This window comes from Tachyglossus aculeatus, chromosome 21, assembly GCF_015852505.1.
Source record: "Tachyglossus aculeatus isolate mTacAcu1 chromosome 21, mTacAcu1.pri, whole genome shotgun sequence".
NCBI classification, from domain to species: domain Eukaryota; kingdom Metazoa; phylum Chordata; class Mammalia; order Monotremata; family Tachyglossidae; genus Tachyglossus; species Tachyglossus aculeatus.
The window spans coordinates 14,160,790-14,300,525 of NC_052086.1; the positions used below are offsets into that span (position 1 = coordinate 14,160,790).

Sequence of the window (139,736 nt, forward strand, 5' to 3'; positions counted from 1 at the left end):
ACCGAGCGCCCGTTATGATGATAATAATAATGACGATGATGGCATTCAGTAAGCGCTTACTAGGTGCCAAGCGCTGTTCGAATGGGATGGCACTTAGTAAGCGCTTACTAGGTGCTGAGCGCTGTTATGGTAATGATAGTAATAATGATGATGATGGCACTCAGTAAGTGCTTACTACGTGCCGAGCGCTGTTAGAATGGGATGGCACTTAGTAAGCGCTTACTAGGTGCCGAGCGCTGTTATGGTAATGATAGTAATAATGATGATGATGGCACTCAGTAAGCGCTTACTAGATGCTGAGCGCTGTTAGAATGGGATGGCACTTAGTAAGCGCTTACTAGGTGCCGAGCGCTGTTAGAATGGGATGGCTCTAAGTAAGCGCTTACTAGGTACCTAGCGCTGCACACAGTAAGCGCTCAATAAATAAATACAATTGATGATGTTACGGTAATGATAATAATAATGATGATGGCACTCAGTAAGCGCTTACTAGGTGCCGAGCGCTGTTAGAATGGGATGGCATTTAGTAAGCGCTTACTAGGTGCCGAGTGCTTTTATGGTAATGATAGTAATAATGATGATGATGGCACTCAGTAAGCGCTTACTACGTGCTGAACGCTGTTAGAATGGGATGGCACTTAGTAAGCGCTTACTAGGTGCCGAGCGCTGTTAGAATGGGATGGCTCTTAGTAAGCGCTTACTAGGTACCAAGCGCTGTTACAGTAACGATAATAATAATAATGATGATGGCACTCAGTAAGCGCTTACTAGATGCTGAGTGCTGTTAGATTGGGATGGCACTTAGTAAGCGCTTACTAGATGCCAAGCGCTGTTAGAATGGAATGGCACTCAGTAAGTGCTTACTAGGTGCCGAGCGCTGTTATGGTAATGATAATAATAATGATGATCATGGTACTCAGTAAGTGCTTACTAGGTGCCGAGCGCTGTTAGAATGGGAGGGCACTTAGTAAGCGCTTACCAGGTGCCGAGTGCTGTTATAATAGTAATAATGATGATGATGATGGCATTTAGTAAGTGCTTACTAGGTGCCGAGCGCTGTTATGGTAATGATAATAATAATGATGATCATGGTACTCAGTAAGTGCTTACTAGGTGCCGAGCGCTGTTAGAATGGGATGGCACTTAGTAAGCGCTTACTGAGTACCAAGCGCTGTTATAATAATAATAATTATGATGATGATGGCATTTAGTAAGCGCTTACTAGGTGCCGAGCGCTGTTACGGTAATGGTAATGATAGTGATGATTATGGCCCTCAGAAAGCGCTTACTAGGTGCAGAGCGCTGTTAGAATGGGATGGCACTCAGTAAGTGCTTACTAGGTGCCGAGCGCTGTTATGGTAATGATAATAATAATGATGATCATGGTACTCAGTAAGTGCTTACTAGGTGCCGAGCGCTGTTAGAATGGGATGGCACTTAGTAAGCGCTTACTGAGTACCAAGCGCTGTTATAATAATAATAATTATGATGATGATGGCATTTAGTAAGCGCTTACTAGGTGCCGAGCGCTGTCACTTAATAAGCGCTTACTAGGTGCCGAGCGCCCTTATGATGATGGAACTTAGTAAGCGCTTAATAGGTGCCGAGCGCTGTTATAATAATGATGATGATGATGATGGCATTTAGTAAGCGCTTACTAGGTGCCGAGCGCCCTTATGATGATGGCACTTAGTAAGCGCTTACTAGGTGCCGAGCGCCCTTATGATGATGGCACTGAGTAAGCGCTTACTAGGTGCCAAGCGCCCTTATGATGATGGCATTTAGTAAGCGCTTACTAGGTGATGAGCGCTGTTACGATGATGATAATAATGATGATGATGATGGCATTCAGTAAGCATTTACTAGGTGCCGAGCACTGTTACGATCATAATAATAATAATGATGATGATGACATTTTAATAAGCGCTTACTAGGTGCTGAGCGTTGTTATGATAATAATAATTATGATAATGATGGCATTTAGTAAGCGCTTACTAGGTGCCGAGCGCTGTTATGATGATGGCACTTAGTAAGTACTTACTAGGTGCTGAGTGCTGCTATGGTGATGGCACTTAGTGAAGCGCTTACTAGGTGCCCAGCGCCGTTATGATGATGGCACTTTGTAAGCGCTTACTAGGTGCTGAGCGCTGGTATAATGTGATGGCACCTAGTAAAGGCTTACTAGGTGCCGAGCGCCACTATGATGATGGCGTTTTGTAAGCGCTTACTAGGTGCCGAGCACTGTTAGAATGGGATGGCACTTAGTAAGCGCTTACTAGGTGCCGAGCGCTGTTATGATGATAATGATGATGATGATGGCATTCAGTAAGCGCTTACTAGCTGCCGAACGCTGTTATGATGATAAGAATGATGATGTTGGCATTCAGTAAGCGCTTACTAGGTGCCGAGCTCTGTTACAATGTGATGGCACTTAGTAAGCGCTTACTAGGTGCCAAGGGCTGTTATGGTGACGATAATAATGATGATGATGGCATTCAGTAAGCGCCTACTAGGTGCCGAGCGCTGTTACGATAATAGTAATAATAATAATAATAATGATGATGATGATGATGATGGCACTTAGTAAGCGCTTACCAGGTGCCAAGCGCTGTTATGATGATGGCACTTAGTAAGCGTTTACTAGGTGCCGAGCGATGTTATGATAATAATAATGATGATAATGGCATTCAGTAAGCACTTACTAGGTGCCGAGCACTGTTACGATGATGATAATAATAGTGATGATGATGATGATGCATTTAGTAAGTGCTTACTAGGTGCCGAGCGCTGTTACGATAATAATAATAATAATAATGGTGGTGGTGGCATTTAGTAAGCGCTTACTAGGTGCCGAGCGCCGTTATGATGATGGCACTTGGTAAAGGGCTGTTATAATGATGGCACTTAGGAAGCGCTTAGTAGGTGCCGAGCACTGTTATGATGATGGCACTTAGTAAGCACTTACTAGGTGCCGAGAGCTGTTATGATGATGATGATAATAATAATAATAATAATAATGGCATTTATTAAGCACTTACTCTGTGCTAAGCACTGTTCTAAGCACTGGGGAGGTTACAAGGTGATCAGGTTGTCCCACGGGGGGCTCACAGTCTCCATCCCCATATCCCCATTTTACAGATGAGGGAACCGAGGCCCAGAAAAGTGAAGCGACTTGCCCAAAGTCACACAGCTGACAATTGGCAGAGCCGGGATTTGAACCCGTGACCTCTGACTCCAAAGCCCGGGCTCTTTCCACTGAGCCACGCTGCTTCTCTAAGTGCCGAGCGCTAGGTGCCGAGCGCTGTTATGATGATGGCACTTAGTAAAGCGCTTACAAGGTGCCGAGCGCTGCTGTGATGATGGTACTTAGTAAGCGCTTCCTAGGTGCCAAGCACTGTTATGACAATGGCACTTAGTAAGCGCTTACTAGGTGCTGAGTGCTGTAATGATGATGATAATAATAATGATGGCATTTATTGAGCGCTTACTCTGTGCAAAGCACTGTTCTAAGCACTGGGGAGGTTACAAGGTGATCACGCAGGCCCACGGGGGGGCTCACAATCTTAATCCCCATTTTACAGATGAGGGAACCGAGGCCCTGAGAAGTGACTTGCCCAAAGTCACATAGTTGACAAGTGGCGGAACTGGGATTCGAACCCGTGACCTCTGACTCCAAAACCCCGGCTCTTTCCACTGAGCCACGCTGCTTCTCCAAGTGCCAAGCACTAGGAGCCGAGCACCGTTATGATGATGGCACTTAGTGAGCGCTTACTAGGTGCCGAGCGCCGTTACGATGATGGCACTTAGTGAGCGCTTACTAGGTGCCGAGCGCCGTTATGATGATGGCACTTAGTGAGCGCTTACTAGGTGCCGAGCGCAGTTACAATAATGATAATAAAGATAATGGCATATAGTAAGTGCTTACTAGATGCCAAGCGCTGTTATAATGATGATGGCATTTAGGAAGCGCTTTTTCAAGTGCCAAGCACTGTTATAATCATGGCATTTAGGAAGCGCTTACTACGTGTTAAGGGCTGTTATAATAACGATGGCATTTAGTAAGTACCTACTGTGTGCCAAGTGCTGCTCTAGTAATAATAGTGATGGCATTTATTGGGGTGGTGGATAATAATAATAATTATTATGATGATGATGGCATTTACTGGGGTGGTGGTATTCATTCAGTCGTATTTATTGAGCGCTTACTGTGTGCAGAGCACTGTACTAAGCGCTTGGGAAGTACAAGTTGGCAAAATATAGAGACGGTCCCTACCCGACAGTGGGCTCACAGTCTAGAAGGGGGAGACAGAGAACAAAACAAAGCGTATTAACAAAATAAGTAGAATAATTATGTACAAGTAAAAATAAATAATAATAATAATGACAGCATTTAGTAAGAGCTTACTATGTGCAAAGCACTGTTATAATGAGGCATTTTGTAAGCACTTATTATGTGTAAACTGTTATAATAATGACGGCATTTATTAAGCCCTTACTATGTGCAAAGCGCTGTTATAATGATGTCATTTAGTAAGCGCTTACTATGTGCCAAGCGCTTTTATAATAATAATAATATGATGATGATGGCATTTAGTAAGGGCTTATTATGTGCCAATCACTGTTCTAAGCACTGGGCTGGATACAGGATAATCAGGTGGTCCCACGCGTAGCTCACAGTCTTCATCCCCATTTTCCAGATGAGGGAACTGAGAGACACAGAGAAGCTAAGTGACTTCCCCAAGGTCACCCAGCTGACAGTTGGCGGAGCCGGGATTTGAACCCGTGATCTCTGACTCCAAATAATAATGTTGGTGTTTTTTAAGTGTTTACTACGTGCATAGCACTGCTTTTAAGCACTGGGGTAGATACAAGGTAATCAGATTGTCCCATGCCGGGTGCACAGTCTTCATCCTCATTTTACAGATGAGGAAACTGAGGCCCAGGAGAGTTAAGTGACTTGCTTAAAGCCCGGGCTCTTTCCACTGAGCCACACTGCTTCTCAGCAACGGGGAGGTTACAAGATGATGAAGAAGCAGCAGTAGTGTAGCCCGGCGGAAAGAGCCCAGGCTTTGGAGTCAGAGGCCGTCGGAACTAATCCCGGCTCCGCCGACTGTCGTCTGGGTGACTTTGGGCAAGTCGCTGCTCTGGGCCTCAGTTCCCTCATCCGGAAAATGGGGGTGAAGACTGTGAGCCCCCCGTGGGACCACCTGATCGCCTTGTAATCTCCCCAGTGCTTAGAACTGGGCTTTGCACATAGCGCTGAAGAAATTCTGCTGTTATTTACAAAGTGATCAGGTGGTCCCACGGGCGGCTCACAGTCTTCATCCCCATTTTCCAGATGAGGGAACTGAGGCCCAGAGAAGTGAAGTGACTTGCCCAGAGTCACCCAGCTGACAAATGGCGGAGCGGGGATTTGAACCCGTGACCTCTCACGCCAAAGCCTGGGCTCTTTCCGCTGAGCCACGCCGGGGCACGGGGGGCAGCGGTGGAAGGGGGAATGGGGACTGTACTTCCCAAGCGCTCGGTCCAGGGCTCTGCACACAGTAAGCGCTCGATGAAGACGATCGAATGAGGATTGGGAAGGACCCGGAGGCTGTGGGAGGGCGGAGTTGGGGATGCCGGTGGAAAAACCGGCCCCCGAAACCTGAGCAACCGGCTCCAACGCCCAGGCCCCCCACCCCCGGCCGGGCCCTGTCCTGCCCTCCCCAGAGGGCGGGAGGAGGGACAGCCAACGTGCCAGGCCGGGCACCGCATCCCTGGACCGCCCGAGGCCCGGAGCCCAGCCTGAGCCGACGGGGGCCTCGCCGAATACACCCCCCCGGCTGGGGTTCGGGAGTGGGGAGGTGCAGACGGTGGGGGGGGGCCCGGCTGGGGAGCCCCCCCCCAGCCATCGTCGCCCGGGCCGGCGATGGGTTCCTCAGGACCCCCTTGTCTCTCCGCAGAAGGACGCGTCCCTGCAGCCCCCGGAGCGCCTGGAACATCGGCTGAAGCACTCGGGGAAGCGGAAGCGGGGGGGGTGCCGGGGGGCCCCGGGGGGAGCAGGGAGACAGCTCGGACCGGGACCCCGGACGGCCCCCCCGGGGAGGATCGGGCCCGCAAGCGGCCCGGTAAGCGGAGGAGGAAAGAGGTGAGACGTGGCGGTGACCGTTTCCCATCCCGTCATCTCCCCGTCCCGTCTCTCCCCTCGCTTTCCCACTCCTCTCCCTGGCGATTCTTGACAGAGTGGGGGGGGGCCCGTCCCCACCTGGATTCCCCCTCACCCCGGAGTCGTTCAGCTGTCCCCGGCGGAGGGTCCCGGGGGGCTAGGGAGGAACCGAACGGAGCTGGGGTTTCCCCGTGCCAACCTCAGGAGGGGAGGTCCGGGACCAGCCCTACACTAGACTGAGCACGACCCGCACCCCCAGCTTCAGATGGGAAGGGTCGAAAAACGGCTGCTAGTCCCTCAGACGCCCTCTCCTTGCCGGTCGGGGTCATCCTGGGTCGCTTACCTCTCTGCCCTCCTTTCCCACAGGCTTCCTCGCGCCACTCCCTGGAAGCCGGATACATAGTAAGTGGTCCCTCTTGGTCCCCTGTCTCCCCCCCGGGATGGCGCACTGGCCCCGTTCCTCATTCATTCATTCATTCATTCATTCAGTCGTATTTATTGAGCACTTACTGTGTGCAGAGCACTGGGCTAAGCGCTTGGGTAGTCCAAGTTGGCAACAGATAGAGACGGTCCTTACCCGACAGCGGGCTCACAGTCTAGAAAGGGGAGACAGAACAAAACGAAACATATTAACAAAATAAAATAAATAGAATAAATATGTCCAAATAAAATAGAGTAATAAACATGTGCAAACATATATACATATATAAAGGTGGTGTGGGGAGGGGAAGGAGGTAAGGCGGTGGGGATGGGGAGGGGGCTCAGTCTGGGAAGGCCTTCTGGAGGAGGTGAGCTCTCAGAAGGGAGGAAGAGAGCTAGCTTGGCGGATGTGTGGAGGGAGGGTATTCCGGGCCAGGGGGAGGACGTGGGCCGGGGGACGACGGCGGGATGGGCGAGAATGAGGCCCGGTGAGGAGGTGAGCGGCGGCAGAGGAGTGGATGGTGCGGGCTGGGCTGGAGAAGGACAGAAGGGAGGTGAGGGAGGAGGGGGCCAGGGGATGGATGGACAGCCTTGAAGCCGAGGTTGAGGAGTTTTTGCCTGATGCGTAGGTTGACTGGTAGCCACTGGAGATTTTTGAGGAGGGGAGTGACATGCCCAGTTCCTCACTCATGACCCCCCTCTATGTGCTTTTCCCCAGTGCGACGCAGAAAGCGATCTGGATGAGAGGGTGAGTAGCATGGGAGGAGGAGGAGGAGGGAAACGCGGGGAGCCCGGACCTCCTCCGAGGGCCCGAGGGACTTGACCGCCCCGACCCTCCCGTCCCAGGTCTCCGACGACGACCTCGACCCGTCATTTACTGTCTCAACCAGCAAAGGTGAGCGCCCCGCCCCTGGGGTCGGGTGGGGAGGGACGGGGAACCAACGCGGGCGCCCCGCCGCCGCTCGTCGTCCTGACCGGGCAGGGGGAGGTTGGCGAGGACGTCTGCCCCCCGCCGCCGCCACCGCACCGGGGGCTGACTCGTCTCCTCTCTCTGTCTCTCTCTCTCCCGCCCTCCCACCCGCCACCTCCCTTCCAGCCTCGGGCCCCCACGGTGCACTCAATGGGAACTGTGAAGCTAAACTTTCTGTGATCCCCAAAGTGTCGGGGCTGGAGCGGAGCCAGGAGCAGCCCCCGGGGCCCGATCTGCTGCTAGTGCCTTTCCCCGCCAAGGAGCCGCCGCCCCCGCCCGCCCCCCGGCCCCTGGCCTCTCCCCAGCCCCCGTCGTCGGCCCCCCCCCAGCCTGCCGCCCCCGCCGCCGCCGCAGCTGCAGCTCCGGGTCTCCCCCTTCGGCCTCCGCTCGTCGCCCTACGGCAGCGGACTGGACCTCAGCGCCGCCGCTGGGTGAGGGGCTCCGGGACGGACGGCCGCGCTGACGGCGGTGGGGACTTCGGGGGTGGGGCCCGCTCGGGGCGGGGGAGGACCGCGTCTCCATGCCTGGCCGGGAGCGTCCCTCCAAAGTTGAGTCTGGCAGATTTCCCGAGAGGGAGAAATGTCGTGGGGGCGGGCGGCGGAGGGGCCCGGGGGATCCCGTCCCGGGTCGCTCTCTTCCGTTCTCCGAGGGGCGGACGGCTCTCTGCTCCCCTTGGGCTTCCCCGGGGGGTCCGAGAGGGAGGGAAGGAGTCGGGACGGGGGGACTCCAGGGCAATCACCCGTTTCTCTACTCCTCTCCTGTCCCCAGCTCTTCTCGGCCACCCCCCAAGGCCCCGGCCCCACCCGTGGCTCCGGCCGCTCCCTCCTCCGCCTCGTCAGCCTCCTCCTCCTCCTCCTCTTCCTCCTCCTCCTCCGCCCAGCTTTCCCACCGCCCCCCGACCCCTTCCCTGCCCCTGTCCCTGGCCGGCCACGGCTTTCCCCCGGCTGGGCTGCGGGCCCCCCCGCCGCCCCCTCCGCACCCCGCCCTCTTTTCCCCCGGCCCCACCTTGCCCCCGCCCCCACCCCTGCTGCAGGTGGCAGGACATCCGGGAGCCGCCGCTGCCGCCGCCGCCGCCGCCGCTGCCGCAGCCCTCTCTGGTAAGCCGCGACGAAGGGGGCGGTGGTATCGATTTGGCGCCGGCCGTGCCTCAGTTGCACCGGTCGAAGCGCCGGGGTGGAGACGAGCCACCCGGTCCCTGGCCCGGACGGAGCTCCCAGTCCCGATCCCCCATTTTACAGACGAGGGAACTGCGGCCCGGGGAGGTTAGGTGACTTGCCCGAGATCGCTCGGCGGGCGAGGGGCGGGGCCCGGGATTAGAACCCAGGTCCCGGTGGCGCCCGGGCCCGTGCTCTCATCCACTAGGCCGGGCCGCTTCTCGGGCGCCACGAGTGCGTGCGTACGTACGGATACGTAGCGGGGCTGCCGACGGGTTTGAAGGAAGGCAGTCCCCTCTCGCTGCCCCGTGGCCGGGAAGGTGTCCGACGCGTCTGGCCGGGGCTCGGAAGAGAGCTCCCGTTTCTACCTCTCCCTACTGCCCCGATGGGCGGCACGCCGACGTCCGGTGTCGGCAGACCTTCCTCCCCCGCCCCACATCTTAGGGATGGCCCTAGCTTCCCCCATCCCCAGGCAAAATGGACTAGAGATGCCACCGGGCCGCAGGTTCACTCTGTCGCTCGCGCCGGAAACCGGGACGTTTAACGGCCCCGGGGAATAACGCAGGGTTTCCAGAGCGGCCGCCTCCGAAAGGAGAGCAGTCGGGGCCGAAAGTGGGACAGGGGGCGGGCGGGGAGAGGGGAAGTCGACGCAGGCTCGGGGGACGGTTTGGGGGAAGGAGAGCCGGACGCGGGGAGAATCGGTGGCCCTGGAGGTGGGCCGGCCGGTTCCGGGTGAGGCGTGGTGGCGGGCCCGGCGGGCGCGGAGGCGAGGGTTAATCCCGTCCCTGCCTTCTGTAGAACAGGAGCTGATTCGCCAGGACTTGAGCTCTCGGTTCCTGAGTGCCCAGAGTGCCCCCGAGGTGGGAGGGGCGGGGGGCTCCGCCCGCCCTCTGGCCTTCCAGTTCCACCAGCACAACCACCAGCACACCCACCAACACACCCACCAGCACTTCACCCCCTATCCTCCTGGTCTGCTGCCCCACCACGGCCCCCACATGGTGAGACCACCCCCCCCCCCGCCCCCATCCTTGACCGGGCGCGGGCGGCGGCGGGGACCCCCTGCCTCGACCTGCCCTGACGACGGTCGCCGCGGCTCTCTCCCCCTCAGTTCGAAAAATATCCAGGAAAAATCGAAGGCCTTTTCCGGCATAACGTGAGTCCCTCGTGGGAGGGGTGGGGGGCAGACTTAGTCGAGCATGGGAGAAGCCGCCGGCGGGACCGAGAGCTCTTGCCCCGCTCCCCTGTCCCCTGCCAGCCTGATGGATTTTGTTTTTTTCTCTTTCTCTCAACAGCTGTACGCGGCGGCCTTTCCTCCCGCTGTCCCAGGCCTGCCCCCGGGCCTGCCATCTGCTGTCTCCTTTGGCTCCCTTCAAGGGGCATTCCAGCCCAAGGTGAGACTCCGGAATCCCCAGCTCCAAGTCTCCCGTCCCCGATCGCGAGGATCCAAGTCCCACTTCCCAGAATTACCACCCCGACACCCCAGCCCTCCTGGTTCCCTGGTACCCTCCACCCCAAACCCCGCTTCCCTGGGAGACAGGATAACTTCCAGCTGTCCCCGGGCCCCCGGTTTCTAGTCTTCCTGAAGCCCCCCCATCTCTGTGCAGGGCACAAACCCCGAGATGCCCCCCCGCCTGGGGCCGGTGCCGAGCGGGCTGCCCCAGAAGGGATCCCAGGTGAGCTTGGAGGGGGAGGTTTGGGGAAAAGAAGGGGCACGGACGGGTGATAGGGAGCAGAATCGGGCCTTCTTTTTCATTCATTCAATCGTATTTATTGAGCGCCTACTGTGTGCAGAGCACTGTACTGAGCGCTTGGGAAGTACAAGTCGGCAACATATAGAGACGGTCCCTACCCAACAGCCTTTTAATTTGCCCAGAGCACTTCCCCATCAGTTATCTCGCTGTACCCTCACAGCAGCATACTGCCAAGTAGGGAGGGGAGGGAGAAGCAGCGTGGCTCAGTGGAAAGAGCCTGGGCTTTGGAGTCAGAGGTCAGGGGTACAAATCCCGGCTCCGCCGGCCGTCAGCTCTGTGACTTTGGGCAAGTCACTTCACTTCTCTGGGCCTCAGTGACTTCATCTGGAAAATGGGGGTGAAGACTGGGAGCCCCCCGTGAGACAACCTGATCACCTTGTAACCTCCCCGGCGCTTAGAACAGGGCTTTGCACATAGTAAGCACTTAACATGCCATCCCTAGTGAGCACTTACTAGGTGCCGAGTGCCATTACAATAATAATAATGAAGATGATGGCATATAGTAAGTGCTTACTAGATGCCGAGCACTGTTATAATGATGATGGCATTTAGGAAGCTCTTTTCTGCACACAGTAAGCGCTCAATAAATATGATTGATGATGATCATCATCATTATTATAATTGTGCCCGTCTTACAGATGAGGGAGCCAAGGTCCCAAGGGGACTTTGCCGAGGAGGCTAGTGACAGAGCAGGAACTAGAACCCAGGTCCCCGGACTGCCAGCCCCGTGCTCTTTCCGCCAGCCCACCTCAGCTAGCCGCGGGGCCCGGGTTTCGGCCAGGTGGACGGCCGGGCTCCGCCGAAGGGCTGGGGGCAGGGTTTCCGAAGGGGTGGGATGGAGGAGAGCCGCCGGGGAGGAGTCCGAGAGGGATGAGGAATTGGGGGGTGGGTAGGGGAGTTGAAGAGAAGGTGGTTCGAGGGGGAGCGGGAGGAATCAATTGTGGGGGTGCACACCTCTTCCCCCCCCACCCCATTCTCGCTTCGTCTCCGTTACCTAGATTCCCGACCACTTCCGACCCCCTATGAGGGTGAGTACTGGGAGACGGGGGCCGGGGGGCGGGTGGGAAGCCGCCGCCGCTCCGCACGTGACGAATTTCGAGAGAAATCGCTAGGTTGCGGGAGGGGAGAGCGGGCCGGGGACCGATGGCGGGGGCGAGGGGGAATCCGGGCCGGCTGACCCCTCCGACCCCCGGCGGGGGCTTTGCAGAAACCGGGGAAGTGGTGCGCCATGCACGTTCGCGTGGCCTACATGATCCTAAGACACCAGGAGAAGATGAAGGTACAACTCTAACGCGTTCTCCCAACCGCTTAGAACGGTGCTCTGCACACAGTAAGCGTGCCAGAGAGACCGCTCGCCGACTGAGGGGCCGGGGACGGCCCGGGATCCATCAGCTGTTTCGTGTCGGGGAGAACCGGGGGTTGGGCGCCGGGGCTCGGGGGGTGCCTGGGGGCCGCGGAGGACGGACCCCAGCTTCCCTAACCCCCCCCCCCCCCGGTCTTTTCTCCAGCTGATGCAGGGTGACCCCCACAAGCTGGATTTCCGGAATGATCTTCTCCCCTGCCTCCCGGGGGCCTACGGGGGCCTCCCCCCGGGGCAAGACCTCTCCCACCCGGCCTCCCTCTTCACTGCCACAGGTGAGTTTCCCCCTGCTTCTGTCCCCAGCCCGTTCTCCGCGCGTTAAAGACCCGCCCTGCCCTCCTCCCTCCCTCTTTCCTTCAGGTGCGGCCCACGCGGCCACCAGCCCCTTCGCAGCGGCCCCCGGGCCCCACGGATCCTTCCTCGGCCCCGGGACCCCCTTCGGTAAGAGCCGCCCGTCCGCCCCGCGCCCGCCCGCCCGGCCCGCGGTGGGGCGGAGCCCGCGCCTGACGGCCGGTTTTCCCCTCCCGCCCCGTTTTTCTTTCTCCTGCAGATCCCTTTGTGCGCCCGACCAGCTTTGCCCCACTGGCAGCACTTTCCAACGGGGCCTTTGGGGGGTTGGGCAGCCCCACGTTCAGTGAGTGCCGACCCCCGGGGTCGGGGGAAAGGGAGCCGGGGGGCGCGGGGCGGCAGAAGGAAGGCCCGCGCCCCGTTTGGGACCGGAGGAGCGGGGCGAGCCGGCGGGGGCCCGGGTTTCCGAGGGCGTCCCGTCGGTGATCCGGCCTGCCTCTCCTTCCCCCTCCCAGATTCGGGGGCCGTGTTTGCCCAGAAGGAAAGCCCCGGAGCTCCTGCGGCATTCGCCTCCACCCCCGACCCCTGGGCCCGGCTCCACCGGGGCCCGCCCGCCTTTCCCAGCTGGGCCCGGCCCCCCGAGGCGGCCCGGACCCCCGGCTCCGACAAGGAACGGCCGGTGGAGCGGAGGGAGCTCCCCGTGCCCAAGGAGGAGAAAGACCGGTAAGTTCTCTCCCCCACGCCAACCCCGGGGCCCAGTCATTCATTCATTCAGTCGCATTTATTGAGCGCTCACCGTGTGCAGAGCACCGGACTAAGCGCCTGGGAAGTCCAAGTTGGCAACATCTAGAGACGGTCCCTACCCAACAGCGGGCTCACAGTCTACAAGGGGGGAGACAGACGACAAAACAAAACAGCCCCTTCCCCCTCCTTCCCCGCTTCCCCTTCAGCTTGGCTCAGTGGAAAGAGCCCGGGCTTGGGTTCTAATCCCGGCTCCGCCGCTCGTCAGCTGGGTGACTCGGGGCAAGTCACTTCTCTGGGCCTCAGTTCCCTCATCTGTAAAACGGGGATGAAGACGGTGAGCCCCACGTGGGACCTGATCACCTTGTAACCCCCCTCCCCAGCGCTTAGAACAGTGCTGACAAATGCCATCGTTATTATTATCGTCCCCGTTCCCGCCGCCGGCACGGTTCTTCCCTCCCTGCGTCCGTCCCCCCCCCCCGCTGACGCGCCTCGCTCTCTTCCTCCAGGGACCTCTCGTTTTCTCGACAGCAGCTGCGGGTCTCCCCGGCCGCCCCCAAACTGCGGGGCGGGGAGGAGGGCGCGCGGCCCCCCAAGGAGCCGGTGAGGGTGAAGGAGGAGCGGAAGGAGGAGGTCCCCGGGGCCCCCAGCCTGCACCTGCTGTTCGACCGGCCCCGGCCTCCCCCGTTCCTGGGCCCGGCCCCCTCGGAGCGCTGCGCCCCGTTCCTGGAGCCCTGGCTGGCGGCGCCCCCGCGCCTGGCCCGGCCCCCCCCGGTTCTACGAAGCCGGGGAGGAGCTGGGAGGCGCGGGGGCCGTGGCCACGGCCCGGCTCTACGGCCTGGAACCGGCCCACCCCCTGCTCTACGGCCGCCTGGCGCCGCCCCCGCCGCCGGCGCCCCCCGGACCCCCCCAGCTGCTCAGCAAGACCCCCCCCCGGGGCCCTGCTGGGGGCCCCGCCCCCCTTGGTGCCCGCCCCCCCGCCCTGGATCCCCACCCCGGCCCCCCGGGCCTTCCCGGGCTGACAGGTGAGGGGAGCCGGGGGGGCGGGGGGGAGATGGCGGAGCTCGGGGCGGAGCTCCTTTGGGTTTGCTTTGGTTTTTGGGTTTCTTCTCTTCTCCTCCCACCCCCCCTCCGCCCCCTCCCTCACTCTGCGGTGGGGTAGAGGCTGTGACCCTGAGCTAGAGGGCAGGGGTCACAACCCTTTGGAGGTCGCGGGAGGGACCCAGGGGGTCGTCCGGACCCCCGAGCCACGGGCCCGCCCTCGCGGCGGAGGCTCTGAACCCCGCCGGCTCCGGCGCCTTTCCCTTCCGAAGGGCGGTGGGGGCCGGCCGGAGGGAGGTCGGGGGTCACGGCCTCTGACCGGGGGTCCTTCCCCCACCTGCCGAGAGACTGGGTTGGCCCGGAGGCAGAGCTTGTGCCTCTCTAGGGTGGCAAGGGGGCCCTCCCTCCCTCCCTTCGCCCTCCCCAAGGGGTTAGCGAGTCGGAGGTACAGGTTATGATCCCAGGCCTTTGGCCCTCCCCCCGCTCTCCTGGGGGCCGTCAGGGCATTTTAAGTCACGTCCCCCGACCTTCCTCGGGGTGGGGGCGGGTTTGGGGGGGGGGTTCGGGGAAGTCCAGGGGGATTCCCTGTATATATTTATCTCTTCTCCCTTACGCCCCCCCCCCCCACCCCCCCAAGTGTTTTGTACATTTTTACAGGGGCATCCTCCGCCTGTCCCTTATGATGCCCTATCTTGATTAATTAAATCCTCAGACTGGTGCTCTGTTCCCCGCCTCTCACTTCTCCGTGTGCAGCGTTGGGAGCCAGGGACCGGGAGGGAGAGAAGGGTGAAGGGTGGGTGGGCGCCAGAGAAGGGCCGTTGACATCCGCCGGCGGCGGGGTGGTGGCACGGGGCGAAGGAGAGACGGTGGCAGGGATGAGTCGTAACTGGGCGCGAACGCCAGTCGTCTCTGCCTTCAGAACCAGAAATCCGGGCCCCCCAGTTTGGCAGGTGTCGGGGGGAAGCCAGGATGATCATCCCGGCCTACGGGCCCCAGCGTTCCCCCTCGTAGAAACCAGCTCCAAAATTATCCAGCTCACCTTCGGGAGGCAACTGCGTTCTGCTCCGGGGCCCGGGCGTCCAACCGAGCCCCAGAGCCCGGCCCGGGGTCTCGGAGACCCTCTCCCGAAGGGCGGGCGAGCGGAGGGAGGACACCGCGACGAGGCAGGATGGAGGACGAGTTCCACCGTGCCGGAGAAGAAGCCGGGGAGAGGGATGGCGGACGGTGGGATCGGGGGCGAGGAGAGGAAGCCGACGGCTCCCGCGAGGCAGGGGCGACGACCGGCCGGCCCAAAGCCACGGGCCGACTCGAACCCGAATCCAGACCTAATCCTGACGCTCCAGTTTGGGCCCCGATGGTGAATTCTTCGGTGGCGCGTTCGTGGAAACGTTAGCGCTGATTTCCCTTCCCGGGATCCCGAAAGGGTTGCGTTGGTGGGTGCCGGTCGGGAATGAAGCAGGGCGGCCTAGTGGGGAGAGCGCGAGCCTGGGTTCTAGTTCGGGCTCTGCCACGTGTCTGCTGTGTTCCCTTGGGCAGGGTCGCTTCGCTTATCTGGGCCTCGGTTACCTTATCTGTAAAATGGGGGTTAAGACTGCGGGGCCTAGGTGGGACAGGAACTGCGCCCAACCTAATTAACTTATATGTATCCCAGTACGTAGTACAGCGCCTGGTGCGTTGTAAATACATAACGAATACGATTTAAAGACAAAAAAATAGTCAAGGCTATGGCAGATTATTTTAACGAATGCAATTTAAATTAAAAAAATAGGCAAGGCTATGGCAGATTATTTTATTCGCCTTCACTGAGAGTATGCTGGAGTTGAAGGGGGATGCTCTACGGAGCGATGAGTATTTGGGTATACCATTAGCTCCTTTCAGGACTGACATCTCAGATTCGAGTAGTAATAATAATTGCATTTGTTAATGATAATTTTGGTATTTAAGCGCTTACTATCTGCAAAGCACTGTTTTAAACGCTGGGGAGGGTACAAGGTGATCAGGTTGTCCCATGTGGGGCTCACAATCTTAATCCCCATTGTACAGATGAGGTAACTGAGGCCCAGAGAAGTTAAGTGACTTGCCCAAAGTCACACGGCTGACAGTTGGCGAAGCCGGGATTTGAACCCATGACCTCTGACTCCCAAGCCCGGGCTCTTCCCACTGTGAGCCCGCTGTTGGGTAGGGACCGTCTCTATATGTTCATTCATTCAATCGTATTTATTGAGTGCTTACTGTGTGCAGAGCACTGGACTAAGCGCTTGGGAAGTACAAGTTGGCAACATATAGAGACATGGATAAGTGCAGTGACTTGCCCAAGGTCACACGACAGACAAATGGTGGAGCCAGGATTAATAATAATAATAATAATAATAATGGCATTTAAGTGCGTACTATGTGCCAAGCACTGTTCTAAGCGCTGGGGGGATACAGGGTGATCAGGTTGTCCCACCCGGGGCTCATTCATTCATTCATTCATTCAATCGTATTTATTGAGCACTTACTGTGTGCAGGGCACTGTACTAAGCGCTTGGGAAGTCCAAGTTGGCAACACATAGAGACGGTCCCTACCCAACAGTGGGCTCACAGTCTTGCCGACTTGTACTTCCCAAGCGCTCAGTCCAGTGCTCCGCACACAGTAAGCGCTCAATAAATACGATTAAATGAATGAATGAGCCACGCTGCTTTTCTAAGCAGCTCATGTGTCAAAGACTGGACTAAGCGCCAGATCATCGGGTCCTACATGGAGCTCACAGGCCGAAGTAGGGAGAACGGGTATTAAATCCCCATTTTGCAGATGAGGGAACTGAGGCCGAGAGAAGCGACTTGCCCAGTGTCACCCAGCAGTCAAGGGGTGGAGCTGGGATTAGAACCCAGGTCCTTTTATTCTCTAATGAGGGCATTTGTTAGGCGCTTACCATTCCCAGGCCCGTGCTCTTTCTACTGGACCACGCGGCTACTCAGGCTGCTAGATTTCATTTTTCCCTCCTATTCTCAAGGTTTCCTTAATTCCGCCTGAACCCAGGAGGTGAATTCCTAGATTGCTTTGCACAAAGTAAGCGCTTAATAAATGCCATTATTATTATTATTATTATGATTATTATTATTATTATTATTGCCAGCGGCCTGGGGGCCCCTTCCCGGGGCAAGCTTTAGTCCCGAGCTGTTCCTCATCCCTCATCTCTGGAAAAATGCCACCGGGCCCCCTTAGGTGGTTCTAATCCCCGCTCTGCCACTTGTCTCCTGGATTCATTCATTCATTCATTCATACAATCGTATTTATTGAGCGCTTACTGTTCATTCATTCATTCAATCGTATTTATTGAGCGCTTACTGTGTGCAGAGCACTGTACCAAGCGCTTGGGAAGTACAAGTTGGCAACATATAGAGACGGTCCCTACCTAACAGTGGGTATTAAGCGCTTGGGAAGTCCAAGTTGGCAATCAATCAATCAATCAAGCAATCGTATTTATTGAGCGCTTACTGTGTGCAGAGCACTGGACTAAGCGCTTGGGAAGTCCAAGTTGGCAACATATAGTGACGATCCCTACCCAACAGTGGGCTCACAGTCTAGAAGGGGGAGACAGGCAACAAAACAAAACATGTGGTCACATCAGTTACCTCATCTGTAAAATGGGGATAGAGACCGTGAGCCCTGTGAGGGTCAGGGGCGGCGTCCGACCCAATTAGCTCGTATCCACCCCAGCGCTTAGTACAGTGCCCGGCACGCAGTATGGGCTCAACAAATACGCCGTCGCTCAGTGGAAAGAACCCGGGCTTGGGAATCAGAGATGGTGGGTTCTGATCCCGGCTCCGCCACTTGTCAGCTGTGTGACTTTGGGCAAGTCACGTCACTTCTCTGGGCCTCAGTTACCTCGTCTGGAAAATGGGGATTAAGACTGTGAGCCCCCCGTGGGACAACCTGATCACCTTGTAACCTCCCCAGCGCTTAGAACAGTGCTTTGCACATAGTAAGCGCTTAATAAATGCTATCATTACTATTATTATGATGATTATTATTATAACTATTATTGTCACGTCACTTCTCTGGGCCTCAGTGGCCTCATCTGTCAAATGGGGATGAAGACCGTGAGCCCCACGTGGGACAACCTAATCACCTTGTATCCCCCCAGCGCTTGGCACATAAGTGCTTAGCAAATACCATCGTTATTATCAATCAATCCATCGTATTTATTGAGTGCTTACTGTGTGCAGAGCACTGTACAAAGTACTTGGGAAGTACAAGTTGGTAACATATAGAGACAGTCCCTACCCGAGTGGGCTCACAGTCTAGAAGTTAAGTGACTTGCCCAAAGTGATACGGCTGACAGTTGGCAGAGCCAACCAACAACAACCAAACATATTAACAAAATAAAATAGAATAGATATGTACAAGTAAAATAGAGTAATAAATATGTACAAACATATACGTATATACAGGAAAGTACAGTACCTGCACATAAGTACAGGTAAGTACCATAATTATGATTTTACCACCCCAGCAAACAATTTCAGCCCCTCAGAGCATCCCAAGCCTTCCAATCAAGCAGTGGTATTTACTGAGCGCTTACTGTCCGCAGAGCACTGTACCGAGAGCTCGGGAGAGTACAGGGAGGTAACCAAGTTGGTAGACGCAGTCCCAGCCTCCAACTTCCCTACTACTCAATCAATCAATCAATCAATCAAGCGTATTTATTGAGTGCTTACTGTGTGCAGAGCACTGTACTAAGCACTTGGGAAGTACAAGTTGGCAACATCTAGAGACAGTCCCTACCCAACAGTGGGCTCACAGTCTAAAAGGGGGAGACGGAGAACAAAACCAAACATATTAACAAAATAAAATAAATAGAATAGATATGTACAAGTAAAATCGAGTAATAAATATGTACAAACATATATACATGTATACAGGTAAGTACAGTACCTGTTAAATATGTACAAACATATATACAGGTAAGTATTAACATATTAGCAAAACAGGTTAGTATTAACATATTAACAAAATAGAATAGATATGTACAAGTAAAATAAATAGAGTAAAAATATGTGCAAACATGCATATATACAGGTAAGTACAGGTATATATACATATATATACAGGTATATATACAGGTAAGTACAGGTAAGTACAGTACCTGTACATAAGTACAGGTAAGTACCATAATTATGATTTTACCACCCCAGCAGACAATTTCAGCCCCTCAGAGCAACAGTGGGCTCACAGTCTAAAAGGGGGAGACAGAGAACAAAACCAAACATATTAACAAAATAAAATAGAATAGATATGTACAAGTAAAATAGAGTAATAAATATGTACAAACATATATACATATATACAGGTAAGTACCATAATTATGATTTTACCACCCCAGCAGACAATTTCAGCCCCTCAGAGCATCCCAAGCCTTCCAATCAGGCAGTGGTATTTACTGAGCGCTTACTGTCCGCAGAGCACTGTACCGAGAGCTCGGGAGAGTACAGGGGGGTAACCGAGTTGGTAGACACAGTCCCAGCCTCCAACTTCCCTACTATTCCATTTCTAATAATAATAATAATAATAATAATAATGGTATTTGTTAAGCGCTTACTATGTGCAAAGCACTGGGGGGGGGTTACAAGGTGATGAGGTTGTCCCATGTGGGGCTCACAGTCATAATCCCCATTTTACAGATGAGGTAACTGAGGCTCAGAGAAGTGAAGTGACTGGCCCAAGGTCACACAGCAGACATGTGGCGGAGTGGGATTCGAACCCACGACCTCTGACTCCAAAGCCCGTGCTCTTTCCACTGAGCCACGCTGCTTCCCTAATCTGAACCGCCTCCTCAATTCAGGCAGTCAGTGATATTTATCGAGCACTTAATTGTGCACGAAGCATTGGAAGACACGTTGGGCCACTGGGAATGGAAAGAGCCCAGGAGTCGGAGATTGCGGGTTCTAATCCCCGCTCCGCCCCTTGTCTGCTGCGGGACCTTGGGCGATTCACTGTGCCTGTTACCTCGTCTGTAAAACGGGGATCAATCAATCAATCAATTGTATTTATTGAGCGCTTACTGTGTGCAGAGCACTGTACTAAGCGCTTGGGAAGTCCAAGTTGGCACCATCTAGAGACGGTCCCAACCCAACAGGGGGCTCACAGTCTAGAGGGGGGAGACAGACAACAATCAATCAATCAATCGTATTTATTGAGCGCTTACTGTGTGCAGAGCACTGGACTAAGCGCTTGGGAAGTACAAGTTGGCAACATATAGAGACGGTCCCTACCCACCAGTGGGCTCACAGTCTAAAAGGGGGAGACAGAGAACAAAACTATACTAACAAAATAAAATAAATTGAATAGATATGCACAAGTAAAATAAATAAATAAATAAATAGAGTAATAAATATGTACAAACATATATACATAGAGATGGTCCCTATCAATCGTATTTATTGAGTGCTTACCGTGTGCAGAGCACTGGACTAAGCGCTTGGGAAGGCCAAGTTGGCAACATATGGAGACAGTCCCTACCCACCAGTGGGCTCACAGTCTAAAAGGGGGAGACAGAGAACGAAACTATACTAACGAAATAAAATAAATAGAATAGATATGTACAAGTAAAATAAATAAATAAATAGAGTAATAAATATGTACAAACATATACATAGAGATGGTCCCTATCAATCGTATTTATTGAGCGCTTACCGTGTGCAGAGCACTGGACTAAGCGCTTGGGAAGTACAAGTCGGCAACGTATAGAGACGGTCCCTACCCAACAACGGGCTCAAGGTCTAGTAAGCGTGTAAATCCCATTAAAAGAAGGAATATCTAGTGTTTGTCCCCGGCTAAGACCGCAATAAAATGAGTTGTGGGTTCCCTGAAGCCTTTTTATTTTTCTGGTGGGACTTTTTTGTGTGTTTGTCTTCTCCCCAGTGTGCTTTTTCACACGAGCAAAAAAGTTGGGAATCCGATAAGCTGGTGCTGATTGGTTATATTGCCAATTTGTACTTCCCAAGCGCTTAGTCCAGTGCTCTGCACACAGTAGGCGCTCCATAAATACGATTGATTGATTGATTGCCAACTTGTACTTCCCAAGCGCTTAGTCCAGTGCTCTGCACACAGTAAGCGCTCAATAAATACGATCGATTGATTGCCAACTTGTACTTCCCAAGCGCTTAGTCCAGTGCTCTGCACACAGTAAGCGCTCAATAAATACGATTGATTGATTGCCAACTTGTACTTCCCAAGCGCTTAGTCCAGTGCTCTGCACACAGTAAGCGCTCCATAAATACGATTGATTGATTGATTGCCAACTTGTACTTCCCAAGCGCTTAGTCCAGTGCTCTGCACACAGTAAGCGCTCCATAAATACGATCGATTGATTGATTGCCAACTTGTACTTCCCAAGCGCTTAGTCCAGTGCTCTGCACACAGTAAGCGCTCAATAAATACGATCGATTGATTGATTGCCAACTTGTACTTCCCAAGCGCTTAGTCCAGTGCTCTGCACACAGTAAGCGCTCAATAAATGCAATCGATTGATTGATTGATTGCCAACTTGTACTTCCCAAGCGCTTAGTCCAGTGCTCTGCACACAGTAAGCGCTCCATAAATACGATTGATTGATTGATTGCCAACTTGTACTTCCCAAGCGCTTAGTCCAGTGCTCTGCACACAGTAAGCGCTCCATAAATACGATTGATTGATTGATTGCCAACTTGTACTTCCCAAGCGCTTTGTCCAGTGCTCTGCACACAGTGAGCGCTCAATAAATACGATCGATTGATTGATTGCCAACTTGTACTTCCCAAGCGCTTAGCCCAGTGCTCTGCACACAGTAAGCGCTCAATAAATACAATTGATTAATTGATTGCCAACTTGTACTTCCCAAGTGCTTAGTCCAGTGCTCTGCACACAGTAAGCGCTCAATAAATATGATTGATTGATTGATTGATTGCCAACTTGTACTTCCCAAGCGCTTAGTCCAGTGCTCTGCACACAGTAAGCGCTCGATAAATACGATCGATTGATTGATTGCCAACTTGTACTTCCCAAGCACTTAGTCCAGTGCTCTGCACACAGTAAGCGCTCAATAAATACGATTGATTGATTGATTGCCAACTTGTACTTCCCAAGCGCTTAGTCCAGTGCTGTGCACACAGTAAGCGCTCAATAAATATGATTGATTGATTGCCAACTTGTACTTCCCAAGCGCTTAGTCCAGTGCTGTGCACACAGTAAGCGCTCAATAAATACGATCGATTGATTGATTGCCAACTTGTACTTCCCAAGCGCTTAGTCCAGTGCTCTGCACACAGTAAGCGCTCAATAAATATGATTGATTGCCAACTTGTACTTCCCAAGCGCTTAGTCCAGTGCTGTGCACACAGTAAGCGCTCAATAAATACGATCGATTGATTGCCAACTTGTACTTCCCAAGCGCTTAGTCCAGTGCTCTGCACACAGTAAGCGCTCAATAAATACGATCGATTGATTGATTGCCAACTTGTACTTCCCAAGCTCTTAGTCCAGTGCTCTGCACACAGTAAGCGCTCAATAAATACGATTGATTGATTGATTGATTGATTCTCGCCCTCTAGACGGTAAGCCCGCCGGGGGCAGGGAGCACGTCGACTAACTCTGCTTTAGTAATAATAATAATTGTGGTATTTGTAAAGCGCTCACTATGTGCCAGGCTGGGGTGGGTACAAGCCCGGCGCGTTGGACACAGTCCCTGTCCCACCAAGGGCTCACGGTCTCAATCCCCCATTTTCCCGTCGAGGGAACTGAGGCCCAGAGAAGTGAAGCCACTTGCCCAAAGTCACACAGCGGACAGACGGCAGGGCCAGGGTTAGAACCCGCGACCGCCCGTGCTCTAGCCACTGCATCGAAGGAAAGAGCCCGGGCTTTGGAGTCAGAGGTCATGGGTTCAAATCCCGGCCCCGCCACTTGTCAGCTGGGGGACTTTGGGCAAGTCACTTCACTCCTCCGGGCCTCAGTTCCCTCATCTGTCAAATGGGGATGAAGCCTGTGAGCCCCCCCCGTGGGACAACCTGATTACCTTGTCAGTCAGTCAGTCAATCGTATTTATTGAGCGCTTACTGTGTGCAGAGCACTGTACTAAGCGCTTGGGAAGTACAAGTTGGCAACATATAGAGAGGGTCTCTACCCAACAGGGGGCTCACAGTCTAGAAGGGGGAGACAGACAACAATTAATCAATCAATCGTATTTATTGAGCACTTACTGTGTGCAGAGCACTGTACTAAGCACTTGGGAAGTCCAAGTTGGCAACATCTAGAGACGGTCCCTACCCAACAGTGGGCTCACCGTCTAAAAGGGGGAGACGGAGAATAAAAACCAAACATACTAACAAAATAAAATAAATAGGATAGATATGTACAAGTAAAATAAATAGAGTAATAAATATGTACAAACATATATACAGGTATATATATATAATATATATACCAGGAAAAGGAGTAATAAATATGTACAAACATATATACAGGTATATATGTTTTTATATATATATATATATATATATATATGTATATACAGGTGTATACAGGTGTATATATATATCCCAGGAAAAGGAGTAATAAATATGTACAAACATATATACAGGTACATATATATATATACCAGGAAAAGGAGGTCTGAGCATTGCCTAATGGTTAGAGCCCGGGCCTTGAAGTCCTGGGTTCTAATTCCGGCTCTGCCACTTGTCCGCTGTGCGTCCTTGGGCAAGTCGCTTAACTTCTCTGTGCCTCAGTTACCTTCTCTGTAAAATGGGGTTTAAGACGGTGAGCCCCAGGTGGGACGGACACCGTGTCCAACCTGGTTAGCCTGTAACCACCCCGGCGCCTAGTTCGGCGCCTGGCACGTAGTAAGCGCTTAACAAATGCCATTAAATAAAAACAAACCTTCCCCAGCCCCTGTCCTTTCCTCTCGCCTCCCGTGGCTTAGGGGCAGAAGAGAGGGAAGGAGGGAGAGAGAAACCAGAAACAGGTTTCTGGTTCTAGGGGGAGAGAGACTGTGTATTCCCCCAGCGCTTAGAACAGTGCTTTGCACATAGTAAGTGCTTAATAAATGCCATTATTTATTGAGCAGGAGGCCTTCCCAGACCTGCCCTCCTTCCTCTTCCTCTCCCCATCCACCCCACCCTACCTCCTTCCCCTCCCCACAGCATTCATTCAATCGTATTTATTGAGCGCTTACTGTGTGCAGAGCACTGGACTAAGCGCTTGAACACAGGAGCTGAGCACCTGTATATATGTTTCTACAGATTTATTACTCTATTTATTTTACTTGGACATATTTACTATTCTTATTTTATTCTGTTAATATGTTTTGCTTTGTTGTCTGTCTCCCCCTTCTAGACTGTGAGGCCGCTGTTGGGTAGGGACTGTCTCTAGATGTTGCCAACTTGGACTTCCCAAGAGCTTAGTCCAGTGCTCTGCACACAGTAAGCGCTCAATAAATACGATTGAATGAATGAATGCTTCTCCAAGTTGTACTCTCCCGAGTGCTTAGTACAGTGCTCTGCACACAGTAAGCCCTCAGTAAATACAATTGAATGAATGAATGAATGCTTCTCCAAGTCGTACTCTCCCGACTGCTTAGTACAGTGCTCTGCACACAGTAAGCGCTCAATAAATACGATTGAATGAATGAATGAATGCGTCTCCAAGTCATACTCTCCCGAGTGCTTAGTACAGTGCTCTGCACACAGTAAGCGCTCAATAAATACGATTGAGTGAATGAATGAATGCTTCTCCAAGTCATACTCTCCCGAGTGCTTAGTACAGTGCTCTGCACATACTTGTCAGCTGTGTGACCTTGGGCAAGTCACTTAACTTCTCTGTGGAGAAGCTTGTGCTTCCCAAGCGCTTAGTACAGTGCTCTGCACCCAGTAAGCGCTCAATAAATATGACTGAATTAATGAATCTGTGCCTTAATTCCCTATCTGGAAAATGGGGTTTAAGATTGTGAGCCCCCCGTGGGACAACCTGATCACTTTGTAACCTCCCCAGCACTTAGAACAGTGCTTTGCACATAGTAAGCACTTAATAAATGTCATTATTACTATTATAGTAAGCGCTCAATAAACACCGTGGGCTCAGGGCTCAACTGCGACTCTCTCACTTCCATAATCCCATCTCTAGCATAATCCCACCCACCATAAACTATAATCTCTCTAACCCTAGCCATAAAATTTCAATCCCTGAATTTATCTCGGTTATACTTGCCCTCCCCCCGTTCCATTTCTTCTATTTATTTATTTTTTTTTGGTTTATATGTTTTGTTTTGTCGTCTCTCTCCCCCTTCTATACTGCGAGCCCGCTGTTGGGCCGGGACCATCTCTACATGTTGCCAACTTGTCCTTCCCAAGCGCTTAGTCCAGTGCTCTGCACACAGCGCTCAATAAATATGATTGAATGAATGAATGAGGTACAAGTTGGTGTCTAATCGAGTACTCTGCGTGCAGTAACCGCTTAATAAATACGAGTGACTAACTCGGACTTGACACCCTGCAGATTCCTGCAGGGTTTGAGGGCCTAAAAGAGTCTACCCAGCCAACTTGTCCTTCCCAAGCGCTTAGTCCAGTGCTCTGCACACAGTAAGCGCTCAATAAATACGATTGATTGATTGAGAGCTCACCTCCTCCAGGAGGCCTTCCCACACTGACCCCCTTCCTTCCTCTCCCCCCCATCCCCCTCTCCATCCCCCCATCTTACCTCCTTCCCTTCCCCACAGCACCTGTATATATGTATAGATATTTGTACATATTTATTACTCTTCTTATTTATTTATCTTACCTGTACATATCTATTCTATTTATTTTATTTTGTTAGTATGTTTGGTTCTGTTGTCTGTCTCCCCCTTCTAGACTGTGAGCCCGCTGTTGGGTAGGGACTGTCTCTGTATGTTGCCATCTTGTACTTCCCAAGCGCTTAGTCCAGTGCTCTGCACACAGTAAGCGCTCAATAAATACGATTGATTGATTGATTGATATTTAGGCAGTAGAGTGTTTAACTTTTCATTCAGTCGATGGTATTTCTTGAGCGCTTACTGTGTGCAGAGCACTGTGCTAAGCACTCGGAAGGGACGTGATACCTGCCCGCAAGGATCTTCGCCTGCCCTGTAATTATTTTCCACCACAGGAGCCTAGCAGGGTGTGGACTGTAATCTTGTCACGGGCCGGGAACGTGTCTGCCAACTCTGTCGTATTGTACTCTCCCAGGCGCTTAGTACAGTGCGCTGCACACGGTAAGCGCTCAATAAATACCACTGGTTGATTTGCTGATCTTAAAAAAAAAAGTGATCATGTTCATCTTTGAGACTAATAATTATGGTATTTATTAAACGCTTACTATGTGCAAGGCACTGTTCTAAGCGCTGGGGAGGATACAAGGTGATGGGGTTGTCCCACCGGGGGCTCAGTCTTCATCCCCATTTGACAGATGAGGGAACTGAGGCCCAGAGAAGTGAAGTGACTTGCCCAAAGTCACACAGCTGACGAGGGGCAGAGAAGCAACGCGGACTAGCGTGGCTCAGTGGAAAGAGCACGGCTTTGGAGTCGGAGGTCAACATCATCATCATCAATCGTATTTATTGAGCACTTACAATGTGCAGAGCACTGTACTAAGCGCTTGGGAAGTACAACTTGGCAACATAGAGACAGTCCCTACCCAACAGTGGGCTCACAGTCTAAAAGGGGGAGACAGAGAACAAAACCAAACATACTAACAAAATAAAATAAATAGAATAGATATGTACAAGTAAAATAAATAAATAACTAAATAGAGTAATAAATATGTACAAACATATATACATATATACAGGTGCTGTGAGGAAGGGAAGGAGGTAAGATGGGGGGGATGGAGAGGGGGACGAGGGACGAGGTCATGGGTTCACATCCTGACTTATATGTATATATGTTTGTACATATTTATTACTCTATTTATTTTACTTGTACCTATCTATTCTATTTATTTTATTTTGTTAGTATGTTTGGTTTTGTTCTCTGTCTCCCCCTTCTAGACTGTGAGCCCACTGTTGGGTAGGGACCGTCTCTAGATGTTGCCAGCTTGTACTTCCCAAGTGCTTAGTACAGTGCTCTGCACACAGTAAGTGCTCAATAAATACGATTGATTGATTGATTGATTGGGCAAGTCACTTCTCTGGGCCTCATTTCCCTCATCTGGAAAATGGGGATGAAGACTGTGAGCCCCCCGTGGGACAACCTGATCACCTCGTAACCTCCCCAGCGCTTAGAACAGTGCTTGGCACATAGTAAGTGCTTAATAAATGCCATCATTATGATTATTATCAGCGGGCCTGGAAACCAGAGGTGGTGGGTTCTAATCCCCACTAATCTAATCCCCACTAGAGAAGCAGCATGGCTCAGTGGAAAGAGCCCGGGCTTTGGAGTCAGAGGTCATGGGTTCGAATCCTGGCTCTGCCAATTGTCAGCTGTGTGACTTTGGGCAAGTCACTTCACTTCTCTGGGCCTCAGTTACCTCATCTGGAAAATGGGGATTAAGACTGTGAGCCCCCCGTGGGACAACCTGATCACCTTGTAACCTCCCCAGCGCTTAGAACAGTGCTTTGCACATAGTAAGCACATAATAAATGCCATTATTAATCCCGGCTCCGCCACTTGTCTGCTGAGTGACTTTGGACGAGTCGCTTCGCTTCTCTGGGCCTCAGTTACCTCATCTGTAAAATGGAGATTAAGACTGTAAGACCCTCGAGGACTGTGAACTATGTCCAATCTGATTAGCTTGTATCTAATGGAAACAGCCTGGCGGGCCTGGGAGTCAAAAGGTCATTCGTTCATTCAGTCAATCGTATTTATTGAGCGCTTACTGTGTGCAGAGCACTGTACTAAGCGCTTGGGAAGTACAAGTTGGCAACATAGAGAGACGGTCCCTACCCAACAACGGGCTCACAGTCTAGAAGTCTTGGTCATGGGTTCTAATCCCGGCTCCGCCGCTTGTCTGCTGTGTGACCTTGGGCAAGTCCCTTCACTCCTCCATTCCTCAGTTCCCTCACCTGAAAAATGGGGATTAATAATAATAATAATAATGGCATTTATTAAGCGCTTACTATGTGCAGAACACTGTTCTAAGCACTGGTGAGGTTACAAGGCAATCAGGTTGTCCCACGGGGGGCTCACAGTCTTCATCCCCATTTTACAGATGAGGTCACTGAGGCCCAGAGAAGTGAAGTGACTTGCCCAAAGTCACACAGCTGACAATTGGCAGAGCTGGGATTTGAACCCATGACCCCTGACTCCAAAGCCTGGGTTCTTTCCACTGAGCCACGCTGCTTCTCTGTATATATGTATATATGTTTGTACATATTTATTACTCTATTTATTTTACTTGTACCTATCTATTCTATTTATTTTATTTTGTTAGGATGTTTGGTTTTGTTCTCTGTCTCCCCCTTTTAGACTGTGAGCCCACTGTTGGGTAGGGACTGTCTGTAGATGTTGCCAACTTGTACTTCCCAAGCGCTTAGTACAGTGCTCTGCACAAAGTAAGCGCTCAATAAATACGATTGATTGATTGATTGATTGATTCTCTGGGGCTCACAGATTAAGACTGTGAGCCCCACGTGGAATGGGGACTGCGTCCAATCATCATCATCATCATCTTCAATCGTATTTATTGAGCTCTTACTATGTGCAGAGCACTGTACTAAGCGCTTGGGAAGTACAAATTGGCAACATATAGAGACGGTCCCTACCCAACAGTGGGCTCCCAGTCTAATCCAGTTTGCTCGTATCCACCCCAGCGCTCAGTACAGTGCCTGGCACATAGTAAGCGCTTAACAAATACCACTATTATTATTATTATCTACCCCCAGTGCCGAGTACGGTACTTGGCACGTAGTAAGCACTTAACAGAGCCGTAAAAACAAACAAAAAAAGAGGATTTGGGGAGTTGAGGGTGGCAGCCAAGAAGTCTGAGGGCAGGTGCTTTCCTAAGCTTGTGGGCACTTCCTCCCCATAAGTACGGTATTTCCTCTCCTTTGGACGACTTTGGACCTTTTCATTCAGTCGATGGTATTTTTTGAGCGCTTACTATGTGCAGAGCACTGTGCTAGGCGCTTGGAAGGGACGTGATACCTGCCCGCAAGGATCTTCGCCGGCACCGTAATTATTTTCCACCACAGCAGCCTAGGAGGGTGTGGACTGTAATCTTGTTACAGGCAGAGATGTCTGTACTAAGCGCTGAATAAATACAAATGAATGAATGAATTTCTTCTCCCATCATCATCATCATCAATCGTATTTATTGAGCGCTTACTGTGTGCAGAGCACTGTACTAAGCGCTTGGGAAGTCCAATTTGGCAACATAGAGAGACAGTCCCTACCCAACAGTGGGCTCACAGTCTAAAAGGGGGAGACAGAGAACAAAACCAAACATACTGACAAAATAAAATAAATAGAATAGATATGTACAAGTGAAATAAATAAATAAATAGAGTAACAAATATGTACAAACATAAATACATATATACATATATATGTATATATATATACATATATATATATATATACATATATACAGACTTTAGAACAGTGCTTGGCACATAGTAAGCGCTTAACAAATACTATTATATATATTATATATTAAAGTCTCTCCTGTCGAGTGAGCCTGTGAGGATTGTGAGGGAGCGAGGTGGGGGTTTCGGCCTTGACCGGTTTATTCCAGATCGGGTACCTTTTGACTCCCTTATTCATTCATTCATTCAATCATATTTATTGAGCGCTTACTGTGTGCAGAGCACTGTACTAAGCGCTTGGGAAGTACAAGTTGGCAACATATAATAATAATAATGGCATTTGTTAAGCGCTTACTATGTGCAAAGCACTGTTCTAAGCGCTGAGGGGATGCAAGGTGATCAGGTTGTCCCACATGGGGCTCACAGTCATCATCCCCATTTTACAGATGAGGTAACTGAGGCTCCAAGAATGATGATGATGATGATGGTATTTGTTAAGCGCTTACTATGTGCCAAGCACTGTTCTAAGCACTGGGGAGGATACAAGGTGATCAGGTTGTCCCACATGGGGCTCACAGTCATCATCCCCATTTTACAAATGAGGTAACTGAGGCTGCGAGAATGATGATGATGATGATGATGATGATGGTATTTGTTAAGCGCTTACTATGTGCCAAGCACTGTTCTAAGCACTGGGGAGGATACAAGGTGATCAGGTTGTCCCACATGGGGCTCACAGTCATCATCCCCATTTTACAGATGAGGTAACTGAGGCTCCGAGAATGATGATGATGATGATGATGATGGTACTTGTTAAGCGCTTACTATGTGCCAAGCACTGTTCTAAGCGCTGGGGAGGATAGAAGGTGATCAATTTGTCCCATGTGGGGCTCACAAATCAATCCCCATTTTACAGATGAGGGAACTGAGGCCCGGAGAAGTGAAGTGACTTGCGCAAGGTCACACAGCAGACATGCGGCGGAGCCGGGATTCGAACCCACGACCTCTGACTCCAAAGCCCGGGCTCTTTCCACTGAGCCACGCTGCTTCTCTGTTAACATATGGCTTCGCCCTCCCCTTCCTCCCTCCCTGCCACCCGAAACACAGTGCTCGGGACAATTTCTTTGGTCCTCCGTCCCCTCGGAGCAGCTCCGGATGCAAAAAGTAGCGCCGCCGCTGTGATAGTTGCCTGGCGGTTTGAAAAACAACTCGAAAATGAAGTTTGGTTTTATTTTTGTTTTTTTTTAACGGCATTTATTAAGCGCTTACTATGTGCAAAGCACTGTTCTAAGCACTGGGAAGTTACAAGGTGATCAGGTTGTCCCACATGGGGCTCACAGTCTTAATCCCCATTTTACAGATGAGGTAACTGAGGCACAGAGAAGTTAAGTGACTTGCCCAAAGTCACACAGCTGACAATTGGCGAAGCGGGGATTTGAACCCATGACCTCTGACTCCAAAGCCCGGGCTCTTTTCACTGAGCCACGGGACCTGCCTGCTGCTTAATGGGGACAAAAGCAATGAGCCATACTTGCAATTGAATAAAAATAGTGGGGAAATTGGTATTTTTGTTGACGTTGTTGCAATTCAAAATGAGAAGCAGCGTGGCTCAGTGGAAAGAGCCCGGGCTTTGGAGTCAGAGGTCATGGGTTCGAATCCTGGCTCCGCCACGTGTCTGCTGGGTGGCATTGGGCGAGTCACTTAACTTCTCTGAGCCTTAGTTACCTCATCTGTAAAATGGGGATTAAGATTGTGAGCACATAGTAAGCGCTTAATAAATGCCATTATTTTATCATTATTATTATTAATTCAGCCTGAAACATAAGTTTGGCTCAAAGATAGGCCGATTGGCTGTGGAATGGCTTCCGTCGTAGGAGTCTTCGGATTGGATCGCCAAAGCGCTTGATTGACGGTTGGTGCCTGACACCTCGTAGGCCTCAGTCTACCTCTCCTTCGCACGACACGCGTGCACCCGCCTTCCTGTGCCTCCGTTTCCCCGAGTAGCCTCAGGAAGCCACATGGCCTAGTGGATTAGAGCCCGGGCTTTGGAGTCAGAGGTCAGAGTCCCGGCTCCGCCAGTTGTCAGCTGTGTGACTTTGGGCAAGTCACCTCACCTCTCTGGGCCTCAGTTACCTCATCTGGAGAAGGGGGATTGAGACTTTGAGCCCCACATGGGACAGGGACCGTGTCCAACCCGATTCGCTTGTATCCCACCCCAGCGCTCAGTACAGCGCCTGGCCCGTAGTTAAGCACTTAACAAATACCGTTATTATTATTACTGTTATTAATCGGCAGTCGGGTGAGAAGAGGAAATATCCTGGATGAAATGCTATTGTCTGCTCACTGGGACGGCCCACCGCCAACCTTTCTGGAGGAGACTGAGGCAGGATGGCACGCCTGCCATCCCTCTGGTCAGTCGGTCTTGGGGGATCAGATGTTGCCAACCTAGGTTGGCGTCGTAGAGTCGGGGCCGGATAACTTTCTGCCGCAAAAGCGTCCCCCAAAACGAGCTGTCCTCAAGTAGACACGTCTGGTGGAAATGTTAGATTAGACCACAGTCACAGATAATTTCTAAGAGACCCTCTCTCTGCTAGCCCCAACACACTGCCTCAACTTTCTCATACCCCAAACCTCATAATAATAATAATAATAATAATAATAATGGTATTTGTTAAGCGCTTACTATGGACAAAGCAATGAAGACCATGCAGCCAGCACACGGCTCTTGGGCCACCGAACCAACTTAATTCAACTCTCCCTTCCCCAAGGCGATTGGGAGTCCGAAGGACCCGGGTTCTAATTCCGACCCCGCCGCTTATCTTCTGTGTGACCTTGGGCAACTCATTGCACTTCTCCCTTCCTCACTTGTCAAATGGGGATTAAGACTGTGAGCCCCGTGGGGGACAGGGACTGTGTCCAACCCGGTTAGCTTGTATCCGCCCCAGTGCTTAGTACAGTGTCTGGCATATAGGAGCATGGAGGAGCAGCCGGGCTCAGTGGAAAGAGCCCGGGCTTTGGAGTCAGACGTCATGGGTTCAAATCCCGGCTCCGCCAATTGTCAGCTGTGTGACTTCGGGCAAGTCACATCACTTCTCTGTGCTTCAGGTCCCTCATCTGGAAAATGGGGGTGAAGACTGCGAGCCCCACGTGGGACAAACTGATCACCTTGTATCCCCCCAGCGCTTAGAACAGTGCTTTGCACATAGTAAGCGCTTAACAAATACCATCATTATTAGGTAGGAAGCGCTTAACAAATACCCCAGTTATCGGCCAAGGTGCCTATTCAAGTGTGCACTGATCACGGGCAACCTGGGGCTAATTTCCCGCTCTGTTTGCCAATCTCTCCCAGCATATGTAAGCCCTATGACCAGTATCACATTTTATCTTGGCAGCATCTTTTCTTCCCTTCTTCTTCCCCCCATAAACTTGCCTTCCCTCACCCTGTTACTCCCTTTTCTCTCTCTTTTCTCCCCCCCTTGCTCAAACCTTATCTATTTTTTAAAATAATAATAGTTAGCATTTTTGAAGCGTGTATTATGTGCCAAGCACTCTTCTAAGCACTGGGGTAGATACAAGGTAATCAGGCTGTCCCACGGGGGGCTCACAGTCTTCATCCCCATTTTACAGATGAGGGAACTGAGGCACAGAGAAGTTAAGTGACTTGCCCAAGGTCACACAGCTGATGAGCGGGGGAGGCGGGATTAGAACCCATGACCTCTGCCTCCCAAGTCCGTGCTCTTCCCACTGAGCCACGCTGCTTCTCTAACTAACCCCAGTTAGTGTTTAAATATCTATTCTATTTATTTTATTTTGTTAGTATGTTTGGTTTTGTTCTCTGTCTCCCCCTTTTAGACTGTGAGCCCACTGTTGGGTAGGGACTGTCTCTAGATGTTGCCAATTTGTACTTCCCAAGCGCTTAGTACAGTGCTCTGCACATAGTAAGCGCTCAATAAATACGATTGATTGATTGATTTAAACTAACCCTAGTGATCCTGGGAGCTGCTGAAACAGCATGGTTTAATGAAAAGAGCACGGGCCGCCTGAGAGTCAGAAGGTCATGGGCTCTAATCCCGGCTCTGCCGCTTGACTGCTGTGTGGCCCTGGGCAAGTCCATTCACTTCTCTGGGCCTCCATTCCCTCATCTGTAAAATGGGGATTAAGACTGTGAGCCCCATGCGGGACAGGGACTGTGTCCAACCTCACTCTCGCTCTCCATCCCCTCACCCCCTCCTCCCTCACCTCCCTTGTGTCCTTCTCCAGCCCAGCCCGCACCCTCCGCTCCTCTGCCACCGCTCACCTCCTCACTGGGCCTCGTTCTCGCCCGTCCCGCCGTTGACCCCCGGCCCACGTCCTCCCCCGGGCCCGGAATGCCCTCCCTCCACACATCCTCCAAGCTCGCTCTCTTCCTCCCTTCAAAGCCCTACTGAGAGCTCCCCTCTTCCAGGAGGCCTTCCCACCCTGAGCCCCCTCTTTCCTCTCCTCCTCCCCATCCCCCCCCCCGCCCTACCTCCTTCCCCTCCCCACAGCCCCTGTATATATGTTTGGACAGATTTATTACTCTCTATTTTACTTGTACATATTTACTATTCTATTTATTGTGTTAATGATGGGCATCTAGCTTTATTTCTATTTATTCTGATGACCTGACACCTGTCCACGTGATTTGTTTTGTTGTCTGTCTCCCCCTTCTAATAATAATAATAATGGTGGTATTTATTAAGCGCTTACTATGTGCAAAGCACTGTTCTAAGCGCTGGGGAGGTAACAAGGTGATCAGGTTGTCCCATGGGGGGCTCATAGTCTTAATCCCCATTTTACAGATGAGGTAACTGAGGCACAGAGAAGTTAAGGGACAGCTAAGTGGCGGAGCCGGCATTTGAACCCATGACCTCTAACTCCAAAGCCCAGGCTCTTTCCACTGAGCCACGCTGCTTCTAGATTGTGAGCCCATTGCTGCATAGGGACCGTCTCTATAGGTTGCCAACTTGTACTTCCCAAGCGCTTAGTCCAGTGCTCTGCACACAGTAAGCGCTCAATAAATACAATTGAATGAATGTATGCCAGTATAACAGTACATCATCTCTGGCATCCACCCCTCCCTCTCCATCCACACTCACTCCCACGCTGGACATCGGCCTCCTCGCTGTCCTCCCAGCCTGCAGCCTCTCCCCTCTCTGGTCTATATTTCACTCCGCCGCCGGATTGTTTTTCTGAAAAAATTGTTCCGCGCCCGTCTCCTCACTCCTCAGAAGCCTCCAAAGGTCGCCCATCCGTCTCCGTGTCGAAGAGAAACTCCTGCCCCTCGGCTTCAAGTCGCTCAGTCGGCTCTGTTCCTCCCACCCATCCTCACCCCTCTCCCATTCCCAACTCAGCCTGCACGCTTTGCTCCTCTGACACTTCATCACTGTGCGTTGCTCTCCCGTCTCTTTCCTCCTTTGCCGCTGACCTCTTGCTCCCATCCTCCCTGGTTCTCCCCTTCCCTTCCGATCTTACAGACCACCACCCTCCCCATCTTCAAAGCCCTACTAAAATCCTATCGCCTCCGGGAAGCCCTCCCTGACTCATCTTTCGTCTCCCCCATCCTCCCTTCTGCCTCACCTACGCACTTGAATCTCCCCCTTTTAGACTGTGAGCCCACTGTTGGGTAGGGACTGTCTCTGTATGTTGCCAATTTGTACTTCCCAAGCGCTTAGTACAGTGCTCTGCACATAGTAAGCACTCAATAAATACGATTGATGATGATGATGATGATCCCCACTAAGCAATTAAGTTCTTCCCCGCGCAATCCACGGGGATGCAATCTTATATGCATCTTTATAGTCAGTTACCTCCACTGTCATTAATATATTCATTCAATTGTATTTATTGACCGCTTACTGTGTGCAGAATACTGTACTAAGCACTTGGAAAGGACAACTTGGCAACAGAGACAATCCCTACCCAACAATGGGCTCACGGTTTATTTATATATATAAATAAATATATTTTTATTGTTTTTCCGATATGTGTATATTTATATATATATTGGAATATATATCGGATATATATATATCGGAAAAACAATCTGGGCGGCGGAGTGAAATATGGACCGGAGAGGGGAGAGGCTGCAGGCAGGGAGGACAGCGAGGAGGCCGATGTCCAGCGTGGGAGTGGGTGTGGATGGAGAGGGAGGGGTGGATGCTGGAGATGATGTGCTGTTATACAGTTATATACTGTTTTATATATATATATATAAACTGTGAGCTCATTGTTGAATAGGGATTGTCTCTGTTGCCGAGTTGTACTTTCCAAATGCTTAATACAGTACTCTGAACACAGTAAGCACTCAATAAATATGATAGAATGAATATATTATATATAATATATTAATATATAATTAATTCATATATTATAATTAATATATTATGTAATATAGTGTATATGTACACTATATAATATATAGTGTATAATGCATATATTATTTATTGCTGAACTGTACTTTCCAAGCACTTAGTACAGTGCTCTGCACACAGGGCTCAATAAATACAATTGAATGAATGAATATAGAATATATAATGTCTTTCTCCCCTGCTAGATTGTAAGCTCCTTAAGGGCAGGGATTGTGTCAATTGACCATATTGTGCTCTTCAAAGCACTTAGTACAGTGCTTGGCACACAGAAAACACTCAGCAAATACCACTGATTGATGCTCTCCCACTCTGTACCACAGTGTGTGTCTGTTGGGAGACAGAGTGGGCCCGGAGAAGTAAACCGGGCCAGATAAACTACTTGACACACAATAATAATAATGATGGCATTTATTAAGCGCTTACTCTGTGCAAAGCACTGTTCTAAATGCTGGGGAGGTTACAAGGTGATCAAGTTGTCCCACGGGGGGCTCAGTCTTAATCCCCATTTTATAGATGAGGTAACTGAGGCCCAGAGAAGTGAAGTGACTTGCCCGAAGTCACACAGCTGAAAATTGGTGGAGCCAGGATTTGAACCCATGACCTCTGATTCCAAAGCCCGGGCTCTTTCCACTGAGCCATGTATCCCACCTGGACTACCCAATCAGCCTCCTCGATTGTCTCCCTGCGTCCTACCTTTCCTCCCCCCGATCCATCCTTAACCCTGCTGCCCGGACCATTTTTCCTTTTGTTTCTAAATGGTGTTTTTTAATCGCTCGTTACGTGCCGGGCACTGTTCTAAGCGCCGGGGTATATACAAGGTCATCAGGATGGACACAGTGCACGTCCCAGATTCATTCATTCAATCGTATTTATTGAGCGCTTACTGGGTGCAGAGCACTGTACTAAGCGCTTGGGAAGTCCAAGTTGGCAACATATAGAGACGGTCCCTACCCAACAACGGGCTCACAGTCTAGAAGGGGGAGACAGACAACAAAATAAAATGTGTGGACAGGTGTCAAGTCATCAGAATAAATAGTAGTAAAGCTAGATGCACATCATTGACAAAATAAATAGAATAGCAAATATGTACAAGTAAAATAAATAGAGTAAGATGTACAAACATATATACAGGTGCTGTGGGGAGGGGAAGGAGGAGAGGGAAAAGGGTTCAGTGTGGGAAGGCCTCTTGGAGGAGGTGAGTTCTCAGTAGGGCTTTGAAGGGAGGAAGAGAGCTAGTTTGGCGGATGTGTGGAGGGAGGCCATTCCGGGCCAGGGGAAGGACGTGGGCCAGGGGTCGACGGCGGGATGGGCGACAACGAGGCCCGGTGAGGAGGTGAGTGGCGGCAGAGGAGCGGAGGGTGCGGGCTGGGCTGGAGAAAGAAGGGAGGTGAGGGAGGAGGGGGCGAGGGGATGGATGGACAGCCTTGAAGCCCAGGGTGAGGAGTTTTTGCTTGATGCGTAGGTTGACTGGTAGCCACTGGAGATTTTTGAGGAGGGGAGTAACATGCCCAGAGCGTTTCTGCACAGAGATGATCCGGGACGGAAGCCCACAGTAGTGAAGTGACCTACCCAAGGTCACACAGCTGGATCTCGACTCCTGGGATCAATGCACTGGGCCAGGCTGCTTCTCTTTTGTGTCATTCAGCCCACTTCTCAAAAACGGTTACCCTCCCATATCTGTAGCAAGCGAAAATTCCTGACCACCGGCTTTAAGGCCTTCCATTAGCTTTCTCTCCTTCCTGCTCAACCAATCAATCAATCGTATTTATTGAGCGCTTACTGTGTGCAGAGCACTTTACTAAGCGCTTGGGAAGTCCAAGGTGGCAACACATAGAGACGGTCCCTACCCAACAGTTGGCTCACCGTCTAGAAACAGTCTAGCTCACAGTCCTGATCAGCGAGTACTCTTCCCCCACTACGCCCCAGACCTCAGTCTTCATTCCACTCAAATGAACCTTCCCTCTGTACCTTGGAACTCTTGCTCACCCCCTTTCTCTCGCCTGGAACTTTATCCCCCTTCAAATCTGCCACCCCTTTCCACTTTCGCTTCGCTTTCCCAAGTCTCATCCTCCTTATGTTTATTCACGTGCGCCGGTCCCTGGGCCTATTGTCAACTGATTCGCCATCTAGTAATTGCGGTGTTTGTTATTTGTATTTGTTAGAGAAGCAGCATGGCCTAGCGGAAAGAGCAAGGGCCTGGGAGCTGTGGGTTCTAATCCTGACTCTGCCACCCGCCTGCTGTGTGACCTAGGGCAAGCCACTTAATTCGGGGGCCTCGGTTACCTCATCTGTAAAATGGGGATCAAGACTGTGAGCCCCATGGGGGACGTGGACTGTGTCCAACCTGATTACCTTGTAACTACCCCAGTGCTTAGAACGCTGTTGGCACATAGCGCTTAACAAATATCACAGCGTGGCTCCGTGGAAAGAGCCCGGGCTTTGGAGTCAGAGGTCATGGGTTCAAATCCCGGCTCCGCCAATTCACTTCAACTTCACTTCTCTGCGCCTCAGTGACCTCATCTGTAAAATGGGGCTTAAGATTGTGAGCCCCACGTGGGACATCCTGATCACCTTGTATTCCCCCAGCGCTTAGAACAGTGCTTGGCACATAGTAAGCGCTTAACAAATATTATTATTATCATTATTATATCACAGTTATTTTTATTATATTATTTATTTATTATTTATATTATTTATGTGCTTTTATGCCAAGATTGTACTGAGCTCTGGGGGAGATTCAAGGTAATCAGGCCAGACGCAGTCCCTGTCATGGTCTAGGTACCTATTTATCCTTAAATGCTTCTGCTCTGGACAACTGTAGCATCATCGCTTTCCCTTCCAACTATTTATGTGTGAATGACTTGCTTCTGTTCCACCTCCCCCATTAAACTGCAAGCTCCTGGAGAGCGGGGGACGGTCACTCTTAATTGTCCTGTCGTTTAGCACTCTGAAACGCATGCTGCAGCACAGAAGGAGCTCAGTCAATATGGATTGGTAGGGTGAGTCTCCCAGAGATAATTCAATTTTAATTCTAAAAACGAGGAGGAGTGGTCAAATTCAGCCTGGTAAATGTAAATTTCAGTTCAGATCTCTTCCAGTACGGTAGACTCCTTTTCACACACCTATGTACCATGGTGTGTGAAAAGGACAGACTGAGCCCCTTCCTTCCTCTCCCCCTCGTCCCCCTCTCCATCCCCCCCATCTTACCTCCTTCCCTTCCCCACAGCACCTGTATATATGTATATATGTTTGTAAATATTTATTACTCTATTAATTTATTTTACTTGTACCTATCCTATTTATTTTATTTTGTTAGTATGTTTGGTTTCGTTGTCTGTCTCCCCCTTTTTAGACTGTGAGCCCACTGTTGGGTAGGGACTGTCTCTATATGTTGCCAACTTGTACTTCCCAAGCACTTAGTACAGTGCTCTGCACACAGTAAGCGCTCAATAAATACGATTGATTGATTGATCGGTAAAAGCTTACTGAAGACAACTAATGTTTTCCTATCCTTCTTTCACCACTATTCTTGTCCTATCTCTTATTCTTACCTTTAACCCTACCTCCAAGCCTACACCTCTCTTTCAATCATCATCATCAATCATATTTATTGAGCGCTTACTGTGTGCAGAGCACTTGGGAAGTACAAACTGGCAACATATAGAGACAGTCCCTATCCAACAGTGGGCTCACAGTCTAAAAGGGGGAGACAAAACCAAACATACTAACAAAATAAAATAAATAGAATAGATATGTACAAGTAAAATAAGTCCCGTCACTCCAGACTTCTTGCCCTGGGAGAAGCAGCACGGCTTAGTGGAAATAATAATAATAATAATGATGGTATTTGTTAAGAGCTTACAATGTGCAAAGCACTGTTCTAAGCGCTGGGAGGGATACAAGGTGATCAGGTTGTCCCACGCGGGGCTCACAGTCTTAATCCCCATTTTACAGATGAGGGAACTGAGGCTCAGAGACGTTAAGTGACTTGCCCAAGGTCACACAACAGACGTGTGGCGGAGCTGGGATTCGAACCTACGACCTTTAACTCCAAAGCCCGTCCTCTTTACAGTAAGCCATGCTGCTTCTTACAGGCCTGGGAGCCAGAGGGCCTGGGTTCTAATCCTGACTCTACCGATTACTTTCTGTGTGACCTTGGACAAGTCGCTAAATTCCTCAGTGCCTCAGTTTCCTCAACTGTAAACTGGGGTTTGAATCCTCCTCCCTCCTATTTAGATCGTGAGCCCATGTGGAACAGGGACCGTGTCCAACCTGATAAACTTGTATCAACCCCAGAATTTAACAGATATCATGAAACAAAAAGAGAAGAAAGGGGTTACAAAGAAAGAAGCCTTTCTTTTCCAAGAAAAGAAGTTCTTTTCCAAGAAAAGAAAGGCAGCCAGCTAGAGTGGGAATCTTTAAGAGGGACCTAGTCAATGTTAGTGGAGAGGTCAATAAAAACGGTAAATGCAGTAGCACTTTCCTCCTGCCACAAAGGGCTCCTGTTCGCGTTACGATAAGCGTTACGATAATAATTGTGGTAGCTGTTAAGTGCTTACTATGTGCTGACCACTGTTCTAAGTTCTGGGGGAGTTCCATGTTAATCAGGTCGGACTCCGTCCTCGTCCCACATGGGGCTCGCGCTTTTATCCCCATTTTACAGATGAGATCACTGAGGCCCAGAGAAGTGACTTTTCCAAGTTCACACAGCAGACATGTGGCAGAGCTGGGATTAGAACCTAGGTCAGTCAATCAATCAATCAATCAATCGTCTTTATTGAGCGCTTACTGTGTGCAGAGCACTGTACTAAGTGCTTGGGAAGTACAAGTTGGCAACATATAGAGACAGTCCCTACCCAACAGTGGGCTCACAGTCTAAAAGGGGGAGACAGAGAACAGAACCAAACATGCTAACAAAATAAAATAAATAGAATAGATATGTACAGGTGAAATAAATAAATAGAGTAATAAATATGTACAAACATATATACATATATACAGGTGCTGTGGGGAAGGGAAGGAGGTAAGATGGGGGGATGGAGAGGGGAACGAGGGGGAGAGGAAGGAAGGGGCTCAGTCTGGGAAGGCCTCCTGGAGGAGGTGAGCTCTCAGTAGGGCCTTGATTGATTGAAAAGCCACCAGCAAAGGGTTTACTTCCATATGAAAAAGAAATGAGAGGTTCAGTGAATTCTTTCAGTTTACTGAGGAAGATGTCTGAGAGCTCCTTACACTCAGTTTGTTTCTGTAGGAGAAAGGTCAGAGGAGCGTGAGGACCACATAGGATGGACCGATAGAGGTGATGTAAACAAATCCACTTGAGTTCCTGAGTTCCGAAGAAATTTGGAGGGGAAAGTGGGAAATTTGTGGCTCAAGTGTGTCACCTGTCACTTACAAATGGCCCCCGAAACGCAAGTCTGGCAGGCCGTCGGAAAGAGTGGGTCCTGCAGGTGATTCTTGAAATCCGAGACCTTCGTCGAGTCTTGCTTCTAAACCTAACCAATTAGTAGAATTGATCACTTAGGATCAGTGAGCACTTAGGAAATATATATCCTGCTGGAGGAGGACAACATGGGTTCTTCAAGGAGAAATAATTGGTTTTAGTTCATTGAGGGGAACCATTAAGTAAGTGCACAGAGGGGAAACCCCTGAGGCTGATATATTTTGATTGGGCTCCACATCAAATTTCAAAAACAACAACTAAGTAAGGGATTGGAGGGAATTGCGAGCCCTCTTTTCTACTGGGAGCCCCCCGAGGCACGAAGGCCATGTCTAATAACAATAATAATAATTGGAGAAGCAATATTCTCTAGTAATAATTGGAGAAACAGCGTGGCTCAGTGGAAAGAGCAAGGGCTTTGGAGTCAGTGGTCAGGGGTTCAAATCCCGGCTCCACCAGCTGTCAGCTGTGTGACTTGGGGCAAGTCACTTAACTTCTCTGTGCCTCAGTTCCCTCATCTGTAAAATGGGGATGAAGACTGTGAGCCCCCCGTGGGACAACCTGAACCTGATTGTTGGGTCAGGACCATCTCTCTATGTTGCCTAGTTGGACTTTCCAAGCATTTTGTCCAGCGCTCTGCACCCAGTGAGTGCTCAATAAATACGACTGAATGAATCTATAATTCTATTTATCTATTTTGATGGTTTTGACGCCTGTCTCCTTGTTTTGTTTTGTTGCCTTTCTCCCCCTTCTAGCCTGTGAGCCCGTTGTTGGGACAGGACTCTCTCTGTTGCCCAATTGGACTTTCCAAGCACTTAGTCCAACGCTCTACACCCAGTGAGCACTCAACAGATACAACTGAATGAATCTATAATTCGATTTATCTATTTTGATGGTTTTGACACCTGTCTCCTTGCTTTGTTATCTGTCTCCCCCTTCTAGCCTGTGAGCCCGTTGTTGGGTCGGGAACATCTCTCTATGTTGTCCAGTTGGGACTTTCGAAACATTTAGTCCAGCGCTCCACACCCAGTGAGCGCTCAATAAATACAACTGACCGAATGAATCTATAATTCTATTTATCTATTTTGATGGTTTTGACGCCTGTTTCCTTGTTTTGTTTTGTTGCCTGTCTCCCGCTTCTAGCCTGTGAGCCCGTTGTTGGGACAGGACTGTCTCTGTTGCCCAATTGGACTTTCCAAGCGCTTAGTCCATCACTCTGCACCCAGTGAGCGCTCAACAAATACGACTGAATGAATCTATATTTCTATTTATCTATTTTTATGGTTTTGACGTCTGTCTCCTTGTTTTGTTATCTGTCTCCCCCTTCTAGCCCGTGAGCCTGTTGTTGGGTCGGGAACGTTTATGTTGCCCAGTTGGGACTTTGGAAGCATTTAGTCCAGTGCTCTGCACCCAGTGAGCACTCAATAAATACAACTGACCGAATGAATCTATAATTCTATTTATCTATTTTGATGGTTTTGACACCTGTTTCCTTGTTTTGTTTTGTTGCCTGTCTCCCGCTTCTAGCCTGTGAGCCCGTTGTTGGGACAGGACTGTCTCTGTTGCCCAATTGGACTTTCCAAGCGCTTAGTCCAGCGCTCTGCACCCAGTGAGTGCTCAACAAATACAACTCAATGAATCTACGATTCTATTTATCTATTTTGATGGTTTTGACTCCTGTCTCCTTGTTTTGTTTTGTTGCGTCTCCCCCTTCTAGCCTGTGAAACCGTTGTTGGGTTAGGACTGCCTCTGTTGCCCAATTGGACTTTCCAAGTGCTTAGTCCAGTGCTCTGCATCCAGTGAGAGCTCAGTAAATATGACTGAATGAATCTATAATTCGATTTATCTATTTTGATGGTTGACTGCCTCTGTTGCCCAATTGGACATTCCAAGCACTTAGTCCAGCGCTCTGCACCCAGTGAGCACTCAATAAATACAACTGAATGAAGCTATAATTCTATTTATCTATTTTCATGGTTTTGACCCCGTCTCCTTGTTTTGTTATCTGTCTCTCCCTCCTAGCCTGCGAGCCCATTGTTGGGTCAGGACCATCTCTCTATGTTGCCCAGTTGGGCCTTCCCAAGCATTTAGTCCAGTGCTCCGCACCCAGTGAGCTCTCAATAAATACAACTGACAATGAATCTATAATTCTATTTATCTATTTTGATGGTTTTGACTCCTGTCTCCCCCTTCTAGCCTGTGAAACCGTTGTTGAGTTAGGACTGCCTGTTGCCCAACTGGACTTTCCAAGCGCTTAGTCCAGCGCTCTGCACCCAGTGGGCGCTCAATACGACTGAATGAAGCTATAATTCTATTTATCTATTTTGATGGTTTTGATGCCTGTCTCCTTGTTTTGTTATCTGTCTCCCCCTCCTAGGCTGCGAGCCCGTTGTTGGGTCGGGACCATCTCTCTATGTTGCCCAGTGGGACTTTCCAAGCATTTAGTCCAGCGCTCCACACCCAGTGAGTGCTCAATAAATACAACTGACTGAATAAATCTATACTTCTATTTATCTATTTTGATGGTTTTGACGCCTGTCTCCTTGTTTTGCTTTGTTGCCTGTCTCCCCCTTCTAGCCTGTGAGCCCGTTGTTGGGTCAGGACTGTGTCTATCTGTTGCCCAATTGGACTTTCCAAGTGCTTAGTCCAGCGCTCGGCACCCAGTGAGCGCTCAAAAAATATGACTGAATGAATATATAATTCGATTTATCTATTTTGATGGTTTTGAAGCCAGTCTCCTTGTGTTGTTATCTGTCTCCCACTTCTAGCCTGTGAGCCTGTTGTTGGGTCGGGACCATCTCTCTATGTTGCCCAGTTGGGACTTTCGAAGCATTTAGTCCAGCGCTCCGCACCCATTGAGCACTCAATAAATACAACTTACTGAATAAATCTATAATTCTGTTTATCTATTTTAATGGCTTTGACGCCTGTCTCCTTGGTTTGGTTTGTTGCCTGTCTCCCCCTTCTAGCATGTGAAACTGTTGTTGGGTTAGGACTGCTTCTGTTGCCCAATTGGACTTTCCAAGCGCTTGGTCCAGCGCTCTGCACCCAGTGAGCGCTCAACAAATACGACTGAATGAATCTATAATTCTATTTATCTATTTTGATGGTTTTGACGCCTGTCTCCTTGTGTTGTTTTGTTGCCTGTCTCCCCCTTCTAGCCTATGAGCCCGTTGCTGGGTCAGGACTGTGTCTATCTGTTGCCCAATTGGACTTTCCAAGTGTTAGGTCCAGCGCTCTGCACCCAGTGAGCGCTCAACAAATACGACTGAATGAATCTATAATTCTATTTATCTATTTTGATGGTTTTGACGCCTGTCTCCTTGTGTTGTTATCTGTCTCCCCCTTCTAGCCATGAGCCCGCTGTTGGGTCGGGACCATCTCTCTGTGTTGCCCAGTTGGGACTTTCGAAGCACTTAGTCCAGCGCTCCGCACCCAGTGAGTGTTCAATAAATACAACTGACTGAATAAATCTATAATTCTATTTATCTATTTTGATGGCTTTGACGCCTGTCTCCTTGTTTTGTTTTGTTGCCTGTCTCCCCCTTCTAGCCTATGAGCCCATTGTTGGGTCAGGACTGTGTCTATCTGTTGCCCAATTGGACTTTCCAAGCGTTAGGTCCAGCGCTCTGCACCCAGTGAGCACTCAACAAATACGACTGAATGAATCTATAATTCTATTTATCTATTTTGATTGTTTTGACGCCTGTCTCCTTGTTTTGTTATCTGTTTCCCCCTCCTAGCCTGCGAGCCCGTTGTTGGGTCGGGACCATCTCTCTATGTTGCCCAGGTGGGACTTTGGAAGCATTTAGTCCAGCGCTCTTGCACCCAGTGAGCTCTCAATAAATACAACTGACTGAATAAATCTATAATTCTATTTACCTATTTTGATGGTTTTGACGCCTGTCTCCTTGTTTTGCTTTGTTGCCTGTCTCCCCCTTCTATCCTGTGAGCCCGTTGTTGAGTCAGGACTGTGTCTATCTGTTGCCCAATTGGGCTTTCTAAGCGCTTAATCCAGCGCTCCGCACCCAGTGAGCGTTCAATAAATACAACTGGCAATGAATCTATAATTCTATTTATCTATTTTGATGGTTTTGATGCCTGTCTCCTTGCTTTGTTATCTGTCTCCCCCTACTAGCCTGCGAGCCCGTTGTTGGGTCCGGACCATCTCTCTATGTTGCCCACGTGGGACTTTGGAAGCATTTAGTCCAGCGCGCCACACCCAGTGAGTGCTCAATAAATACAACTGACTGAATAAATCTATAATTCTATTTATCTATTTTGATGGCTTTGACGCCTGTCTCCTTGTTTTGTTTTGTTGCCTGTCTCCCCCTTCTAGCCTGTGAGCCCGTTGTTGGGTCAGGACTGTGTCTATCTGTTGCCCAATTGGGCTTTCCAAGCGCTTAATCCAGCGCTCCGCACCCAGTGAGTGCTCAATAAATACAACTGGCAATGAATCTATAATTCTATTTATCTATTTTGATGGTTTTGACGCCTGTCTCCTTGTTTTGTTATCTGCCTCCCCCTTCTAGCCTGCGAGCCTGTTGTTGGGTTGGGAACGTCTATGTTGCCCAGTTGGGACTTTGGAAGCATTTAGTCCAGCGCTCCGCACCCAGTGAGCACTCAATAAATACAACTGAGTGAATAAATCTATAATTCTATTTATCTATTTTGATGGTTTTGACGCCTGTCTCCTTGTTTTGTTATCTGTCTCCCCCTTCTAGCCTGCGAGCCTGTTGTTGGGTTGGGAACGTCTACGTTGCCCAGTTGGGACATTGGAAGCATTTAGTCCAGCGCTCTGCACCCAGTGAGCGCTCAATAAATACAACTGACTGAATAAATCTATAATTCTATTTATCTATTTGATGGCTTTGACGCCTGTCTCCTTGTTTTGCTTTGTTGCCTGTCTCCCCCTTCTAGCCTGTGAGCCCGTTGTTGGGTCAGGACTGTGTCTATCTGTTGCCCAATTGGGCTTTCCAAGCGCTAAGTCCAGCGCTCCGCACCCAGTGAGCGCTCAATAAATACAACTGACCGAATAAACCTATAATTCTATTTATCTATTTTGATGGTTTTGACACCTGTCTCCTTGTGTTGTTATCTGCCTCCCCCTTCTAGCCTGCGAGCCCGTTGTTGGGTCAGGACCGTCTCTCTATGTTGCCCAGTTGGGACTTTCTAAGCCTTTAGTCCAGCGCTCCGCACCCAGTGAGCGCTCAATAAATACAACTGACCGAATAAACCTATAATTCTATTTATCTATTTTGATGGTTTTGACGCCTGTCTCCTTGCTTTGTTATCTGTCTCCCCCTTCTACCCTGTGAGCCCGTTGTTGGGTTGGGAACGTCTCTCTATGTTGCCCAGTTTGGACTTTTGAAGCATTTAGTCCAGCACTCTGCACCCAATGAGAGCTCAATAAATACAACTGACTGAATGAATCTACAATTCTATTTATCTATTTTGATGGTTTTGACGCCTGTCTCCTTGTTTTGTTTTGTTGCCTGTCTCCCCCTTTTAGCCTGTGAGCCCATTGTTGGGTCAGGACTGTGTCTATCTGTTGCCCAATTGGACTTTCCAAGCGCTTAGTCCAGCACTCTGCACCCAGTGAGCGCCCAACAAATACAACTGAATGAATGTATAATTCTATTTATCTATTTTGATGGTTTTGACGCCTGTCTCCTTGTTTTATCTGCCTCCCCCTTCTAGCCTGCAAGCCCGTTGTTGTGTCAGGACCGTCTCTCTATGTTGCCCAGTTGGGACTTTCTAAGCCTTTAGTCCAGCGCTCCGCACCCAGTGAGCGCTCAATAAATACAACTGACTGAATAAATCTATAATTCTATTTATCTATTTTGATGGTTTTGACGCCTGTCTCCTTGTTTTGTTATCTGTCTCCCCCTTCTAGCCTGCGAGCCTGTTGTTGGGTTGGGAACGTCTATGTTGCCCAGTTGGGACTTCCGAAGCATTTAGTCCAGCGCTCCGCACCCAGTGAGCGCTCAGTAAATACAACTGACTGAATAAATCTATAATTCTTTTTATCTATTTTGGTGGTTTTGACGCCTGTCTCCTTGTTTTGTTATCTGTCTCCCCCTTCTAGCCTGTGAGCCTGTTGTTGGGTTGGGAACGTCTACGTTGCCCAGTTGGGACTTCCGAAGCATTTAGTCCAGCGCTCCGCACCCAGTGAGCACTCAATAAATACAACTGACTGAATAAATCTATAATTCTATTTATCTATTTTGATGGTTTTGACGCCTGTCTCCTTGTTTTGTTATCTGTCTCCCCCTTCTAGCCTGCGAGCCTGTTGTTGGGTTGGGAACGTCTCTCTATGTTGCCCAATTGGGACTTTGGAAGCATTTAGTCCAGCGCTCCGCACCCAGTGAGCGCTCAGTAAATACAACTGACTGAATAAATCTATAATTCTATTTATCTATTTTGGTGGTTTTGACACCTGTCTCCTTGTTTTGCTTTGTTGCCTGGCTCCCCCTTCTAGCCCGTGAGCCCATTGTTGGGTCAGGACTGTGTCTATCTGTTGCCCAATTGGGCTTTCCAAGAGCTTAATCCAGCACTCCGCACCCAGTGAGCGCTCAATAAATACAACTGGCAATGAATCTATAATTCCATTTATCTATTTTGATGGTTTTGACGCCTGTCTCCTGGTTTTGTTATCTGCCTACCCCTTCTTGCCTGTGAGCCTGTTGTTGGGTTGGGAACGTCTATGTTGCCCAGTTGGGACTTCCGAAGCATTTAGTCCAGCGCTCCGCACCCGGTGAGCACTCAATAAATACAACTGACTGAATAAATCTATAATTCTATTTATCTATTTTGATGGTTTTGACGCCTGTCTCCTTGTTTTGTTATCTGTCTCCCCCTTCTAGCCTATGAGCCTGTTGTTGGGTTGGGAACCTCTATGTTGCCCAATTGGGACTTTGGAAGCATTTAGTCCAGCGCTCCGCACCCAGTGAGCACTCAATAAATACAACTGACTGAATAAATCTATAATTCTATTTATCTATTTTGATGGTTTTGACGCCTGTCTCCTTGTTTTGTTATCTGTCTCCCCCTTCTAGCCTGCGAGCCTGTTGTTGGGTTGGGAACGTCTACGTTGCCCAGTTGGGACTTCCGAAGCATTTAGTCCAGCGCTCCGCACCCGGTGAGCACTCAATAAATACAACTGACTGAATAAATCTATAATTCTATTTATCTATTTTGATGGTTTTGACGCCTGTCTCCTTGTTTTGTTATCTGTCTCCCCCTTCTAGCCTATGAGCCTGTTGTTGGGTTGGGAACCTCTATGTTGCCCAATTGGGACTTTGGAAGCATTTAGTCCAGCGCTCCGCACCCGGTGAGCACTCAATAAATACAACTGACCGAATAAATCTATACTTCTATTTATCTATTTTGATGGTTTTGACACCTGTCTCCTTGTTTTGCTTTGTTGCCTGTCTCCCCCTTCTAGCCTGTGAGCCCGTTGTTGGGTCAGGACGGTGTCTATCTGTTGCCCAATTGGGCTTTCCAAGCGCTTAGTCCAGCACTCTGCACCCAGTGAGCGCTCAACAAATATGACTGACTGAATCTATAATTCCATTTATCTATTTTGATGGTTTTGACGCCTGTCTCCTTGCTTTGTTATCTGTCTCCCCCTTCTAGCCTGCGAGCCCTTTGTTGGGTCAGGACCGTCTATGTTGCCCAGTTGGGACTTTCTAAGCCTTTAGTCCAGCACTCTGCACCCAGTGAGCGCTCAACAAATATGACTGAATGAATCTATAATTCTATTTATTTTGATGGCTTTGACGCCTGTCTCCTTGTTTTGTTTTGTTGCCTGTCTCCCCTTTCTAGCCTGTGAGCCCATTGTTGGGTCAGGACTGTGTCTATCTGTTGCCCAATTGGGCTTTCCAAGCGCTTAGTCCAGCGCTCCGCACCCAGTGAGCGCTCAATAAATACAACTGACCGAATAAACCTATAATTCTATTTATCTATTTTGATGGTTTTGACGCCTGTCTCCTTGTGTTGTTATCTGCCTCCCCCTTCTAGCCTGCGAGCCCGTTGTTGGGTCAGGACCGTCTCTCTACGTTGCCCAGTTGGGACTTTCTAAGCCTTTAGTCCAGCGCTCCGCACCCAGTGAGCGCTCAATAAATACAACTGACCGAATAAACCTATAATTCTAATTATCTATTTTGATGGTTTTGATGCCTGTCTCCTCGCTTTGTTATCCGTCTCCCCCTTCTACCCTGTGAGCCCGTTGTTGGGAACGTCTGTGTTGCCCAGTTGGGACTTTGGAAGCATTTAGTCCAGCTCTCCGCACCCAGTGAGCGCTCAGTAAATACAACTGACTGAATAAATCTACAATTCTATTTATCTATTTTGATGGTTTTGACGCCTGTCTCCTTGTGTTGTTATCTGCCTCCCCCTTCTAGCCTGCGAGCCCGTTGTTGGGTCAGGACCGTCTCTCTACGTTGCCCAGTTGGGACTTTCTAAGCCTTTAGTCCAGCGCTCCGCACCCAGTGAGCGCTCAATAAATACAACTGACCGAATAAACCTATAATTCTAATTATCTATTTTGATGGTTTTGATGCCTGTCTCCTCGCTTTGTTATCCGTCTCCCCCTTCTACCCTGTGAGCCCGTTGTTGGGAACGTCTGTGTTGCCCAGTTGGGACTTTGGAAGCATTTAGTCCAGCTCTCCGCACCCAGTGAGCGCTCAGTAAATACAACTGACTGAATAAATCTACAATTCTATTTATCTATTTTGATGGTTTTGACGCCTGTCTCCTTGTTTTGTTTTGTTGCCTGTCTACCCCTTCTAGCCTGTGAGCCCGTTGTTGGGTCAGGACGGTGTCTATCTGTTGCCCAATTGGGCTTTCCAAGTGCTTAGTCAAGCACTCTGCACCCAGTGAGCGCTCAACAAATACGACTGACTGAATCTATAATTCTATTTATCTATTTTTATGGTTTTGACGCTGTCTCCTTGCTTTGTTATCTGTCTCCCCCTTCTATCCTGTGAGCCTGTTGTTGGGTTGGGAATGTCTCTCTATATTGCCCAGTTGTGACTTCCGAAGCATTTAGTCCAGTGCTTCGCACCCAGTGAGCACTCAATAAATACAACTGACTGAATAAATCTATAATTCTATATCTATTTTGATGTTTTTGACGCCTGTCTCCTTGTTTTGTTATCTGTCTCCCCCTTCTAGCCTGCAAGCCTGTTGTTGGGTTGGGAACGTCTACATTGCCCAGTTGGGACTTCCGAAGCATTTAATCCAGCGCTCCACACCCAGTGAGCGCTCAACAAATAAGACTGACTGAATCTATAATTCTATTTATCTATTTTGATGGTTTTGACGCCTGTCTCCTTGCTTTGTTATCCGTCTCCCCCTTCTACCCTGTGAGCCTGTTGTTGGGTTGGGAACGTCTACGTTGCCCAGTTGGGACTTTGGAAGCATTTTGTCCAGCTCTCCGCACCCAGTGAGCGCTCAGTAAATACAACTGACTGAATAAATCTATAATTCTATTTATCCATTTTGATGGTTTTGACGCCTGTCAAGTCCGTCTCCCCCTTCTAGCCTGCGAGCCCGTTGTTGGGTCGGGACCGTTGCCCAGTTGGTCTTTCCCAGCGTTTACTCAATAAATACGCCCTAACGACTAATTAGGGAAAGGGGGCCTCAAAAAGTGGGCTGAGGTAAACGACCCCATTGTGGGCCCGCGCCTCCCTTCTCTTCCTGTCAGCCCCCGCCCGCGCGCGCGCACGCGCTGTTCTCGCAGTCGCTCCCCCAACTCTCGCGAGAGGACGGGCCGGCGGCGGCGTGAGCGGCCGCGCGCCGGGCTGCTGCTGCTGCTGCTGGTGGTGGCGGCGGCGGCCGAGGGTGGCGGCGGCCATTTTGGCGAGGCCTCAGGAGCGGCGGCCTTTCGCGGGGACCTGCCTCCTCCTCCCCGACCCTCCCGCACCCCGGCCCCGACCGAAGAGGCGGCGGTGGACCCGCGCCCGCGGAAACGGACGCTCCCGGGCCGGGGGGGGGAAACCTCCGCCGGCGGCTGCCCGGGGAAGACCCTCCCCCCTCCCTTTTGCGCGGAAGGCGGGGGCGGCGCGCGCGCGCGCCCCCGAGGACGCAGGTAAGGAGACAAGATGGCGGGCGCCACCCCCCCCCCCCCCCCCACCTCCCCGGCCGGAGTTGCGCGCGCAGCGCGCCGCTCCCCCCCCCCGCCCCTCGGGGCGCTGCGCGCGCAACTCCAGCCGGGGCCCCCCAGGCGCTGCGCGGAACGGCCGGCGCGCGCGCGCCCCTAGACGGCGAGGCCGGTCCGGCTTCCCGCCCTTCCGCGCGCGCGTGCGCGCGCCCGAATGTGCTTCAGAGGCGCGCGCGAGACCCAGGTGCGCCCCTGACTGCGCGCGTGCTCGTGTCCCCTACTCGGGCACTCCCGCTCCCCCCCATCCGTACCCTCCCGGACGCGCGCGCGAGGGGAGGAGGATGCCCAATGGGGCAAAGGAGTGACCACTTTCCCTTCTCCCCTGCGCGTGCGCGCGCGTGGGGCTGGAGTTTGGGTGGGAGCCCGTGGGCGCGCGCGCTCGCTTCCCCCCTTTTTTCCCCTCCACTGCGCACGCGCAGCTCTTCTTTGCCGGGGACCGGCTTGTGGGGGGGCCCGCGCGCGCGCGCGCTCGCCCCCCCTTTCCCCTGCACTGCGCACGCGCAGCTCGTCCTTGCCGGGGTCCGGCGCGGGGGGGCGCGCGAGCGCTCCCTCCCCCTGCCCCTCCACTGCGCACGCGCAGCTCTTTGCCGGGGCCCGGCGCGGGGGGGCGCGCGAGCGCTCCCTCCCCATTCCCTTCCACTGCGCACGCGCAGCTCTTTGCCGGGGCCCGGCGCTGGGGGGCGCGCGAGCGCTCCCTCTCCCTGCCCCTCCACTGCGCACGCGCAGCTCTGTGCCAGGGCCCGGCGTGGGGGGCGCGCGCGCGCGCTCTGTCCCTCTTCTCCTCCACTGCGCACGCGCAGCTCTTTGCCGGGGCCCGGCGTGAGGGGGCGCGCGCGCGCGCTAGGGGCGGGGACGCGCGGCAAGGGACCGGGCGGGCTGATTGATAGGGTGAGTAATAATAATAATAATAATAGTAATAATAATAATAATAATAGTATTTGTTAAACGCTTACTATGTGCCAAGCACTGTTCTAAGCGCCGGGGACATACAAGGCGATCAGGTTGTCCCACGTGGGGCTCCCAGCCTCCATCCCCATTTTCCAGACGAGGGAACTGAGGCCCAGAGAAGTGAAGTGGCCTACCCAGGGCCACCCAGCAGACAAGTGGCGGAGCCGGGATTGGAACCCACGACCTCCGACTCCCAAGCCCGTCTTGCCAGTCAGTCAATCAATCGTATTTATTGAGCGCCTGCTGTGTGCAGAGCACTGGACGAAGCGCTTGCCACTGAGCCACGCTGCTTCTCTGGTGGTGCGTGGGGGGGGTGGAAGGTCAGAGGTCAATCAATCGTATTTATTGAGCGCTTACTGTGTGCAGAGCACTGTACTAAGCGCTTGGGAAGTACAAGTTGGGCCGGGGGGGATCCGGTCATGGGAGGGGGGACAGAGGCTATCCAGTGTCCTGGGGAGGGAGGGGTGATTGGCGAGGACGAGGGGGTGTCAAGCTTCCCCAGGGGACTTGGGGTGATAAACACCGGTGAGAAGGTAGATCAGGTCATGAGGGAGCAGGTTGCCAGGAAAAATGTCAAAAGGAGCTTCCTTTAAATCCTGAAGGAATACTTCCCGGGAGCCAACTAAGTGGAACCCCTTTTCAGCTTCCGGGTGCAGAGTAATTCCCCGCGCGATCACCTGTTCCTCCAGATCCGAGTCCTTGTGAGATCTGATTTGTCCCCGAACCGCTCCGACTCTGGAAGCGAACGGTACCGTTAGGGGGGAAGTAAGAAACCTCCCAAGAGCCACCCCGAAGTAAGGGCGGGTCTGATGATGAGCGGTCACTTTCCACGCCATTCCTAAGATACCAAGGGTCTGCGTTTCCCGTGCACGCTGTACATTCCTGGGGATCGGAGGGCTTCCGCCTCAAACTGGGAGTTCCACGTGGGACGGGGCTTGTGTCTGACCTGATTATCTTGCGTCCGCCTCTGTGCTTACTAAACACACAGCAAGGGCTTAACAGATGTTATCGTTATTAGCGTTATTGATACTAATAACAATTCCTTAGCCTTTCTTTCTTTTGGCTGCTCGGGTCCTTTTCCACAGTGCCAGTTTCGTCTTTCCTTGGGCTGTAAGAGTCTTCCTTCCCACAGCTGTCTTATGCCATCCCTTTTCCCCCCTCCCTGGATTCAAGCTCCTCTTCCTCTCTTTTCACCCCTTCCTCCGTACCTAAGAATCGACTCCCACCACACCGTCGGGTGGATAGAAATCGAGGGAGGCAGCAGGCTCTACAGTGGGCTGGGCAGAGTCGAGAGGGTCTCCTCCACCACTCCTAGTTGCCGATGGCTCCCTTCCCCGCTCCCCTCGTTTCAGGTGTGCTTTCTTTCGATACGGCGGCACCGTGGAAGTGCAGACTTTCACGGCGGGCGTGGTCTCAGCTCACACAGGTGAGGAGAGGATGGTGGCTCCTTGGCCCAGCGGGGAGGAACTGGAGATGCGGGGGTGATTAGGGCGGCCCGGGGGAGAGAAGCGATCGCAGTCGGTTTTCGGTCCTCCGGAAGGGATCGGTAACGTTAACGGAGGGTCAGAGCTGGGCCTCTCGGACAACGATAGTAGGAGAGGAGACTCCGGCGGAACTGGGTGGTTTGGTTTTTCATTTTCTCCCCCGCTTCCCTCCTCTGCGCTCTCCTGAGCCGTCTCTCCCGATCCGTCATCCCTTCTACCCCCGCGGCAGGCACAGCAGAGGCCAGTGGACCTGAGCGGAGGCTGGGACGCCCCGGGGGGCCCCGGGCCCTGGACGGCGGGTCCCGGTGGCCAGCGGCCCAGAATGAGGCCGGTTCCCAGCATGCCCTGCAGCCGGACGCCAGCCCCTCGGCCAGCAGCAGCAGCAGCAGCAGCAGCGGTGGTGACGGTGGTGACGACGACACCATCCTCCAGGCACCTAGCGTGGACCCCGGGGGTGGGACCATGCAGAGCAGCCCCTCCCCCATCCACCCGCCGCTCCCAGTTCTGCAGTCCCAGGTGAGCGAAGGCGGCCGGAGGACCGTGTGGGGGGGGATTGAAGAGTGGGCACGGTCCTTCCCCCTCCCCTGCGAGGCTCGAAGCGTTCGGAGGAGATCGACGGGGTGGCTGAGCTCCTCTCTGAGGAAGGAGTGAGCCGCCTGAGGGTGGGGATTAGGAGCGGGCTGTCCTCTCCCCGCTCCTCCCCAATCCGTCCCCCCGCCCCTCTGCGCAGATGGTGTCGGACAGCATGACGGGCAGCAACCCCGTGTCTCCAGCCTCGTCTGGCTCCCCGGCTTCAAGCGGGGCAGGCGGGCTGTCCCCGCAGCACCTGGCCCAGGACTCCTCCCTGGATGGGCCCCCTTGCTCTCTGGATGGGCCCGGCTTGCCCTTGGGAGGGCTGGGCCTGCCCCAGCCTGCCGACCCGTCCAGCCGAGGTCCCAAGTGGGAGAAGAGCCACGCCGAGATCGCCGAGCAAGCCAAGCACGTAGGTGGCGGGGCCGAGGCCTGACCGTCTTCCCCCCACCCCGTAGGCCCCTTGCTCCTCCTGGGCAGGGTTCGCCTCTCCCAACTCTTGGAGTGGACTTTCCCGAGCGTTTAGTCCAGTGCTCTGCACGCACACGGTGAGCGCTCAGCAAACACTGCCACTCGACTTCTCGGGGCCCTGGGAACCGTCAGAGAGGTCGCAGGTAGCCATCCTTCGCCGGCCCGGTCCCAACCGTCCCTTTAATCCCCGGCCCTTCTCGCTTTGCGCCTTCCCCATCGGTGGGTCCCGTGGATCTGCTTTGACATCCCCCCGTATCCCCGTGACTATTCTCCCTTCCTGCTGACTCACCCAGCTCCCCTCCAGCGTTTTGTTCTCTGTCTCCCCTTTTTAGACTGTGAGCGCACTGTTGGGTAGGGACTGTCTCTATATGTTGCCAACTTGGACTTTCCAAGCGCCTAGTACAGTGCTCTGCACACAGTAAGTGCTCAATAAATACGATTGATTGATTGATTGATCCAGCGCTGCCTGGCCCGGGCCTCTGGGACTCAATCAATCAGTCATTCGTATCTACTGAGCGCGTAATGCGTGAAGAGCGTTGTACTAAACCCTTGGAAGAGTACAACAGAACGGAGTTGGTAGTCACGTTCCCTGCCCACAACGAGCTCACACTCTAGAAGACATTTATTTATGTGTTTACTTATGTTAATGTTTATCTCTCCCTCTAAACTGTGAGCTCCCTGTAGGCAGGGAACGTGGTGTTATATTGTATTCTCTCAAGTACTTAGTACAGTGTTTTGCACTTAGTAAGCGCTCAAATATGATTGAACGAATTGAATGAAAGACTTCAGCAAACCCATCACCGTAGTAGTAGTAGTGGTAATAATAAAAAAGGTTCATGATGAATAGACTTAACTGGCCAAGCACTGTGCTAAACTTCAGGGTAGATACTAGGTTAGACCGAGCCCCCGTTCCACACGTGTCACTTTCCCTAGTACTTGCACGATGACGAGGCAGGAAGCTCTCTCTGTTTGCCCTCCCTCTCAGACTGGGAGCCGCGGGCTCTCTTGTGCGTGCCTCAGTGTTTGCTGTGTGCAGATGTTAAGTGCCATCGTTATTAATCTCTTAGCAGTAGTAACGGTCACAGTCGTAACGACGATAGCGGCGTTAATTTCACGGACCATCTCCTACTGCTTTTTCCGGCTCCCCTGTCCCGATGGGGTGGTTGAGGGTGGGAGCCGGCGACCCCCGTGTCTCTCTGACTTTCCCGTCTCCCCCCCCTCCAGGAAGCAGAGATCGAAACCCGGATTGCAGAGCTGCGGAAGGAGGGCTTCTGGTCCCTGAGGCGGCTTCCCAAGGTCCCCGAGCCCGTCCGGCCCAAAGGACACTGGGATTACCTGTGCGAAGAGATGCAGTGGCTTTCGGCCGACTTCGCTCAGGAGCGGCGTTGGAAGCGCGGGGTGGCCCGGAAGGTGAGCGAGTTCCACCCAGCGCGGCTGCTCGGTGCTCGAAATATCCCCCCCCGGGAAACGGAGAGGGCCGGAGAAGTCGGAAGGACCCGAAATAGGAACCCAAGGGCCTGGGAACGTGGCAGCCGTACCCCTCAGCCCCCGGATCTGAGTTCCTATTACCTGCTCCGGTGGAAGCGAGTTGGGAAGGTCTCGACCTCCCCCCTCCCGATTGGTTCTGCTCCAGTCCCTCGCTCGTGGGTCCGGAGGGCCGGCACGGGGCCGCCAAACGTCCGGGGGGGGTCCGGGTCCTCTCCCAGGTGGTGCGCATGGTGATCCGCCATCACGAGGAACAGCGTCAAAAGGAGGAGCGAGCCAAGCGGGAGGAGCAGGCCAAGTTGCGGCGCATCGCGGCCTCCATCGCCAAGGAGGTCAAGCAGTTCTGGAGCAACGTGGAGAAGGTGGGGAGGGCCGTGGGGCGGGCCGGGCGGGTCCTAGCCCCCTTCTAGTGGTAATCAGTCGGGGTCTGTCCGTGTGAGAGCCCGAGAAGCAGCGGGGCTCAGTGGAGAGAGCCTGGGCTTTGGAGTCAGAGGCCATGGGTTCAAGTCCCGGCTCCGCCAATTGTCAGCTGTGTGACTTTGGGCAAGTCACTTCACTTCTCTGGGCCTCAGTGACCTCATCTGTAAAATGGGGATGAAGACTGTGAGCCCCACACGGGGCAGTCTGATCACCTTGTATCCTCCCCAGTGCTTAGAACAGTGCTTTGCACATAGGGCTTAACAAATGCCGTCAGTATTATTACTATTATGGGTTCAAATCCCGGCTCCGCCACTTGTCAGCTGTGTTACTTTGGGCACGCCACTTCACTTCTCTGGGCCTCAGTGACCTCATCTGTAAAATGGGGATGAAGACTGTGAGCCCCACATGGGCAACCTGATCACCTTGTATCCTCCCCAGTGCTTTGCACATAGTAAGCGCTTAACAAATGCCATCAGTATTATTATTATGGGTTCAAATCCCGGCTCCGCCACTTGTCAGCTGTGTTACTTTGGGCACGCCACTTCACTGGGCCTCAGTTACCTCATCTGTAAAATGGGTATTAAGGTTGTGAGCCCCACATGGACCACCTGATCACCTTGTATCCTGCCCCGCGCTTAGAACAGTGCTTTGCACGTAGTAAGCGCTCAACAGATGCCACCGTTATTATTATTATTATCTCCCACCAGCCCCAGTTAGCCCGCGTGACTTCCAGGAACCCAGGGGGCCCTCACTCCACTCAAGGATCTGTCGCCCCTTCAACTCGGGGTGCCCTGGGGGCGGGGTGAAGCTTACGATGACTGTGGTGTTGGTTAAAGCGCCAGTTCTGTGCCAAACAGTGGGCTAAGCACTGAGGCAGATGCAAGATATTCAGGTCCCACAGGGGGTTCGAGTCTAAGTAGGAAGGAGCCCAGGAATTGAGTCCGCATTTTGCAGATGAGGGAACTGAGGCCCCGGGAAGTCAAGCGACTCGTCCAAGGCCCCGCAGCAGAAAAGGCGGGCGGGCGGCCAGTCATGCGGGCTCCCGGTGGCCCCGGGTGACCGGTTGACCTCCCGGCAGGTGGTTCAATTTAAGCAGCAGTCGCGCCTGGAGGAGAAGCGGAAGAAGGCCCTGGACCTGCAGTTGGACTTCATCGTGGGCCAGACGGAGAAGTACTCGGACCTGCTGAGCCAAAGCCTCAACCAGCCCCCGGCCCCCGCCCCGAGCAAGGCCGGCTCCTCCCCCGGCCTCGGCTCCTCCCACACCGGCTCCGCCGCTTCCAGCCCCCCCCCCGCCCCCCGCCCTCCGGTTCGACGACGAAGGTGGGTGCCCCCCCGGCCGCCCCTCCGGCCCCGACGACCCCCCACCGTCCCCGTGACGACGTCTCTTCCTTCCCAAGACGGGGACTTCCAGCCCCAGGAAGAAGAGGAGGAGGACGACGAGGAGACCATCGAGGTGGAAGAGCAGCAGGAGGGCAACGACGTGGAGGCGAGGCGGCGGGAGATCGAGCTGCTGAGGCGGGAGGGGGAGCTGCCCTTGGAGGAGCTGCTCCGCTCTCTGCCCCCCCAGCTGCTGGCAGCTCCCTCCAGTCCTTCCAGCGACGGCGACTCCCGAGATGCCCTGGAGGAGGATGGCGAGGAAGAAGAGCCCCCCCGGGGGCCGAAGGTGCCCACGGCTGAGGGGGTGGAGGGGCGGAAGATGGGCGACCGAACGCTGGGTGCCGGGGGGGAGGGAAGGGAGAGGGAGCTGGAGAGAGCCTCTTGAGAAAGTAGATAAGCGGGGCAGGGGTGGGCGGGCCCAGCCGGAGGGCCTCAGCCCGTCGGAGACCCAGCTTGGGGGTGCGGGAGGGGGCCGAGGCAAGCAGGAGTTGGAGGGAGGAGGGGAAGAGCAGCCCTTAGGAGCTTTGAGTGGTATTTGGGGTCAGGGGTCACGCTAGAGGAGTGGTGGCGGGGGGTGGGGAAGGGGAGGCGGTAGCGTGAGAAGCAGCGTGGCTCAGTGGGAAGAGCCCCGGCTTTGGAGTCAGAGGTCACGGGTTCAATCCCCAGCTCCGCCAGCTATCAGCTAGGTGACTTTGGGCGAGTCACTTCACTTCTCTGGGCCTCAGTTCCCCCATCTGTCAAATGGGGATGAAAATCACGAGCCCCCCCGTGGGACAACCCGATCACCTTGTAATCAATCAATCGTATTTATTGAGCGCTTACTGTGCGCAGAGCACTGTACTAAGCGCTTGGGAAGTACAAGTTGGCAACGTATAGAGACGGTCCCTGCCCAACAGTGGGCTCACAGTCTAGAAGGGGGAGACAGAGTACAAAGCGAAACATATTAGCAAAATAAAATGAATAGAATAGATATGTACAAGTAAAATAAACCAGTAAATAGAGTAATAAATATGTACAAACATGTATACGTATATACAGGTGCTGTGGGGAAGGGAAGGAGGTAAGGCGGGGGGGATGGAGAGGGGGAGGAGCGGGAGAGGAAGGAGGGGGCTCAGTCTGGGAAGGCCTCCTGGAGGAGGTGAGCTCTCAAGTAGGGCCTTGAAGGGAGGAAGAGAGCTAGCTTGGCGGATGTGCAGAGGGAGGCCATTCCGGGCCAGGGGGAGGACGTGGGCTGGGGGTCAACGGCAGGACAGGCAAGAACGAGGCACGATGAGGAGATTAGCGGCAGAGGAGCGGAGGGTGCGGGCTGAGCTGTAGAAGGAGAGAAGGGAGGTGAGGTAGGAGGGGGCGAGGGGATGGACAGCTTTGAAGCCCAGGGTGAGGAGTTTCTGCCTGATGCGCAGGTTGATTGGTAGCCACTGGAGATTTTTGAGAAGGGGACTGACATGCCCAGAGCGTTTCTGGACAAAGACAATCCGGGCAGCGGCGTGAAGCATGGATTGAAGTGGGGAGAGACACGAGGACGGGAGATCGGAGAGGAGGCTGATACAGTAGTCCAGACGGGATAGGATGAGAGCTTGAACGAGCAGGGTAGCGGTTCGGATGGAGAGGAAAGGGCGGATCTTGGCAATGTTGCGGAGCTGAGACCGGCAGGTTTTGGTGACGGCTTGGATGTGAGGGGTGAAGGAGAGAGCGGAGTCGAGGATGACGCCAAGGTTGCGGGCTTGTGAGACGGGAAGGATGGTAGTCTTGTAATCTCCCCAGCGGTTAAAATAGTGCCTTGCACATAGTAAGCACTTAATAAATGCCGTCGTTGTTATTATTATTTCCAAAAACCCAGCACTTTCACAGGTCCGCCTCTGGTTGTGGGGCACGGATTTGGTAGCTGGTGCTGAAAGCAGAACCCTCGGTCACTTCCTCGCCCTGGGCTTGGGCCACGGGCAAGAGTGACTCAAGGGGACAGAGGGCGTCTTCTCGGGGGAGTCGGGGAGCCCTGACCGCCACCATCATCATCAGTACTTATTAAGCACTTACTACGTGCAGAGAACTGTACTAAATGCTCGGGAGAGTACAACGACTCCCCGCCGTTTTTCTTTTCCCCTCCTTCAGGGCCGGCCGCCGGCCCCCGGCCCCCAATGTAACAAGCGGCCGTGGCCTCTCGACGAAGAGGACAAGGAGTTTTCGGCCAACGAGGACGAAGGTCAGCCCCTCGGGACTCGCTCCCCCGAGCCCTTTCCCCTCAGCGCCGCTTCCCCGGCCGCCCGGGCCCCTCCGCTCACGGAGCCCCGCCTCCCCTCTCCCGCAGCGGAGGACGAAGAGGACACAATCGCGGCGGAGGAGCGGTTGGCCGGGGAAGTGGATCACGCCACGGAGCTGAGCGAGCTGGCCAGGGAAGGTGAAGGAGGCGCGCGGTGGTGGCGGCCGGGCAGGGGAGGGGGCCGGATCGGGGGCGGCGCGTCCCCGTCACCACCCCCGGGCCTCGAACGCGGGTCCAGGAGCCCCTGCCCGTCTGAGGAGTGACAAGGCAGCCCACCCTTGGCGATCTCCTCTCCCCGTCGTCGCCCGCCCAAGTGGGGTCCGAGTTCCGGCCAGCCGGGAGCCGTTGGGAGCGGGGCCGCAGGCTGACTGGTGGCCCTCCTGCAGGAGAGCTGTCCATGGAGGAATTGCTGCAGCGTTACGCGGGGGCCTACGCCGCCGACGCCTCGCCCCCGCCCTCCGAGAGCACCAGCGAGGCCGAAGATGAGGAAGGAGCCAGTAGCTCGGGCCGCGAAGAGGAGGAGGAGGAGGAGGAACAGGAGGAGGACGAGGAGGAGGAAGAGCCCTCCCAGGAGGACAGCAGCAGTCAGTCTGGTACGTGGGAAGGGAAGCGTGGTGGGGGGGGACTACTCGGACAGGGGAGCGGGGAGAGCCAAGCTGCCTCTTTCTCCAGAATCGGCTGAGGAACCCAGTGAGGAGGAAGAGGAGGAGGAGGAGGACGACGACGACGACTCCGAAGAGGACGAGGCCAGCGACGATTCCGAGTCAGAGGGGTTGGAGTCGGAGGAGTCGGAGGACGGGTCACGGTCCCGGGGCCAGTCGGAGGAGGAGGAGGAGGAGGAAGAGGAGGAGGAGGAGGATGAAGAGGAAGATTTCGGGGTGGAGTTTTTGCTGGCCCAGGACGAGGAGCGGAGTGAAACCGAGGGAGGCAGCGACCCTCCCACCCCGGGACCTCCGGCCTCCCTGGGTCCCAAGAAGGAGATTACCGACATCGCCGCTGCGGCCGAGAGCCTCCAGCCCAAGGGCTACACGCTGGCCACCACCCAGGTACTGCCACCCCCCTGCCTTCTGCCCCATACCTCCCTCCCCCCCCGCCGTCCCCGCCCCCTCGGTCATCCCTCGCCTCGACCCCGGCCCTCTCCTCCGGCCGAGTAGGTGAAGACGCCCATCCCCCTGCTGCTGAGGGGCCAGCTGCGCGAGTATCAGCACATCGGGCTGGACTGGCTGGTGACCATGTACGAGAAGAAGCTCAACGGCATCCTCGCCGACGAGATGGGGCTGGGCAAGACCATCCAGACCATCTCCCTGCTGGCCCACCTGGCTTGTGAAAAGGGTAATCCTCTGTGGGGCGGGCCGGTGAAGGGGCGCGCGCCACCTCGCCCCAGGGCTACTTCCTGCCCTGTTCCCACGTAGACTGGAGAAAGAGGGGACCCCCCAGCCCACCCTGGGCACCCGGAACGGCACCCCAAGTCTCTCTCTCGGTCCCACCCCCGCCGGGCCAGGTGATGAGGATCGTGGGGTCCCCCGGACCCAGCCCCGGAGGTCCAGAGATGGCGATGAGCCGCACACTCGCACACAGCGCCCGAGCGAGCACACACAATTCCTGCGGGACTGGGAGCCGGGAATTGGAGAGGAGGGTCCCGAGGTGGGGCCGGCCCCGGGGGGCTGGTGGAGGAGGAGGGTCCGGGCTGAGGCCGGGGAACCGGCGGGGGCCGGAGTTCTGGGACTCTGCGTAACCGCTGCCCTCCCCCACCCCCTCCGAACAGGTAACTGGGGTCCCCACTTGATCATCGTCCCCACCAGTGTGATGTTGAACTGGGAGATGGAACTAAAGCGCTGGTGCCCCAGCTTTAAGATCCTTACTTACTATGGGGCCCAGAAGGAGAGAAAACTGAAGCGGCAGGTCAGGCTCTCCCTCTTCTCCAGAGCCCTCCTTTCCTTCCCGCTGTTCCGTCTCTCGTTTCTCTTTCCTCCCCTCCCCGCCATCCCCTGCCCTCCTCCCTCCCTCCCGCCCCCTCCCCCGCTAAGCTGTTTTCCGCCTCCCTTCCCTCGCGCTCCCTCCCGGCACACTGCATGGACTGTAATCCCGGAGTCTCCCGTTCGGAGCCGAGTGCCCCCTTCCCCCTTGTCGGGCTCCCGGACGGGGTGGGGCAGGGGGGCACCAGCCTGAGGCAGCACGTGTCCGGGTGCGGTGGTGGGCAACGGACCCCTCTCGACGGGCGGGATTTCTGGTATCGGTCGGCGCCCTCCTGGCCCTCCTTCCGGGTTTGCCTGGAGTCGTGGTTGCCGCCCTTTTCCACCCCCAGCCCCCGCTCCCCGGCGGGAAGCCAGGGTGGCACGAGCCCGTCGGCCACGGCTCAGACGGACCCATCCTCTCCCCCCCTCTCCCGCCCAAGGCCCATCTTCCGAACTCTCCCCGGGAACTCCTTTTCTGGGCCCCGGACCCCCTTTCCCCTCTCCCCCTGAACTCTGCCTCTCCCTGCCGTTGCCTCCCGTGGTCCCTCAGGGCTGGACGAAGCCCAACGCCTTCCACGTCTGCATCACGTCCTACAAGCTGGTGCTGCAGGACCACCAGGCCTTCCGGCGCAAGAACTGGCGCTACCTCATCCTGGACGAAGCTCAGAACATCAAGAACTTCAAGTCCCAGCGCTGGCAGTCGCTGCTCAATTTCAACAGGTGGGATGGGGGTTCAGAGGGAGAGAGAAAGACTCGGGGGGCTGGGAGGAGACCGCGGCTGGGAGCGGGACGTGGTGTTTCCCTGGAAGCCGCAGGGAAGGGGGGCCGTGGGAGGCCCGGGCCACGCCGGGAAGGGCGGTGGGGCTCGGAGCCCCGGCTCTGCTAACCGTTCCCCCCGCTCCCTCCCCACAGCCAGCGACGCCTGCTCCTGACTGGGACGCCCCTCCAGAACAGCCTGATGGAGCTGTGGTCCCTGATGCACTTCCTGATGCCCCATGTCTTCCAGTCCCACCGCGAATTCAAGGAATGGTTCTCCAATCCCCTGACGGGCATGATTGAGGGCAGCCAGGAGTACAACGAGGGGCTGGTCAAGCGACTCCACAAGGTAGGGGGGTGGGGCGGGCCGGGTCCTCGAGAGGCCCGAGCGGCATCGCCCGGGAGGGGCCGGGGGCCGCGAGGACTGAGGGGAAGGAGATGAAAGCCGTCCCCCCGACCGGTCCGTAGGTGCTGCGCCCCTTCCTGCTCCGCCGGGTGAAGGTGGATGTGGAAAAGCAGATGCCCAAGAAGTACGAGCACGTGATCCGCTGCCGGCTCTCCAAGCGCCAGCGCTGCCTCTACGATGACTTCATGGCCCAAGCCACGTGAGTCCGCCGGGGCCCCAGGTGGGCAGGGGCGGCCGGCAGGCAGGGAGCGGCTGGTCCTCACGCTCGGGGCCTCCTCTCCCTCTCCCCCTGGCAGGACCAAGGAGACGCTGGCCACCGGTCACTTCATGAGCGTCATCAACATCTTGATGCAGCTGCGTAAGGTCTGCAACCACCCCAACCTGTTCGACCCCCGGCCCGTCACCTCGCCCTTCATCACTCCTGGCATCTGCCTCAGCACCGCCTCGTTGGTTCTGCGGGCCACCGACGTCCACCCCCTCCAGGCAAGCGGCCGCCCCCCGGGACCCAAGCCCGCCGCGGCCCCCCTTTCCTGCCCGTTTTCCCTCCCTTCCCCCACCTCCTCGGCCCGGTCCCCGGCCCCAGTCCCGCCGGCCGCACTGACCCCGCCTGTCCGTCCTCCTGTCTCCGTCCGGGCCGCCCCGACCGCAGCGGGTGGACATGGGCCGCTTCGACCTGATCGGGCTGGAGGGCCGAGTGTCCCGCTACGAGGCCGACACCTTCCTGCCCCGGCACCGCCTCTCCCGCCGGCTGCTGCTGGAGGTGGCCACCGCCCCCGACCCCCCGCCCCGGCCCAAGCCCGTCAAGATGAAGGTCAACAGGTACCGCGGGCGAGGGGGCACCGGCCAGAGGGGCGGAGGAATTGTCGGCGACCGACCCTTCGGTCGATCGGTAGTGGAGAGAGGACGGAGAAGCTGCTGGGGGGAAATCAGGGTGAGGGGTGAGAGCGGCGAAAGGAAGGATTGAAGGGAGGGAGGGTCCTTCCTCTTTCCTTGGTTGGACAATTCTTTTCCTCCATCCTTCTATGGGAATTCTGGTTCGCTGTGGTTCTCTTATCCCTGTATTCTCATTCTGTCCGGGGCTCGCTCTCCATCGGAGAAGCAGCTTGGCCCCGGCGGATAGAGCCTAGGCCTAGGGGTCCGAAGGACCTGGCTTTTAATCCCGGCTCCGCCACTTATCTGCTGCGTGACCCTGGGCAAGTCACTCCTGTGCCTCAGTTCCCTCCTCTGTAAAAGGGGGGATTAAAACGGTGAGCCTCGTGTGGGACATGGTTTCTGTCCAACCTGATTAGGTTGCGTCTACCCCAGCGCTTAGGGCAGGGCTCGGCACAAAGTAAGCGCTCAACAGATGCCGTCGTTGTCGTCTCCGATCTCGTGCCCGCTTTCCCTTCGGCTCGCTTGGGTCCGTCTGAATTTTCCGTCATCCCGTTCTTCCTGCAGGATGCTGCAGCCCGTGCCCAAGCCCGAGGGCCGGACGGTGGTGGTGGTCAACAACCCCCGGCCCGCCTCGGGACCCATCTCGGTCCGCCCCCCGCCAAGCCCCGAGCAGCCGGCCGGCCCCCCGGCATCCTGCCCGCTGACTTGCGGCCCCGCCACCCCGGCCCCTCTGCTGCTGTCGGCCGTCCCGCCCGGGGCATCGCACAACCCGGCTTCCCGCCCGGCGGGCCCCGTGCTGTTGCCCCCGCTGCAGTCCGGCGGCGGCCCCCTGCCCCACGGTGAGTTCGGGAACGCGAGCGGGGGCTCGGGGAGCCGGGCCAGGGCGATGACGGGGGACGGCTGGAGCGTGGTGCTTTCGGAGGCCGGGCCCGGGGGGAAGCAGGAGACTGTGGTTTCTGAAGGCCCGCCCCTGTGCCCGCAGTGCTGCCTCCCCCTCAGGGGGTGCCGGGAGGGACCCCCCGGCCCCCCACGCCGACCCTTCCCCCAAAGCCGGCTCCCCCCGCCCCGGTGCGCCTGAGTTCGGCCGGCCCGCCCAGCCTCTTGAAGCCCCTGACGGTGCCGCCCGGCTATGCCTTCCCCGCCGCCACGCCGAACCCCGGGGCTCAGCGCCTCATCCTCTCCCCCGACATGCAGGCCCGCCTTCCCTGTGAGTCTTCGGGACGTGGTGGCGGCGGCGGCGGGCTGGGGGGAGGACGGGAGCGTTGGCCCGCCGCGGGAACCGGGACGAAGGCCGGCGGAGGGAAGGCCGGGTGGGATAAGAAGAAAGGAGCCGGTTGCGGCCGGGCCCGGACTGGCAGGATTGAGTCCGCCTCCTCCCCGGCCCGGGCGACGTTTGCGGCGAGGCGGGGAGGCCCGGGAAGGGGCTGAGCCCGTCTTCTCCCTTCCCTTCAGCGGGAGAGGTGGTGAGCATCGGGCAGCTGGCCTCCTTGGCTCAGCGGCCGGTGGCCAGTACGGGGGGCAGCAAACCCCTGACCTTCCAGATCCAGGGCAACAAACTGACTCTGACTGGCGCCCAGGTGCGCCAGCTGGCCGTGGGGCAACCCCGCCCGCTGCAAAGTAGGTAAAACCCACCCCCCGCCCTGCCCCCTGCGCCCCGTCTCTCTGTCTCCTCTGCCCCGGCGTCCCCGTCCCCCCACCACGTCCCCCCGGGGTGGGCTGGAGAAGGGGCATCGGAGGGGTTGGGGTTTTGGGGGGGGCAGGAGGGGCCGGGGTTCGGGAGTCACCCCCCCACCAGACCGACGGCCTCTTGGCCCTCTCTTCCACCCCCCCCCCCCAGGGAACGTGGTGCACCTGGTGTCGGCCGGGGGCCAACACCACATCATCAGCCAGCCCGCCCACGTGGCCCTCATCCAGGCGGTGGCCCCGCCATCCGGCCCGGCCCCCGTCTCCGTGCTGCCCGCCCCGCCCCCCAGCAGCAGCCCCGCGCCCGCCGGCCTCAACCTCCCCCTCGCCGCCAATCAGGGTGAGGCGCGTCGGAGCCCCCCGTCCGGCCGGCCGGCTGGCGCCCGGCGGCGGAGGGGCGGGGGGAGGGAGAGCGCGGGGGGCACCCCGTCCCGTCGGTGACCGGGCCGCGGCTTCCTTCCGCAGTGACCCCGAGCGTGATGAACAGCTCAGGCGTGGTGAAGATCGTGGTGCGCCAGGCTCCCCGGGACGGACTGAGCCCCGCCGCCCCGCTGGTCCCGCCGGCTCTGCTGACCCCGCCCCGGCCCCCGCAGCCCTCAGGGCGGCTGCCCGCCCAGGGGCCCCTGCCCGCGCTGGTCAGGCCTGTGCTCAGGCTGCTGCAAAGCCCTCCTCTGGAGACGGCCAGTGAGTATCGCGGGGTCGGGGGCCGCGAAACAGGGTCGGGGGGCGAGGTGGCATCCCCGTGCCCGAGTGCCGGGACGGAGCGGAGTGAGCGGGATCGAAGGGGAGGCCTTGACTGAGCCCTCCTTTCCTCTTCTCCCACTCCCTTCTGCGTGGCCCAGAGGCAGCGTGGCTCAGTGGAAAGAGCCCGGGCTTGGGAGTCGGAGGTCGTGGTTCCCGCCACTTGTCAGCTGGGTGACTTTGGGCAAGTCACTTCACTTCTCTGGGCCTCAGTTCCCTCATCTGGAAAATGAGGATGAAGACTGTGAGCCCCACGTGGGACAACCTGATCACCTTGTTCCCTCCCCAGTGCTTAGAACAGTGCTTTGCACATAGTAAGCGCTTAAGAGATGCCGTCATTAATCAATCAATCGTATTTATTGAGCGCTTACCGTGTGCAGAGCACTGTACTAAGTGCATTAGAAGTACAAGTTGGCAACATATAGAGACAGTCCCTACCCAACAGTGGGCTCACAGTCTAAAATAAACTATTACTGTTTATTCATTCAACCGATATTTATTGAGTGCTCACTGCGAGCAGAGCACTGGACTAAGCGCTTGGGAAGTACAAGTTGGCAGATTACAGAGACGGTCCCTACCCAACAGTGGGCTCTCAGTCTAAATTAAACTATTACTGTTTATTCATTCAACCGATATTTATTGAGTGCTCACTGCGAGCAGAGCACTGGACTAAGCGCTTGGGAAGTACAAGCTGGCAACGTGTAGAGACAGTCCCTACCCAACAGTGGGCTCACAGTCTAAATTAAAACTATTACTGTTTATTCATTCAACCGATATTTATTGAGTGCTCACTGCGAGCAGAGCACTGGGCTAAGCGCTTGGGAAGTACAAGGTGGCAACATGTAGAGACAGTCCCTACCCAACAGTGGGCTCACAGTCTAAATTAAAACTATTACTGTTTATTCATTCAACCGATATTTATTGAGTGCTCACTGCGAGCAGAGCACTGGACTAAGCGCTTGGGAGGGTGCAGTGTATCAATAAACAGACACGTTCCCTGCAAGTGACAAATTTACGGTCTAGAGGCTGAGCTTATCCCCCACATCCGGCACTTACTCATTTATAGAGAAGCAGCGTAGCTCAGTGGAAAGAGTGTGGGCTTTGGAGTCAGAGGTCATGGGTTCAAACCCCGGCTCTGCCAATTGTCAGCTGTATGACTGGGCAAGTCACTTAACTTTATTTATTGCTCTATTTATTTATTTTACTCATGCATATCTATTCTATTTATTTTATTTTGTGAATATGTTTGGTTTTGTTCTCCATCTCCCCCTTCTAGACTGTGAGCCCACTGTTGGGTAGGGACTGTCTCTATGTGTAGCCAACTTATACTGCCCAAGCGCTTAGTACAGTGCTCTGCACACAGTAAGCGCTCAATAAATACGATTGATTGATTGATTAACTTCTCTGTGCCTCAGTTACCTCATCTGTGAAATGGGGATTAAGACCGTGAGCCCCCCGAGGGACAACCTGATCACCTTATAACCTCCCCAGCTCGTAGAGCAGTGCTTTGCATGTAGGAAGCACTTAATAAATGCCATTAGTATTATTACTATTATTATCTATAGTCACATCTGTCTCCCGCTCCTGACTGTAAGCTCACTGTGGGCAGGGAACGTGTCTGTTGCGTTGTTCTAGTGTCCTCTTCCGAGTGCTTAGTACAGTGCTCCGCACGCAGAAAATGCTCAGTAAATTCAATGGACCGACTGACTGGTGGGAAGGAACCCGTGTTGGGGGAAGACGAGCTCAAGACCCATGTGTCTCTCCACAGCCTCCACACACGGAGTTTCTCCCGTGGCCGCCGCCTCCGTCCCGGTCTCCGCTCCCGTCCCCGCCCCGGGCTCGTCTCCACTCCCAGCGTCCTTGGCCGCTCCAGCTCCTCCCCCCGCCATCCCGGCTCCGACGCTCGCCCCGGCGGCGCCTCCGTCACCGGGCCCGGCCCCGGTCCATACCCTGGCCCTGGCTCCGGCTCTGTCCTCGGCTCCCGTTCAAACCCTGTCCCTGGTCCCGGCTCCCCCTCCGGCCTTGGCTCCGGCCTGCCCCGGCCCCGCCCCGCCGCCCTCCGCGGCTTCCGCCCAGCCCCAGGTCTCGGCTCCGTTGTGCGTCCCACCACAGGCCACGACTCCCACGCCGGGTCCGGGGTCGCCTCCAGCTCTGACCCAGGCCTCGGCGGCAGCTCCCGGCCCAGCCCCGGCTTCGTCTCCAACTCCCACTCCGGCCGTGGCTCCCTCGCCGACTTCGGCTCCGGCCCCGGCTTCGCCGTCAGCCCCGGCCTCGGCTGTGGGCGCCGCTTCGGCAGCGGCCTCCCTTCTGACTTCCGCCCCCAACCCCACCTTAGCGGCGACGTCGGCTCAGACCCGGGGCCCCGCCTCCGTCCCGGAATCGCCCCTGACTCCGGCTTCGGTCCCCGCTCCGGCTCCAGCCCCCCCGGATGGTCTCGACCCGACTCAGACGGCGGTAGCTTCGGCCACCCCTCCGGGTCTGACTCCATCACAGACCCCTTCCCTGACATCAGCCCCAACTCAGCCCGGGTCCCTGGGCCCGGCTCCCCCGACTCAGCCGCTGACCCTGGGTCTTGCTCCCCCGGCCCAGCCGGTATCCCTGGATCCAGCCCCCCTGGCTCAGCCCGTGTCTCTGGATCTGGCCCCCCTGGTTCAGCCTGTATCCCTGGCTCAGGCTCCCCCGGCTCAGTCCGTGTCCCTGGGTCCGGTTCTCCCAGTCCAGCCTCTGTCCCTGGGCCCGGTTCCCCCGGCCCAGCCTGTGTCCCTGGGAACGGCTGCCCCGGCTCAGACCGTGTCCCTGGGCCCGGTTCCCCCGGCCCAGCCTCTGTCACTGGGTCCGGCTCTCCCGGTCCAGCTTGCATCCCTAGACCCCGCTCCCCCGGCTCAGCCCGTGTCCCTGGGCCCGGCTCAGCCCGTGTCCTTGGGTCCGGCTCAGCCCGTGTCCCTGGGCCCGGCTTCCCCGGCCCAGCCTCTGTCACTGGGTCTAATCCCCCCAGCTCAGCTTGCATCCCTAGACCCCGCTCCCGCGGCTCAGCCCCTGTCCCTGGGCCCGGCTCCCCCAGTTCAGCCCGTGTCCCTGGGCCCGGCTCTCCCGGTCCAGCCTCTGTCCCTGGACCCGGCTCCCCCCGCCCAGCCTCTGTCCCTGGGCTCGGGTCCCCCGCCGTCTCTAGGCCCCACTCCCCTGGCTCAGCCTCCATGTGTGGCTACAATCGCTCCTCTTGGCCCAGCTCAGACCCTGTCTCTGGCCCCAGCGTCCCCCCTGGGCCCGGCTGCAGCCCATTCGCTGACCGTGGCCCCGACCCTGACGCTGAGCCCGGTCTCCGGCCCCAGTCTGGGCTCGGCTTCGCCCCAGACCCTGACCCTCGCTCCGGTCTCGGCGCTGGCCTCGTTGGCCCTGCCGCCTTCGCTCGCCGGCCCGACGCTAACTCCGACTGCAGCCTCCGGTCCCTCCCCAATCACCCTGCTCTCCCGGCCCGCCGCCCTGAAGGAGGAGCCCGACGTCCTGACGCTCCGCTCCGGGCCCCCCAGCCCTCCCCTCCCGGCTACCTCATTCTGTGGTGTTCGGCCCCGGCGGCAGCCGCCTCCTCCGCCCCGCTCCCCCTTCTACCTGGTGAGTCTCCGTGGTGCCGGGGGGGATGTCTGTCTGTCTGTCTGTCTGTCTGAGATGTACAGAGAGAGACGCCTTCCTAGCCAAGACCGCTGAAACTAGGAGAGAAGCAGCGTGGCTCGGCGGAAAAGAGCCCGGGCTTTGGAGTCAAAGGCCATGGGTTCAAGTCCCGGCTCCACCAGTTGTCAGCTGGGTGACTTTGGGCAAGTCACTTCACTTCTCTGGGCCTCAGTTACCTCGTCTGGAAAATGGGGATGAAGGCTGTGAGCCCCCCGCGGGACAATCTGATCACCTTGTAGGCTCCCCAGCGCTTAGAACAGTGCTTTGCACATAGTCAGCGCTTAATAAATGCCGTCATTATTATTATTTGTTGTCAGCCCCCAAGTCTTCATAATAATGGTATATTTTAAGCATTTACTAATAAATGCCGTCATTATTATTATTTGTTGCCAGCCCCCAAGTCTTCCTAATAGTAATGGTATATTTTAAGCATTTACTATGTTTCAAGCGCTGGGGTAGAAACAAGCTAATCAGGTCATACACAGTCCATGTCCCACGTTGGGTTCAAAGTCATCATCCCCGTTTTACAGATGAGTTGACTGAGGCCTAGAGAAGTGACTGGCCCGAGGTCACACAGCAGACGAGTGGCAACTTGTACTTCCCAAGCGCTTAGTACAGTGCTCTGCACACAGTAAGCGCTCAATAAATACGATTGGTTGATTGATTAGGATCAAGGTCCTTCTGACAGGCTTGGGCTTTGTCCATTAATAATAATAATAATAATGATAGCATTTGTTAAGCACTTACTTTGTGCAAAGCACTGTTCTAAGCGCTGGGGGGGGATACAAGGTGATCAGGTTGTCCCACGTGGGGCTCACAGTCTTAATCTGCATTTTCCAGATGAGGGAACTGAGGCTCAGAGAAGTTAAGTGACTTGCCCAAGGTCACACAGCAGACACATGGCGGATCAGGGATTCGAACCCATGACCTCTGACTCCAAAGCCTGTGCTCTTTCCACTGAGCCACGCTGCCTCTCATAATAATAATGGCATTTGTTAAGTGCTTACTATGTGTAAAGCACTGCTCTGGGAGAGATATAAGGTGATCGGGTTGTCCCACATGGGGCTCACAGTCTTAATCCTCATTTTCCAGATGAGGGAACTGAGGCTCAGAGAAGTTAAGTGACTTGCCCAAGGTCACACAGCAGACACGTGGCGGATCAGGGATTCGGACCCATGACCTCTGACTCCAAAGCCTGTGCTCTTTCCACTGAGCCACGCTGCCTCTCATAATAATAATGGCATTTGTTAAGTGCTTACTACGTGTAAAGCACTGCTCTGGGAGGGATACAAGGTGATCAGGTTGTCCCACGGGGGGCTCACAGTCTTAATCCCCATTTTACAGATGAGGTAACTGAGGCCCAAGAGAAGTGAAGTGACTTGTCCAAAGTCACCCAGCTGACAAGCGGCGGAGCCGGGATTAGAACCTATGACCTCCGGCTCCCAAGCCCGGGCTCTTTCCACTGAGCCACGCTGCTTCTCTGTTCTCCATTAGGCCACACTGCTTCATTTGCCGAGCCACCAAGGGCTCGTGGCAGATAGGCTAGCACAGGGGCGGTCGAGCGCTTTTAAATTTCTGCGGCGGCCCGGCTGGGTCGGGAGCCGCCAGTTCCCTTCCCCGGGACTGGCGGGATCGAATTTCAGGACCGAAGGGCGGGCGCGAGGAAACACTGAGCGCCCCTCGGCCGCATCCCCCCGGACCCCGCTCTCTGACCGGGCGGGCGCCTCTCCCAGCCCAGGCCGCTCTGTGAACGGTTGACCGTTTTTGGGGGACGGAGACCAAAAGATGGGCCGGCTTTCTCCCTGCTCCCCGGGCCGGCCTCGGTCCCCGCTGCCTAGAGCTGTTTTCGTTCGGGGGATGGCGCCGAGGGAGAGAGAATCGCCCTCGCGTTACTCTGCTGGACGGAGGGGTGGTGGCTCCTGGTGGGTTAGGGGCCCTTCCCCCCAAGAATATTCATTTTAAGCGGGAAATAAAGGTGGCTCGTTGGCCTTGTCAGCAAGGTCACTCTGTAGGTCACCCATTTGAGGGCAGTGGGAATAAGACTTCCCTGGATGTAGCAGGCCCTGCCTCTTTGCCCAAGGTCAGTCCGTCGGTCAATCGTGTTTACGGAGCGCTTACTGTGCGCAAAGCACTGTACCGAGGGCTGGGGACAGCACAGTAAAACAGACGCACGCTCCCTGCCCACAACGAGCTTACGGTCTAAAGGGGGAGAGACGTTAATATAAATAATAATAATAATAATGATGGCGTTTATTAAGCGCTTACTACGTGCAAAGCACCGTTCTAAGCGCTGGGGAGGTTACAGGGTGATCAGGTTGTCCCATGGGGGGCTCACAGTCTTAATCGTCATTTTACAGATGAGGGAACTGAGGCACAGAGACTTGTACGTACCTATTCTATTTATTTAATTTTGTTAATATGTTTTGTTTGGTTCTCTGTCTCCCCCTTCTAGACTGTGAGCCCACTGTTGGGCAGGGACTGCCTCTATAGGTTGCCAACTTGGACTTCCCAAGCGCTTAGTACAGTGCTCTGCACACGGTAAGCGCTCAGTAAATACGATTGATTGATTGTTGGGTAGGGACCGTCTCTGTGTGTTGCCGACTTGTACTTCCCAAGCGCTTAGTACAGTGCTCTGCACACAGTAAGCACTCAATAAATACGATTGATAGATTAAGTGACTTGCCCAAAGTCACACAGATGAGAAGTGGCGGTTCCGGGATTTGAACCCCTGACCTCTGACTCCAAAGCCCGGGCTCTTTCCACTGAGTGTTAGAGGGCTTGGAGGGGGGACGAGTAAAAGGAGCAAGCTAGGGCGATGCAGAAGGGAGTGGGAAAAGAGGAAAGGAGGCTGTAGTCAAGGAAGGCCTCTCGGAGGAGGTGTGCCTTCGATAAGGCTCTGAAGGGGGGATAGTTATCGTCGGGTGTCTGTGAGGTGTGAAGGCGCTCCAGGCCAGAGACGGGCTGTAGTAGGCGCTTACAGTGTAGAGGGGGAAACAGACATTAATAGAAATAAATTGCGGATATGGACGTAAGCATTGTGGAACAAGTCAGGGTGACGCAGAAGGGAGTGGGAGAAGAGGAAAGGAGGGCTTAGTCAGGGAAGGCCTCTCGGAGGAGGTGGGCCTTCAATAAGACTTTGAAGGTTGGGGAGAGGAATTGTCTGTCCGATATAAGGAGGGAGGGCATTCCGGGCCAGAGGCAGGATGTTGGCCAGAGTGGGTGGTGAGAAAGACAGTTACCTCCACTCTCCTCATTCTCAAAGTCTTATTAAGATTTTAAAATAAAATTATTAAAAGCCTTCTAGACTGTGAGCCCGCTGTTGGGTAGGGACCGTCTCTATATGTTGCCAACTTGTACTTCCCAAGCGCTTAGTACGGTGCTCTGAGCACAGTAAGTGCTCAATAAGTACAATTGAATGAATGAATGAATAAGAGAGTAGCAAGGTGAGGAGGGGGCGAGGGCTCTCTTCATCCTCAAAGTCTTATTAAGATTTTAAAATAAAATTATTAAAAACCTTCTAGACTGTGAGCCCGCTGTTGGGTAGGGACCGTCTCTATATGTTGCCAACTTGTACTTCCCAAGCGCTTAGTCCGGTGCTTTGCACACAGTAAGTGCTCAATAAGTACAATTGAATGAAAGAATGAATAGCAGAGCAGCGAGGGGATTGCACGGGAGGGTTGGCCTATCCGCTCCGCCTCCCCTTCTGGGAGTCGCTTAGTACAGTGCTCTGTACATAGTAAGCGCTCAATAAATACGATTGATGGTGATGATGATGATGTTGGGTCGGATTGAGATTTTCCAGACCCGGGATTCTCAGGAGGCAGAGGGGCATCCGGGAGGGCGGCGTTCTCCCCCCCACTCCGCTCCTCCTGGCGCTGACCCCCGCCGCTCGCTGCCCTCCCAGGACTCCCTGGAGGACAAACGGAAGCGGCAGCGGGCGGAACGCCTGGAGCGGCTCTTCCGGCTGAGCGAGGCCCACGGGGCCCTGGCGCCAGTTTACGGGACGGAGGTGCTGCAGTTCTGCTCCCTGGCCGGCCCCGCCGGCTCCCGGGGCCCCGGCCCCGCCCACCCCGCCTTTTGGACTCACACCGAGGCCGCCCGCCAGGCCGTGCTGCTGCCCCAGCAGCGGCTGGACCAGCTGGCGGGCGTCATCGAGAGGTGAGCGCCCGGCCCCGGGGAGGGGCGAGCCACGGGCAGGTGGGGGACGCGGGCGGGAGTCCCGTCCCCCCACCGTGTGTCCGCCCTCCCCTCTCGCAGGTTCATCTTTGTCATGCCTCCCGTGGAGGCCCCAGCCCCCTCCCTGCACGCCTGCCATCCTCCGCCCTGGCTGGCCCCTCGCCAGCTGGCCTTCCGCGAGGACCTGACCCGGGAACTCTGGCCCCGGGCCCAGCCCCTGCACCGCATCGTCTGCAACATGCGCACCCAGTTCCCCGACCTGCGACTCATCCAGTACGACTGTGGTGAGTCCCTCGCCCGCCCGCCCCTGCCCCTCCTGCTGCCTCGGCGGCAGGACTTCGCGCCTCCGGACTCCCGGTCCCGTCCCCCGCCCCCTCCGCCGCCCTGACCCCCGCCCTGCCGCCCGTATGCTCTCAGGGAAGCTTCAGACGCTGGCAGTGCTTCTGCGGCGGCTCAAGGCCGGAGCGCATCGTGTGCTCATCTTCACCCAGATGACCCGTATGCTGGACGTGCTGGAGCAGTTCCTCACCTACCACGGACACCTGTACCTGCGGCTGGACGGCTCCACCCGGGTGGAGCAGAGACAGGTGACCCCGCTCTTCAGGTCCCCGAGCCGCTCGGGTGTGCCCCCCAACCCCCTTTCGCCACCCCAGTCCCCTTGGTAGGCGGGACCCCGCCTCAATCAATCAATCAATCAATTGTATTTATTGAGCGCTTACTATGTGCAGAGCACTGTACTAAGCGCTTGGGAAGTACAAATTGGCATCACATAGAGACAGTCCCTACCCAACAGTGGGCTCACAGTCTAAAAGGGGGAGACAGAGAACAGAACCAAACATACCAACAAAATAAAATAAGTAGGATAGAAATGTACAAGTAAAATAAATAAATAAATAAATAAATAGAGTAATAAATATGTACAACCATATATACATATATACAGGTGCTGTGGGGAAGGGAAGGAGGTAAAACGGGGGGATGGAGAGGGGGACGAGGGGGAGAGGAAAGAAGGGGCTCAGTCTGGGAAGGCCTCCTGGAGGAGGTGAGCTCTCAGCAGGGCCTTGAAGGGAGGAAGAGAGCTAGCTTGGCGGATGGGCAGAGGGAGGCCATTCCAGGCCCGGGGGATGACGTGGGCCGGGGGTCGATGGCGGGACGGGCGAGAACGAGGCCTAACGGTGAGGAGATTAGCGGCAGAGGAGCGGAGGGTGCGGGGTGGGCTATAGAAGGAGAGAAGGGAGGTGAGGTAGGAGGGGGCGAGGTGATGGACAGCCTTGAAGCCCAGGGTGAGGAGTTTCTGCCTGATGCGCAGATTGATCGGTAGCCATTGGAGATTTTTGAGGAGGGGAGTAATATGTCCAGAGCGTTTCTGGACAAAGATAATCCGGGCAGCAGCATGAAGTATGGTTTGAAGTGGAGAGAGACACGAGGATGGGAGATCAGAGAGAAGGCTAGTGCGGTAGTCCAGACGGGATAGGATGAGAGTCCAGACGGGATAGGATGACGCCTCCCCCCGCGTAGACCCCCCCCAAGTCCCGCAGCCAGCCGGGCCCCTCTCCTTCCCCATCCGCCCCCTCGCAGGCCCTGATGGAGCGCTTCAACGCGGACAAGCGTATCTTCTGCTTCATCCTGTCCACCCGGAGCGGGGGCGTGGGCGTCAACCTGACCGGCGCCGACACGGTCGTCTTCTACGACAGCGACTGGAACCCCACCATGGATGCTCAGGCCCAGGACCGCTGCCACCGCATTGGCCAGACACGCGATGTCCACATCTACAGGTGCTGCTGGTTTCCCCTCACCCCAAAGACAGACGTGCACATACATACACACCCTATTCCTCCCCACCCCCGGGGCTCAGAAGTCTGCCAGGCGTTTAATCCGGTCCCTCCTCCTCCTCTGCTGTCCCCATCCCATCCTCAGGCTCATCAGTGAACGGACGGTGGAGGAGAACATCCTGAAGAAGGCCAACCAGAAGCGCATGCTGGGGGACATGGCCATCGAGGGGGGCAATTTCACCACGGCCTATTTCAAACAGGTACCTCGTGCGGAGACCCCGGGTCATTCAGCCTCAGGTGGCCTCCCTGTAGGTCGGTGGTGTTTTCTGGGCGTTCATTATGGGTGCAGAGAGAGAACTGGACTGCACACTTGGGGGAGAGTACAGTGCAGTACAAGAGAGTCGGTAGACGGGTTCCCCGCCCACGCTCACGGTCTAAACGAGTTCCCAAGCTTCCCTCGGCTGCATGGAGCCCGGCACCTCATCTGGCTTCCCAGCTGCCTTTACCCGTGGCTCAGTGGAAAGAGCCCGGGCTTTGGAGTCAGAGGTCATGGGTTCAAATCCCGGCTCCACCAACTGTCGGCTGTGTGACTCTGGGCAAGTCACTTCTCTACTCCGTGCCTCGGTTACCTCATCTGTCAGTTGGGGATTAAAACTTTGAGCCCCCGTGATCACCTTGTAACCTCCTCAGCGCTTAGAGCAGTGATTTGCACATAGTAAGCACCTGACAAATACCGTCATTATTATTATTATTATTATTATTACTCCTTCATCGTAGCCAGGCTTGCCCCCGGAGCCGTTATTCGGTCCATGTCCCTGGGTTTCTTTGTGGGGAGGCAGCCGGGGCCTAGTGAAAAGAGCACAGGCCCGTGAGGCGGGAGACCTGGGTTCTCCTCCAGGCTCTGTGGATCTCCAGGTGGTCTCGGGCGAGTCCCTCGGCTCCTCCGTGCCTCATTTTCCTCATCTGCCGAGTGGGGATGAGACGCCTGTTCTCCCTCCGGCACTCAGCGCGGCGCTCGGCACAAAGTAAGCGCCGAACAAACGTCCGCGACGATGACTTTTATCGTTAATGCCAGCAAACGATCCGTGAGTTGTTCGACATGCCCCTGGAGGAGCCGCCCGCTCCCGCCCCAGCCGCGGCGCCTGGCCCCGAAGAGGAAGAGGAGGCCGTGGCCAACAAGCAGACTCACATCTTGGAGCAGGTGAGCAGCTGGGGTTGGGGGAGGTGAGACGGAGCGGCCTTCCCCCCTCTCCTCCACCTCCCCGCCTCCACCGCGGCCGGATGCCCCCGCTTCGGCTCTGGCCCCGGGAAATAAGTCTGGAGCCGAAGCTGGTGAAGTTTCCCCTGAAGTTACCTCACTGGCTCAGGAGAAATGGAGCCCCCGGAGCCGTCTGAGTCCGTCTGACCCTACCCACTAAGGCTGGGCCTGCCGATTGCCGTCGTGGTCGTCAAATCCCTTTTAGCTCCGCTCCCGTACGGACCCCCAGGCTAAATGTGGCCCGGGGCAGTGCTCCGAAGAGGGAGTTTGGGCCCGTTGGGACTCTCGTTTGGTGGCCGCGGCTCAGCCTAAAGCTCTCCGAAATTCTGCGTCCCCGTGGGCCAGTTGGCGGGACCGGGGCGGGAGGGGACGGGGCCGGCCCGACGCGCGTTCTCGTCCCCGAAGGCCCTGTGCCGCGCGGAGGACGAGGAGGACATCCGGGCGGCCACCCAGGCCAAGGCGGAGCAGGTGGCGGAGCTGGCCGAGTTCAACGAGAATGAGGGGTTCCCTGCTGCCGAGGGGGAGGAGGGAGGCCGGCCCGAGGACGAGGAGGTGTCGCGAGCCGAACAGGAGATAGCCGCCCTCGTGGAGCAGGTGAGCGCCGACCCCTCGAGGGTTCGGATTCCCTCCCCTCCCACTCTCCTCTTCCCGTCTCCATCTGGTTTCCCCCCCCCAACTCCGACCTCTGTCCCCCCTCTCCTCATCCTTCCCAATCTCTTCCCCGCCCTGCGTCCTGCCCCGTCCTTGTAAAAGGGAGCTTGGAATAGCCCCAGCTGAGTCCGTCCGCCCTCCCCTCCCCGTGTCCCCGCAGCTGACCCCCATCGAGCGCTACGCCATGAACTTCCTGGAGGCCTCCCTGGAGGACGTGAGCCGGGAGGAGCTGAAGCAGGCGGAGGTGAGCGGCCGGCCGGGCCGGGGGCGGGCGTGGGAGCGGGAGGCCTCTCCCCCGCCCGGCTCTGAGCTCTCCCCGGGGTCCCCGTCGTGGGCAGGAGCAAGTAGAGGCCGCCCGGAAGGATCTGGACCAGGCTAAGGAGGAGGTGTTCCGCCTGCCGGACGAGGAGGAGGAACGGGGGGCCCGAGCCGGCGACGAGCTCGTGGGGGGCTCGGGCGGAGGCAGCCATCGCCGCAGCAAAAAAGCCAAGGCCCCCGAGCGGCCCGGGACACGCGTCAGCGAGCGGCTGCGCGGGGCTCGGCTCGAGCCCCCGCCCGCGGGGCCCGCCCCCGCCGCGCCCGGACCCCCGGCCCGTGGCGCCGGTTCGGAGAGGTCCCCGCGGGCCGCTTCCCGGCCCCGCCCCGCCCCGTCGCCGCCGGCCCCGGTGCCCCCGCCGGGTCCCGTCAGCCCCCCGCAGTTCCCGGGGCTCGGCCTAGAACCGGAGGTGGAGCCGCCCGCCGCCGAGGCCATCGAGGCCGAGAAGCACGAGGCGGCGGCCGGCCCCAAGACCCCTCCGCCGGCCCCGCCCCCGGAGCCGCCGTTGGGGACCTTGGAGGTGCCCCAGGCCCTCGAGGAGGTCACCCTACCCGGGACCCCGGCCCCCAGTCCCCCGCCGGAGACCGACGCCGTGGCCAACGGGCACGAGCCGACGCCACCGGAGCCGGCCGGGGACATCGGCCTGGAGTCGCCTGGTGGGGAAGGGGCGGCCCCGTTCCCGCCCCCACCTCCATCCCCTCCCCCGCCACCAACCCCGCCCCCGCCCCCAACCCCACCCCCGGCTGAGAGCAACGGGCTGGAACCCCCGCCCTCTCCTGCCCCGCAGCCCCCGGAGCCGGGCCCCGACCGTGGCGCCGAGCCGCCGTCGGTGGAGCCTCCCGGCCCCGCCTGGGCTCCGGTGCCCGTGCCCCCGGAGGCTCCTCCGGCGTTGGCCTCGTCGCCCATCTCCTCCTCTTCGTCCCCCGAGAGCCCGTCCCCGGCCCGGCCCCCGCGGCGCCGCAGCAGTGCCGACGTGGAGATCCGGGGCCAGGGGGCCGGGCAGGCGGGACAGCCCCCGGGGCACAAGGTGTTGCGCAAACTGCCCGGCCGGCTGGTCACCGTGGTGGAGGAGAAAGAGCTGGTGCGGCGGCGAAGGCGGCGGGGCGGGGCCGAGGCGGCCGGGGCCAGCCCCGGGAGCGTCTCGGAACCGGAGTCCTCCCCTCCGCCGGGCAGGCCGCCCCCGCCGGCCCCCGCCCCGGAGCCCGCCCTCCCCGCCAAGCCCCTCGCCGACCCGGGCCTCCCCGGCGAGGCCGGGGGCCAGAACGAGGAGGTTGGGCCGCCCGCGGAAGTGATCGTCGTGAAGCGCAAGCGGGGCCGGCCCCCCAAGAACAGGCCACCCCAGGACCCCGTGCCGGTCAAGCGGCGCCTGCCCAAGGGGAAGGCGAAGCGGGCGGGGCCGGCCGTGCCAGCGGCAGAGGCGGCGCCGGAGCGGGCAGCGGTGTCACCGGCGGCATCGCCGGAGGCAGTGGCACCGGCGGCATCACCAGTGGCAGTGGCACCGGCGGCATCGCCGGCAGCAGCGGCACCGGCGGCATCACCGTCGGCAGCGGCACAGTCAGCAACGCCGGCGGCAGCGGGACCGTCAGCATCGCAGGCGGCAGCGGCACCGGCGGCATCGCCGGCGGCAGCGGCACCGGTGGCATCGCCAGTGGCAGCGGCACCGGTGGCATCGCCAGTGGCAGCGGCACCATCGGCATCGCCGGCGGCAGTGGTACCATCAGCATCACTGGCAGCACCGGCAGCGGCAGCGGCGGCATCGCCGGCGGTGTCAGGGGCATCGCCGGTGCAGAAGCGCAAACGGGGACGGCCCCCCAAGGCCCGGGAGCCGCCCGCCCCCAGGACCCAGCCCCAGCCGGCCCAGGGAGGCGGGGCCGACGAGGACCGGACACCACCTCCCCAGCCTCCCGCTGTCGAACCCCCTGCCCTCTCCCCCTCCCCGCCCAAGCGCAAGCGGGGCCGTCCCCCCAAGAACCCGCTGTCCCCCGGGCCCGCCCGGCCCGTGGCTCCGGACCAGGACAGCCCCCCGGGGCGCGAGGCCGGCGGCGGCGGCGGCGGCGGCGGAGGGAGGCGGAAGCAACCGCCACCGCCGCCCCAGCCACACCCACAGCCTCCTCCGCCGCCTCCCCAGGGGGAGAGCGAGGGCAACTCGTCGGACGAGGACGGGGGGCGGCCCCTCACCCGCCTGGCCCGCCTCCGCCTGGAGGCGGAAGGGCCCCGGGGGCGGAAGGGCGAGGGGCCCGCGGGGGCCGGCCCCTCGGCCCGGGAGGACGGCGAGGCGGCCGGAAGCGGCGGGGGCCCCGAGCCGCCGCCCGCCCCGCCGCCCGCCTCCCGCTCCACCCGCCTGCGGCCGGGCTCCCTCCTGCCCCCCTTGGAGAGCGACAAGGCCTCCCGGAAACGGGCAGGGGCCCCGATGGGCGGGGGGCCGGGCCCGGCCAAGCGGGGCCGTCCTCGGCCCTCGGCTTCCCCCGGTGCCGAGGCGTCGACAGAGGAGGCGTCGGGCGAGGAGGAGGAGGCCGGGGCCCCGGCCGCGGCCGGGGAAGGGGCTCCTCGGCGCCGGGGGCCCCCATCCCGCCGGGGCGGTGGGGCCGCAGCCAGGGACCAGCGCGTTCTGCGGAGCGGTGCCCCTCCCTCCCAAACGTGCCCTGCCGTCAGCCACAGAGGCCGGAAGGCTAAGACGTGACCGGCCCCTCTCTCTCTCTCTCTCCCCTTCCCGCCCCACTTCGGCTGGCCTCCTTCCTCTCCCCCACCCCTCAGCCGGTCCTGACTGTTAAACCACTACTTGAAGTCTTGGGGAGGGTCTCCGAAGGAGAGAGGAAGGGAGGGAGGCCTCACCTCTTTCCCCCACCGAGGTCGGGGTGGGGGCAACTGGTTGTTGCGGAAACAGGGCTCCCCGCCGCCATCGCCCACCCCGGGGCCGGGCAGTGTTAATTGTGGCAAGCTGGCCACAGGCCACGACGGGCCTCCCCCTCCGACACGCGACCCTCCTGGAGGTGGGCGGGGAGGGGGGCTCCAACCGTCTCTCACGCACCCCTTCCCCCCAATAGAGTCAGGGAGGAAGGGGCCGGACCGCCCGGGGGCGGGGTGTGGAGGAAGGGGAGGTTTGCTCCTTTCTCCATGATGAATTTTCTTTTTTTTTTTTTTTTTAAAGAAGAAAAAAAAAAATAAACTTAGTTTCCGTATGAGCATCGGCGTAAGGAGGCTTCTGATTTCCCGGCCCGGGGGGTGGGGGGCCCGGTCGGCCACCTTGGCTGCGTCTGTCTACTCACCACCTCCCTCTTCCCCCCACAGTTTCTCAAGTCAGGAGAGGGTTCGTGATTCGGTGGATCGGTGGTGTTCAGTGTTCATTTAAGGGCTAACTGCTCACCACCTCCCTTTTCCCCCCACGGTTTCTCAAGTCAGGAGAGGGTTCGTGATTCGGTGGATCGGTAGTGTTTATTTAGGGCTTACTACTCACCTCCTCCCTTTTCCCCCCCACGGTGTCTCAAGTCAGGAGAAGGTTCGTGGATCGGTGGTGTTCAGTGTTTATTTAGGGCTTACTACTCACCACCTCCCTCTTCCCCCCACGGTTTCTCGAGTCAGGAGAGGGTTCGTGATTCGGTGGATGGGTGGTGTTCAGTTTTTATTTAGGGCTTACTACTCACCACCTCCCTCTTCCCCCCACAGTTTCTCAAGTCAGGAGAGGGTTCGTGATTCAGTGGATCGGTGGTGTTCAGTGTTTATTTAGGGCTTACTACTCACCACCTCCCTTTTCCCCCCACCACGGTTTCTCAAGTCAGGAGAGGGTTCGTGATTCGGTGGATCGGTGGTGTTCAGTGTTTATTTAAGGGCTAACTGCTCACCACCTCCCTTTTTCCCCCACGGTGTCTCAAGTCAGGAGAAGGTTCGTGGATCGGTGGTGTTCAGTGCTTATTTAGGGCTTACTACTCACCACCTCCCTCTTCCCCCCACGGTTTCTCAAGTCAGGAGAGGGTTCGTGATTCAGTGGATCGGTGGTGTTCAGAGTTTATTTAGGGTTTATTACCCACCACCTCCCTTTTCCCCCCACAGTTTCTCAAGTCAGGAGAGGGTTCGTGGATCGGTGGTGTTCAGTGCTTATTTAGGGCTTACTACTCACCACCTCCCTCTTCCCCCCACAGTTTCTCAAGTCAGGGGAGTTTCGTGATTCGGTGGACCGGTGGTGTTCAGTGTTTATTTAGGGCTTACTACTCACCACCTCCCTTTCCCCCCACGGTTTTTCAAGTCAGGGGAGGGTTCGTGATTCAGTGGATTGGTGGTGTTCAGTGTTTATTTAAGGGCTAACTACTCACCACCTCCTTTTTCCCCCACGGTTTCTCAAGTCAGGAGAGGGTTCGTGATTCGGTGGATCGGTGGTGTTCAGTGCTTATTTAGGGCTTATTACTCACCACCTCCCTTTTCCCCCCACGGTTTCTCAAGTCAGGAGAGGGTTCATGATTCGGTGGATTGGTGGTGTTCAATTTTTATTTAGGGCTTACTACTCACCACCTCCCTCTTCCCCCCATAGTTTCTCAAGTCAGGAGAAGGTTCGTGGATCGGTGGTGTTCAGTGTTTATTTAGGGCTTACTACTCACCACCTCCCTCTTCCCCCCACGGTTTCTCAAGTCAGGAGAGGGTTCATGATTCAGTGGATCGGTGGTGTTCAGTGTTTAGGGCATCCTACTCACCACCTCCCTTTACCCCCCACGGTTTCTCAAGTCAGGGGAGGGTTCGTGATTCGGTGGATCGGTGGTGTTCAGTGTTCATTTAGGGCATACTACTCACCACCTCCCTTTTCCCCCCACGGTTTCTCAAGTCAGGGGAGGGTTCGTGATTCGGTGGATCGGTGGTGTTCAGTGTTTATTTAGGGCTTACTACTCACCACTTCCCTTTTCCCCCCACGGTTTCTCAAGTCAGGGGAGGGTTCGTGATTCAGTGGATCGGTGGTGTTCAGTGTTTATTTAGGGCTTACTACTCACCACTTCCCTTTTCCCCCCACGGTTTCTCAAGTCAGGGGAGGGTTCGTGATTCGGTGGATCGGTGGTATTCAGTGTTTATTTAGGGCTAACTACTCACCACCTCCCTTTTTCCCCCACGGTTTCTCAAGTCAGGGGAGGGTCCGTGATTCGATGGATCGGTAGTGTTTATTTAGGGCTTACTACTCACCACCTCCCTTTTCCCCCCACGGTTTCTCAAGTCAGGAGAAGGTTCGTGATTCGGTGAATCGGTGGTGTTCAGCGTTTATTTAGGGCTTACTACATGCGGGGGGGGCTGTACTAAGAACCCGGCAGAATACGATACGAGAGTTGACGGACACCTTCCCTGCCCACAGTGAGTCAGGGCGATTGGGTGTCTGTGGTGGGAGGCCACTCCCGTCGTACAGCGTAGTCTCCCAAAGCGCTTAGTTCAGCTCTTTGCCCACCGTAAGGGCTCAATAGATAACTACCGAATGAAGGAATCCCATCCACCCCGACGGACTCCGGGACGCCCGACGCGTGGTTTGGCATCCCTGGCTTGTCGAGTCCCGCAGGAGCCCTCTCCGCTCCACCGCTTTCACGGCTTTCCGGGCATCTCCGGCCGCCCTTTGTCCCAGAACTCGGCTCCTACTGGCCTCGCCCTGCTGCCCAAACAGGTTTGAGACGGCGCCGCTCCCACGCCCCAGCCCTTGGGGAGAGGGGCCGCACACTCCTCCCCGCACCCGACACCAGAGGCGAGGCCCAAGAGGTACGCCCGCGTCCCGTGTGCAGGTAAGGGGCTTCCTAGGCCTACCTCCTCTTTCTTCTCGCCTTGCCTCGCCTCATTCCTGCCTCTTTCCCCAGCCCATCTCCCCCACCCCCCCGCAAACCATCAGCACTTCCCTTTTTTTAATGGTGCTTGTTAAGCGCTTACTCTGCCCGGCCCTGAACTAAGCGCCGGGATTGATGCACGTCCCACACGACGCTCACCTGTCGCCCGGACTCGATCCCCTTTCTTCTCCCCTTTCCTCGCCCAACTCCAGCTGTAGGTCGCTTCCCTTTCCCCAGTTGGGTAGGCCCCACTGAGCAATGCTTGGAGTTCCTCGCCCCTTCGGTTTCTTATTGAGCGCTTGCTGTGTGCAGAGCACTGTACTGAGCGCTTGGGAAGTACAAGTTGGCAACATTCACTGATTGATTCATTCCTACCTATACAGCGCCGGACGTGTTCATATTAACTACTCCCCTTCCCCATCCTACATATCTATTTTATTTTGTTAGTATGTTTGGTTTTGTTCTCTGTCTCCCCCTTTTAGACTGTGAGCCCGCTGTTGGGTAGGGGCCGTCTCTATATGTTGCCAACTTGGACTTCCCAAGCACTTAGTCCAGTGCTCTGCACACAGTAAGCGCTCAATAAATATGATTGATTGATTTTACAGTTTGGCGAAGGAACGGAGGGGTCTGGGGGGATGTTTTGGATCGTGGATCCGCCACCTTTTCATCTCCCGCGTGCCCCTCCCGGGCGGTTAGTCTCAGCATTCATCCGTTCGTTCATTCAGTCGTGTTTATTGAGCGCTTACTGTGTGCAGAGCACTGGACTAAGCGCTTGGGAAGTACAGGTTGGCAACATCATCATCAATCGTATTTATTGAGTGCTTACTGTGTGCAGAGCACTGGACTAAGCGCTTGGGAAGTACAGGTTGGCAACATCATCATCAATCATACTTACTGAGCGCTTACTGTGTGCAGAGCACTGGACTAAGCGCTTGGGAAGTACAAATTGGCAACATATAATAATAATAATGTTGGCATTTGTTAAGCGCTTACTATGTGCAAAGCACTGTTCTAAGCGCTGGGGGGGGGATACAAAGTGATCAGGTTGTCCCATGTGGGGTTCAGTCTTAATACCCATTTTACAGATAACTGAGGCTCAGAGAAGTTGTGACTTGCCCAAGGTCACACAGCAGACGTGGCGAAGTCAGGATTCGAACCCATGACCTCTGACTCCAAAGCCCGTGCTCTTTCCATTGAGCCACGCTGCTTCTCTGCATTCATTCATTCCATCGTATTTATTGAGCGCTTACCGTATGCAGAGCACTGCACTAAGCGCTTGGGAAGTACAAGTTGGCAACATATAGAGACGGTCCCTATCCAACAGCGGGCTCACAGTCTAGAAGGGGGAGACGGAAAACAAAGCATATTAATAAATAGTAAATATGTACGCGTAAAATGGAGTACAAACATATATACAGGTGCCGTGGGGAGGGGAAGGAGGTAAGGCGGGGAGAGGATTTCAGCGGAGTTCTTCGGTCGAGCTGCATTCCTGAGGGCGGGCGGGCCCGGTGGGTTAGAATTGCTCCCGTTTTGGGAGCGAGAGACGGTTTGGGAAGGAGATCTGGTCCCCAGGAAGCCCCCCGCCGCAAATCCGACCTCCCCCTCTCCGGCCCCAAGCAGGCGATGGCGGGGGAGGAGGAGGGAAAGGAGAAGGCTGAGGAGGCCTTGATGAGCGTGGCGGTCGTCGCCCCCGCCGACTCGTCCCCGGCCCACCGCGGCCGGCACCGGCTCCGCTGCCTGGCGGCCACCAGCATCGTCTGCGGCTGCTCCTGCCTCGGAGTGGCGGCCCTCGTGTATGCCGTCAAGGTGAGGGGTGCGGGAAGCCCGGCGGGGCCCGGCCGGCTGTGAACCGGGATAGCGAGACTGGGATTGCGTCCTGGGGAAGGGAGACGGGAAGGAATTTGGGGAGTCGGTGACTGGGGGCGGCGAGAGAGAGAAAGGAAGTGCCAGGAAGGAAGGGGAAGGGATGGCTGGACCCCAGAGGAGTTGGGGGAGGCGATGGGTTGGAAGAGAAGCAGTGGCTGAGGAGGGCTGGGCGTTTTGGGGGGTTGGAGGGAGAGGAGGAAGGGGGAAGTGGGAGAGAAGAGGGGACGGGGAGAGTTAAGTGTGCGTGTGTCGTCCGCAGTCTGAGGAGAAGCGCAAGGCCGGGCGGCTGGCCGAGGCCGCGCTGTGGGGCCGCAGAGCCCGGCGCCTGGCGCTCATCAGCATCGCGGTCTGGCTGGCCATCCTGCTGTTGGGCCCGCTGTTGCTGTGGCTCCTCTCTTACGCCATCGCCCAGGCTGAGTGACCCCTCCGACCTCCGGGCGTGAGCCGGCCCTTTCGGGGGAGCCCTCGGACGGGGCCCTGCCCGAGCGACTTCGCTCTGATCCCGCCGGACGGGGAGGTTTTCGTCCCGGGGGCCCGATGGGGTCGGAGTGGCTCCCCGAGGTGAAGTTCACTCGATCACGGGATGGGAATCTTCCCCGCCCGCCAGCAGCCCACCAGTCGTGTCACCCCACCGGGACGGGGACAGGCCTCTGGGGCTGGAGAGGAACCTAAAACAGGATGGGAGACCTCGTCTGTCCACCTTCGCCGTCCGGGCCCCGGTGGCTCCGTGACCCCAGAGCCGTGGCCCTGATTCTGGATCTATCGATCCATCCATCCGTGGATTGATTGACAATGTCAGAACTACTTTTGGAATAAAAGTTTTGGGAGGAAAAACACCCCTATCTGGCCGGAACGTCCCTTCTTCCACTGAACTCTGACTCTGACCCTGGAGCCGTTTCCAGTCCGGGGCTCAGATGAGGGTTGTGGGGGAGAAGCAGCGTGGCTCAGTGGATAGACAAAGGGCCCGGGAGTCAGGAGGTCATGGGTTCTAATCCTGGCTCCACCACTTGTCTGCTGTGTGACCTTGGGTAAGTCACATAATAATAATCATCATCATCATCATCATCATCATCTATCAATCATATTTATTGAGCGCTTACTGTGTGCAGAGCACTGTACTAAGCGCTTGGGAAGTACAAGTTGGCAACATATAGAGACAGTCCCTACCCAACAGTGGGCTCACAGTCTAAAAGGGGGAGACAGAGAACAAAACCAAACATACTAACAAAATAAAATAAATAGAAACGCTTACGATATGCAAAGCACTGTTCTAAGCGCTGGGGAGGTTGCAGGGTGATCAGGTTGTCCCACGGGGGGGCTCAGTTTTAATCCCCAATTTACAGATGAGGTAACTGAGGCCCAGAGAAGTGAAGTGCCTTGCCCAAAGCCACACAGCTGACTGTTGGCGGACCCGGGATTTGAACCCATGACCTCTGACTCCAAAGCCCGGGCTCTTTCCACTGAGCCACGCTGCTTCTCCTAATAATGATAACATTTATTAAGCACTTACTATGTGCAAAGCACTGTTCTAAGCGCTGGGGAGGTTACCAAGTGATCAGGTTGTCCCACGGGGGGACTCACAGTCTTAATCCCCATTTTCCAGATGAGGGAACCGAGGCCCAGAGAAGCGAAGTGACTTGCCTGAAGTCACACAGCTGACAATTGGCAGAGCCGGGATTTGAACCTGTGACCTCCTGACTCCAAAGCCCGGGCTCTTTCTGCTGAGCCACGCTGCTTCTCAACTTAACTTCTCTGTGCCTCAGCAACCTCATCTGTAAAAAAAAATAAAAAATGGGGATCAAGAAGGTGGGCCCAATGTGGGACAGGGACCATGTCCAACCTGGTCAGCTTGTATCTACCCCGGCGCTTAGAAGAGTGCTTGGCATATAGTGAGCGCCTAGCAAATACCATGAAGAAAACAGCTGAGATGAAGTCCGGATTTATGTTCTGGATGGCCCACCGCATTCCCCAGGGAAGAAATTCACACATCCCCTGCCAACTCTGCCATCTTGTAGTCTCCCAGGTGCACAAAGCGCTCAGTAAATACCATTGATTGATGGGTTGATTGACCAAAGGACTATACGGAGAAATACGGATGAGGTGTCCGACATTCATTCAATCGTATTTATTGAGCGCTTACTGTTTGCAGTAAGCAAACACACCCCTCCCCGCAGCACCTGTATATATGTTTGTACGTATTTATTACTCTATTTTACTTGTACGGATTTATTCTATTTATTTTATTTTGTTAATATGTTTGGTTTTGTTGTCTGTCTCCCCCTTCTAGACTGTGAACCCGCTGTTGGGTAGGGACCGTCTCTAGATGTTGCCAACTTGGACTTCCCAAGCGCTTAGTACAGTGCTCTGCACACAGTAAGCGCTCAATAAATATGATTGAATGAATGAATGAATGAGTTTTTATTACTCTTATTTGTACGTATTTATTCTATTTGATTTTGTTAATATGTTTTGTTTTGTTGTCTGTCTCCCCCTTCTAGACTGTGAACCTGCTGTTGGGTAGGGACCGTCTCTATATGTCGCCAACTTGAACTTCCCAAGCGTTTAGTGCAGTGTTCTGCACACAGTAAGCGCTCAATAAATACGATTGAATGAATGAATGAATACGATTGAATGAATAAATGAATGAATATTTATTACTCTCGTTTGTACATATTCTATTTTACTTTGTTAATATGTTTTGTTGTCTGTCTCCCCCTTCTAGACTGTGAGCCCGCTGTTGGGTAGGGACCGTCTCTATATGTTACCAACTTGTACTTCCCAAGCGCTTAGTACAGTGCTCTGCACACAGTAAGCGCTGAAGGGCAGGGAACACATCTGCTAACTCTGCTGTATAGTACTCTCCTCAGCACTTAGTACAGTGTTCTGCACATATTAAGCCCTCAATAAATAATTTTGATTGACCGATTGAGGAGAGGTTAGTCAGGGGAGGCGTCTTAGAGGAGATTCATTCATTCAATCATATTTATTGAGCGCTTACTGTGTGCAGAGAACTGGACTAAGAGCTTGGGAAGTACAAGTTGGCAACACATAGAGACAGTCCCTACCCAACAACGGGCTCAGAGTCTAGAAGGGGGAGACAGAGAACAAAGGAGAACGTGTAGACAGGTGTCCAAATTGTCAGAACAGATAGAAGTAAAGCTAGAGGCACATCATTAACAAAATAAATAGAATAGTAAATATGTCCAAGTCAAATAAATAGAGTAATAAATCTGTACCAACGTATATACAGGTGCTGTGGGGAGAGGAAGGAGGTAGGGTGTAGGGGATGGGGAGGAGGAGAGGAGAAAGGGGGCTCAGTTTGGGAAGGCTTCCTGGAGGAGGTGAGCTCTCAGTAGGGCTTTGAAGGGAGGAAGAGAGCGAGATTGGCGGATGTGCGGAGGGAGGCCATTCCGGGCCAGGGGAAGGACGTGGGCCGGGGGTCGACGGCGGGACGGGCGACAACGAGGCCCGGTGAGGAGGTGAGCGGCGGCAGAGGAGCGGACGGTGCGGGCTGGGCTGGAGAAGGACACAAGGGAGGTGAGGGAGGAGGGGGCCAGGGGATGGATGGACAGCCTGGAAGCCCAGAGGGAGAAGTTCTTGCTTGATTCATAGGTTGACAGGCAGCCTTTGCCAGAATAATGGATCTGTTTCCTTGGCCCCGGCTCAGTATACAACCCCCTTTCTCTTGGTGACTCCTTACCTCCCTTCCCCACATCCACGGCTGCTGAAATCCTCCTTGGCAATTTGAATGAATCCGGATGCAGCCAAAGGGATCGTACCGAAAAGCGTGGCTCAGTGGGAAGAGCCCGGGCTTTGGAGTCAGAGGTCACGGGTTCAAATCCCGGCTCCGCCAACTGTCAGCTGGGTGACTTTGGGCAAGTCGCTTCACTTCTCTGAGCCTCAGTTACCTCATCTGTCAAATGGGGGTGAAGACTGTGAGCCCCCCGGGGGACAACCTGATCACCTTGGAACCTCCCCAGCGCTTAGAACAGTGCTTTGCACATAGTAAGCGCTTAATAAATGCCATTATTATTATTCAATCAGTCACATTTATTGAGCACTTACTGTGTGCAGAGCACTGTACTGAGCGCTTGGGAGAGTACAATACAACAATAAATAGACACATTCCCTGCCCGCAACGAGCTTAGGGTCTAGAGGCGGGGAGACGGACAGCAATACAAATAAATAAATATATGGGGCTGGGAGGGGGGGAGGACAGAGGGGGCAAGTCAGGGTGACACAGAAGGGAATGGGAAGTCACCCAGCTGACAATTGGCAGAGTCGGGATTCGAACCGATGACCTCTGACTCCAAAGCCCAGGCTCTTTCCACTGAGCCACGGTAGAACAAGCATTAAATCCCCATTTTACAGATGAGGAAACTGCACACAGAGAAGTTAAATGGCTCGCCCAAGGTACCACAGCAGGCAATGAATGAATCAAAGCTATTTATTGAGCGCTCACTCTGTGCAGAGCACTTATTAATAATAATAATGATGATGGCATTTGTTAAGCGCTATGTGCAAAGCACTGTTCTAAGCACTGGGGTGGATACAAGGTGATCAGGTTAATAATAATAATGGCATTTGTTAAGCGCTTACTATGTGCAAAGCACTGTTCTAAGCACTTGAGGGGGATACAAGGTGATCAGTTTGTCCCACCTGGGGCTCACAGTCTTCATCCCCATTTTACAGATGAGGGCACTGAGGCTCCGAGAAGTTAAGCGACTTGCCCAAGGTCACACAGCAGACATGTGGTGGAGCCGGGATTCGAACCCATGACTTCAGACTCCAAAGCCCGGGCTCTTTCCACTGAGCCACGCTGCTTCTCTAGCTACGCTGCTTCTCTGTACTAAGCCCTTGGGAGCATTCAATATAAAAGAAATGGTAGACACGTTCCCTGCCCGCAATGGGCTTAGAGTTCATTCATTCATTCATTCATTCAATCGTATTTATTGAGCACTTACTGTGTGCAGAGCACTGGACTAAGCGCTTGGGAAGTACAAGTTGGCAACATATAGAGACGGTCCCTACCCAACAGTAGGCTCACAATCTAGAAGGGGAGGACGGACAACAAAACATATTAACAAAATAAAATAAATAGAATAAATACGTACAAGTAAAATAAATAAATGGAATAATAAATACGTACAAACATATATACATATACACAGGTGCTGTGGGGAGGAGAAGGGGGGATGGAGTGGGGGGAGAGGGGGAACGTATAGGGGAGGATAGACGACAAAATAAATTAACAAAATAAAATAAATGGAATAGTAAGTATGTAATATACGATTGAATGAGTGAGTTTAGAGCCAATCGGCAGATCTGTATATATGTATATATGTTTGTACATATTTATTACTCTATTTATTTTACTTGTACATATTTATTCTATTTTATTTTGTTAATATGTTTTGTTGTCTGTCTCCCCCTTCTAGACTGTGAACCCGCTGTTGGGTAGGGACCGTCTCTAGATGTTGCCAACTTGTCCTTCCCAAGCGCTTAGTACAGTGCTCTGCACACAGTAAGCGCTCAATAAATACGACTGAATGAATGAATAAATGAATCTGGGATTGTGAAACAGTTCCTCCGACTCCAAGGCCTGTGCTCTTTCCAGTGAGCCACACTGCTCCTTTTGTTGATAATAATGATGGCATTTATTAAGCGCTTACTATGTGCAAAGCACTGTTCTAAGCGCTGGGGAGGTTACAAGGCGATCATGTTGTCCCACGGGGGGCTCACAGTTTTAATCCCCATTTTACAGATTAGGGAACTGAGGCCCAGAGAAGTGAAGTGACTCGCCCAAAGTCACACAGCTGACAGTTGGTGGAGCTGGCATTTGAACCCCTGACCTCTGACTCCAAAGCCCGGGCTCTTTCCACTGAGCCACGCTGCTTCTCGCTTAGTACAGTGCTCTGCACACAGTAAGCGCTCAATAAATACGATTGATTGATTGATCAAGGGGGAACTCCTCATCATTCATTCATTCAATCGCATTTATTGAGCGCTTACTGTGTGCAGAGCACTGGACTAAGCGCTTGGGAAATCCAAGTTGGCAACAGATAGAGACGGTCCCTACCCAACTGCGGGCTCACAATCTAGAAGGGGGAGACAGAGAACAAAACAAAACATATTAACAAAATAAAATAAATAGAATAAAGATGTACAAATAAAATAAATAAATAGAGTAATAAATACGTACAAACATATATACATATAGACAGGTGCCTCAATCCGCTCTCTCCCTCCCTTAAATTCATTCATACAATTGTATTTATTGAGTGCTTACTGGGGGCAGGGCACTGTACTAAGTGCTTTGTACACTGTACTTACCTATTTTCATTCCTCTCCCACTGTAGCCCAGCCCGCACGCTTTAATAATAATAATGATGGCATTTCTTAAGCACTTACTATGTGCAAAGCACTGTTCTAAACGCTGGGGAGGTTACAAGGCATTCAGGTTGTCCCACGAGGGGCTCACAGTCTTCATCCCCATTTGACAGATGAGGGAACTGAGGCCCAGGGAAGAATAATAATAATGATGGCATTTATTAAGCGCTTATTATGTGCAAAGCACTGTTCTAAGCGCTGGGGAATTTACAAGGTGATCAAGTTGTCCCACGTGGGGCTCACAGTCTTCATCCCCATTTTGCAGATGAGGGAACGGAGGCCCAGAGAATAATAATAATAATAATAATAATAATAATAATAATAATATTTATTAAGTGCTTACTATGTGCAAAGCACTGTTTTAAGCGCTGGGGAGTTTACAAGGTGATCAAGTTGTCCCACGTGGGGCTCACAGTCTTCATCCCCATTTGGGAGATGAGGGAACGGAGGCCCAGAGAATAATAATAATAATAATAATAATAATGGCATTTTATTAAGTGCTTACTATGTGCCAAGCACTGTTCTAAGCGCTGGGGAGTTTACAAGGTGATCAGGTTGTCTGTACTTTCCCAGACGCTTAGTCCAGTGCTCTGCACACACTGTAAGCGCTCTGTATATATGTTTGTATGTATTTATTACTTTTATTTATTTAAATATTATTAAATAATATTAAATATTATTACTAATATTTATTTAAATATTTATTTATTTTACTTGTACACATATCTATTCTATTTATTTTATTCTGTTAATGTGTTTTGTTTTGTTCTCTGTCTCCCCCTTCTAGACTGTGAGCCCGCTGTTGGGTAGGGACCGTCTCTAGATGTTGCCAACTTTGTACTTCCCAAGTGCTTAGTCCAGTGCTCTGCACACAGTAAGCGCTCAATAAATACGATTGATTGATTGTTGGATAGGGACCGTCTCTAGATGTTGCCAACTTGTACTTCCCAAGCGCTTAGTCCAGTGCTCTGCACACAGTAAGCGCTCAATAAATGCGATTGATTGATTGTTGGGTAGGGACCGTCTCTCTATGTTGCCAACTTGGACTTCCCAGGCGCTTAGTCCAGTGCTCTGCACACAGTAAGCGCTCAATAAATGCAATTGATTGATTGACTGATTGATTGTTGGGTATATGTTGCCAACTTGGACTTCCCAAGCGCTTAGTCCAGTGCTCTGCACACAGTAAGCGCTCAATAAATCATCAATCGTACTTATTGAGCGCTTCCTGTGTGCAGAGCACTGGACTAAGCGCTTGGGAAGTCCAAGTTGGCAACACATAGAGACAGTCCCTACCCAACAGTGGGCTCACAGTCTAAGAGATTGTGATACGATTGATTGATTGTTGGGTAGGGACTGTCTCTATATGTTGCCAATTTGGACTTCCCAAGCGCTTAGTCCAGTGCTCTGCACATAGTAAGCGCTCAATAAATACGATTGATGATGATGATGATGATGAATAAACACGATGGAATGAATGAGTGGACCAGCGAGGCGGCGGCCCTTTAAGAGCGCCCCCCCCGCCTCCAAAGCACTTCCGGGTTTCTCCCTGTGGCCTCCTCCCATTGGCTGCCGGCCTCCCTCCCCCCGCCCCCGCCGGCGGCTGTGAGCGCTGATTGGCGGAACGTTAAGGGGAGGGATGGGCCCGGATTCCGTGGGCTCCGATTGGCTGGAAGTGGCAACATCCCCGCGAGGCGGGCGCTTCTGATTGGTCAGCGGGAGGCCGGCTTTCTCGCTCGTTCTCCTGCTCGCCCTCCCGCTCGCCTAGTCGCCCTCCCGCTGGCCTCGGCCTCGCCATGACGCTGGACGTGGGTCCGGAGGATGAGCTGCCCGACTGGGCCGCGGCCAAGGAGTTCTACCAGAAATACGACCCCAAGGACGTCATTGGCAGGTAGGGGCTACCATGGAGGCTTGGAGGCTGGGAAGGGTGGGGATCAATCAATCCATCCATCAATCAATCGTATTTATTGAGCGCTGACTGTGTGCAGAGCACTGGACTAAGCGCTTGGGAAGTCCAAGTCGGCAACATCTAGAGACGGTCCCTACCCGACAGCGGGCTCACAGTCTAGAAGGGGGAGACAGAGAACAATCAATCAATCAATCGTATTTATTGAGCGCTGACTGTGTGCAGAGCACTGGACTAAGCGCTTGGGAAGGCCAAGTCGGCAACATCTAGAGGCGGTCCCTACCCGACAGCGGGCTCACAGTCTAGAAGGGGGAGACAGAGAACAATCAATCAATCAATCGTATTTATTGAGCGCTGACTGTGTGCAGAGCACTGGACTAAGCGCTTGGGAAGGCCAAGTCGGCAACATCTAGAGGCGGTCCCTACCCAACAGCGGGCTCACAGTCTAGAAGGGGGAGACAGAGAACAAAACCAAACATACTAACAAAGTAAAATAAATAGAATAGATATGTACAAGTAAGATAAATAAATAACTAGAGTAATAAATATGTACAGACATATATACAGGGGGATGGAAGCTGGAAAGCTGGGGATGGAGGGTCGGAGGCTGAGGGGAGGCAGGGAAGATGGGGGGCTAGGATGGAGCTTCGGAGGCTGGGAAAACTGGTGGAGGCAGGGAGGCTGGTGGGGGGAGGATCGGAGGCAGGAAGGATGGGGATGGAAGCTGGAAATCTGGGGGTGGAGGCTGGGAAGCTGGGGGTGGAGGCTGGGAAACGTGGTGGAGGCAGGGAGGATGGGGATGGAGGCTGGAAATCTGGGGATGGAGGCTCGGAGGCTGGGGGAAGGCAGGGAAGCTGGGAGGTTCAGGGGGGCTAGGATGGAGTCTCGGAGGCTGGGGGTGGAGGCAGGGAGACAGCGAAGCTGGGGGTGGAGGCAGGGGGACTAGGATGGAGGTTCGGAGCCAGGAAGACGGGGTGGAGGCAGGGGGGCTGGGAAGCTGGGGATGGAGGCTCGGAGACTGGGGGTGGAGGCTGGAAAGCTGGGGGTGGAGGCGGGGGCTAGGTTGGAGGTAAGGAGGCTCGGAGGCAGGAAGGCTGGGAAGCTCGGAATGGAGGCTGGGTGCGGAGGCAGGGAGGCTGGGGTTGGAGAGGCTGGAGTGGAGGCAGGGAGGCTGGGAACAGCAGGTAAGTGGTTAGGGATGAAGGCGCGAAGCCCCAGAAGCTGTGGGCAGATCAGTGTGGGGAAGGGGGCTGCGGATCAGGGATGCTGCGGGTCTTAGAGGGAAGACCCCGGGGACTGGAGATCCGGGAGCCGGGGTCCCAAGCTGGTCTCCGCACACATGACCTGGGGCCAGCGAGTTCTCTGTGCCTTCATTTGTAAAATGGGAATAAAAATAGTCATTCATTTGTTCAATCGTATTTATTGAGCACTTACTGTGTGCAGAGCACTGGACTAAGCGCTTGGGAAGTACAAGTTGGCAACATATAGAGACAGTCCCTACCCAGCAGTGGGCTCACAGTCTAGAAGGGGGAGACAGGTGACAAAACAAAACATGTGGCCAGGTGTCAAGTCATCAGAATAAATAGAGGTAAAGCTAGATGCACATCATTGACAAAATAAATAGAATAGTAAATCTGTACAAGTAAAATAAATACAGTAATAAATCTGTACAAACATAGATACAGGTGCTGTGGGGAGGGGAAGGAGGTAGGGCGGGGGAGACAGACTACAAAGCGAAACATATTAACAAAAGAAAATAAACGGGATAGTAAATATGTACAAGTAAAATAGAGTAATAAATCCATACAAACATATATACAGGTGCTGTGGGGAGGGGAAGGAGGTAGGGCGGGGGGGATGGAGGGGGGAGAGGAAGGAGGGGGCTCAGTCTGGGAAGGCCTCCTGGAGGAGGTGAGCTCTCAATAGGGCTTTGAAGGGAATAGTCGTCCTCCCTCTTGGACGGTCCTCCGCTATAGGGCAGGGATGGGAATTCATTCATTTAATCGTATTTATTGAGCGCTTACTGTGTGCAGAGCACTGTACTAAGTGCTTGGGAAGTCCAAGTTGGCAACATCTAGAGACGGTCCCTACCCGACAGTGGGCTCACAGTCTAGAAGGGGGAGACAGAGAACAAAACAAAACATATTAACAAAATAAAATAAATAGAATGGTAAATATGTACAAGTAAAATGAATAGAGTAATAAATCTGTCCAAACATATATACAGGTGCTGTGGGGAGGGGAAGGAGGTAGGACTGGGGAGACAGACCACAAAGCAAAACATATTAACAAAAGAAAATAAATAGGATAGTAAATATGTACAAGTAAAATAGAGTAATAAATCCGTACAAACATATATACAGGTGCTGTGGGGAGGGGAAGGAGGTAGGGCGGGGGAGACAGACCATGAAACAAAACATATTAACAAAAGAAAATAAATAGGATAGTAAATATGTACAAGTAAAATAGAGTAATAAATCCATACAAACATATATACAGGTGCTGTGGGGAGGGGAAGGAGGTAGGGCGGGGGAGACAGACCACAAAGCAAAACATATTAACAAAAGAAAATAAATAGGATAGTAAATATGTGCAAGTAAAATAGAGTACTAAATCCGTACAAACATATATATTTACAGGTGCTGCGGGGAGGGGAAGGAGGTAGAGTGGGGGAGACAGACCACAAAGCAAAACATATTAACAAAAGAAAATTAATAGGATAGTAAATATGTACCAGTAAAATAGAGTAATAAATCCGTACAAACATATATACAGGTGCTGTGGGGAGGGGAGGGAGGTAGGGTGGGGGAGACAGACCACAAAACATATTAACAAAAGAAAATAAATAGGATAGTAAATATGTACAAGTAAAATAGAGTAATGAATCCGTACAAACATATATACAGGTGCTGTGGGGAGGTAGGGCAGGGGAGATGGGGAGGGGGAGAGGAATGGGAAGGCCTGGGAAGCATCGCAGTGGTGCCGCCACATCGTCCGATTACGACAACCAAAGCAATAATCATTTAAGGTGCTGCCACATCGTCCGATTACAACAACCAAAGCAATAATCATTTAAAAGCAAAAACGCGAGAAAGACCAAATCAGCGGGCCAATTAGGAAGGCACGGCCTGACGCTTCCCGATCCGGGGACGGGATTAAGGTGGGGTGGGGAGCGGGCTTATCGCCTCAGAAACCCAACAAGGGACCCGTAGTCCCCTAGTCCGTTTTTTGGCCTGGCCATCACCCCCATCTCTCGTCCAGGGGGGTGAGCTCCGTGGTGCGGCGCTGCGTCCACCGGCCCACGGGCCAGGAGTTCGCCGTGAAGATCATGGAGGTGACGGCGGAGCGGCTCAGCCCCCAGCAGTTGGAGGAGGTGCTGGGGGCCACCCGCAGAGAGACCCACATCCTGCGCCAGGTCGCTGGCCACCCCCACATCAGTGAGCCTCCACCCCAACCCCCAAAATCCCCCCTCCAAGAAGGGGAAGGGGGCTACTTACCCCCACTTTCAGCCCAGCCCCAACATCCCCTCCTGTCTTCCCCCTCCTCAATCATCATCATCATCAATCGGATTTATTGAGCGCTTACTGTGTGCAGAGCACTGGACTAAGCGCTTGGGAAGTACAAGTTGGCGACGTATAGAGACAGTCCCTACCCAACAGTGGGCTCACGGTCTAAAAGGGGGAGAAAAAACCATACATACTACAGAATAAAAGAGAATAGATATGTACAAGTAAAATAAATAGAGTAATAAATATATACAAACATATATACAATATATATACATATATACAATATGTACAAACATATATACATATATACAATTGTATTTATTGGGTGTTAACTGCGTGCAGAGCACTGTACTAAGCGCTTGGGAAGTACAAGTTGGCAACATATAGAGACAGTCCCTACCCAACAGTGGGCTCACGGTCTAAAAGGGGGAGACAAAACCAAACATACTACAGAATAAAATAGAATAGATATGTACAAGTAAAATAAATAAATAGAGTAATAAATATGTATAAACATATATACAATATATGTACATATATACAATATGTACAAACATATACATATATACAATCGGTTTTATTGGGTGTTAACTGCGTGCAGAGCACTGTACTAAGTGCTTGGGACTGTAATAATAATAATAATGATGATGGCATTTGTTAAGCACTTACTATCATCATCATCAATCGTATTTATTGAGCGCTTACTGTGTGCAGAGCACTGTACTAAGCGCTTGGGAAGTACAAGTTGGCAACATATAGAGACAGCCCCTACCCAACAGTGGGCTCACAGTCTAAAAGGGGGAGACAAAACCAAACATACTACAAAATAAAATAGAATAGATGTGTACATGTAAAATAAATAAATAGAGTAATAAATATGTACAAACATATATACAATATATATACATATATACAATATGTACAAACATATATACATATATACAATCATATTTATTGGGTGTTAACTGCGTGCAGAGCACTGTACTAAGTGCTTGGGACTGTAATAATAATAATAATAATGATGGCATTTGTTAAGCACTTACTATGTGCAAAGCACTGTTCTAAGCGCTGGGGGGGGTACAAGGTGATCAGGTTGTCCCACGTGGGGCTCACAGTCTTCATCCCCGTTTTGCAGATGAGGTCACTGAGGCTCAGAGAAGTTAAGTGACTTGCCCAGGGTCACACAGCAGACATGTGGCGGAGCCAGGATTCGAACCCATGACCTCTGACTCCAAAGCCCGGGCTCTTTCCACTGAGCCACGCTGCTTCTCTAGGCCCCTGATGGGCAGGGAATGTGAGAAGGAGCATGGCACTGTTAATAAATGCTTAATAAATGCCATCATCATTATTAGTATTATTATTATTATTATCATTATTGTGCTCACGCTGCACACAGTAAGCACTCAATAAATACCGCTGACTGAGAAGTCACAAAGAAGCAGCATGACTCAGTGGAAAGAGGCCGGACTTGGAGTCAGAGGTCGTGGGTTCTTATCCCGGCTCCGCCACTTATCAGCTGTGTGACTTTGGGCAAGTCGCTTCACTTCTCTGTGCCTCGGTTACCTCATCTGGAAAATGGGGATGAAGACCGTGAGCCCCACGTGGGACAACCTGATCACCTCGTATCAACCCCAGCGCTTAGACCGGTGCTTCGCACATCGTAAGCGCTTAACAAATGCCATCATTAATTAATTAAATAAGAGAATGGGTAGGCACCTTCCCTGCCCACTCAGACACTCAGTCCGTGATATTTATTGAGTACTTACCGTGCGCAGAGCACTATACTCATTGTTTGGAAGAGCGTAGTACAACTGAATCAGCAGACACATCCCGGCTCTGCCAATTGTCTGCTGTGTGACTTTGGGCAAGTCACTTAACTTCTCTGTGCCTCAGTACCCTCAGCTGTCAAATGGGGATTAAAACTGTGAGCCCCCCGTGAGACAACCTGATCACCTTGAAACCTCCCCAGCGCTTAGAACGGTGCTTTGCACATAGTAAGCGCTTAATAAATGCTGTTATTATTATTATTATTACTTGCTCATAACAAGCTGACAGTCTGGAGGGGGGCGGCAGAAAACAAATGTGATACTATACTGTAGTATACTATGCTTTAGTATACTATACTAGTATATAGTATACCATACTATAGTATATACATATTATATACATGTATATATGTATGTATGTGCATATATTATGTGTGTATGTATTATGTATGTACACATATATATGTATATATGTATAGTGCATATATACATATATACTATCTATATATATAGTACTATGCTAGTACTAGTATACTAGTACTAGTGTATAGTACTATAGTACTATATATATATATAGTATAGTATATGCATACATATATATGCTAGTATATATAGTATACTAGTATAGTATACTATACTATAATAAGTACTACATTATTGTAAGTAATTTACAATACAGAGCTTAGAACAGTGCTTTGCACACAGTAAGCGCTTAACAAATGCCATCATTATTATTACAGAGATTAATTCACCCTAAGGTTCCCTGGCCTCTTTCTTGCTCCGTTCCCCCTCATTCATTCATTCATTCGATCGTATTTATTGAGCGCTCACTGTGTGCAGAGCACTGTACTAGGCGCTTGGGAAGTCCAAGTTGGCAACATATAGAGGCGGTCCCTAGCATCGGCCCCAAAGAGCAACACCCCGTAATACGTTCTCTCTCTCTCTCTCGGTTTTGCTCTGTCGGGGCTCTCCGTTTCCCTCTTTCCCCAGTCACCCTCATCGATTCCTATGAGTCTTCGACCTTCATGTTCCTGGTGTTTGACCTGTGAGTAATTCTTTTCCTGGATTTGGGAGCCTTTTCCTGCCCACTTCCCCCCGCCCCACCCCTGATCCCTAGCTCACCTAGGTCAAAGCAGCCGTACGTGTGAGTTTCTGGCTGCGGTTCTCCCCACACCGCACTGGCCTGGCCTGGTTTGGACTCCACCTCTCCCAGTGGACGACCTCCCCCTCCCTCTTAGCCTCGCCCCCCTATCTCCCCTCTTCCCCCGGCGTCCCCCTTTCCCACCTGCGAATTCGGCCCCGAAACTCAGCTTGGCGCTCCGCTGCTTTCCCTCGCTCAGCATGCGCCGCGGAGAGCTGTTTGACTACCTCACCGAGAAGGTCACGCTGACGGAAAAAGAGACCAGGTAAACGAGCTGGGGAATCTCCGAGGGCCGCCTGATTCTTCGGAGGAGCGGCGGGCGGGCGCACGTGTGTCCGGGCTCCGTTGAGCCGCGGGGAAGCTTCGAGGGAAGGCTGCTTCAGGGGCAGCAGCCTAGGTCTAAATCGCCCATCCACCCCACCGCGCTCCGGAGAGGAAGGGAGCAACGTGCCAGTGGGAAGACATTCCGGTGGCCAGGTCTCGCTCGGGTTCAGGATCCGCGAGTTTCCCAGAAGAAGGGTCCTCCAGGTTGGGAGAGGGTGGAAAAAGGCTTCGATGTGCCCGGGAAAGGGGATGGTGGGGTGGGGGGGGGTCTCGTGTCCCAGAAAGAAGAGAGGAAAGACTGGAGCTGGGGAAGAGAAGGCCTGTCTCCCCCACTCCCCCTTCTCCCCAGATCGATCATGCGGGCCGTGCTGGAAGCCGTGCGATTCCTTCACACCAACGACATCGTGCATCGCGACCTGAAGCCTGAGAATATCCTCCTCGATGAGGAGCTGCGGGTCCGCCTGTCCGACTTCGGCTTCTCCTGTCACCTGCAGCCTGGGGAAAAGCTGCGAGGTGAGCGGGGGCCGTGGGAGCTGAGGGGCCCGGGGCCCTGGGGGATTCGGGCCGGGAGACGAGGGCGCTGATTCCCTCCCCCGTCCATGCAGAGCTATGCGGAACGCCGGGATACCTGGCTCCCGAGATCCTCAAGTGTTCTATGGATGAGACTCACCCTGGTTATGGCAAGGAAGTTGATCTGTAAGTGTCTACTTGGCCCTTTTTTTTCATTATTATTATTTATCATTAAGCACTTACTATGGGTCCAGCACTGTTCTAAGCGCTGGGGTAGATATGAGTTCATCCAGTTGGACGCGGTCCCTGTCCCCTATGGGGCTCCCAGACTAAGTAGGAGGGAGAACAGGCATTTGATCATTATTATTTATTATTAAGCACTTACTATGGGTCGAGCACTGTTCTAAGCGCTGGGGTAGATGATACGAGTTCATCAGGTTGGACGCGGTCCCTGTCCCCTATGGGGCTCCCAGGCTAAGTAGGAGGGGGAACAGGCATTTAATCATTATTAGTTATTATTAAGCACTTACTATGGGTTGAGCACTGTTCTAAGCGCTGGGGTAGATATGAGTTCTTCAGGTTGGACGCGGTCCCTGTCCCATATGGGGCTCCCAGGCTAAGTAGGAGGGAGAACAGGCATTTGATCATTATTATTTATTATTAAGTACTTACTATGGGTCCAGCACTGTTCTAAGCGCTGGGGTAGATATGAGTTCATCCAGTTGGATGTGGTCCCTGTCCCATATGGGGCTCCCAGGCTAAGTAGGAGGGAGAACAGGCATTTGATCATTATTATTTATTATTAAGCACTTACTATGGGTTGAGCACTGTTCTAAGCGCTGGGGTAGATGATACGAGTTCATCAGGTTGGACGCGGTCCCTGTCCCCTATGGGGCTCCCAGGCTAAGTAGGAGGGAGAACAGGCATTTGATCATTATTAGTTATTATTAAGCATTTACTATGGGTCCAGCACTGTTATAAGCGCTGGGGTAGATATTAGTTCATCTGGTTGGATGCAGTCCCTGTCCCCTATGGGGCTCCCAGGCTAAGTAGGAGGGAGAACAGGCATTTGAGCATTATTATTTATTATTAAGCACTTACTGTGGGTTGAGTACTGTTCTAAGCGCTGGGGTAGATATGAGTTCATCCGGTTGGACGTGGTCCCTGTCCTATATGGGGCTCCCAGGCTAAGTAGGAGGGAGAACAGGCATTTGATCATTATTATTTATTATTAAGCACTTACTGTGGGTTGAGCACTGTTCTAAGCGTTGGGGTAGATATGGGTTCATCCAGTTGGACGCAGACCCTGTCCCATATGGGGCTCCCAGGCTAAGTAGAAAGGAGAACAGGCATTTGAAAGATGAGGAAACTGAGGCCCTGAGAAGTGAAGGGGCCGGCCCAAGATCCCACAGCAGACAGGCAGCAGAGAATCCGGGTCCTCTGATTCCCGGGCCCGGGCTCTTGCCCCTAGGCCCCGCTGCTCCTTTCGATTTTCCCGACTGGACACTGCCGCCCCGCCCCCCCCAACCCTGGCCCCGTTGTCCTTCCCTCCATAGCTGGGCCTGTGGGGTGATCCTGTTCACCCTCTTAGCTGGCTCTCCTCCGTTCTGGCACCGTCGCCAGATGCTGATGCTGCGGATGATCATGGAGGGCCAGTTCCGCTTCAGCTCACCCGAGTGGGATGACCGTTCAGCCACCGTCAAGGATCTGGTGAGGCCGAGGGACGAGAACTCCTTAGCCTGTGGGAGCAGAAGGAGGGCGGGCCCTGCGCGGTCTCGGGACAACTCGCGGGTCCCGAACCCGAGCGAGACCTGGCCAGCCACCTTTGGAGAAGCAGCGTGGCTCGGTGGAAAGAGCCCGGGCTTTGGAGTCAGAGGGCATGGGTTCAAATCCCGGCTCCGCCAACTGTCAGCTGGGCAAGTCACTTCTCTGTGCCTCAGTTCCCTCATCTGGAAAATGGGGATTAAAACCGTGAGCCCCCCTTGGAACAACCTGATCACCCTGTAACCTCCCCAGCGCTTAGAACTGTGCTTTGCACATAGTAAGCGCTTAACAAATACCATCAGCATTATTATTATTATTAATAATGTTGTTCCCTTCCTCTCCGGAGCGCGGTGGGGTGGATGGGCGATTTGGACCTAGGCTGCTGCCCCTGAAGAAGCCTTCCCCTGTAGCTCAACAGTGCCCAGACAGACGTTCGCCGTCTGCTGCTCTTAGAGCAGGAGGGTTGCATTCTTGCAAAACATCGCGTGCGGTTCACTGAGTTGCCGCGGCCTTGGCCAAATTAAATGTTGAAACCCACCCTGCACTAGAATGGAAGGTACTCTCTATACGCAGCCATGTCATCACTCTCCCCTCCCATCAACTTCCCCCCGCCATTTCCCTTCCTATCCTTACCCCAAGCCTGGGCCCCCTGCCAGTCGACGACGACTACCCCCGGTTCTCGATTGCGTCCTTGGCATGAAGCGTGCAGTGGAAATGGGAGCCCGTAGTTGGGCAGGGATTGTCTCTGTTGTTGAATTGTACTTTCCAAGCGCCTAGTACAGAGCTCTGCACACAGTAAGCGCTCAGTAAATACGAGTGAATGAATGAAGGAAACCAGCGACCACTAAACGCCGGTCTCAAGGCAGGGAAGAGCACACTAGTGGCAGAGGCCCTGGTAATAATGATGGCATTTATTAAGTGCTTACTATGTGCAAAGCACTGTTCTTCTCCCCCTCCCCATCCCCCCCACCTTACCTCCTTCCCCTCCCCAGAGCACCTGTATATATGTATATATGTTTGTATGTATTTATTACTCTATTTGTACATATCTATTCTATTTATTTTATTTTGTTAATATGTTTTGTTTTGTTCTCCGTCTTCCCCCTTCTAGACTGTGAGCCCGCTGTTGGGTAGGGACCGTCTCTATATGTTGCCAACTTGGACTTCCCAAGCCCTTAGTACAGTGCTCTGCACACAGTAAGCGCTCAATAAATACGATTGAATGAATGAATGAATGTTCTAAACGCTGGAGAAGTTACAAGGTGATTCGGCTGTCCCACGGGGGGGCTCAAGGTCTTTATCCCCATTTTACAGATGAGGTAACTGAGGCCTAGTGAAGTGGCTTGCCCAAAGTCACACAGCTGACGCTCGGCAGAGCCGGGATTTGAACCCCTGACCCCTGCCTCCAAAGCCCGGGCTCTTTCCACTGAGCCACGCTGCCTCTCCATCCCTGATGCCCGCCCTCCGGACAGACTGGCCTCGATGGCCTCCGGCCTGGGGCCCTGCTGCGTTTGGGGCCCCGGCAGGAGGAGGGAGGTGGGCCGACGACGACGGATCTGCTGGTTGCCCCTAGATTTCGCGGCTCCTGCGGGTGGAGCCTGCGGAGCGGCTGACGGCAGAGCAGGCCCTGCAGCACCCCTTCTTCCAACGCTGTGACGGCAGCCAGACGCAGAGCCTCAGCCCCCTCCAGCGCTTCAGGGTGAGGCCCCCCCCGGCAAAAACGAGGTTTCAAGCGCTTAGTACAGTGCTCTGCACACAGTAAGCGCTCAATAAATACGATTGATGGTGGGGTTTCGGCCTCATTTCCCTCCCGACAATTTCCCCGTCCCCAGGGGACACCTTCCCTCCAAGCTGGGTGAGGCGAGGGCTTCCCCCCAGGCTGGGAGACGGCTGCCGCCGCCTCCTTCCTCCCCCCATCCCCTTCCACCGTCTCGAGCGCCTCCCGCTCCCCTCCCTTCTCTGGCCCTGAGCCCCGGGCTTCCCCCGCGTCTGTCTCGTAGGTGGCCGTTTGGGCCGTGCTGGCGGTGGGCCGCGTGACTCAGGGTGGCTACCGCCGGGCCCGGCCCTTGACGAAGGCGGCCCTGCTGCGGGACCCGTACGGGCTGCGGCCAGTCCGCCGCCTCATCGATGGCTGCGCCTTCCGCCTCTACGGGCACTGGGTGAAGAAGGGCGAACAGCAGAACCGGGCCGCCCTCTTCCAGCACCGGCCCCCGGGGCCCCTCCCCGGCTCCGGGCCCGACGAGGCCGAGGGGGACGTGGTCCGCGCTACCGCCGACGCGCTGCTGTTGCTCGGCTGAGACGGCTCTTCCCCCCACCCCGGCCTCGGCCGACCCGTCTCCAGGGGCCAAATCCGGAGGACCGAGCCCCTTCTCCCCTCCGTTTCCGGGCAGCAGGAGGGTCGTTTCCCTGTCCTTGCCGTCTGTTGTGTGTCTAATAAATGGTTCTGCGCCGTGGAGCGGCGAGCATCCCCGACGCTTCAGGACGAGCGAGGAAAAACAGAAAGGCGGGAGCCGCGCTGGGTGCCCAACCCTTTACCGGCGAGCTTCTCCGGCTCCCGACGGCCCCCGTCTCGGTCACTTGGCTTTTCCCTTTCCTCTTGCGACCGTCGGAGGAGGAGCGGGTTGTTCCAGGGCGGCCAGCCGGGCGTTCAGCTGCTCCTCGCCAGTCTGCAGCCTCTCCTCCACCGCCAGCCGCAGCTGCCCCAGTTCCCGACTCAGCTGGGCCGAGATATAGTCCCGCAGCGCGGAGCCTGCAACGCGGAGGGGAAGGTGACCCCTCTCCTCTCCCGCCCACCCTATCCATTCATTCAGTCGTATTTATTGAGCGCTGACTGTGTGCAGAGCGCTGGACTAAGCGCTTGGGGAGTCCAAGTTGGCAACGTATAGAGACGGTCCCTACCCAACAGCGGGCTCACAGTCTGGAAGGGGGAGACAGAGAACAAAACAAAACATATTAATAAAATAGACTATGTACAAATAGAGTAATAAATACGTACAAACATATATACAGGTGCTGTGGGGAAGGGAAGGAGGTGAGGAGTGGGAGAGGAAGGAGGGGGCTCAGTCTGGGAAGGTCTCCTGGAGGAGGTGAGCTCTCAGTAGGGGAAAGCCCCTAGGGCCTAGTGGATTGATTAGCCCAGTGCTTCACACTCGTTAGGGGCTCAATACGTTCAGATAATAAGGAGGATTGTAGCAAGACTCCCCGTCAAAGCACGGGCCTCCCCGTTGCCCTCGCCCTTCTCAAGCCTGTAAGCTCGTTTTGGGCGGGGAATGGGTCTGTTAATATTGTTGTACTCTCCCGATGGTTTAGTACATACGTACAGTACGCGCTCAATAAATATGAATGACTGGCTCTAAATAATAATAATAATAATGATGATGGTATTGGTTAAGCGCTTACTATGTGCCAAGCACTGTTCTAAAGCACTGGGGAGGTTACAGGGTGATCCCATGGGGCGGGGGGGCTCACAGTTTTAATCCCCATTTCCAGATGAAGGAACTGAGGCACAGAGAAGTTAAATGACTTGCCCCGAGTCACACAGCTGACGGCGGAGCCGGGATTTGAACCCATGACCTCTGAGTCCAAATAATAATAATAATGATGGTATTTGTTAAGCGCTTACTATGTGCAAAGCACTGTTGTAAACGCTGGGGAGGTTACAAGGTGATCAGGTTGTCCCACGGGGGGCTCACAGTTGTAATCCCCATTTTCCAGATGAGGGAACTGAGGCACAGAGAAGTTAAGTGACTTGCCCAGAGTCACACAGCTGGCGGTTGGCGGAGCCGGGATTTGAACCCATGACCTCCAACTCCAAAGCCCAGGCTCTTTCCACTGAGCCACGCTGCTTCCCTAAAGGAAAACACTTTTCCCCAGAGAGGCTCCAGGGGTCTAGGTCCTGCCGGCCCTCGAAGCCCTGGGGGCCACGGAGGACTATGAGGTGGTGGGTGGCCTAGGGTGGGAATTCTCAGCCCGGAGCTTCCTCAGCAGGGCCTTCACATCCCTGGAAGTTAATGTGGAATTTTCAGAGACCATTTCCCCCCCCCACCCAACTTTTAAGGCTCATAAACACTGATTTTCCTAGACGGTTCTTTTTCAAACCACCTTGGGCCAATTTCATTCATTCATTCATTCACTCAATCGTATTTATTGAGCGCTTACTGTGTGCAGAGCACTGTACTAAGCGCTTGGGAAGTCCAAGTTGGCAACATGTAGAGTCGGTCCCTACCCAACAGCGGGCTCACAGTCTAGAAGAGGGAGAGAATTTGAAAATTTGAAAAGTGGGGCAGGATAGTCACAGCAACAAACTCTGTCCTTTAGTCACTCACTGACTCAATTGTATTTATTGAGCGCTTACTGTGTGCAGAGCACTGTACTAAGCGCTTGGGAAGTCCAAGTTGGCAACATATAGAGTCGGTCCCTACCCAACAGCGGGCTCACAGTCTAGAAGAGGGAGAGAATTTGAAAATTTGAAAAGCAGGGCAGGATAGTCACAGCAAAGTGTTCTTGGACAAACTGTCCTTTAGTCACTCACTCAATCGTATTTATTGAGCGCTTACTGTGTGCAGAGCACTGTACTAAGCGCTTGGGAAGTCCAAGTTGGCAACATATAAAGTCGGTCCCTACCCAACAGCGGGCTCACAGTCTAGAAGAGGGAGAGAATTTGAAAATTTGAAAAGTGGGGCAGGATAGTCACAGCAAAGTGTTCTTGGACAAACACTGTCCTTTAGTCACTCAATCGTATTTATTGAGCATTTACTGTGTGCAGAGCACTGTACTAAGCGCTTGGGAAGTCCAAGTTGGCAACATATAGTGTCGGTCCCTACCCAACAGCGGGCTCACAGTCTAGAAGAGGGAGAGAATCTGAAAATTTGAAAAGTGGGGCAGGATAGTCGCAGCAAAGTGTTCTTTGGACAAACTCCGTCCTTTAGTCATTAGGAGCTGGTAGAGAGAACTTGAGCCGCCCGCTCTCCTCCCCGGGCACGTGGAGGTCTGGGGCCCCAGGCAGCCTGCAAGCCTGCTGCCACCTTAGGCGTGACTCAGTGGAAAGAGCCCGGGCTTTGGAGCCAGAGGTCATGGGTTCGAATCCCGGCTCCGCGAGCCAGCCCTTGGAGAAGAGGTGAAGGACGAGGGAGGTGGATTTTACCCTGGTTTTCACCGGGCTCTGGCTCGGGTTCCTCCAGGAGAGGCGAGGTTACCTCTTGCTCCGTCCCTGCCGGCTCGTCCTCTGCAAGGCGGAGAGGGAAGGTCGCGGGAGCCCAGCTGCGCCTCCCCCCTACTCCCCTACCCCACATCCCTTAGCTCATCTACCTTCTTCTAAGGATTCGGCTGCGGGAAGTCCCACATAGTCCAGGGAGAGATCCAGGCGCACCTGGGAGGATAACGGCCAGAGAGGAGTCTTGGGGGGTGTCGGGGGAGAAGGCTTTTCCATCCCGGGAAGATGGGAGAGGGGAGGAGAGCTGCAGAAGAACAGGCTTATTAGGCCTTCGCCCGCCGGTACCTGCGGCGTGAAGACGTATTTGTAGAGCTTGAAGTGGCGGAAATAAGTGTTCAAGACGTAATCTGCCAGGCTCAGGAGCTGCTCCTTTTCAAAGAGGTCGATGCTGAAGGGAGGCCTCTTTGTCGGGCAAGGGAGGGAAAGGAGAGAAGTTCAGGGAGAAAACGACACTCTTTCTAGCGTCCCTCTCTCCCCCGTCGACCTGAAACCACAGACTCTTCCGAAGATCCCAGAATGTAAGGGGAGATTTTCCCCCGGGAGCGGTTAGCCAAGATCAACCCATCATATTTATTGAGTGCACATTTATTGAGAAGCAGCGTGGCTCAGTGGAAAGAGCCCGGGCTTTGGAGTCAGAAGTCAGGGGTTCAAATCCCGGCTCCGCCAATTGTCAGCTGCGTGACGTTGGGCAAGTCACTTCGCTTCTCTGTGCCTCAGTGACTTCATCTGTAAAATGGGGATGAAGACTGTAAGCCCCCCCCCCCATGGGACAACCTGATCACCTTGTAAACTCCCCAGCGCTTAGAACAGTGCTTGGCACATAGTAAGCGCTTAATAAATGCCATAAAAAAGTGCTTACTGTGTGCAGAGCGCTGACCTAAGCGCTTGGGAGACTACAATATAACAAAGTTGAGTGGATGGAACTTAGAGGTGTGGACTTTGGGGTGAGGGAGGAGGTGGCCTAGCCCCCCTTTCCCTTCCCCCCCTCCAAACTCCATTTCCCTCAGGGTGGAACCGACCCTGACTCCGTGGCAGAAGAGGAGGTGGATGAAGAGGCTGTAACACTCCTCCACGTTATCCAGAGGCGTTGCTGTGGAGAAGGGGAGGTGCGGGGTCACCTCTCCAGGCTGACCCGGGTATGGTCACCCGGGGCTTCCGGGGGCACAATGTCCACTCGGACCCCACCCCTCCTACCAACTACCTCCTCATCTACCTCCAACCCTCACTCCGATGCCCAGCACTGAGCTGTGTGGAGGTGGGCACAGAGGACTGGGAAAGAGAACGATCATAAGCTCTAGCTGTCTCCCCTGCGCCTCTCCCGCTTTCCCTTTCCCTCTCTCCCTCCTCTTCCCTTTCCTTCTCTCTCCCTTTATCCCTTTCCCTCTCTCCCTCTTTCCCTCTCTCTCCCTCATTCCCTTTTCCTCTCTCTCCCTCTCCCCTTTCCCTCTTTCCTCCTTTCCCTCACCCCCTTTCTCTCTCTCCCTTCTCTTTCCCTTTCCTTCTCTCCCTTTATCCCTTTCCCTCTCTCTCCCTCATTCCCTTTTCCTCTCTCCCTCTCCCCTTTCCCTGTCTTTCCTCCTTTCCCTCACCCCCTTTACCTCTCCTCCCCCTTTCCCTCTCTCTCCCTCCTCTTTCCCTTTCCTTCTCTCTCCCTTTATCCCTTTCCCTTTCTCCCTCTCCCCTTTCCCTGTCTCTTTCCTCCTTTCCCTCACCCCCTTTCCCTCTCCTCCCCTTTCCCTCTCTCTCTCCTCTTTCCCTTTCCTTCTTTCTCCCTTTATCCCTTTCCCTCTCTCTCCCTTTATCCCTTTCCCTCTCTCCCTCTTTCTCTCCCTCATTCCCTTTTCCTCTCTCTCCCTCTCCCCTTTCCCTGTCTCTTTCCTCCTTTCCCTCACCCCCTTTCCCTCTCTCTCCCTCCTCTTTCCCTTTCCTTCTCTCTCCCTTTATCCCTTTCCCTCTCTCCCTCTTTCCCTCTCTCTCCCTCTTTCCCTCTGTCTCCCTCATTCCCTCTCTCTCCCTCATTCCCTTTTCCTCTCTCTCCCTCTCCCCTTTCCCTGTCTCTTTCCTCCTTTCCCTCTCCTCCCCTTTCCCTCTCTCTCTCCCTCTATCCCTTTCCCTCTCTCCCTCATTCCCTTTTCCTCTCTCCCTCTCCCCTTTCCCTGTCTCTCTTTCCTCCTTTCCCTCTCCTCCCCTATCCCTCTCTTTCTCTCCTCCCTCTTTCTCCCTTTCTCCCCCCTCCTCTACTCCCTTCTTTTCCTCCCTCCACCTCTTTCTCTCTCTCTTCCCCCCTCCACCATCTCTCTCTCCCGCCCCTTCTCCTTCTGGCCCGTTTCCAGCCGGGGCCTGAACATCCCCGCTCACCTATACAGGCCTTGTGCGTGTCCTGTAGTAGGGCGCAGGCGGCCGAGGTCTGCTCGCGGGAGAAGCGCTGCCGACGACAGAAGAGCAGCGCGTGGCAGAGCATGTCCAGAAACACGGCCTCCTTCACGCTCCGCTCTTGGCTCTGCATCCCCAGCTGTGCTGCCAGCACTCTGGATCGCCACCGGATAGTTCAGGAGGGACAGAGGTGGCCCCGTGAACCCCCCTGGACCACCGCCTCCTCCCCACGACCCCCTTTCTGGGGCATCTCCCTCCCCCGGGATCTGTGGCTCTTATCCAGCCCCCGGCCCAGCGCGGTCCCATACTCCCGCAGCTCCTCGGCTGTGGCCGCTCCCTCCAGCAGGTCCATGGAATGAAAGTCCAGGTACTTCCTCCAATGACAGAGGGAGAAAAACAGAAGAATAATCACGGTATTTGATAAGCACTTGCTGTGTGCCAGGCGCTGTACTAAGCACTGGGGTGGAGATGGGCAAATCGAGTTGGACGCAGTCCCTGTCCCATGTGGGGCTCACAGTCTCAATCCCCGTTTTACAGATGAGGTAACTGAGGCCCAAAGAAGTGAAGGCTCAAGGTCACACAGCGGAGAAGTGGAGAAGGAGAAGCAGCGTGGCTCAGTGGAAAGAGCCCGGGTTTTGCAGTCAGAGGTCATGGGTTCAAATCCCGGCTCTGCCAATTGTCAGCTGTATGACTGGGCAAGTCACTTCACTTCTCTGTGCCTCAGTTACCACATCTGTAAAATGGGGATTAAGACTGTGAGCCCCCCGTGGGACAACCTGATCACCTTGTAACCTCCCCAGCGCTTAGAACAGCGCTTTGCACATAGTAAGCGCTCAATAAATGCCATTATTATTAAGTGGCAGAGCCGGGATCGGATCCCACGACTCCTAACTCCCAGGGCCGTGCTCTATCCACAGAATGAAGCTGGTTCAATACACAACTCTGTCCAACCTGTTTAGCTTGTATGCCTCTCCCCAAGTGCTCAGTACAGTGCCTGGCATAAAGCGCTTAACAAATACCATTAAAAAAAAAAACCCTCACATCCTTTTCACTCTTTCCCCACTCCCCCACCTTCGTGTATCCTCCCTTCCTTAACGTTAGCCCCATTTATTCTGAATTTTAGACCCCCTTCCCCTCGCATCCCACCTCACCCTAAATTGGCCCCTCTCCCCCAGCTCTCTAGTTTGGAACTCCCCTTCCTCCCTCCACATCTCCCTTCATACCACATGCAGATCTGGGGTTCGGGCAGTGAGGCCTGCAGAGAAGGGGAAGGAAATTGGGGAAGGAGCAACGCTCGGGTTCTTGTTCCTACTAACGCATGAACATTAAAACAAATTTCTGTGCTCATGATTTCCCCCCGCCCCCAAAGAAAATGAGTACAAATAAATAGTGGGTTTGTTAAGCCCCTACTTTGACCCTGGGAGAGCTGCAAGATAATCAGGTTAGAAGAAGCTCCTATTCCACACGGGGCTCATATCGCTTGTATTTATTGAGTGTTTATGGTGCACAGAGCATAGCATTCATTCATTCATTCAATCGTATTTATTGAGCGCTTACTGCGTGCAGGGCACTGTACTAAGCGCTTGGGAAGTACAAGTCGGCAACACATAGAGCCGGTCCCTACCCAACAGCGGGCTCACAGCCTAGAAGCAGCGTGGCTCAGTGGGAAAGAGCCCGGGCTTTGGAGTCGGAGGTCATGGGTTCAAATCCCGGCTTTGCCAATTGTCAGCTGTGTGACTTTGGGCAAGTCACTTCACTTCTCTGTGCCTCAGTTACCTCATCTGTAAAATGGGGACTGAGACTGTGCGCACCATGAGGGACAAACTGATAATCTTGTAGCCTCCCCAGCGCTTAGAACAGTGCTTTGCACATAGTAAGCGCTTAATAAATACCATTATTATTATATTATAGAAGCGGGAGACAGATAACGGAACAAAACATGTAGACAGGTGTCAAAAATCATCAGAACAAATAGAATTAAATAATACTAATGGCATTTATTAAGCGCTTACTATGTGCAAAGCACCGTTCTAAGCACTGGGGAGGTTACAAGGTGATCAGCTTGTCCCACGTGGGGCTCACAGTTTTAATCCCCATTTTCCAGATGAGGTAACTGAGGCCCAGAGAAGTGAAGTGACTTGCCCAAAGGCACACAGCTGACAATTGGCGGAGCCGGGATTTGAACCCATGACCTCTGACTCCAAAGCCCGTGCTATTTCCACTGAGCCCACTGTATATATGTATATATGTTTGTACATATTTATTACTCTATTTATTCATTTATTTATTTTACTTGTACATATCTATTCTATTTATTTTATTTTGTTAGTATGTTTGGTTTTGTTCTCTGTCTCCCCCTTTTAGAATGTGAGCCCACTGCTGGGTAGGGACCGTCTCTATATGTTGCCAACTTGTACTTCCCAAGCACTTAGTACAGTGCTCTGCACACAGTAAGTGCTCAATAAATACGATTGATTGATTGATTGAGCCACGCTGCTGCACTGTACTAAGCACTTGGGAAAATACTATATAGCAGAGTTGGTAGATCTGTTCCCCACCCACCATGAATTTACAGTCCAGAGGCTCACAATCTGGGCAAGGGAGGACAGGTATTTACAGATGAGGAAACTGAGGTATAGGAAAGCTCAGTGATTTGCCCGAGGTCACGCGGGGGGGCAAATGGAAGAGGCTGGATTAGAACCCAGGCCCGAGCTCTTTCCTCCAGACCATCCTGCTTCTCGGTCCGGAGGGAAGGGGAGGAAGGAGGGGCAGAGAAGCAGCGGAAAGAGCCCGGGCTTTGGAGTCAGAGGTCATGGGTTCGAATCCCGGCTCCGCCAATTGTCAGCTGTGGGACTTTGGGCAAGTCACTTCACTTCTCCGGGCCTCAGTTCCCTCATCTGTAAAATGGGGGTTAAGACTGTGAGCCCCCCGTGGGACAACCTGATCACCTGGTAGCCTCCCCGGCGCTTAGAACAGTGCTTTGCACATAGTAAGCGCATAATAAATGTCATTAGAAAAATAAAGAAGGACGAGGAGGGTTCCCAGGGCCTTTGAATGTCCAAGTGGCTTAGGATAGTCTCATGACTAACCTCCGTTGAGGAACCAGTTTTCCCTGAATATACATAAATTATGAATCCTAACGAACAGACTCGCTTTGATCCCTGACTAAGCCCTCATTTCCTCTTCTCCCATTCCCTTCTGCGTTGCCTTTGCCCTTAGATTTGCTCCCTTCTTCCACCCCTCCCTCAGCCCCACAGCACTTAGAACAGTGCTTTGCGCATAGTAAGCGCTTAATAAATGCCTTTATTATTATTATTATTATTATTATTATTATTATATCCCTAATTCATTTGTTTCTATTAATGTCTGTTTCCCCCTCTGGACTGTAAGCTCTTTGTGGGCAGGGAACGTGTCTACCAACTCTGTTATACTGTTACTCTCCCAAGCGCTTAGTACAGTGCTTGCACACAGTAAGCCCTCAATAAATACGTTTGATTGATTGACTGATCGGGGCTCCCAATTCCACCCCCGCTTTTCATACAAGCACCTATGTCGGCCATCGATTATGAGCGTTCACCCGATAACTTTTTCTTATGGCATTTGTTAAGTGCTAAACTTTAGCTCGCTGTGGGCAGGGAATATGTCTTATACTGTAATACTGTAATCTCCCAAACGCTTAGTACAGTGTTCTGCACGCAGTACGTGCTCCATAAATACGATTGGCTGACTGCCATTAATTTTGACTGACTGCCATTAATTCAATTGTATTTATTGAGCGCTTACTTTGTGCAGAGCACTGTACTACACGCTTGGGAGAGTGCAATACAACAATAAACAGATGTATTCCCCGCCCATAATGCAGAACACTGTATTATGTGCTTGGGAGAGTACAATATAATAATAAACAGATACATTCCCCACCCACAACGAGCTTCCAGTCTAGAAGGGGACACAGATGTGAATAGAAGTGAATTACAGCTGTAATAATAATAATAATAATAATATAATAATGATGGCATTTGTTAAGCGCTTACTATGTGCCAAGCACTGTTTTAAGCGCTGGGGGTGATACGAGGTAATCATGTTGTCCAACCTAGGGCTCACAGGCTTGGGCAGAGAAGCAGCGTGGCTCAGTGGAAAGACCCCGGGTTTGGGAGTCAGAGGTCATGGATTCTAATCCTGACTCATCCACATGGCTGCTATGTGACCTTGGGCAAGTCACTTAAATTCTCTGAGCCTCAGTTACCCCATCTGTAAAATGGGGGTTAAGACTGTGAGCCCCACATGGGGCAACCTGCTCGCCTTGTATCCCCCACAGTGCTTCACACATAGCAAGAGCTTAACAAATGCCATTATTATTATTATTAAGCCCCATTTTACAGATAAGGGACCTGAGGCCCAGAGAAGTGAAGTGACTTGCCCAAAGTCACAAAGATGACAAGTGTTGGAGGCGGGATTAGAACCCATGACCTCTGACTCCCAAGCACCCTGAGGAGCAGCGTGGCTCAGTGGAGAAGAGCACGGGCTTTGGAGTCAGAGGTCATGGGTTCGAACCCCACTCCGCCACATGTCTGCTGTGTGACCTTGGGCAAGTCACTTAACTTCTCTGAGCCTCAGTTACCTCATCTGTAAAATGGGGATTAAGACTGTGAGCCCCATGTGGGACAACTTGATCACCTTGTATCCACCCCCCAGCGCTTAGAACAGTGCTCTGCACATAGTAAGCACTTAACAAATGCCATTATTATTATTCTCAGTTACAGCTCTGGACGTACGTACTGCGGGTCCGGGGGTGACACTGTACTAAGCGCCGGCTCACAGTCCTAGTCCCCGTTTTGCAGAAGAGGTCACTGAGCCTGTTCTTGGGTAGGGACCGTCTCTGCTGCCGAATTGGATTTTCCAAGCGCTTAGTGCAGTGCTCTGCACACAGTCATAGCTCGATAAATACGATTAAATGAATGGAGACAGAGAATAATAATAATATAATAATAATAATAGCATTTATTAAGCGCTTATTATGTGCAAAGCACTGTTCTAAGCGCTGGGGAGGTTACAAGGTGATCAGGTTGTCCCCCTTCCAGTCTAGAAGGGGATACTGATGTGAATAGAAGTAAACTATAGCTGTAATAATAATAATAATAATAATATAATAATGGCATTTATTAAGGGCTTACTATGCGCAAAGCACTGTTCCCCCTTCTAGACTGTGAGCCCACTGTTGGGTAGGGCCCGTCTCTCTATGTTGCCAACTTGGACTTCCCAAGCGCTTAGTACAGTGCTCTGCACACAGTAAGTGCTCAATAAATACGATTGATTGATTGATTGATTCTAAGCGCTGGGGAGGTTACAAGGTGATCAGGCTGTCCCACGGTGGGGCTCACAGTCATCATCCCCATTTGACAGATGAGGCACCTGAGGCCCAGAGAAGTGAAGTGACCTGCCCAAAGTCACCCAAAGTCAAGTGACTTGGTCAAGGTCACACGGCAGGTGGGGAGCGGAGGCGGGACGGGAACCCAGCTCAATCAATCAATCGTATTTATTGAGCGCTTACTGTGTGCAAAGCACTGTACTAAGCGCTTGGGAAGTCCAAGTTGGCAACATATAGAGACAGTCCCTACCCAACAGTGGGCTCACAGTCTAAAAGGGGGTCTTCTGGGTCCCAGGGCCAAACGTCTTCTCTCTTCCAGCGGGAGAAGAGCGACTCCTCACCGGCCCCAGGTTGGCGTACGTGCCCAGCTCCGACCGCCCTTCCTCCCCCGAAAGCATCTCTTTCGAAACAGCATCCATCGCGGCGGTCGCCCTGAAGCCCCGCCCCTTCTTCCCCGGCTCCACCAATCGTCGAGCGCCAACCGCCGGGGCCCCGCCCCTCATCCCTGATCCAGCCAATCAGAGGGCGAGGAAGGGCGCGCGGCTCGGCCAATCGGCGGGAGGCGTCGCGGGGGCCCGTTGCTATGGGGACGGGAAAGAGGGAGAGGGGAAGCGACGACCCGGCCCACCCGGAGCGAGGACCAATGAGGAAGGCGCTTCGGCGCCTGCGTACTGGGAGCTTCGGGCCATCGCCTCATTCCCACCCACCCCCCCTCCCGGTGGCCAATCATAAAGGAGGAAGGGGGAGGGGGGCGTGGTGTCGTTCGTTCGTTCGTTCGTTCGTTCGTTCGTTCGTTCGTTCGTTCGTTCGTTCGTTCGTTCGTTCGTTCGTTCGTTCGTTCGTTCGTTCGTTCGTTCGTTCGTTCGTTCGTTCGTTCGTTCGTTCGTTCGTTCGTTCGTTCGTTCGTTCGTTCGTTCGTTCGTTCGTTCGTTCGTTCGTTCGTTCGTTCGTTCGTTCGTTCGTTCATAATAATAATAATAATAATAATAATAATGGCATTTATTTCTCCAAGCTAGCTCTCTTCCTCCCTTCAGAGCCCTAATAATAATAATAATGATAATGATGGCATTTATTAAGCGCTCGTTCGTTCTTCATTCGTTCGTTCTCTCGCTCGTTCATTCATTCGTTCGTTCGTCCGTCATTCATAATAATAATAATAATAATAATAATAATAACAATAATAATAATAATGGAATTTATTTCTCCAAGCCAGTTCTCTTCCTCCCTTCAGAGACCTAATAATAATAATAATAATAATAATAATAATAATAATAATGGCATTTATTAAGCGCTCGTTCGTTCTTCATTCGTTCGTTCGCTCATTCGTTCATTCATTCGTTCGTTCGTTCGTCATTCATTCATAATAATAATAATAATAATAGTAATAATAATAGTGATGGCATTTATTTTTCCAAGCTAGCTCTCTTCCTCCCTTCAGAGCCCTAATAATAATAATAATAATAATAATGATGATGGCATTTATTAAGCACTCGTTCGTTCTTCATTCGTTCGTTCGCTCGTTCGTTCATTCATTCGTTCGTTCGTTCGTTCGTCATTCATTCATAATAATAATAATAATAATAACCGCATTTATTTCTCCAAGCTAGCTCTCTTCCTCCCTTCAGAGCCCTAATAATAATAATGATGATGATGATGATGATAGCATTTATTAAGCGCTTACTATGTGCAAAGCACTGTTCTAAGCGCTGGGGAGGTTACAAGGTGATCAAATACCATCATTATTATTATTATTATTCTCTAAGCTTGCACATAGTAAGCGCTTAACAAATACCATTATTATTATTATTATTATAATTCTCTAAGCTTGGACTTCCCAAGCGCTTAGTCCAGTGCTCTGCACACAGTGAGCGCTCAATAAATACGATTGAATGAATGAATGAAAAAATACCATTATTATTATTATTATTCTCTAAACTTGCACATAGTAAGTGCTTAACAAATACCATCATTATTATTATTATTATTCTCTAAGCTTGCACATAGTAAGCACTTAACAAATACGATTATTATTATTATTATTATTCTCTAGGCTTGGACTTCCCAAGCACTTAGGCCAGTGCTCTGCACACAGTGAGTGCTCAATAAATACGATTGAATGAACTAATGAACAAATACCATTATTATTATTATTCTCTAACCTTGCACATAGTAAGCGCTTAAATACCATCATAATTATTATTATTCTTCTCTAAGCTTGCACTTAATAAGTGCTTAACAAACACCATTATTATTATTATTATTATTATTCTCTATGCTTGCACATAGTAAGCGCTTAACAAATACCATCATCATTATTATTATTATTCTCTAAGCTTGCACAGAGTAAGCGCTTAACAAATACCATCATCATTATTATTATTCTCTAAGCTTGCACAGAGTAAGCGCTTAATAAATACCATTATTATTATTATTATTATTATTATCATTCTCTAAGCTTGGACTTCCCAAGCGCTTAGTCCAGTGCTCTGCACACAGTGAGCGCTCAATAAATACGATTGAATGAATGAATGAACAAATACCATCATCATTATTATTATTATTATTATTCTCTAAGCTTGCACATAGTAAGCACTTAACAAACACCATCATCATCACTATTATTATTCTCTAAACTTGCACATATTAAGCGCTTAACAAATACCATCATCATTATTATTATTATTCTCTAAGCTTGCACAGAGTAAGTGCTTAATAAATACCATTATTATTATTATTATTATTATTATTATTATTCTCTAAGCTTGGACTTCCCAAGCGCTTAGTCCAGTGCTCTGCACACAGTGAGCGCTCAATAAATACGATTGAATGAAAGAATGAACAAAAATACCATCATTATTATTATTATTATTATTATTCTCTAAGCTTGCACATGGTAAGTGCTTAACAAATACCATTATTATTATTAATATTTTCTAAGCTTGCACATAGCACTTAACGAACACCATTATCATTACTATTATTATTCTCTAAGCTTGCACATAGCACTTAACGAACACCATTATCGTTACTATTATTATTCTCTAAGCTTGCACAGAGTAAGTGCTTAATAAATACCATCATCATCATTATTATTCTCTAAGCTTGCACAGAGTAAGCGCTTAATAAATACCGTTATTATTATTATTATTCTCTAAGCTTGGACTTCCCAAGCGCTTAGTCCAGTGCTCTGCACACAGTGAGCACTCAATAAATACGATTGAATGAACAAATACCACTATTATTATCATCATTATTATTATATAATTAATAATAAGAATTATTATTATTAATAATAATAAAATAATAAATAAATAAATGATAATAAATAATATATAAATATATAAATAATATAATAATAAATAAAATAATAATAATAATAAAATAAATAATAATTAATAATAATAATTAATAATAATAATAATAATAATAATAATAATAATAATAATAATAATAATATGCCAAAAAAGAGGCGGGGTCGCGTTTAGGGGCCGGGTCTGGTCCCAGCCAACGGGAGAGGTGGAGCATCCTTCCCCAAGGCCGCGGACTGGGCCTTCATCCGGAATGAGCCCCCTCCTTCCCCTCCCCACAGCATCTGTATATATGTATATATGTTTGTACAGATTTAGTACTCTATATATTTATTCATTTTTCTTGTACATATTTATTCCATTTATTTTCTCTGGTTTATATGTTTTGTTTTGATGTCTGTCTCCCCCTTCTAATAATGGCATTTATTAAACGCTTACTATGTGCAAAGCCCTGGGGAGGTTACAAAGTGATCAGGTGGTCCCACGTGGGGCTCCCAGTCTTCATCCCCATTTTCCAGATGAGGGAACTGAGGCCCGGAGAAGTGAAGTGACTCGCCCAAAGTCACCCAGCTGACAATTGGCAGAGGCGGGATTTGAACCCGTGACCTCTGCCTCCAAAGCCCGGGCTCTTTCCACAGAGCCACGCTGCTTCTCTAGTGGGTAGGGACCGTCTCTAGATGTTGCCAACTTGTCCTTCCCAAGCGCTTAGTCCAGTGCTCTGCACACAGTCAGCGCTCAATAAATACGATTGCATGAATGAATAAGCTTGGACTTCCCAAGCGCTTAGTCCAGTGCTCTGCGCACAGTGAGCGCTCAATTAATACGATTGAGTGAATGAATGGACAAATGCCATTATTATTAATATTTTTATAATAATAATATAATATAGCATACTATAATATAACATCAATCATTTTTATAATAATATTATATTATATTATAACAATAATATAACATAGCATAACAAAACATAACATAATGTAATATAATATAAGAACATATAACATAATATAATATATAATAATATAACACAACACATTTAACATGTAATACTATCATATAACATAATATAACATAACATAACATAATATAATATAATATGACATGATATAATATAATATAACATAATACAATATAACATAATATAATAATACATAATATAATACATATAACATACAATAATGTAATATAATGCAATATAACATAACATAATATAATATATAATATAGTATAACATAATATAATAATATAACATAATAATTATTTTTATAAGAATAACATAATATAATATCAGATAACATAGCATAATATAACATAACATGATATAATATAATACAATATAACATAACATAATATAATATACAATGTAATATAACATAACACAACAAAATATAATGATATAATATAACAATATAATATAATCATTATTTTTATAAGAATAGCATAATATCATATAACATAGAATGATATAACATAACATGATATATAATATAATATAACATAATGTAATATGATATAATATAACATACAATAACATAACATGCTACATATAATAATATATAATAACATACAACAATATAATGTAATAACACATAACAGCACACAATAATATAATATAATACAATACAATATAATAGTATACAATAATATAACATAATATAATACAATACAATAAAATATAAAATAAGATATAATATAATATATGAGATAATATAATATATAATATAATGTAATGCAAAATATAATATAATAATATAGCACAATATAATATAATATAATATAATATAATGTAATATAGTATAATATACCATGATATAATATAATATAATACAATATAATACAATACAATACAATACAATACAATATAACACAATACAATACAATACAAAATAATATAATATAATATAAAATATGATATAATATATAACATATAATATAATACAATGCAATATAATACAATACAATATCATACAATATAACATAATACAATACAATACAAAATAATACAAAATAATATAATATAACACAATACAATATAATATAATATAATAATATAACAATATAATATAACATAACATAATACAATATATAATATAATACAATATAATATAATACAATACAATATAATATAATACAATATAATATAATATAATATAATATAACGATATAATATAATAATATAATACACTACAATATAATATAATACAATATAATACAATATAATATAATATAACGATATAATATAATAATATAATACACTACAATATAATATAATACAATATAATATAATATAATATAATGCAATGCAATATAATACAATATAATATAATACAATACAATATAATATAATATAATATAACATACAATAATATAATATATAACAATACATAATAATATGTATTGTATATGTATATATGTATATGGTTATATATATGTATATATGTATATATGTATATATATGTATATATGGTTGTACATATTTATTACTCTATTTATTTATTTATTTATTTATTTTACTTGCACATTTCTATCCTACTTATTTTATTTTGTTGGTATGTTTGGTTCTGTTCTCTGTCTCCCCCTTTTAGACTGTGAGCCCACTGTGGGGTAGGGCCCGTCTCTATGTGATGCCAGCTTGTACTTCCCAAGCGCTTAGTCCAGTGCTCTGCACATAGTAAGCGCTCAATCAATACGATTGATTGATTGATATAATACAACACAATGCAATAATATAATGTAATATGGTATAGTATAATATAACAATATAAAATAACATAACATATAATAATATGATAATATTATTATGAGAATTATTTGTATTCTGAATAAAATGCCCCAAAGGGGGCGGGGGGGGGTGTTTCGGGGCCGGGCCTGGTCCCAGCCAATGGGAGCGGGCGAGGCGGAGCAGCCTTCCCCGAGGCCGCGGGTCGGGGGGGGGGGGGGGGGGGCTTCCTCTGGGCGCCTGCGCAGTAGCGGCGGGGGGGGGGGCCTTCCTCTGGGCGCCTGCGCAGTAGCGGCGGGGGGGGCTTCCTCTGGGCGCCTGCGCAGTAGCGGCGGGGGGGGCCCTCCTCTGGGCGCCTGCGCAGTAGCGGCGGGGGGGCCCTCCTCTGGGCGCCTGCGCAGTAGCGGCGGGGGGGGGGGGCGGGGACACGGGCGGCGTCAGGCCCCATCCGGTGTGGCCGACATGGCCGACATGGCGGCTTCCGGCGGAGCCAGGCCCAGGTGAGGGGACGGGGCCCCAGGCACCGCACCACCACAGCAACGACAATAATAACGCCATTTCTGAGGCGCTTGCTATGTGCCAGGCACTGTACCGAGCGCCGGGACGGATACGAGCTTCTCAGGTTGGCCCACTTGGGGCTCCCAATCAATCAATCAATCAATCGTATTGATTGAGCGCTTACTGCGTGCAGAGCACTGGACTAAGCGCTTGGGAAGTCCAAGTTGGCAATAGAGACGGTCCCTATTCATTCATTCAGGCGTATTGATTGAGCGCTTACTGTGTGCAGAGCACTGGACTAAGCGCTTGGGAAGTCCAAGTTGGCAACATCTAGAGACGGTCCCTATTCATTCATTCAGTCGTATTTATTGAGCGCTTACTGTGTGCAGAGCACTGTACTAAGCGCTTGGGAAGTTGGCAGTAGATAGAGACGGTCCCTATTCATTCATTCATTCATTCAATCATATTTATTGAGCGTTTACTGTGTGCAGAGCACTGGACTGAGCACTTGGGAAGTACAAGTTGGCAACATTTAGAGACAGTCCCTACCAACAGCGGGCTCACAGTCTAGCTGATGATGATGATGTACTTCCCAAGCGCTTGTACTTCCCAAGTGCTTAGTACAGTGCTCTGCACACATTAAGCGCTCAATAAATACGATTGAATGAATTAATGAATGGATGATGGCATTTGTTAAGCGCTTACTGTGTGCCAAGCACTGTTCTAAGCGCCGGGGAGGATACAAGGTGATCAGGTTGTCCCATGTGAGGTTCAGTCTTCATCCCCATTGTACAGTTGAGGGAACTGAGGCCCAGAGAAGTTAAGCGACCAGCCCAAAGTCACACAGCTGACAAGTGGTGGAGCCGGGATTTGAACCCATGACCTCTGACTCCCAAGCCCGAGCTCTTTCCACTGAGCCACGCTGCTTCCGTGGTGCCGACTTGTGCTTCCCAAGCGCTCAGTCCAACAGTCAGCACTCAGTCAATATGATGGAATGAAGGAATTCCCATTTTCCAGGGGAGGGAACTGAGGGAAGGGAAGTGACCGGCCCGTAGTCACCCAGCTGACAAGTGGAGAAGCAGCGGGGCTCAGTGGAAAGAGCCCGGGCTTTGGAGTCAGAGGTCATGGGTTCAAATCCCGGCTCTGCCAATTGTCAGCTGGGTGACTTTGGCCTCAGGTACCTCATCTGGAAAATGGGGATGAAGACTGTGAGCCCGCCGGGGGGCAACCTGATCACCTTGTAACCTCCCCAGCACTTAGAACAGTGCTTTGCACATAGTAAGCGCTTAATAAATGCCATTATTATTAAGTGGCGGAGGCGGGATTAGAACCCACAACCTCTGACTCCCCAGCTGTTCGGGGGCGGGGAGAAGGCCGCCGTCCTTTTCTGACGGGAGGAGGAGGGGGCTGTGACGCACGCGCGCTTTCCGTGTCTCCTCAGGTGAGGCGGCCCGCGCTCCTTGTCCGTGTCTCCCTCTCCTTCCCTCAATCGCCGCTGTCGCGACCATGTCGAGCCTCGGGAGCAAACGAGTGGCCGGAGATGGGGGATCGGGACCCCCGGAGAAGAAGCCGAACCGCGAGGAGAAGACCACGACCACCCTCATCGAGCCCATCCGCCTCGGGGGCATCTCCTCCACGGTCTGTTGTGCGCCCGCCGCAAGAATCGTCATCGTCATAATCATAATTCCCGTTGAGCGCGTAACTCTGTGCCAAGCACTGTTCTGTTTACTGGGGTAGGCACAGGTCGGCTACCGTCCGTGCCTCACGTAGGGCTCACAGCGAATCCCCATTTTTGAGGTCCAGAGAAGTAATAATATTCGTATTTATTGAGCTCTTACTGTGTGCAGAGCACTGGACTAAGCGCTTGGGAAGTACAAGTTGGCAACATGTAGAGATGGCCCCTACCCAACGACGGGCTCACAGTCTAGAAGGGGGAGACGGACAACAAAACAAAACACTTGGACAGGTGTCAAGTTGTCAGAATAAATAGAATTAACGATAAGTGCATATCATTAACAAAATGAATAGAATAGTAAATAGGTACAAGTAAAATAAATAAAGTAATATACAAACATATATACAGGTAAATATATATACACACACACACCCTGTATATATACACTATATATACTCTGTATATATCATCAATCGTATTTATTGAGCGCTTACTATGTGCAGAGCACTGTATATATATATGTACTCTGTATATATATCCTATACACATACACACATATACATTATATATATATATATATATATATATATATACAGTAAAATAAATAGAATAACATACAAACATATACAGGTGCTGTGGGCAGGGAAAGGTGGTAGGGCGGGGGGGGTGGGGAGGGAAGGGAGGTAGGGCGGGGGGGGATGGGGAGGAGGAGAGGAAAAAGGGGGCTCGGTCTGGGAAGGCCTCTTGGAGGAGGTGAGCTCTCAGTAGGAGAGCTCAGTCATAATAATGATGGCATTTGTTAAGCGCTTACTATGTGCCAAGCCCTGTTCTAAGTACTGGGGGAGATACAAGGTGAACAGGTTGCCCCACGTGGGGCTCACAGTCTTCATCCCCATTTGACATATGAGGGAACTGAGGGCCAGAGAAGTGAAGTGACTTGCCCAAAGTCACGCAGCTGACAAGTGGTGGAGCGGGGATTAGAATCCATGACCTCTGACTCCCGAGCCTGGGCAATTCCCACTAAGCCTTGTGCTCCAGCCCCACCCCAATAGTAATCGTAATTCCTAAGTGTGTAACTCTGTGCCAAGCACAGAACTGTGCTTCGCACATAGTAAGCGCTTAACAAATGCCGTTATCATTAGGCACTGTTCTGATTGCTTGGGCAGGCAGAAGGTAATCAGGGTGGCTACAGTCCGTGCCTCACGGGAGGCTCCCGGTGAATCCCCATTTTACAGATGAGGTAACTGAGGCCCAGAGAAGCGAAGGACATGCCCAGGTCACACGGCAGACGTGTGTGCCGGGATAAGAACACAGTTCCTTCTGATTCCCAGGCCCGTGCTCTGTCCGCTAAGCGATACCGCCTCAGTGGACCCTCTCCAGCCCCTGGCCTAGGGCCCACCGACCTCTCGTGCCGCCTCGAGCTTCTTCCCGCCACCTTCTCCTCCCTCCCATTCTCCCGCCCCCGCGGCTTGCCCACTTTGAGTGACCTAAGTGCCACCCAGCCCAGCGCCTGCCCGCTTCCCCGTTGCCCTCTCCGTGCCCCCCCGCCTATTTGTGGACCCTGTCTCGCCCCCCTCGCCCCTGACCCGTCTCATCCCAGGAGGAGATGGACCTGAAAGTGTTGCAGTTCAAGAACAAGAAGCTGGCAGAACGGCTGGAGCAACGGCAGGCCTGCGAAGATGAGCTGCGAGAGCGCATTGAAAAATTGGAGAAACGGCAGGCCACTGACGACGCCACCCTGCTCATTGTCAACCGCTATTGGGCCCAGGTGGGGCTCGCACAAATCACCCTTCTGTCCCGAAATCCGCCCCCCGGGCTAGTGTCAGGGTGTGCGGGCCCCGGGCCTTTGGGTTCAACCCCCCGTCTCTCCCTCTCCCCCACCAACCCTGCTCCCTAACGCGGACCCCAGGCTCTTCGCTTCCTGGGAGAGAGTTTGGGGTTTTAAGTCCACCTCTTGATCTCCCCGCAGCTGGATGAAACCGTGGAGGTTCTCCTCCGACACCACGAGAGCCGGGGGGAGCTGCCTTCCAGGACGGAGGAGCCGGGAACCCAGGAGTGCCCAGACCCCGATGGGGCCCCCGTGGCCGAGGCGGGAACCCCGGAGAGGCGAGGTGAGGCCGACGGCGGGAACCGGGGGCGGGTCTAGAGAGGGAGAATCCAGAGGGCAACGGGCAGAATGTCGGGGAGCCGGGGACGGGGGGCGTTGGCGATCCGGAAGCCGGGCGCCCTGGCACGCGTCCGGGTCTGTCGTCTTCCCAGAGCCTCCGGTCCCCCAGCTCCGGCCCCCGCTTAGCGAACCGGCCCTGGCCTTCCTGGAGGCCCTGGGGGCCAGCAGCAGCGAGGAAGTGGAACTCCAGCTGCAGGGTCGCATGGAGTTCTCCAAGGCAGCCGTGTCCCGGGTGGTCGAGGCCTCGGACCGCCTCCAGCGTCAGGTGGAGGAGCTCTGCCTGCGGGCCCAAAGCCGAGGTGAGCCGGAGGTTTCCACCGCCCAGCGGTGCCCACGCCCCGCCACCCACCTCGCCCTCCTCCCCGCTGGCACTTATTCCTAGCCCGAGCCCCCATCTCGGCCGCCCGTATGGAAACGAGGTTTCCTAGGCCCGGGAGCCCCTCTCCCTACTTCCTGCCACTCCTCCCTCCCCCCGCAGCTGCCCCTGCCTTCCAGGTGAATCTGAGCTGCTTGGAGACGGAGCTCGGACTTTCAGCAAGGAGCTCGGCCGCGAGAACCGGCGGCTGCAGGATTTGGCCACCCAGCTCCAGGAGAAGCACCACAGGATCTCTCTGGAGGTGGGGAGCGGGGAGGACCGGGGCCTCAGCTCCGGCTGGCGGGAGGGGATGTCGCCTGGGTCCGAGCCTTACCCCTCGCGTTGCCGTCAGTACTCGGAGCTGCAAGACAAGGTGACGTCGGCCGAGACCAAGGTGCTGGAGATGGAGACTTCAGTGGAGGACCTGCAGTGGGACATCGAGAAGCTGCGCAAGCGCGAGCAAAAGCTTAACAAGCATCTGGCCGAGGCCCTGGAGCAGGTTTGGGGGGGATGATGGGAGGGGGCGAAAGATGGGAGACAGGTGGGAGACCGGAGGGAGGGGGCCTCCCCTAAACCTCATCCCCCTCGCCTCCCGTAGCTCAACTCGGGGTACTATGTGTCGGGGAGCTCCGGCGGTTTCCAGGGCGGGCAGATCACCCTGAGCATGCAGAAGGTGAGTAGTGTAGGACCCATTCCCCGCTTGGTTCCCCTTCCCACCCCCCGCTTCCCCTCCTCCTGGGCGAGTCTCACCCCTCGGGTTCACTCCGCTCTTCTCCGTCCCTCTAAGCCCTCACCCCCTTCGGGCCCTTGACACTCTCCCCGCTTCGCCCGCCTTCCCTCACCCCATCTCCCTCCCCCGGCCCAGTTCGAGATGCTGAACACGGAACTGGAGGAGAACCAGGAGCTGGCTAACAGCCGCATGGCTGAACTGGAGAAGCTGCAAGGGGAGCTGCAAGGAGCCGTGCGCGGCAACGAGCGGCTCAAGGTGAGGGGGCCCGGGGGCAGAGTCCCGGGGAGTGGTTTATTTATTGATTTATTTTACTTGTACATATCTATTCTATTTATTTTATTTTGTTAGTATGTTTGGTTTTGTTGTCTGTCTCCCCCTTTTAGACTGTGAGCCCACTGTTGGGTAGGGACTGTCTCTATATGTTGCCAACTTGGACTTCCCAAGCGCTTAGTACAGTGCTCTGCACACAGTAAGCGCTCAATAAATGCGATTGATTGATTGATTGATTGAGTGGTTGGGAATGGGCCTCGGGGTGCCAACCCTCCTCCGGCCGGGCCCGCCCCTGCCCGCTCTGCCCCCCCAGGTAGCCCTGCGGAGCCTGCCGGAAGAAGTGGTGCGGGAGACCGGCGAGTACCGTCTGCTGCAGGCGCAGTTCTCCCTGCTCTATAACGAGTCCCTCCAAGTGAAGACCCAGCTGGACGAAGCCCGGGGACTGCTGCTGGCAACCAAGAACTCTCACCTCAGGCATATCGAGCACATGGAGGTGAGCACTCAGTCATCTCCCCTCCTATCTCACCTTGCTACTCCCCTACTACCATCCAGCCTGTGCATTTTGCTAACCTTCTCACCGTTTCTCAATCTCGTCTCTGTCACCACCGACCCCTCGCCCCCGTTCTGCCTCCGGCCTGGAACGCCCTCCCTTCTCAGATCCGAAAGACAGTTGCTCTCCCCCACTCTCAAAGCCTTACTGAGGGTACATCTCCTCCAAGAGGCCTTCTCTGACTGAGCCCCCCTTTCTCCTCTCCCATTCCCTTCTGCGTCGCCCTGACTCGCTCCCTTTGTTCGTCCCCCCTCCCAGCCCCACAGCACTTCTGTACATATCTGTCATTTATTTATATTAATATCTACCTACCCACTCTGTAGGCTGTAAGCTCGCTGTGGGCAGGGAATATATGTTTACTGTTGTGTGATACTCTCCTAAGCGTTTGGTAAGTGCCCTGCCCAGAGTGCTCAATAAATACAACTGAATGAATGGTTGATTGAGAAGAAGAAGGCAAGCAAATGGAGCCCGCGACGGAGTGAGGTCGGGGGGTTGCTCCTTGGGGGTGGCTTTTTTCCAAGGCACCCTCTCGTTTGCCCTGTCTTTAAAGCCCTGCTAGAATCACATCTCCTCCAAGAGGCCTTCCCTGATTATCCCCTCATTTCCTCACCCTCTCTTCTGCATCACCTATGTACTCGGGCCTGTCCTTCTTTAGGACTTTGCTGCCCCACAGCTCTTATGCATCCCTAGACTCTGCCTCTTTCCCAACTAGAGTTTATTTTCTCGTCTGTCTCTCCCCCTAGGTTGTAAGATCCTTGATGGTAAGGATCGTAACAACTGTGGTATCTGTTAAGCGCTTATTATGTGCCAGGCACTGTTCTGAGCAGTGGGGTAGATACAAGATCATCGGGCCCCATGTGTCTAAGTAGGAGGGAGAAAAGGTACCGAATCCCCATTTTGCAGATGAGGGAATTGAGGCACAGAAATCAAGTGACTCGCCCAAGATCACACAGCAGACGAATGGCAGAGCTGGGATTAGAACCGGTGTTCTCTAACTCCCAAGCCCGGGCTCTTTCCACTAAACCACGCTGTTTCTCACGCCTACCAGCCGATGTCACGCCTGTCATCTCTGTTGTATTCTTCCAAGCGCTCAGGGCAGTGCTGTGCACCAGGTCAACATTCGATAAATAGCATCGATCGATTCTCTTAGGTGGCGTCGTCACCCAGAGAAGTAGGTGGATTTTTACTCAGGTCTGTCCCAAACCCGATTTTTTTATTTGGGATCATTTAACTGGTGGACTGTGGGGCTAAAACTCCGTCCAGTCAGACAGCCCACTTGAATACCTAGGGGAGATTGGGAGCAGTAGGTCTTCCAGAGTTGGGAATTCCTGTTAAGCCTTCTTCGAGTGCTGCCCGTGGCTTCCTTAGGTCAAAATCCAGGCGGTTGTCTTCAGTAGGTCACGGATAACCGCGGGGAGGGCAGAGGATCTGTCGGCCCCTGGCAGGGGTGGGGAGCGGGTGAGGTACTTCACGTTCTCGTTCCCGTTTCTCGCCCGCCCGCCCGCCCGCCCTGGCCTTTGGGCAGAGCGACGAGCTGGGCCTGCAGAAGAAGCTGCGGACGGAGGTCATCCAGCTGGAGGACACGCTGGCCCAGGTGCGCAAAGAGTATGAGATGCTGAGAATCGAGTTTGAGCAGAACCTGGCAGCCAATGAGCAGGCGGGTAAGGAGCGGGCTCCCGGGGCCGGGGCAAGACTCCGTCTCCGCCTGTTTCTGTCCCCTCCCGTCCCTTTGTTACGGTTCCTTTCCCCCTCCCGCTCAACCCCTCTCTGGTCTTTCTCCGTCCGTCCGTGAGCGGTCGCCGCCGCCGCCCCTCTCCTCAGACCCTTCTAACCCCTCGCCAGGGCCCATTAACCGGGAGATGCGTCACCTGATCAGCAGCCTCCAGAACCACAACCACCAGCTGAAGGGCGATGCCCAGCGCTATAAACGGAAGCTGAGGGAGGTGCAGGCCGAAATCGGCAAGGTCGGGACGGGGGCCCGGGTTTGGGGGGCGTCGGGGGGAGCGGGGCCGTTTTGGGGGGACCCTGTGAGCCAGATGGGGCGGGCCGGGGCTGAAGCCTTCTACAGCCCAGCCCGCACCCTCCGCTGTTCCGCCGCTAATCTCCTCACCGTACCTCGTTCTCGCCTGTCCTGCCATCGACCCCCGGCCCACGTCATCCCCCTGGCCCGGAATGGCCTCCCTCTGCCCATCCGCCAAGCTAGCTCTCTTCCTCCCTTCAAGGCCCTACTGAGAGCTCATCTCCCCCAGGAGGCCTTCCTAGACTGAGCCCCTTCCTTCCTCTCCCCCTCGTCCCCCTCTCCATCCCCAGCATCTTACCTCCTTCCCTTCCCCACAGCACCTGTATATAGGTATATATGTATGTACATATTTATTACCCTATTTATTTATTTATTTTACTTGTACCTATGTATTCTGTTTATTATATTTTGTTAGTATGTTTGGTTTTGTTCTCTGTCTCCCCCTTCTAGACTGTGAGCCCACTGTTGGGTAGGGACTGTCTCTAGATGTTGCCAGCTTGTACTTCCCAAGCGCTTAGTACAGTGCTGTGCACACAGTAAGCGCTCAATAAATGCGATTGATTGATTGATTGAAGCCGGGGAAGAAGCGGGAGTCACCGAAGGCCAGTTCCCGGGAATGTGACTGTCACTCCCTTCCGCTTCGTCTCTTCCCGCAGCTCCGGGTCCAGGCCAGCGGCCCTGCCCCTTCAGCCCCGCCCCCGGTCGCCACGGAGGAGCCCGGGACCAGTGCCGGGGGGGCTCCTTTGAAGGAGGAGGAGGGGGGTGCGGGAGGGCCGGCCCCCCCTCCAGGAGACCAAAAAGGAAACGGTCCTTTCTTCCTCCGGGCCTCCGGCCTTACTGCTGGCCAGCGTGAAGAAGGAGGAGACCCCCGCCTCTGAAGAAGAGCCGGCTTCCACATCGGCACCAGCCCCACCCCCTCCGCCCCAAGCACCCCCTCCCAGGGTCCGGGAAGCGGAGCCCCGGGCTAAGCGGGAAAGGGAGGGGTCGGTCTCTGGGCCGTCTACTTCTTCCTCGTCCTCCCGGGGGGAGCGGGACAAGGTCAAGGCTGAGGAGAGCAAGAGGAAGGACTCGGAGCTGCTGAAAGGATTGCGAGGGGAGCTGAAGTACGTACCGGGCGCTCGACCTTTTTCCAGAGCCTCCCTCTGTCCCCCTCCCCTCCTCCTGTCTCCTCGTCTTCCTCTCGGCCACTCTTCTGGTCGTTCCCCTGCCCCCCCCCCGCCCGGCGCTCTCCCTGTGATTCGGGTCCCTCCCCCCGTGCCCCAACTCATCCCTTCCCCTCATCCCCAGGAAGGCCCAGGAGAGTCAGAAGGAGATGAAGCTGCTGCTGGACATGTACAAATCGGCGCCCAAGGAGCAGCGAGACAAGGTGCAGCTCATGGCCGCGGAACGCAAGGCCAAAGCCGAGGTGAGAGAGCTGGGGGAGAATGGGAGAATGAGGCACCAAGTGAGAGGGAGGGTGAATTGGCGCTGGGGAGTCGGGAAGAGAGGGGAAGGGGAAAGCTGGGGAGCGGGACAGAGGAATTCAGGACAGCAAGTATCTAGGAAGGACCCGGGCTAGCTAGAGGCGGGCCCTGAATGTCCTGACAGGACACTGTCACCCTCCCAAGAGTATACGAAGTGCCCCGCTGGGCCTCTGCCAGCTTGCACTCAGCAGTGCCAAGGGGACGCAACAGACCCTGGGAAACGGCCCCTGACCTCTGGGTGCTTAGAATAATAATAATAATAATAATAATAATGATGGCATTTGTTAAGCGCTTACTATGTGCCAAGCACTGTTCTAAGCACTGGGGGGGATACAAGGTAATCAGGTTGTCCCACTTGGGGCTCACAGTCTTAATCCCCATTTTCCAGATGAGGTCACTGAGGCCCAGAGAAGTGAAGTGACTTGCTCAAAGTCACACAGCTGGCAAGTGGCGGAGCCGGGATTAGAACCCCTGACCTCTGACTCCCAAGCCCGGGCTCTTTCCACTAAGCCACACTCTGAGATCAGCACGGGGCGTGCTCCTTTGCTCAGAGCGTTCGGGGCCTAGGACGGTGCTTCTCTTTCACGGGGCTTTCAGCTGATATCGTCAGCATTGAGGCTATAGATAGGTGAATCTAGTGTACAAATCATCACTAGCCATCAGAAACCTGTTCATTGGTCCCAGTCGCTGACCCACATAGGGCTTGTGGGAAGGGAAGGAGCAGACCCCCGGGGAAATCCACCCATTCTTCTCCGTCCAAACTGCCACCACGTTAATCCAAGCACTTAGCCTATCCCTCCGTGATTACCGCATCAGCCTCCTTGCTGACCTCCCTGCCTCCCGTCTCTTCCTCCTCCACTCCGTGCTTTGTTGCTGTGTGGATCGTTTTTCTACAAAAAAAGTTCAGTCCGGGTTTCCCCACTCCTCAAGAACCTCCAGTGGCCGCCCATCCACCTCCGCATCAAACAGAAAAGCCGCACCCTTGGCTTTAACGCAATCACCTTGCCCCCTAATTCTTCCCTTACCGCTTTCTCCAATCCAGCCCATACACTTCGCTCCTCTAACAGCAGTTTAGTCACTGTACCTCCATCTCTTCTATCTTGACACCGACCTCTCGCCCACGTCTCGCCTCTGGCTTGGAACACCCTCCCTCTTCCCTCAACAGACCATGGCTCTTTCCCACCCGTATTAAAATCTCATCTCCTCCATGAGGCCTTCCTCAACTAAGCCCTCATTTCCTCTTCTCCCACTCCCTTCTGCTTTCCCCCTCGCCCTTCAGTTTGCTCCCTTTATTCACCCCTCCCTCAGCCTGACTTATGCAGGAGATGATTGTAGTCTCCCAATGCACACAGTAAGTCCTCAGTCAGTACTGATGATGGTGGTGATGATCTGAAGGTAAAAAGCATCAGACAGGGTGTCGACTAGGTTTGGGCCTGGAGGAGCAGGTAGGAGTCGAAACGACTCCCAAGAGAAGCAAGAGGGAAGAGACTCCAAGAGAAGCAGCGTGGCTCAGTGGAAAGAGCCCGGGCTTTGGAGTCAGAGGTCATGGGTTCAAATCCCGGCTCCACCAACTGTCAGCTGGGTGACTTTGGGCAAGTCACTTCACTTCTCTGGGCCTCAGTTACCTCCTCTGTAAAATGGGGATTGAGACCGTGAGCCCCACGTGGGACAACCTGATCACCTTGTAAATTCCCCAGCGCTTAGTACAGTGCTTTGCACATGGTAAGCGCTTAATAAATGCCATCATTATTATTATTATTATTATTCTCTGGGCCTCAGCTACCTCATCTGTAAAATGGAGATTAAGACTGTGAGCCCCCTGTGGGACAACCTGATCACCTGGTAACCTCCCCAGCGCTTAGAACAGTGCTTTGCACATAGTAAGCGCTTAATAAATGCCATCATTATTATTACCAAGGTTCTTGGCTTGTTATTCCAGCTTCCCCGTGATGTAGAAGTCAGAGCCAGCAGGGCGAGGTTGCACAGCCTCGTGTTTGTGTGTGATCGGTGTCGTGATGGGCTGTCCGGTGTGCGATGGCCGGGGGGATTGGACCCAGCTGGCGGAGGGGGCGAGGGGCGGTGCAGAGGAGCGGGGCGGGTGAAGGAACTGTCTTCTGGCTTGGCAAAGGGAGGGAAGGGATAGGAGGAGGGTTGGAATTTCCCGCCGAGAAGACCGGGTGAGATCCGCTCCCGCGGCTCCGTGGCCGAGAACCGGAGTGCCGCCGGCGAGGACCTCCTCTCGGCCCCGGGGGCACGCTCCCTAAGGAACCGGGAAAGACCAGGCTGACTGGCCTTTGGCCACCGGGGAGGGTGGAGGGTTCTGGCCCTATTTTTACTTTGATTTGGTTTTCTCTCTCTTCTCCCCTCAGGTCGAGGAGCTGCGGGTCCGCATCCGGGACCTAGAAGAGAAAGAGAGGAAGGAGAGCAAGAAGCTGGCGGACGAAGATGCCCTGCGCAGGATCCGCCTGGCCGAGGAGCAGATCGAGCACCTGCAGCGGAAGCTCGGGGCCACCAAGCAGGTGCGCGGAACCGGCCGGCCGAGCCGGTCTCCGTGCCCCCACCGCGCCCCGAACCCGGTGCCTCTGCCCCGCCAACCCCAGCTGCGGCTGTCTCCCCGCCCCGTCAGGAGGAGGAGGCTCTGCTGTCTGAGATGGACGTGACCGGCCAGGCCTTCGAGGACATGCAGGAGCAGAACGGCCGCCTGCTGCAGCAGCTGCGGGAGAAGGACGACGCCAACTTCAAGCTGATGTCGGAGCGGATCAAGTCCAACCAGATCCACAAGCTGCTGCGCGAGGAGAAGGACGAACTGGGCGAGCAGGTGCTGGGCCTCAAATCGCAGGTGAGCCGCCGGGCCGGGAGGGCCGGGCCACGGGTCCCCTCGGAGCTTCTCCCTTCCTCTTCCCCTGGCAGGTGGATGCCCAGCTGCTGGTGGTGCAGAAACTGGAGGAGAAAGAGCGGGTGCTCCAGGGCAGCCTCGGCGGGGTGGAGAAGGAGCTGACGCTGCGGAGCCAGGCTCTGGAGCTCAACAAGAGAAAGGCAAGTGGCCCTTCCCCGCTTCCGCTCGACTCCCTCCCGTCCTTCCCCGCTTGGGTATTCCCTCCCAGCTCACGGGACAGGGCTCCGTACCCAGGGAGCGCTCACTAAAGGCCGTCGCTACCGTTGTGCCGCCGACCGCCACTCGTCCTCCTCCCCCTTGGCCCCGTGACATTGGGCCCTTGGGGTCTCTGCGCCCAGGCGGTGGAGGCCGCCCAGCTGGCCGAGGATCTGAAAGTGCAACTGGAGCACGTGCAGAGCCGGCTCCGGGAGATCCAGCCCTGCCTGGCGGAGAGCCGGGCCGCCCGCGAGAAGGAGAGCTTCAACCTCAAGAGGGCCCAGGTGCGGGACGGCCCCGGGCCGGGGCTCTGGGGAAACCTCGGGACGGAGGGGCGGCGAGGGGTGCTGGGACGGCTAAGCCTTGGGAGCCAATACCTGCCCCCCACCCCCACCCCCAGGAGGACATCTCGCGACTGCGGAGGAAGCTGGAGAAGCAGAAGAAGGTGGAGGTTTACGCCGATGCGGACGAGATCTTGCAGGAGGAGATAAAGGAATACAAGGTGCCGGGGGAGGCGGGGCCCTGGGAGGGCCGGGGACGGGGCCCTCGGCGGAGGCTTGGGCTCCCGAGGTTGCTTCTGGATTTGGCTTCCGGGTGAGGCTTAGACCTCAAGATGTCCGGAGCCGGTCCCCGGGCTCACCCCTTCCCCTCCCCAACCCGGCGTCCGTCCGTCCGTCCCCGTCTGTCCGTCCCCCAGGCTCGGCTCACCTGCCCCTGCTGTAACACGCGGAAGAAGGATGCCGTCCTCACCAAGTGCTTCCACGTCTTCTGCTTCGAGTGCGTCCGGGGCCGCTACGAGGCGCGGCAGAGGAAGTGCCCCAAGTGCAATGCCGCTTTCGGGGCCCACGACTTCCACCGCGTCTACATCAGCTGAGGAAGTAGGACTCGGAGGGGACGGGACTTCCCAGTTTCCGTGGTACAGACCGGCCGAGCCGGGTGTCCGGGTCGAAGCCTGCCTTTCCTCCTCGCTGTCCTCCGCTGCGACGGCTGAACCCGGGGCTGAGCCGCCCGGCCCGCCAAGACTCAGAATCTAGATTTTGGGACCGACGCCGTCACCCCCGCCCCCCCCACCACTCCTTCCCCTCCCCAAAACTCCTTCACCGCTCACTCCCCACCCCGTGGCCCCATAAAAGTGTTTTTGCTCATCCGCCTCTCGGCTTTTTCCCCACCCAATCTTCCTGGCCTCACCTCTTCCCCCAATTCCGCTTCCAGCTCTTTATAAGGCTCTTTCACCCGCCGCAATTTCCAGCCTTTCACCTAGTGGGACCAGAACCACGGACCAGGTGAATTTGTTTTCGTACTTTCTCCTTCTCCCCAGCCCCTTATTTATTTTCCCACCGAAATGGTTGCTGGCACACGTCCATCTTGAGAGACCCCAAGGATCTGCGGGCCCCCCCGACCACGGCGCCGCGAGAAAGGCGCTCGTTTGACGGTGCCCACGGAGCCGCCACGAGCCGACCTCACCATCCCTCCGCGGCCCGGTTTCCCCTCGCCTTCCCTCCCGCTCTCTGGGTTCAAACGGTGCATTGCAGCAGGAAGCAAACTCAGCCCGTCTTTCCCGGGTTGGGGGCTTCTGAGGCTGGCAAGGTGGAAGGTTTTTTTTTCACACACGGGGTATTTGAAGGACCCCTCCTTAGTGTTTTCCTTACATTCCTTCAACGTGGAGGGTCTCTTCTGTGGAAGGCTGGAAGGCCGTTTCTGAACCGAACTACATTTCTTTGCACCCAAGGGGCCTTTCTGGGATCTTAACTTTCCATATGTCTCCTCACTCGGGGTTCCCGTCGTGGCCTTTCTCCCCTGCAGGTTTTTGTAACGGGACTTGAGGCCGGAGGGGTTGGCGGAGCTTTTTGCCGAGAACGGGGAATGAAAGAGGCGGGGGTCCCCCCTCCGGGTTCTCGGTTGCGCCGTGCCGCTCGGATTAAACCCTGTACTGCAGTCGGATCTCGGATTTCTGACCAGAATGAGTTGTCTGCTGGGGAGAACTCACACCTGCTCCAAACGCAAAAAGCGTGGGAAAGAGGGTTGTTTTTTTTTCATAGAGTCCTTTGGACCCTTCGGAGGAAGTTGTCTGGGGCAGCTTGAGGTTGGGGTGAGTAATGAAGCGCTCCAACGAAAAGGCATTTTAGAGGTTTCCCTCACCTTTGAATTTTCCTAAGTTTTCCCAAGGCAGGGCGTGTTCCCTGTTATTCCACAGGTTCTAACCTGGAATCCTTTCTGTTCCTCGCTTGATCGTAGAACCCCTCCGGTCATCCTTAAGAGACTTGCCTTGAGAGCGTCATCGAAATACTCAAGTTCCCAGTTTTCAGTCAATTGTATGTCGATGGGTGGTATTTATTGAGAGCTTACTGGGTTCAATGCACTGTACTAAGTGCTTGGGAGAGTACGACGTAGCAGACTTAATAGACACCGTCACCGCGCACAGTAAACTTAAAGACTAGAGAATGTGGTTTCTTCCCATTGAGGATCTTATTTTTCATACCAAACTCCCATCTTCTGCCAAATTTAAAAAAGAGCCTTCCTCCTCGGCCCCACTAATCTTCTATCTCCCCCAGACCTGGATGGTCTGTTTCTCACTGGAGGCGGGGCAATCAGAGAAGCAGCGTGGTCTAGTGGTTAGCGCCCAAACCTGGAAGTCGGAAGGACCTAGGTTCTAATAGTGGCTGTGCCCCTAATCAAATACCATCATTATTATTATTATGTGCTTACTATGTTCCTCGCAAGTGTAATCCCTGGGCAGGAGTGATAGCTAGGATATAGAAATATAAATCAGTCCCCACTGTGGAGAGACACAAAGTAGGTTACCTCTCATGTGAGGCTTACCAAGCCCATTCAACTGGGAAGTAGAACTCAGAGTGTGCCTCGCTAGCTTTTCTTTTCTTTTTTTAAAAATGGTATTTGTTAAGCGCTTACTGTGTTAAGCACTAGACTTATCTGCTCTGTGACCTTGAGCAAGTCACTTCACTTCTCCGGGCCTCAGTCACCTCATCTGTAAAATGGGGGTGAAGACTGTCGGCCCCCATGTGGGACAGGGGCTGGATTTAACCTGATTAGTTGATAACCCAATGCTTAGACTGGGGCCTGGCTTATAGTAAGCGCTCAACAAATACCATAAAAAAAAAAGAAGGGCAACGGGACTCCCAGAGGGCGGAGTGCTCCTCCTCTGTCCCCAGGATAATCCGCTTCATCTGGATGTTGCTCTTGAGGTTTCTCTCGTCTCTCCCTCTTGCTGATGATTTGGAGGTTGAGGGTCAAGAAACAAATCAAAGAACGGCCTCGCAAGTGTAATTCCTGGGCAGCAGTGATAGCTAGGATATAAAAATATAAATATATAGATCAGTCCCCACTGTGGAGAGACACAAAGTAGGTCACCTCTCACTTGAGGCTCTCCAAGCCCATTCAATTGGGAAGTAGAGCTCAGAGTGTGCCTCAATAGCTTTTCTCTTTTCTTTTTTCTATTCTTTCCTTTTCCTTTCTTTTATTTTCTTATTTCCTTTCTTTTCTTTTCCTTTCTTTTCTTTTTTCCTTTCCTTTCCTTTCCTTTCCTTTTCCTTTCTTTCCCTTTTATTTTCTTATTTCCTTTCTTTTCTTTTCCTTTCCTTCCCTTTCCTTTCCTTCCCTTTCCTTTCCTTCCCTTCCCTTTCCTTTCCTTTCCTTTCCTTTCCTTTCCTTTCCTTTCCTTTCCTTCCCTTCCCTTCCCTTCCCTTCTCTTTTCCTTTCCTTTGCTTTCCTTTCCTTTCCTTCCCTTTCCTTTCCTTTCCTTCCCTTCCCTTTCCTTTCCTTTCCTTTCCTTTCCTTTCCTTTCCTTTCCTTTCCTTCCCTTCCCTTCCCTTCTCTTTTCCTTTCCTTTCCTTTCCTTTCCTTTCCTTTCCTTTCCTTTCCTTTCCTTTCCTTTCCTTTCCTTTCCTTTTCTTCCCTCCCCTCCCCTCCCCTCCCCTTCCCTCCCCTCCCCTTCCCTCCCCTCCCCTCCCCTCCCCTTCCCTTTCCTTCCCTTCCCTTCCCTTTCCTTCCCTTCCCTTTCCTTCCCTTTCCTTTCCTTTCTTTTTTTTGTTAAGCACTTACTATGTGCCAGGCACCATACTGAGTGTTGGGGTAGAGACAAGCTAATTAGGTAGGACCCAGTGCCTGTCTCACATGGGTCTCTGTGTTAATCCCCATTTTCCAGATGAGGTAACTGAGGCCCAGAGAAGTGAAGTGATTTGCCCAAGGTCACATAGCAGACAAGTGGTGGAGCTGGGATTAGAATAACAATAATAATTATGGTGTATGTTATGGTGTATGTTAAGCACTCACTATGTGCCAAGCACTGTTCTAAGCACTAGGGGAAAGGTAGGTTGTCCCACGTGGGGCTCACTGTCTTAATC

General features: G+C 53.3%; 6 protein-coding genes across 7 annotated transcripts in view; 5 read left to right on the forward strand and 1 right to left on the reverse strand.

Annotated features, from left to right (window-relative positions):
* FBRS (fibrosin) overlaps positions 1-13,858 on the forward strand; it is a 17,164-nt gene extending 3,306 nt beyond the window's left edge. Inside the window, 23 exon segments of the mRNA XM_038762716.1 lie at positions 5,943-6,029; positions 6,031-6,078; positions 6,080-6,127; positions 6,512-6,547; positions 7,284-7,313; positions 7,412-7,460; positions 7,662-7,855; positions 7,857-7,966; positions 8,304-8,632; positions 9,488-9,687; positions 9,798-9,842; positions 9,982-10,080; positions 10,294-10,362; positions 11,439-11,468; positions 11,648-11,719; positions 11,949-12,075; positions 12,161-12,241; positions 12,351-12,434; positions 12,604-12,811; positions 13,339-13,594; positions 13,596-13,757; positions 13,759-13,803; positions 13,805-13,858. Coding sequence (XP_038618644.1) covers positions 5,943-6,029; positions 6,031-6,078; positions 6,080-6,127; positions 6,512-6,547; positions 7,284-7,313; positions 7,412-7,460; positions 7,662-7,855; positions 7,857-7,966; positions 8,304-8,632; positions 9,488-9,687; positions 9,798-9,842; positions 9,982-10,080; positions 10,294-10,362; positions 11,439-11,468; positions 11,648-11,719; positions 11,949-12,075; positions 12,161-12,241; positions 12,351-12,434; positions 12,604-12,811; positions 13,339-13,594; positions 13,596-13,757; positions 13,759-13,803; positions 13,805-13,858 — 2,463 coding nt within the window.
* A 37,201-nt stretch (positions 13,859-51,059) lies between these two features.
* LOC119942063 (Snf2 related CREBBP activator protein) lies at positions 51,060-81,728 on the forward strand. The gene is given in 38 exon segments (XM_038762717.1): positions 51,060-51,283; positions 53,656-53,729; positions 54,017-54,303; positions 54,518-54,769; positions 56,053-56,238; positions 56,535-56,675; positions 57,812-58,015; positions 58,017-58,053; positions 58,131-58,396; positions 60,220-60,310; positions 60,416-60,505; positions 60,754-60,960; positions 61,040-61,413; positions 61,522-61,699; positions 62,133-62,269; positions 62,873-63,042; positions 63,235-63,427; positions 63,547-63,683; positions 63,781-63,967; positions 64,134-64,303; positions 64,922-65,196; positions 65,340-65,564; positions 65,810-65,974; positions 66,195-66,380; positions 66,506-66,724; positions 68,550-70,390; positions 74,352-74,605; positions 74,705-74,907; positions 75,041-75,210; positions 76,202-76,398; positions 76,541-76,655; positions 77,471-77,596; positions 78,059-78,247; positions 78,465-78,548; positions 78,643-79,268; positions 79,371-80,075; positions 80,108-80,331; positions 80,363-81,728. Coding segments are annotated over 36 exon segments (9,816 nt in total). The 5' UTR covers positions 51,060-51,283; positions 53,656-53,729; positions 54,017-54,249; the 3' UTR covers positions 81,301-81,728.
* A 4,255-nt stretch (positions 81,729-85,983) lies between these two features.
* Positions 85,984-87,086, forward strand: TMEM265 (transmembrane protein 265). The gene is made up of 2 exons (XM_038763421.1): positions 85,984-86,206; positions 86,526-87,086. The coding sequence occupies exons 1-2, from the start codon at positions 86,024-86,026 to the stop codon at positions 86,685-86,687; spliced, it is 345 nt and encodes a 114-aa protein (XP_038619349.1). The 5' UTR covers positions 85,984-86,023; the 3' UTR covers positions 86,688-87,086.
* Positions 87,087-94,420: 7,334 nt separating this feature from the next.
* PHKG2 (phosphorylase kinase catalytic subunit gamma 2) lies at positions 94,421-106,038 on the forward strand. The gene is made up of 9 exons (XM_038763399.1): positions 94,421-94,544; positions 97,821-97,996; positions 100,825-100,879; positions 101,175-101,240; positions 101,649-101,812; positions 101,905-101,995; positions 103,366-103,519; positions 105,147-105,272; positions 105,574-106,038. Exons 1-9 carry the CDS (start codon positions 94,450-94,452, stop codon positions 105,868-105,870), a joined length of 1,224 nt encoding a protein of 407 aa, XP_038619327.1. The 5' UTR covers positions 94,421-94,449; the 3' UTR covers positions 105,871-106,038.
* Positions 106,039-106,090: 52 nt separating this feature from the next.
* CCDC189 (coiled-coil domain containing 189) lies at positions 106,091-116,949 on the reverse strand. 2 transcript variants are annotated; one of them, XM_038763407.1, is made up of 9 exons: positions 116,868-116,949; positions 112,382-112,413; positions 111,467-111,532; positions 111,144-111,313; positions 109,805-109,875; positions 109,071-109,187; positions 108,881-108,941; positions 108,717-108,797; positions 106,091-106,322 (listed from the first exon to the last, which is right to left on the reverse strand). In XM_038763407.1, exons 1-9 carry the CDS (start codon positions 116,943-116,945, stop codon positions 106,147-106,149), a joined length of 852 nt encoding a protein of 283 aa, XP_038619335.1. In that variant the 5' UTR covers positions 116,946-116,949; the 3' UTR covers positions 106,091-106,146. The 2 variants fall into 2 exon arrangements, with proteins under 2 accessions (XP_038619335.1, XP_038619336.1); XM_038763408.1 differs by having other exon boundaries at positions 106,093-106,322; positions 116,793-116,872.
* A 6,056-nt stretch (positions 116,950-123,005) lies between these two features.
* RNF40 (ring finger protein 40) lies at positions 123,006-137,429 on the forward strand. Its single transcript, XM_038763384.1, is given in 21 exon segments — positions 123,006-123,056; positions 124,496-124,692; positions 126,330-126,497; positions 126,699-126,840; positions 126,989-127,195; positions 127,392-127,513; positions 127,604-127,750; positions 127,850-127,924; positions 128,117-128,236; positions 128,565-128,744; positions 130,327-130,462; positions 130,644-130,765; positions 131,478-131,603; positions 131,605-131,924; positions 132,109-132,226; positions 134,654-134,803; positions 134,911-135,123; positions 135,195-135,320; positions 135,519-135,659; positions 135,776-135,877; positions 136,073-137,429. Coding segments are annotated over 20 exon segments (3,024 nt in total). The 5' UTR covers positions 123,006-123,056; positions 124,496-124,560; the 3' UTR covers positions 136,250-137,429.
* The last annotated feature ends 2,307 nt before the right edge of the window (positions 137,430-139,736 follow it).

Excerpts from the sequence above, each read along its gene's own strand:
- TMEM265 (XM_038763421.1), top strand. The coding sequence starts at position 86,024 with ATGGCGGGGGAGGAGGAGGGAAAGGAGAAGGCTGAGGAGGCCTTGATG. Across the intron at positions 86,207-86,525 it reads CCCTCGTGTATGCCGTCAAG|TCTGAGGAGAAGCGCAAGGC; the intron begins GTGAGGGGTGCG and ends TGTCGTCCGCAG.
- PHKG2 (XM_038763399.1), top strand. The coding sequence starts at position 94,450 with ATGACGCTGGACGTGGGTCCGGAGGATGAGCTGCCCGACTGGGCCGCG. Across the intron at positions 101,813-101,904 it reads GCCTGGGGAAAAGCTGCGAG|AGCTATGCGGAACGCCGGGA; the intron begins GTGAGCGGGGGC and ends CCGTCCATGCAG. Across the intron at positions 103,520-105,146 it reads CAGCCACCGTCAAGGATCTG|ATTTCGCGGCTCCTGCGGGT; the intron begins GTGAGGCCGAGG and ends GGTTGCCCCTAG.
- CCDC189 (XM_038763407.1), bottom strand. The coding sequence starts at position 116,945 with ATGGATGCTGTTTCGAAAGAGATGCTTTCGGGGGAGGAAGGGCGGTCG. Across the intron at positions 111,314-111,466 it reads ACAGCCGAGGAGCTGCGGGA|AGTGCTGGCAGCACAGCTGG; the intron begins GTATGGGACCGC and ends GTGGCGATCCAG. Across the intron at positions 106,323-108,716 it reads AGAGCCCGGTGAAAACCAGG|GCTCCGCGCTGCGGGACTAT; the intron begins GTAAAATCCACC and ends TCCGCGTTGCAG.